Source organism: Lepisma saccharinum, chromosome 16 (assembly GCF_977018435.1).
Source record: "Lepisma saccharinum chromosome 16, izLepSacc3.1, whole genome shotgun sequence".
Taxonomy (NCBI): Eukaryota; Metazoa; Arthropoda; class Insecta; order Zygentoma; family Lepismatidae; genus Lepisma; species Lepisma saccharinum.
In genome coordinates this window covers 20,390,321-20,534,499 of record NC_139244.1, presented here as the reverse complement: position 1 = coordinate 20,534,499, position 144,179 = coordinate 20,390,321, and the positions used below count along the sequence as shown (strand labels likewise).

At 38.5% G+C, this 144,179-nt stretch overlaps 4 protein-coding genes across 5 annotated transcripts in view; 2 read left to right on the top strand and 2 right to left on the bottom strand.

The window, feature by feature from the left end:
- Positions 1 to 6,154, top strand: part of LOC146000325 (3'-5' ssDNA/RNA exonuclease TatD) — a 21,895-nt gene extending 15,741 nt beyond the window's left edge. Inside the window, exons 4-6 of the mRNA XM_083137839.1 lie at positions 297 to 480; positions 1,636 to 1,798; positions 5,171 to 6,154. Coding sequence (XP_082993965.1) covers positions 297 to 480; positions 1,636 to 1,798; positions 5,171 to 5,333 — 510 coding nt within the window. The 3' untranslated portion in view covers positions 5,334 to 6,154. The remainder of the gene's footprint in view (positions 1 to 296; positions 481 to 1,635; positions 1,799 to 5,170) is intronic.
- Positions 6,155 to 14,109: 7,955 nt separating this feature from the next.
- Positions 14,110 to 51,955, bottom strand: LOC146000324 (uncharacterized). Its single transcript, XM_083137838.1, has 2 exons — positions 51,788 to 51,955; positions 14,110 to 22,297 (listed from the first exon to the last, which is right to left on the bottom strand). The coding sequence occupies exons 1-2, from the start codon at positions 51,900 to 51,902 to the stop codon at positions 14,202 to 14,204; spliced, it is 8,211 nt and encodes a 2,736-aa protein (XP_082993964.1). The 5' UTR covers positions 51,903 to 51,955; the 3' UTR covers positions 14,110 to 14,201.
- Positions 51,956 to 56,656: 4,701 nt separating this feature from the next.
- LOC146000323 (maltase 1-like) lies at positions 56,657 to 82,332 on the bottom strand. The gene is made up of 10 exons (XM_083137837.1): positions 82,135 to 82,332; positions 79,640 to 79,819; positions 78,832 to 78,992; positions 77,744 to 77,869; positions 75,447 to 75,682; positions 72,905 to 73,103; positions 62,965 to 63,220; positions 62,158 to 62,353; positions 58,531 to 58,680; positions 56,657 to 56,845 (listed from the first exon to the last, which is right to left on the bottom strand). The coding sequence occupies exons 1-10, from the start codon at positions 82,292 to 82,294 to the stop codon at positions 56,776 to 56,778; spliced, it is 1,734 nt and encodes a 577-aa protein (XP_082993963.1). The 5' UTR covers positions 82,295 to 82,332; the 3' UTR covers positions 56,657 to 56,775.
- A 15,262-nt stretch (positions 82,333 to 97,594) lies between these two features.
- Positions 97,595 to 136,319, top strand: LOC146000322 (26S proteasome non-ATPase regulatory subunit 9). 2 transcript variants are annotated; one of them, XM_083137834.1, is made up of 5 exons: positions 97,595 to 97,943; positions 102,762 to 102,861; positions 115,108 to 115,289; positions 130,435 to 130,615; positions 135,672 to 136,319. In XM_083137834.1, the coding sequence occupies exons 1-5, from the start codon at positions 97,821 to 97,823 to the stop codon at positions 135,833 to 135,835; spliced, it is 750 nt and encodes a 249-aa protein (XP_082993960.1). In that variant the 5' UTR covers positions 97,595 to 97,820; the 3' UTR covers positions 135,836 to 136,319. The 2 variants fall into 2 exon arrangements, with proteins under 2 accessions (XP_082993960.1, XP_082993962.1); XM_083137836.1 differs by lacking the exon at positions 135,672 to 136,319 and having other exon boundaries at positions 97,606 to 97,943; positions 130,435 to 131,486.
- The last annotated feature ends 7,860 nt before the right edge of the window (positions 136,320 to 144,179 follow it).

The window sequence follows — 144,179 nt, the reverse complement described above, 5'->3', positions numbered from 1 at the left end:
GATGTGATGTTTTCAAAGTTGGGTAGTATTGTAGCAAGACTTTTTTCCACCGTGTTAATTTCATTTAAGCTGAGAAAAAAATACATCTGAGTAGTTAGGTTTTCATACATGTACATAATTAAGTTGAGTTGCTTCACAGACTTATTGTGCAAAATTGTCTTTGCGACATACATGTATTCCCACCACAAATAAACCCATGTGTTGACTCTCCGATAATTAATATTAGTAAGACAACTGCAAGAATGGTAGTATTTAACAATTTCATTGTGAATTTGAAAAAGTGTTTTCTTTTCCAGGTTCAGTTGGCTTATGAAGTTCACAAGCCATTGTTCCTCCATGAACGAGACGCCCACGAGGATCTTTTGAATATTTTGCAGAAATACAAGGACATGCTTCCAGCAGCTGTAGTGCATTGCTTCACAGGAACATCTGAGCAGGCTCAGAGGTATCTAGAAATGGGCCTGTACTTGGGATTGACAGGTTAGTCTCCTTTTGTTTCTTTGCAATTTGACAAAAATAGTCTGCTTTGAAGTTGGTAAGCAGTGTCATGTTGAAATATGACTCATGCAAAAGATTTGTAAAATGTAATGTAATATATTGGGTGGCTGCATAAGTTCGTAGCATTTTATAACATACGTTAACAGGAATACAATAATTAATGAACACAGGGGGTAAGATAAAACATTGTATTGTAGTCACAACAATACATAGTCACAACAAGACTCAGTCAGTAATGTAGTTGCCTCCATTGCCAATGACCATCTGCCAATGTTGGGGTTTAGTTCGATGCCTCGCCTGGTTGAACTGCTGTGTTTTCAGTATATGACATTAGTCCCGTACACAGCACAAATTGTTTTTGACTTGAAGAAATCAGTTAGCCAAGTTTCAAGAGCAGCTTCATTAGGAAAGACTTACTGCACTTGATCCTCAGTTAAACTCTGTTATAATTACTCAAAGAGCAGAATGTGTTGGAAATGTTCAACTTTGTCCACTTGACACTCCATCTTGTTTCGTCTCCAAAATATACGAAATGTGCTCAGAATTAAAATACACTGCATTTTCATGAACACAAAACTACAAACTAAGAATTAACAATGAAATAAACTGACAAGGAACTCTTGGCAATGCAGTGTTGCCAACCCATAACAAAATGCTACGAACTTATGCACTTATTTTATGTCACTTTTCTGCCACTTATTGTAACAATTAAGAGAGTGATGGTTAGATCATGGTAACAAGATTTAAAAGATTACCATCTAACAAGCTCTGTCAAAAAAAAAAAAAAAAAAAAAAATATGGTGGAATGAAATAGGATCTTCACCAGAATTCAAACCTGGAACCCTGGCATTGTATGCTTGTTGCTCTGCCCTGATGTTTACCAGCAAAGGTCAAAGTCTGCACATGTAAGTTCTTTGTGAGTGTCTGAACATCAATTTCATCACTCATCCTTATCTTCACGTTTAGCCAAAAGTAGCAAAAATGTGAAGTAAAATAAAAAATCAAAGCAACCAATCATTTCTCATTATCGTAATTAGCCAACAATAAACAAGAGACTTAAGTGAGAAATACCGTATTTTGTATTTATAATAAGATTATTAGTTACATTTTTTATTATTATTATTATTATCAATTTAGGTTATCTGTGTAAAGACAAGTCCGACTCTGGTGTACGGAAGTTGCTGGAAGATGGAGTCATACCTTTGGAAAAGTTGCTTGTGGAGACAGATTCGCCTTTTATGTATCCGAATACACGAGCATCAAAGTTACCTGCTCATGTGAAAGAAGCTTTAACAGAACGGTAAGTCTAAATTTTGTTTATTACTGTTTTTATTTAATTGTTTGGTAATTGGATATTGATTGGAGATCATTAGCTAGCTATAATACGCATTGCATAAAAAGTTCTAGGGTGTGGTGTTACTATGTAGCTACAATCCAGCAAAGTTTAGTTGATAGTTTTTCAATAGTTTATCACAAAAAAAATAATTTAAATACAGTAATCCGGCAGATATCAGACCAGGGGACTGCTAGATTAACGAAAACGCCAGATTAGTGGAGGTTCACTTAAAAAAACTCATTTTAATAGCAAAACCTATGTTTATTGCACAAAATATTACAAAGTATGTACATATATTAAAATGGAAATTAGTGTTGTAAAAAAATTACGAAACAAGATACATATTGCATTTTCCTGTAGTTTACATAGAAAAACATTTCATTTCTGCACTGTAGTACAGTGTTTTTGTATTATACCTTTGAGGGAACAGGTCTAAAAAAAAAAAAGTGTCAGTTTTCTTTTGTTTCTTTGCTTGAAATGACACTTTAACACTTTTTCTTGAAGTCGTTTTAACACCAAGATATCACTCACGGAGACACCATTTTCTTCTGCCCACGTAATGGACGTAGTGCAGGAATCCATGGCAGTGTTGTGAGGTATTGTTATAACAGCTGCTGCTGCTTCTTCTCCCTCATCCTCTTCTTTAGTTGTCAATTCCTCGATTATGTTTGTCATCTGTCAAAAAATGGTTGTTTTCTTCTTCCCCACCGGCAAGCCACTTGCTTACGTTGTCAGGTCCTCTGCTGTGTCCACGAGCTTTTCTGCAATTGTATGTTTTCGTTTGCTATGTAGGGACATTTTTCACTCACAGCAATACAGGTAATTAACACTTGAGACAAAAAATGGTGCACGTGGGGTTGCGTATGCAAGAATGACTTGTACAGATTGCTATACTGAGCCTAGTGTTTACCTCGTGCCAAGGTCTCTGACAACGACATGCAGTAACTTGTTTTTCCTTTCAAGCTCCCCACTCGCTCAACGCCAGACTACTGGAGGGGTCGGATTATAGAGGGGCCACTGTATATGCAATATCAAAATATCAGTGTTGCCACTTATTCCAAGCATTGGCTCAAGCAACAATCATATATACTCACACATTTCTAGGCACTTGAATATTACTTACAATATGTAGGTATTATTTTGAAAAAGGAAATTACAAACTAAAGTTGCCCCACATGCCCTCCTCGTTAGTACATGGCAAGGATAATGGGTTGTGTTTATAGAACATGTACACCTACAATCGAACTGCTTGACTAAAAGTAATTGTCAAAAAATATAACTTTGGATAATTCTGAGGATACAATTTGTTTTTCCACCTCTTCTAACTGTTCTTGATGGGAATTCCAGAATTTCATTTTAAAAAAAATATCCTGATTCATTTAAAGAAAACTGTCTACGGTCAATAGTTGTCCTACATTTTTTTTAAAAAAATATTGCTGCACATTTGAGAAACATGCTTGAAAATATTTTGTCATATGAGGCTTACATCCTGGTGGATAAAATTAAAGCAAGTAATATGTTGTTCAGCTTCTTCACAAAGTATTTGCTAATTCATAGTGGATCAGTGCAGTATCAGTAAATGTTATATAGGTGCCCGAGGAGTATCATTAAGAAATTGAGATCAGTACATTCCAGCTGCATAGTAGGAATGATACATTAATTGACACATATTAGAGAGTTATATAAGTATTTCATTTATTATATTTTTTTACTCTGTGCCTTCCCTCACTTTCATGTTTATATGAAGACTTTCCTATGACTGCATTTCAGTCCAATCATTTGTCTTTATGCCGTGTAATTACATTGGACAGAAAAGAATGTAAAAAATGTGTTACGAAAGAAAGACTTAGAAGTAAGTCCTTCTGCTTTGTTAAAAAATTTCACCCTGAAATTCAGCTAGACTAACAGATGTGGAGAAGAAGTGTGATCTCTATATCATGTTTAAGGGGACCAAGCTGAAAAACTTTAAAAAGGGGGGAAAATGTTTGGGACCATTAAGATTGAGTGCATAATGCGATAAAATGTCAAGGTTCTACTGTAGGTGAGAAATTATGATATAAAAAGTGGGAGGTACAATTTTTTTGTTTTGACTCAGCTACTTGAAAGAAGTGGTAGTGGATTCCAGTTTAGACAGAAAGATAATAGAGATCATGCAACATGGTGCTGTGGAGATTATAAAATGGTTTTATTTTGCAAATATTTCTTGAGAAATATACAAGAAAATGTAGTCCCATTTCACTTTCAGTACAACAATGCTTCATTCCATAAAGCAAAGAATGTATCTTCATGGTTTTGAGGAAATGGAGGGAGAAGAATTGAAAGGGTTGGCACAAATCACTGACCCCTAGTAAACACCTGTGGGATGTTTTAGGGCAATGGCTGAGTGCCAGACCATGGTAGGGAGTAAGATATGGAATTAATTTCTAGACCTATTCAGGCTCCATATCATATGGTGGATGATGTGAAGAGTGGAGTTCCTCTTGTGAGAGTCGACAGAAACTTTATTATTTTGGTTTTGAGAACATTAGAGAAACAGAAGTGTGTAAAGTAAAAAAACTTCATTTGTAGGATGTGAGCCCAGCAGCTTCATTAGCTGTTTTTTCGTGCTTGTCTTTTGCTGTATGATAAAAAAAAAAGAAGAAAGAAATTGCTGATATACAGACTTTCTCCAAAGGGGAGACTGTCATAGCGATAAAGGATGGATCTAGTTGTTCTAGCACAATATCAGATCCAGATAAGCACACTGCTGTGGGTGTAGTCATTAATGATCATACAGTTTAATTTTTATCGAGTCTTCCATTGACCTCCGTACTCTAGCAAAGTGCGATATCGAAATCACTTCCTAAATTTGTTAGTAGAAAAGCACTAAATTGGTGATAAAATTTCCTTTCCAAACAAAATGTATACAAACACACCAACTTACCTTTGTGCCCTAGAGGGTATTAAGCATTTGTATTATTGTTACTTAACATCGCTTTTCTGCCACTTTTGGCTAATCGCGATGTAGTGATAATTGATGAAGGGACACTCACAAAGAACACCCATTCTCATGCTGGGACTGGAATCCCGGAACTTTCGTAGCAGAATTGAGTCTTAACTTAACTCACATGGTCACTAAGCCAGCTAGAAGGAATAACTACTTGCTATTATGCAAGTGATGAATCGTTTAGCATTATGAGAAGGAATTGTTGAGCAACTGATTCGATATTGAAAGTTTAGTTTGGATTCAGCTTCCCCAGTTTAGCACCCATTTTCAGTAAAGTCCTTCCCCTTCCTTTCTACCGTGCTTCTAAAGTACTTGCACATTAAATATTGTTCTGTCCTGAATTATTGCAGATCTTTGACTTTCCTTCACCGATATTGCACGTTTCAACGCAACGAACCATGCTCGTTACCAGCAATTGTAGAAATGATCGCAGCTTTCATGAAGAAACGACCCGAAGAGGTAGCTTTGGCAACTGCCTTCAATGCTATGAAATTGTTTGGCCTTACTCAATGAGTCAGTAAGATTTGAAAAGGGTTTTATTTTTAGTTCTATTGCACACATATTGTACTCAATACTTGCCATGATTATTTGACTGATTACTTTTTTGTTGTTGTTTTGACTTGGAAAAATAATTCAGTTCCTAAAGGAATTATGTCAATAATACTCAAAACATTGCTTACAATGTTGCGTGAAACCTAAGTCTTATGATAAATTAGTAGAATAAGCCAATATTACACTTAATAGTGAGGAAGAATGTGCTTTGTTTATATTTGTATTGTGTTTCTGATTTGGTGTGATTGCGGATGTGGTACGTGTATACTTTTTTTTTCATTCGATTTATGGCAGCAGATATGAATTACTATGATTTAGTTAGTGATTTCCTTTCTGTAAGGATATTTTGACATTGTAGTCTGAAGCAATAATTTTTATGATTAATAATAAGTACTAATTGAGTAATGTTTTGACGTGTGCCTTTGTGGTATAAGAGATAGGAGTGAGAGGCCTTTGTCTACTTTGTAGGTTTCAAAAGATTCTATTTTGTACTATGAAATTGTGCCTTTAGTTACTAACAGGTTATCCCTGTTAAAAATATTGTCCAGATAATTTTGTATATAATTATTATGTATTATTGTATTGCAATTGTGAGAAAGAGAGTTGCAAGAGTCTGTATGTGCATTTGAAATTTAGATTTTTCTTGTTAGGACTTTCAGAGTTTTATATCTTCAGATGACGATTTTTTTCCCTGGGAAATAAATATATTTTTATCCCTGTTGATGTAGAGATCATTGTTGGAGTTTGGTAGTTTTTCTGTCATAAAAATTGTACACAAACATTATTTTGTTTCTTTTCCCTGTACCCTTTTTCCCAATGCATGATAAAATATTACAAAGCTGTGCATGTTGAAATTCTTAAATTCTTAAACATTACATGTGTTGTCACAGATTCGACATTAATTCACATCTTATGATGTATTTATACCGATACAGCTGTCTGAGCATGAGTTGCTCTGTGATTAGGTATGGAGAGAAAGTGAGGGTCTTGTGCATTGTGGATTGAAGAGGTAGAAGGATATGCCGCTGTTGCTTGCTAGGGCAGTGTCCATTAAAATTTAGTGCATCCCCATGATGGAATGGTTAGCACAGTGAGTTACGTTGCCAGTTGTCCTGGGTTCGAATCTCAGGTTGGGCATGGGTGTTGTTTGTAAGTGCCCCTTCATCATATCATCAAGGGGTCCCAGGTTCGATACCCAGTGGAGGCACATGGCACAGTGGTTCGGATCCCACTTTAAATGATAGGTCCAGTCCCGATTAACCTTCCTGTGCATAAAGTGAGCTTAAAACACCAACTCAAACCAAATCATATCATCACTCATCCTCATCTTTGTGATTAAGCAAACGTGGCAGAAGGGCAAAGTAAAATTAACCGAATCAAATCAAATCATTTAGAATGAGTTTTTCCTAGACTGTTCTTAAACTGCTCTTTCTTAAGCATACATAAGATGTTTTTAAGGTTTGTTCCACATATTTTTTACTAATTTAAGTTGTACAGCAATAATTTTCACCAGAGAGTTCAGAGTGTAGATCTCCCATGAGGTGCTTCTACCCTAAACAGTGGAGTCTTTTACCAGCACTACTTGACTTCCAGGGCCCACCAACCATCATGGCTGAGTGGTTAGCGCAGTTTGCTGTGACACTTGGTATCCCAGCCTTGGCATGGGTATTCTTTGTGAGTGTCCCTTCATCAATTTCATCATATCATCACTCATCCTCATCAGCATGATTAGGCAAAAGTGGTAGAAAAAAAGCAACTCTAAGTAACAAAGACCAAATCAAAACTTCCAGTGCGAATTTTTCCTGTATGGTCATCTGTACATGATAGATGACATCTGTGTATGCTGCACAGCGCCAAATTAATAGATTCGAGTGAAGGACATAATAATGTGGGTTAATATTAAGTTGCACAAGATAGAAACCAGACGATGAACAAACAACATATTTAATAGATAACTGGACTTATGTCCGGAATAGTCAAGTACATTGAATCACGCTACAGAAAGATTACACACAGAATACATCCGCTTACGGTTTATCTTCTGTTAGCCGTGAAGGCCAAGTCTTGTAGCCATACGCTTAATAGCTGGACGTATCAGTACAGATGCTTCTTCAGTAGCTGATATATCGTGTTGAAATGTCCAGAACTAAATCAGTAGGTGCAATATCATGAAATTTTCAAGGAAGCATGCTAGTTATTCAGACCTTCCATGCAGTTCAAATTAGGACATTTAGACCTTTCCTAAGATGAAGTGCATTTTAGAAGGTAGATCCTCTGGATTGAAATTATTTTGGATCAAAATTTGATTACTTTTTATAACTGAAAAGCACATTTTAAGCCTATGCTAATCTAAAATGTTTTACAGTATGTGTGTGATGTTACCTACACCTCACCACTACTTATAGTGTCCACAACTACCATAGATCACTTGTAATCAAGGGGTTCTGGGAAGATACCTAGTGGAGGTGCATAGTGGTTCAGATCCCACTTTAAACCAGAGGTCCAGCCCCTATTAGCCTGTCTGGGCATGAAGTGGACTTTAAAAAACTCTCAACTCAACAACCACCATTGACTCTCCTACACAGTCATTCTAATACTGCCAACCTAACAAATCTATGGAATTTCTGAAGGCACAACCAACCTGATAAAAGATCTGGTTACAACTGCATGCTCTTCATTCCCAATCATTACATGTAGAAACCCTTTTCCTCCGCTTCCATAGATAAAACATAAATAAATATATATACACAGGATTTCTATAAATTAGTTATACAGAAGGTTGTTCGCTTTATATCCGACCATTTTTGATGGGTACTCACCTTAAGAGATGCCGCGCTGCCACCACCGATCATGTTCTATTGGACCCCCAGCATTGTGGACTATCGCCCAGCATCCCAGTTTCCATTGCAGCAAGCTCCGGTGCAGGACAGGCATGGGAATTCTGTCCCACTCCTCCCTGCAAGCTTTCAATAGACCATCCAGGGTGCATGGGTGGCGATGTTGAAGATGTCGTTTCAACAGTCCAAATGCGCAAAAATCCATTGGACTGGCATCTGGGCTTTTCACAGGAATGTCTTCAAACGGAATGACACAAATTCCTAATTCCTAAACATAGTGATGTTCTGGCGGTATGACTCGAAGCCTTGTCCATATGGATCATCACCTGGTTCACGATCATTCCATACAATTGTGGGATGTCTCTCCGATAGATAGGTGTCAGAATGGAGTCTTGGAAGTATCTGGCATTCACCTTCACGTTTTTGTCCACCTTGCGTATCATCAACTTACCCTCATATCCGAATCCCGTCACAACCATAAAGCCACGAGGGAAACTTTCCCTGCACTGACGAACATTGCGCCCCTTGCCGTCAATGTCAAGGTATGTGATTGCCCGAATGTGACCACCAGCAGTGAGATGGACATATGATTCATCCATTGTGGCAACTTTCTTCCATTTGGAACCCGCCAGGTACTTTTCATACAGTTTCCTGCAGTTCGTCTTACGTTCGGCAATGTGACGCAGTAGAAGGTGGTGAACATGGGCCTTCTGCACACACTTCAACCTGAGGTGCTTGCGAATTGTTTTGTTCACAGTTGACGGTGCGAGGTGAAATCTGTGGGCCATATCACATTGAGTCGGGGAATTTTCTTGGCACACCAATCGACGGATCCCCCTTCGCGACTACGGGTGACACTTGCTTGCATCCCTTCTTCTGGTGGTATTCGTGGGTGAATGTTTCGCAAGGAGAGCCTGTTTTGTGTAACGGGCCACAATAGCTTTCGCAGTAGTCACCCCGAGTGTTAACCCATTCTCCCGACACTGTTTCACAATGCATACATATGAAAACTTAGCATGGAAAAGGGCCATTATGTAACCCTCCCAATACCAGTTGATTTTCGTCGCCATTTGATGACATTCACTACCAACACTCACACACCTACAAGGTCAGGCACAACACTGCTCCCGCCAGCAGACCCATAGTTCCAGCATGATACGCCAGGTGGCAGCACCGAATCGAAAATGGTCGCATATAAAGCGAACAACCTTTGTACAAAGTAACCGTTAATTGTGAAGAAAGTGTATGTGTAACAGAAATGGTTTATACATCAATGATTACAGCATATTTTCAAGTTTATTGTCACACGTTGTTAGTTTCTGATGCCGCCACTGGAGGTGTGAGCGTTTGTTTATATTGCACAAGTACAGACTTGGATTGGTCGTGGTGAACGATTCCGTGGCTACCTCGTTTGCCTGATTGGACCCATGGATTTCTCTATCTGGGGTTACATTAAAGAAAGTGTATTTGTTCCCCCCTCTTCCCAGCAACGTCGTCGAGGTGGCCACGGAATGGTTCCATCACAACCAATCCAAGTCTGTACTTGTGTAAGATAAACAAAAGCTCACGCCTCCAGTGGCAGCATCTGAAACTAACAACGTGCGACAATAAACTTGAAGATATGCTTGCTGTATTTATTAATATATAAACCATTTCTGTTACACATACACTTTCTTCACAATTAACTGTTACTTTTGTTTAACTAATTTATAAAAAACCTGTGTATATATATTATGTGACTCCTACAAAACTTAAGTAATCCAATGACATCACCATCGATAGCAAACCATGTTCTAAGTTCAGAAATATGCCAATTATTCACTGTAGTGTTGCAATCTACCCACCAGTAGATGGAAAGACATCTGGTAATGTAATGAAATGTTATGTTCTATTTGAAAATAGAGCACTAAGTTTTGTCATCCATTCAAAAGAACAAATTGGAAATGAAACAATTTATAAGAAATATGTTTTATAAAGTTCTTGAAGTAATGTTTTGTATGCCGTATTGAACATTGGTGGAGTGGAACATGATGTAATCTGATAAGTCGATCATAGTCTAATAGCCATTAGATGCCTGGGAAAGATACATGAAAATGTATAGGGAAGATCTAAATGTCCTAATTCACAACCAATCCATTTTCCAAAACTTTCTCCTGACCATGGGCTGACAAGAATTTTAGGTAGTGTGTACCAAGTGAACATCCTGTGCTAGAAACCTGCTTTCTCTGTGAGGAACATTGGTAAGTATCGCTCCACATCCTATTCTGTTGGCAGTCCTACGAAAATCTCATGTTTGATTAAAAGGTGAAGTGTCAAAATATTGGCAGATAAACAAATTTTATTTGCCTTGTTTGAAATTTGAAAATACATCTTTATTTTCAAGCATGCTACAGCATGGTAGCTGATATGAACTAGTTTTGCTTGTAGTGGAACAAGTGTATTTCCTGATAGATTAACATATGATCACGATACACATTAAAGCTTTGGTCCCACTGAGCAACAAGATGATGAAAGGCTTCCCAGAAGAAGTCCTTGCTCTGTGAACAAAACCTTCACAGTCTCAATGGCTAAAGTTTGGGATGTAGTTTGTAGGCGATTTTCTCTACAGTGGCCTGTGATTGGCCCATCTTGAACTTTGGATTTCCAATGGCTGTATTTGTTTTACTCTGGAGAACTATGTTCGCAGTGTGGCTGAGTTCAAATGTGACACATCTCTTGGTTAGGTTAGTTTTTGTAGGTGATAGCTATAATTTCTTTGGATACTTGGACAGAAGAGTAGCCAGTTATTGCCATGGATATTCTCCAGGGGAAAATAAAATCCAGTAATGATGTGTTATTATTTTACCAATTTCTGTTCAATTGGCCTGCAGTAATCCAGTCAACTGTTTAGTATGATTTTTATGTACATATACAGCATGTTCAAAAAATAACTTTAGGGTTTTAACCTTTCGGATCCCAAGCGTCTCGAACGAGATACCTAAAAGTAGCGTTCACGGTCCCAAGCATCTCGATCGAGACGCTGTGTCAAGGTCGTAGTTTTTACATTATAACTTCTATTTTTCGCTAGAATTTCGATTTTTTTTATATATTGTTCCTAACACATGTATTTAACAGAAATGTTTCTTGCACCTTTTTTTTTTCTTCATGAAAATGGAGGTGAAAAGGCGGGAAAAGGGACTTCTCTTTTGCGTCTCTTTTCAAGGCAAAATATAAATTTCAAACATTTCAACAACTTTTTAAAATAATGTTTGGGGTTTTTCTCCCTTCCACCTCCATATATATGCCAAGTTTGCGTAAATTTTGCATTTTGTGCATTTTGACATTTTTTCGGGGGGCACGGGGGGAAACGCCATTTTTTTTAAAGAAAAGTATTTTTGAGGATTTCCCCCCCTTCCCACTCCATATGTACGCCGAATGTGCATAAATTATATATCGTCTGAATCTGTGATTCATTCTGCGTACAACGGTATATCTTTCATATCTCTAGGGCATTTAGTTTCTGAGCTATAGTCGTTTCAAGGTACCGCTGCATTTTGAAGCTTGAATCAATGGCGTGCCCACCATTCCTTTTGGGGGTACAACTAAAGTTACATTGGTCATACGACAATAATGCAAATATTTTTCTCTTTCTTCCATGCCAGCGATAATTTCTATGTGCATTTTGAACTTTTCATATCCTTTTTTTCGGGGGGGGGGGCGAAACCCCATTTTTTTAAAAAAGTATTTTCAAGGGATTTTCCCCCTTTCCCCCTCCATATATACGCCTAATGTGCATAAATTATATATCGTGTGAATCTGTGATTCATTCTGCGTACAACGGTATATAGTTCATATCTCCAGGGCAAATAGTCTCTGAGCTAAAGTCATTTTAAGGTACCGCTGCAGTTTGAAGCTTGAATCAGTGGAGTGCCGACCATTCCTTTTGGGATGTACAACTCAAGTTACATTGGTCATATGATAATAATGCAAATATTTTTGTGTTCCTTACATGTCAGCGATCATTTCCATGTGCATGTCGACACTGTCATGTACTTTTTTCGGGGGGGCGGGAGGGGGGTGAAACCCCATTTTTTTTAAAAAAAAGTCTTTTCTTGGATTTCCCCCCTTTCCCCCTCCATATATACGCCGAATTTGCATAAATTTCATATAGTCTGAATCTCTGGTTCATTCCGCGTACAACGGTATATCACTCATCTCTCAAGGGCAATTAGTCTCCGATCTACACTCATTTAATTGAAACTCTGCATTTTGCTCAAAATCGGCTCGGGACCATGAGGCTTACTTGTGAAAATGGCCTTGGGACTCAAAAGGTTAAACACTAGTATCTTATTTTTGTTGCTGTATAAAATGGTGTTTTGAGCGTAATCATGAAGCCGCAACAAGGAAGTTTTACTTCACACATTGCTCACCAGATAGCAGCAGCATCACATAGCTGTACAGGAAAAGCTGTTCACAGAAGTAGTGCAACTTTGAACAGTGTACTTCCCTAAAATAAGTTACACACACGTATGATTCAGAATGTATTAAAATAACTTGCATTCAAAACCCTGGAGTTCTTTTTTGGACACCCTGTATTTTGTACATATTTTACATATATAACAAATGAAAATCACTTGTATTACACACAATAAAAATTGGCTGTAAATAGAATAGAAAACATTACATTAAAAAAAAATTGCAACAGATATAGCAAGAAACTATGAGGCTGTAATGAGCAACAGGGATGCATTCCCTTTTGTGAAGTGTCGGGAAACATGGGAAGTATTAGTGACAGACTGATAATGGCTAGCTGGACCCTTGTCGCATAGCTTTCTCAACAGCACAATCTATTAATGTGTCGCCAGCAGAAGACAAGCTACTTTAATGCCTTCTAACTATGTAAAAACTGTCTTAAGAACAGTTTTAAAATAATTGACCATATAGAGTAACAGTCCATGGATTACATATAGCAAAATGAAGAAAATTAATTCTATTGTACCATTTGCTCCAAAAGATAATCTAAAGGAAGGGGGAATCTGATCTCTGTAGCCCCACTTTGGTGCAACCTTACTTGCACAGGGATGCAAATTTTCACGCCGGCTCCCATGCCGGAGTGGTTAGCACATCGTGCTACGATGCCAGGGGTCCCGGGTTCGAATTCTGGGCTGGGCATGAATGTTTACGAGTGTCCATTCATCACTCATCCCCATCTTCGCAAATTAGGCAAAGTGGCACAAGAAGTGAAGTAAAATAAAGCAAATCAATCAATCAATTTAATATTTTCATGCTTTCTAAATTACTCATTATGCAAAATTATGCTTTTATATATACACTTCTGTTCACATAAAGTGGCACATTTTATAGAGTGAAGTATGTACTACTTTCTGTGGAGAGGAGTACAAAAGTTATTTGATTGCTTCTTGTTTTAAATTTACATGTATTGCAACATAATATGATTCTAAATTTTGTATTTAGTACTTCCTCTTTATTTCAGTGTGTTAAAAATAGCATCTTTGTAGTGTATAATATACCCTTATCCATATTGTCAGAAATGTACTTCAAAGATGTAAGTCTTGAAGCTTTCCTGGCAACAAATGATGAAAAGAGTCTCTCAAAACAACGTAATAGTATTGGCGAAAGGCTGACAAATTTCACAAACCCCAGGCTATCGACCAGTGATTTGTGGAAAGGATTTCAAACTTCCAAGAGCTAGCACCACTCTCATCTTCAGGATAAACATGTAGTGGTGACCATGCCATATAAACCGGGTTGATGGTTAGCACTGCACTTCTACCCTGAAAATGAGAGTGGTGTTAGTTCTTGAAAGCTTGGAATCCTTTCCACAACTCACCTGGTAGATAGCTCAAGAGAATCTTTTCATATTTAAAAGTTATTTTATTAAGAAAACTTACATTTCATGTTCTTAATGTTATATTCATTTTTCTAATGTGCACAAATTCATAAATCACACATTTCATTGTTTCCTACTTGTAACAACATAAATTAACCATTTTTAATGATATTCTGCTTTAGGACCCTTTAGATAATCCTGTCTTAAAGACAAAGTAGATCTCTTTTCTGGGTTAGTCTTACGCATAGTAGAACTTCTAGGTTTCATAATTGTGTTTCTATTACAACTGCCTGGTTTTTCATTACATTGTGTTTCTTTTCTTAGTTTCGGTGGTGTGGATATGCCTTTCTCTGCCAGAGTGAGTTTAAGGCTTAACTCCCCATTTCCTTTCAACTTGGCTTTGGTATTATCACCTAGAGCCACAACATCCTGCTGCCAGAATTTATCTACCTTCTTCTCTGCACCAACTTTCATTGTGGGTAGCTGTGTTGTGCTGGTTACATGTCTGTCTGTGGCAGGTGATTGCACTGGAGGAGAATCATTGACATTGGAAGTCTTTGGACAGTTCTTATCCACTGCCACTCCTAGTGTGTGTGTATCTGGAGATGTAGTTCCAGTTTTTGATACTTCTACCAGTTCCTTGTCCGTTACCTTCAGTATTGAATCCTTATTGCCAGAGTCTTCAAGCTCATAATTTGAATTTCTGAATAAAAATTCTAACTGGCTGGAATCTTTTGATGATGGCAAAGTGGTTTGTAGTATTTGCATCACCTGACTTCTTACCTTATTTTCCATGTTATTTTCATTATTTGCTACTATGTTTAATTCTCCAACAAAAACTCCTGATCCTTTGATAACATGGGACATGGAATTATCTTTGTCATCCAGTTTAATGTTCTTTTTAGAATGCAATTGGACTGATTTTGAACTTTTCTTGGAAGATTTTCTCAATGATCCGATACTGAATTCACTGTCATTAACCTCAACACTTTTCCTATTCTTTTGACAGTCTCCTGAAATGATCTCGGCATCAGACTTTTCAAGTTTTGTGTTGGTTCCGGTGCATTCATTGCAAGCTCTGCTTCTGTGTGATGTCTCCAATAATCTGTTCGCAGAAATCTTGTCACCACATATTTGACGGAACAGCATTGTTATTTCAGGTAATTTCTGTGAAACATCCAGATTATATTGTTGAAATAATTCAAAGACAAGGTTCCTCAAACAATCGCCATCAGATTCTGAATTGGAAAATTTTCCAGAATGCCTTTCCGTTTCTAGTTCATACGAGCTTAATGAAAATGGATGTACATTGCCTTCCTTGACTTTATGTAACTTTCTTACCATTTCCTCACTGTTTTCATGTGAGGAAACTGCAGTCTCATTCACAGGCTGCAACTGTTCTCTACCAGGACACATTTCTTTGTTAATGTTCCCTCCTTGTTCGAGCTGTAAGCAGCTGGTGGTTAAGTAATTTCTCTCACTTGCACTTCCAATCTTGTTCATTCCAATGTCTTGTTTTGTAATGTGCTTGATTTCTTCAAGTATTAATTGAAAAATTTCACTCGAATTAAGGTCATTCTCATCCAGAAGTTCAAAAGGTGTGGACCCTGAATTTAAGTTTTCTGGATAGTCAGAATCACAATTATACATGCACACTTCTTCAGGACTTGAAATTAATTGCACCGAACATCTTAGAAGTGTTTCACTTGACACTGGCTTATCCCACAACTTGGGTTGATTATTTTTCCTGTCATCGCTTGAATCTTGGCAAGGTTGTGCATTATGTTGAATGTGGTCGAATTTCTCTTCCACTTTTAATACCTTTTTGTTCCTTTCTTTCGTAACTGGAGAACTTGGGTTATTTTCCGTATTTTTCCTAGTGTTGATGGAAGTGTTACTGGTAGTTTCTGCAACTTTCTTCAAATCATTGTCTGCTGAGTTGAAATCTATTGATTTATTTACATAATTATGCCCTCCTTGCATCACGTTTTCCTCCAAGTTAGCCGTTTCACTTTTATCAAGCTCACTGCTATTTACTTCATTTATTTTAGAAAGTGTAATTCCTAAATTTGTGAGAGGTACATCAGTCTTAGTATTAAATATTATTTCATTCCTGTTTGCTTTTATGTTTCCTATGTTAGTATCTACCTGATTTTCTATCTCTGCCACTCTTTCTGACACACTAGAATCATTCATTAACTTTTGACCAACTTTTGGTGGAAATTTCATTTTGTCCTCCTTTACTGCAGGCTTTACCTTTATTTCATATTGAACTTTTGTTGTATCTTTAATAACACCCTTAAGAATAATAGGTTGTAAATCTTTGCAGTCTGGAAGTAATGAAGGCGAAGAATTTATTTTTCTTTTCATTTTGGGAAGCTTTGCTGATGTACGTTGTTGTTTATTATTCTTGTGTGCATCTCTGTTCTCAGTTTTCTTTGTGCCTGCATTTAGTGTCGTTTTCTCTTTGTATTTATTTGTCATACTTCCCTGCTGTCCAGAATTTGATTGTGCAATGAGCTGGTGCCTCTTGCTTGCATTTACAGCAGCAACTGGCTTGCATGATGTTGATTTCAAGTATTGAATGTTTCTTTTGGGTTTTTGTTCAGATGGCACTGGGCTTGTTGTGTTTGCAGAGTTTGACATGCGTTGGTGACACCCACTGCCAACTTTAGGAGGCCCATTCCTTGTTTCTGCTGTCTTTACTATTTCCTGTGATTTCTTATTTACAGAGCTCATAGGCACCGATTTCTGTGCTAATGGAACCTGTAGTTTATCTTCTCTTCGCTTCATTTCAACTGCTACATTGATTGTGGTGAGAGCGTTCTTTTCATTGGATTTCAACTTACTTGCCTGCCAAGCTGAACCAGCTGCACTGGCTGGTCTCTGTCTTTGCTTATTGGCATTTCGCTTAACTAAGTTGTCGATGTGTCCAGATGTGACTGGTCGCTTTGTTTGTGCCATTGTTCTTGTTACTACAGGTTTTCTTCTGTCCATACTCTTCATTGCACTGTTCGAAGCATTGAGTTTGTCTGGGATTATAAGGGAATTTTTTGCAGTGTTTTTATCTTTCTCCTTATTAGGAGGTTTCCCACCTTGCATTGATGTTTGTATCATTTCCTTGGTTTCATTCTCTCTCTCCTTGCTTTCATTGTCATCTTTGCTGATTGGCTTGCTGTGCTCATGCTGAAGTGTCTTATCACCTGTACCTTTAGTAGATCTTACCTTTGCTTCTTTCGACGTGCTCTCAGAATTTGTTGATTTCTTACCTCTTGCAATTATTGGCTTTGTTGCATTTGCTTTGGATGCAAATACGTCACGAGGTATTGTCATGTCTTTTGAAAAATGTAAAGCTTCTTTTCTCTGATTGCTGTTTTGTGTATGTGGTACTTTTCCATGCATATTTTCTGGGTTAATTAGCCCGTGCTTATTTTCTTGTTCACGTTGTGTCTCACAATCTGTTTTACTTTTGTCATGGTAGGGTGTATTTGTTATATTCTTTTCTGAGCGTAGTTTTTCGGTTTGAGCAGATGGCAAGGAGGAGTTAATGCAATCTAGTTTGCCTGTTTTTGCAGATCTATTACCTGAGGCTGTATGACACTTGCTGACTGATTTGCCCTTATTATTGTAACTACTTAATTCTGATTTACGCTCAGTTATTTCAGTAAGAATGCCTTTATTTTTTTGCTTTCTGGAATAGTGATCCTCGTTACCTTCAGCTGCTTTTAAGGCAGAAACTTTATTGACTGCAGGGCCATCATTTCCGAATTTATGGAATTTTCCCTTATCTGGCTGTACACGGTTACTAGCCATCTCTAAGCTTTCACTTAGAAGCTGAGATACCATTCCACTATCTTTGCAAATTATATCGAAGTTATCTGAGGAAATAAGTTCTTTTTTCTCAACTAAATCTGATTTTAGATCTGCAGCTTTCAGTGCTTGAAAGTCTGAAATATATTTTGCATTCGCATTGTTGTATTGGACATCTTCGCTTTTCATTGCATTGGATTTTTTCTTGTAAGATGATGCATGGTTCTCTACATTATTAAAAGATTTCTCACCTTCTTCATGCTTTTCTATTCCATTTTCATTCAATTCATCTTTTTCATTTCTAACCTGTACCTTTTGCATAGAGTTTTGCCCAACAGTTTCCGTACATCTTGAAGCAGATTTTTGCCCGGGATCACACTTTACTATCATACTACCATATTTCTCCTTTGGTGCCGTATCTTTTGGTCCTATTCTCTTTCCTATCCATTGTCTATTAACCACACTATTCTTTACATGGTCCTTGTCCTTTATTTGTTTTCCACCCCCTTTCATGCTTTCAAGACCCTTCTTTTTTGGAAGAATATATTTTATTCTACTGTCTTGTCTCTGAAAAGTTATTTTTTGCTCTGTTTCTTGGTTAATTGCTCCTATTGTTTTAACTTTTGGACAGTTTATTTGTTTACGTTGTCTCTTCCTTACTTCTTTCTTATTTTCTTTCATTATATTTTCAGTGCCCAACTTTCTATTGTTCATGCTTTCTGACCTAAGGTATTTTTCTTCCAGCTTTGCCATCAACTCTTTTACTATTTTGTTATCAGCAATATTTGTCTTCACACTTTTTTGCGATGAAACTTTTGCACACGAAATAGTGTCTAGTCTACTGCCACTGTCAATTTTTGGAACAATTTCTGGTTCTTCTTCAGCTGAAATGCATTTTAGCATTATTTCCATCTCTGGAGATATTTCTTCTTTTCCACTACTTTGATTTTCAAATTTGCTTCTTTTATCTTGAGATTGTTGTGTTTCTATCGTGCACATACTCTTTTTACATGGTGTATTTAAATCATGCCCTATTCCTTCTTTCTGTACTTTTTTGTTGTATATACTTTCAGCTTCATTCTCCTTGGTCTCTCTATGTTCATATTTCTCTGATATGATAACCTCCGTATTAATTTTTATACTTTCCTTGTTATTATTTTCCTTTAACACTTCAGCATTTAAATTTAATCTGATATTTTCGTTTCTTGACACTTCTTCCGAAATCTTTGTTTCTATGTGGGTTGGCATCAATTCTTTTGCATGTACTACTCCTCCTGGCAGAGTTAAATTTTTTCCAGTACTTTCCATGTTATTTTTAATAACTTTTGACGGCGTGTGTGCAACGTACATCAAAATTGGACTATTTACGATGTGCTGTTTTTCTGATTGGTCACATCTTTTTCTTTTGCCACTGGTTTGAGAGCACTCATCTGTAATAGAAGAAGCAGAATTTTCTACAGGTGATGGCTGTACGGTGGATATTTTCTCGTTGTGCATCAGCTCAGGTTTCTGTGGACTAGTAGATCTCTCTTGGTAATTATATACGCATCGTTTCTTTTCATTTTTGGGTTCATAATCATCATTTTTGTGATACTGACTAGCGTAATCTTCCTGTTTTTGGGCATTATATTTACAAACGCTATTATCTTTCTTGGCAGGAGACTCTTTGCTACTAGACCTCCTGTGACAACTGTGTGACGACTTTCTTTCTTGGCTCTCTCTGCTGTACATGTCTTTATTTTCAGCCTGCAGAGTTCTGAAGACATTTTTTAATGCTTTTATGAACGTGCAGCTAGGTTTGCCTCTTCTCCTTGTAAAAAACTTACTTGTTGATGGTGCAGAGCTATTCTGAATTCTCTCTCTTTTTGGGTTTACCTGGAAAGCTCTGTTTGCACTTTTGTGAGATGTTGTTTTGCGGATATGTGGCATCGAACTTCGCTGAGGTACTGCAAAGCGTGAATCTGCAAGATATTTTTTCATGATATCTTTTCTGCCTTCTACATCTCTTTGTATAAGTGCTAATATTTCAGACCTTGTAATATGCATTTGTTTCTTTTGTCGAGTTGCATCAGGGGAATTAATCAGATCAAAAATATCTAATAGTGCACACAATTTTCCATAACCATAAGGAACATTGCGAGGTGTACTTCGCAAATCTTTGTTTATTTTATCTGATTTGGAAGATGTTGTGGACTTGCTTCCATTACTAGATTTTCTGTTTCGTCTTAACAATGTAGACTTGGAACTGAGGCTCCTGTTACTATCTTGTGATGAAGTCTTGTTTTTTTGTGAATTTAATTGAGATTTTGCTTGTTTTGTTCCACATTCATTCTTATATCTAATTTGTTTATACATCTTATCCTTTTCTCTTGAAGCGTGTGGTATATTACGATTCGAACATAACGGTTTGTTTCTGGTTTGCAATCTGTTGGAGATTTTTCTGTTATCCAATGCCTTCTCGTTACTTGCTAGTAGTTCAACCAGTTTATTTTCAATGCTCACTTCTCTCTCAATACTGGGTGAATCTACTTGGTTTTGTTGAATTATGTATTCGGGCATTACTGGGCATGTTTTGAAACCTCTTTCTTTTACCACTCTTGATTCAAATTTCATCACTTTAATTTCAGGTTCTTGGATTGCAAACTTGGTTTCTGTCACTAGACTGGTTTTATTATTTTCAGAATGCTTAAGACCTCTATCTTTTGTGCTCGGTTTGATTTCCTCAGTTTGTCCTATCGAAGATAAGTTACCTTTTCTTCTGCTATTACTGTCGCCATAATTTTTAGAACTAGGGCTGAGAGATTTGGTTTGGTCATAAAATTTCTTTTCTCGTGTTAGACGTGGGGGATTTTGGGAGCTGTTTAATTCATTCTTGTTGTCACGAATTTCTGGACTCCTAACCCTTGTTTCTCCAGAATCTTCAATTTCACTCGCACCTTTCCTCAAATTTGGCATTTTCACTATTCCGTTGCTTTTCTTCAGGCCTTTGCGAATAGGTGAGCAAGAACTTCCTTCAGAGACGTGGCGAACTCTTTCCACTTTCTCAGAGCTTTGATCAACAGTAAACGAACTTTGATGTTGGGGGTCTTCTGAAATTTTCAACAGGGGATTCCCACCCTTTTGTATAACATACACTGTACATATGTGAGAGCAGTGTTTTCCACTAAGTTTAAGCAAATGGCCAGCACAAGGTGCACCATTAATCGTGGATACACAGTCCGAATTTTCAGAAACATTCTGTGTGTCAGTTTGAGTTGATACCTGCCTAGTTGCTTGTTCTGGCTTCTTGTGGTCCTCTTTTCTCTTTTCCTCCGTGCCACTGTTCTGTTTTTTACTGTTGCACACTGTGGTTTCTTTTTCATTATAAAAACTGCTACTGGCTTTGGAAGTGCAATGTTGTACAGAAATCTCAGCAAGGTGTGTATTAGTGTTTTCATGCGATGTTATACCGGAACTATGGTTTTCATTTTTGTGCTTTACCACAACAGTACTTTTGTTTCCATTCTTTGTTCTGCCTGCTTTTTTGTTTTTGACATTCGAAATAATTGAATGTTTCTTTTCTTGTTTTGATGGTAAGTATACTTTCTGTCTGTCCTCTGAGACTACTCTAGACGTAGCCGTTCCAGCTTCTATTTTACATCTCTTCATCGGCTTTTTAAGAAACGAGCCTTTGCTTTTTCCTTCTTTCTTAGTTTCAACTTTTAGGCTGCTGAAACAAGTCATACCTCCTATTGCGGTTGTATAATTCTGTTCTGTCTTATTTGTCACAATCTTTGATTCCACTTTCCTTGTTTTGCCATTTTCTTTCATGGTTGCATCTTGTGAAGAAGGTTCTTTCTCGCACTGCCTACTCTTTCTGCTACTTATCTTTCTTTCTATTATGTGACTTTTGCTTTTCAGAATACGTGACTCACTTTTGGAGATGTTAGGTTTCATCTGAGCTCTTCTTCCAACCTTGTTTCTACCCACCTTGTCGCTTCTCTTCACCAGTGTCCCCTTAACTATAGCATTCTTAGTACCATCAGTGTACACGATCTGTCCAGTTTCACCCTTGACGACAATATAGTCAATGGGTTTCATGGCAAGTCTGTTCTCCAGCTCAAGGAGGTATTTCCCAGTGATTTTCTCCAGATTGGAGCTTTGTTGTGGATCTTCATGCCCGGAGGTCACGATGGCTCCATGACTTCTAGCCCTTGGCTTGACATTAACACTACTTAGCATTCCCTTTCTTCTCACGCTAATGTCATCAGATCCTGTTCTATTTTTTATATCACTTCTTTTGCCTTGGTGTTTGGCAAACCTTGCCTTCTTGGAAGGTTTAGAAACAAAACCATCTATAAGAAAGCGTGCATCAGAGAAAAATTTGTTTGCCATTGTCTTATTCTCCCATAGTTTTACAACTGCCAGATTTGGCTCTGGTTCCTTAGACCCTTCCCTTCTAGTGTTACCTGAAAAGAAATGTAGAATTAATACTCACCCTGCACATTTGGATCACTGATTCCCAACTGCTAAATGCTACTTTTGTAAAGAAATTTAAGTCAGAGGGGGAGTTTTCTAACCTCGCATAGGCTTGGGAATACACAAAGCAGTAAGTGCAGATTAAAGAAGGTTAGATTCATAGCACCCTACCATACCAGTTACAGGTAAGAATGAATTCTTAATGTATTCTTTGTTATAAATATTTATAAACATGCCAAATTACATGTGGTTTAAAAATTTGTTTAATGTTTCAAAATTATTCACATAGACAATGTTAATATCCAGTTCAAGGTTCATTCATGTCTCTATCGTTTTTTGTACAAACGTTACGTACGTTTAAAGTCTCAATTGCATGTCTTTTCAGACGCCATGTGGAACAACAAGATTGGAGTTTTATGTTCATTCAGATCTACCTCGAAAATCGTTAGCTCATAAATAACAGTGGGATAATTGGAGAAAGATTGGTGAATCATTAACTATGTCTATCATAGTCTTAAGCTACTAATAATTCTTCTGCTTTCCATTTGAAGTGCTTGATTTGTAGAGCTCTGTTTGAAAGAATTAGGCATTAAAATTTTGACGTGCATCTGAATTCGAAACGTCGGGTCTCGATTCTGTATCGAGATCCAGGATTCGGATTCTGGAACGGGAACGTTGGCAGTTCAAATTCAGTCTACTGATGTGATGCGGATTTTGAATCCGGATTCGGATATCTCTCCATTTGGCCACTCCTATTCAGTACTTAAGTATATAATGCCTGCATCTATTGATAAAATTCTGGATCTCAATTGACCGGCCTTCATAATGCAAGAAACTTGGTGTGAATGTTTCTCCCAGTTTTTCATGTTATAAGCGATCAAAATTAGGGTTGGTTGACTTCAAACACCGTATTTCGTCCGAAGTTGAGTTGTCTACAATAAAGCGTGTGGAATTTCTTAGAAATCGAGTGTGAGCGAGTGTATCAAATCCGTAATGCCATGAACAAATATACGTTTCGCGCCCTAAAAATTTCATAACGCACACAAATAGCTAATTTCTCCCGAAGAAAACAAATATTTTAGAATATATAGTGTGTCGACGGATGTATCCTATTCTTCACTCTTAATTCTACACAGGGACGTAGCTAGGTTGATCAGTTCGGGGGGCCCAAAACTTAAGATTTTTTTTTCTATCAAACCATTAATATACCATATAGGCCCATAAGTATGTGTGTGTGTGTGTGTGTATATATATATAGATATATATATATATATATATAATGTTTTTGGAAGAGAACATTATTTTCTCCTGTAGCCCCCAAAAATTTACGGATATACACTCCCGAAATCCACGGCCATTATTCGGGATTCTAAATGCAGAATTAACTCATTAACTTAATGGCATCTAGACAGTCTTTAAAAATCCATGTATTTTCTCTTATGTTAGATTTTTGAGACACCAAGAACAATGTCATTAGTCCTTACTCCTTAGATTTGTAAATTTGCTCGAAGAAAATTGAGAAGTAGAGAAAACTCTCTTCCGTGGGTTTAGATATAAAAGGGTGCTGGTATCAGGTGTACGTACAAGTATGACAACTGTGCGAAAATGAAATGTTTGTGTAATGAGTTCCAGATAGGAATCCCATGTATATTGTTTGTACCAGAATCGAATTCTTCTGCCTTTAGTGCAAGGCGACACCCTTTCTATGGGACATGCACGAGTCTTTTGTACTGTTCTGTTCACATTGGAGAATGATGACGATATATATGAAATTTTATGCACACATCTAGTATCTTAAAAGTAATCTTCTTTGCGCGTGCAAAACCGAATATACGATGACAATAGAAACAACAAAATTCCCGCGCGCTCAATTTATTGCGCTCTAGTCTTTCAAGGTTCGATCCCTGGTAGAAACTCCAAACTTTCTGTGATGGCCTAACATCGTGAGGACAATGGACATTTCCACTTTGACATGAAAAACGTTTTAAATCCATTCATTTTACAGATAATGACACAAACATGAGATGTGCAAAATATCTCGGCGATATTTGTTTCGGTTCTCGAGAAACACGCCTTAAAACACCGCTGAAATTCACCTCCTACGTCACAGATTTGAAAACGTTCTCTCCACAGACAGGAGGTCCTCTGACGTCATCACTTAGAAATGCGTGGAGGCGGGGCTTCTGCTCGTCCCGTCAACTTAGCATAAGCCGCGGAAGCGACAGAAAATTCACTTGTTACTGTGTAAAACAAGTATCTTACAACTTCCAGTGCAAAAATCTGTGCTCCATTTCTTGGAGATGAATTATGCCCTAGCAGTATAGTAGTATTTACTATCATTCAGCCACTCGGTAGAGGGTTTTCCCATTAGGGTGACAAAGCAAACCTTGTAACAGTCAATGGCTGAACACGTGAACAGCCTTGTTCATTGCGAATACATAGGTTAGTTCTGACTGGCAAGAACTTAATGTTATAGGAATGCCTTTTCTGGAATTACAATTATTTTCGTCATAATATTTTCTTCACAAATTTTAAGATAATACTTTTAGAACACACTGGTTTACACGCCAATTTCTGCAATATAAGAGGTGATACGGTATAAAAAGGTACGGTGAGTTTTTAAATTTCCTGCAGTAAATGACAGTTTTCTTCAGCTAATATATATTGCAAATTTTTGTATTTAGCCTACTTTTACGTCGCTTTTCCGTTCACTTTGTTTAACCGCAACGATGAGAACGCATGGTTAATTTAGTATGTATCATCTCTAACATCACATTTCTTCCCACTTTTGGCTAATCGCTACAATGAAGATGAATAACTACAAGCAGTATTCGAAGTCGGAGTGCAGGAGTACACCCCTCCAACCCCCCCCCCCCAACACACACACATACTACCACCAACTGCACAATCTAAGTATCACCCAACCTGCCATGATAAGGGACGAACTTTTTCTTCTGTCCCATCTCATTTCGAAATCATCCACTTGTCCCATCTTCTTTTATGAGACGAGACGGAACATGCCTCGTCTCGTGAGCAACACTAACATTAACAATAGAAGCATCCCCCTAGCTGTCCCCAAAGTCCCGAGCAAACATCCTCCTATGTAACAATTTCCAGTTCAATGAAATGTCACTCACAAGGAAACAGTCATGCCCAGGTCGAGTCAAACCTGAAACATGCGACTTCCTCAGATAGGCATGAATTTTGTGTATAATAATTACAACGCCAGTTCATTCCTGGTAATTCTGAATCTGCAGTTTGGTTTGCATATATGAGCAGGATAAATTTCCTTCCCATCCGTATCCCATCCTATACGTCTCTAATTTAAGAGAATGAAATAAGTCCGAAGGAATTTTTCATGAACAAGCGGATAGAACAAGGAAACTGGTAATTTTAGTGAACCAAAAAAAGAGGGGGTGTCGGTCCCGTTGAATCCCCCTTAAATACGCCCATGGTTATACACATTATTTCCTTGTAATAATTATACATAAACTAAGTATAGATATGTACTGTGCAACTAATGTAATCTTCTCAGTGTATTTTCTCTTATCTGCCCAAAATATTTGATCATAATTTGCGCAACAGAAATGGAACACAAACTGAAATTGCTTTATGGAAAATAAAGTTAAATAGGCTTTATAAATAAAGTGAAGAATGTGAAAATTCCTATTTTGCACTACATAGGTTACAGTAAATATAGATAAATATAAGTTTAAAAAATATTTTTGAGTGTCTGGTCAGCAACCAATTTTATAAGCAATATTTTTCGCATGGCCTGAGAACACACACGCAGCTGAACCCTTTAATTTATCTTGCACGTGAGTAGCACGGATATTTCATAGAAGAATGATCATTACAAAGCATAGCTTTCCTTTCTCCTATCGCTCCTTCTTCCATTATTTAAATCGGTACAGATTTGTAAAACTGCTGCACGTGTTCGCTCACCGTGGGCTACCCATCCGGAACTGGACGCTCGAAGCAGACGACAAACGAGCTCTCCCTAAGGAGTGACGTAGTAACATGGCGGCGGCGTGTTTTCAGCACAACGCTAGCCTCGCAACTTTGGAAGTCTCGTTTCTGCCTTAAACTGGACGCAGAGAAACGCGAGAACTTGCAGGGATCATTTTTCCAGGGTGTAGTTTTTAAAATTGTTGTAAAAAAAAATGAGTGGAAATGTCCATTGAGAAGCTACTTGAAATCAATATGTAAGCGAAATCCACTCTGAAAACTAGATGGACTCGATGTGATGACCACGCGTCACCGAATGGAAAAACACTTCGGAGGCTTTGTCCTTCAAAATTAATTTTACTGAATAACTGTACTTTTCTTTAGAGGACCTAAACATGGCTTTTTTGTACAGTACAATGTTGTTTTCTTTCACCCTACTGTTATAGTTTTTCATTCAAAGGATTCCACTCCCGATGCATGAGCATGACGCACTACGAAACCAGAGGTCCAAGGTTCGGACCTTGGACAGGTGTGGTTGCATCATGTCTCGGATCATCATTCAGTCTCATCGTCGCATTTAACACGAGAGGTAGAAAAGCGGCGTAAAATAACGACATATAAATTATTGATTGACTTGGCTCATTTTACTTCACTTTTCTGACACTTTTTGGCTAATCGTGAAAATGAAAAAGTAGTAGTATTTATGATACTATAAACTCAATTTTAAGTGTAGAAAAGGCGAGGCTATTTGATTGAACAATCAGATTTGCTTACACTTAAAACAAAGCCAAGAGAGGCCTATACCCCAATTTTTCAGGTGTGATATGCTCTGATTTTTAAGAAATTCTGAATTTCTAGTGTAGAAAAGGCGAGGGCTCAACAGATAGATTTACCCATACTTAAAACAATGCCAAGAGGGGCCTATACCCCAATTCTTCCAGTGTGATATGCTCTTAATTTTAAGAATTTTGAATTCTAGTGTAGAAAGGGTGAAAGCCTCTCAGACAGATTTGCTTATACTTAAAATTATGCCAAGTTCCCATATGATCTTATTGCTTATAGTGTGTTTTTCTGTCAAAATCCCAGGAATTGAATTTTAGTGTAGAAATGGTGATCCCCCCCCCCCTCAGATTGATTCTGCCATGTATATTAATATAAAGCTTATAGTTACTGGGTTCTGAGGGGCCCAGTGGAGTGTGGTGCATAGCCCCATGGTTTTTATTGCCTTGCAATCAGGAGGCCTCTGGGTTTGAATCCTGATAAAATGTGAAGCCTCTCCTGATGGCAAAATGTTAATATTGTTGCTTTGTAAGCAAAAGGCTCGGGTTTGAGTCCTGATAAAATGTGAAGCCTCTCCTGATGGCAAAATGTTAATATTGTTGTCTTGTAAACAAGGGGCTTTGGGTTCGAGTCCTGATATAAGATTGAAATATATACAACTGCCCACACATAAGATATTCACTGCTAGCTGATAATACAGTTGAGGTTTGTGTGTTGTACAACAGGATAATAGAACAAATATCTTCTAGAATTGCTCCGTGACTCTCTCATTTCTTACATCATAAACATATGATTTTTCCCCTATGAGAATGACACTACATATGGTGTCTTCAGGTAATGCCTCGTGGAATTCACAGATAATTTTAATGTTTGTCCTGTCATTAACCACAACTTGTTTCCTTTTTGAAGCGTTGATGACAAACATGGGTCTCCGTGCTTTGAATTCATCTGGTGTGTAATACATGTCAGTACTGCCAGTAGTGACCCTCTTGAAAGCCGAAAAAGCTTCATATAATTTGAGGAAATCATCCTTGGACATGTCTAAATTGTAATTTTCTCTAGGAAATACCTCATTTCTGCCATTTTTAAGATATATGTTCTTGATGTTGCAGTTATCAAATTTACTTGAATTTTTTTCCTGATTGTTGTGTCTTCCAGTCTGAAACAATACCACTACAAAATCAGGCATGTCATATTGTATACTAGAGAATGAATTTGTAGCATCAAATTCATAATAAGTACCAGCGGCAGGCTTCTGTACGCATTGATATGTATAAAATTGTAGAGGAATCTGTGGATTTTTTAGGATATCAGCTTTGTATTTAAGAGCATAACTGGCCTCATATTCAACAACAGGGATTCTTAACTCCATAGTCTGAATAATGCATTTGCCTGCATCAGGTAAGGTATTAGGCAGAGCTTCCCCTGTAGGGTTTAATGTGCTGTACCTCATCAAAGCATTATTATCATTGGCAGCTCTTCTAAATGTGATTCTTAACCCGCCCTTCCACATAATTTCTTTGTAATCCGAGAAGAATCCTGGCAACAGGCGCATGGGGAACAGCACTGTGTGGTTCTTGGATAATATCTTATCACCAGCCTCAAATCCGCCTATTTTGTAGTATGATGCCTCGGTTTTGGATAATTTTAGTGTGGCCAAAGCTGTGGAGGTAATGCCGGGATAATCTACTCTGTTTATAACAACACCATGCTTTCTGATCTCAATTTCAGAGAACAGATGCGGTACAAAATTGTCTACCAATCTTATATTTGAATTTGCCGGATAATCTGTTCCATCGAGCTTTACAACATCAAATTTGATGTATAGATCTGCTCTGTGGGGGTGTATAAAGCCATCCCCTACATCAAGATCAACCTCAATCTCTGTGTTGGGTTGATTTAAATTTGCAAATGTCCTCCTGTTTGGGGGGAATGATTGTAGCTCATAACTCTCAATATTTTCCATTGTATGTATTTTTATTTAAATGTTAATCTCTATGATTGCAGTTGTTGTGGCTCCAGCAAAATCAACTAATTCTTCTTTTTCATTAGTGACCATCAATTCAATGTAATCTATTCTGTTGTGGCACACAGGAAAATATAATGTTGGGGATGGATTGTAGATGATGGGCTCCATGAATTCGGAATTAGGTTTGAATGTTGCAATGATGCCGGTTTGTTTGTGAGTGCCTATGCCATTTGATTTGGTGATCATACCCTCAGCCACATTACAGTGAATATTCAGAGTCTCTATGGCTAAGAATTTGGGTATATTCATAGCAGTGTGTTTGATGGCTGGTTCAAGTTTTGTGTTGTTCTCAAATCCCAACAGCTCTCCTATAGTACCCAGATCCACTGTTTCTGTAGCAGATACAATCTCTACTCTGTGAGTGACAGAATTTTGACTTAACACTACACCTCTGGGTAATTGAGCATTTAGAGTGGATAGATTATATTGCCCTGGAGTGATGACAATTTTTTGATCCCCTATTGCAATTGTGTTGTTGTGGTGCGTAATATTAGGGATCAAGTACATGCCGTAAAATGCTCTGAGAGCTATTGTTTTGGGATACACAATGTCATCATGTAATTTGAGTTTCAATATTGAATTTTGGCTGGTGAGATGGAATACCCCCATGATGTTTCAGATACCACAAGGCTTTTTGAAAATTTTCAATTGATGGTTTATTTATTTGAGACATATATCTAAGAACAGATAAACACAAATGTCCGCAATTAACATCTTTGAAGTTTTGAAGACGGGCATTATTGTAATAAAGATTAGCTGATTTTAGATATTTTACTAAATTTTCAGGAGGAATACCTCCAAATGAATCAAACACAAATGCCTCATCTTTTAAATATTTAAGATAACAGATCCAGTGAGTGCCCTGATTTTTGTACTTATCCAAATTAACAATGCCACACTCTTTGTTGAGTGGTTGTTCCGGTAAAGAATCAGACATGTACACACCTCTAAAATGTTTGATGCCCAGTGGCTTGATTAAAGCTTCAATATCTTGGTTTGTAAGCGGCTCTTGTTTTTTTTAAACTTACTCATGGCTCTCTTAACACCTTTGCCTTTTTTCTCCATAGCCAGGTTATGGCGCCTCTGCTCATCTAATTCTGCCCTATTTTTCTTGGCATCTATTACTGTTTTTGCTATGGCAGCTGATCCCCCAGCCAAGCTCCCCACAGCCCCGAGAGCAGCTAAGATGGCAGGGATGGTAAATATGAATCCCCCCACATGTGATTTTTTTCTTGATTGCTGTAATTTTTTTAATTGGGGGGTACTAAGCAACAATTTCATACCATGTCCCTTTGCAAGACAAGAGCTTTTTTTCTTGCGCTGCTTTTTGGTTAAAAGACTGTCAATAGTTTTAAGAGATTTGAGACCTGCATAAGGTATTTGATACATAACACCCTTGGCCTTCATTATAGGTTTATTATATACATATTCACAACCCCCACCCCAGTTTTTGTTTGGTGCTCATAGCTATGGTGGTCCCCAATGCTGATATTCTCTCACTTAAAGAAGCATCTTTGCTTACAAATCTACCAAATGCAGCCTCTTCTAATTTCTTGTCTGCAACATGTCTCTTGTCAAGATCAGAATGTGTGTTGTATGCTATGTCATGGTCTCTACAAGCAGCATCTAGGGGATTTATACCAGGGTCTCCTCTGTTTAATCTATGGTCTAATTTTGTTCCTGGACCACAATACTGATAGCCTGGAATGTGTAGTTCAAATGGCAGCTTGTTTATGATGTCATTAACCAGCCCCCGACCCTCAGAGACATTCCAAAATTTAGGTGGTAGAGTATTAATAATTTTTATGAGATATCCAATCCCCTTAGGGTCATTCACTATAAAATTAGACAATTTTGTGCTTATCATGTCCATAATTCCAACCTTTTCATTGTAAAAATTGTGGTTCCCAGCATTTTCCTCCCCAGCTATGACCAGCAACCTGTCTACAAGTTTCCTGACATCATCAACCCACACAAATTCTTTAGGCAGGGTGTTGTATTGTTTGATTCCACTACCAGTCTTGATCTGTGACCATATGGACTTGATTAAATTATTGTATTTTGCCCCACTGCTAGACTTGACTCTTTTTTGTGTGGGATCATTGTTCTGGTATAGAGCATCTGATTTTATTAATATTTCTTTGTAATGCTCATAATCTTGATCTGTATAGCTGCCAGGTCTTTTCCTAGTCATCAGTTCCCACAATCCAGGTGTTCCGGGGTACTTAACAAAAGCACCTTTTTCTCCGAGACGAGATTCTGAATAAACAATCAGATCATCTCCCATAAATGTTACTCTGAAATTGCCAATTCTATGTATGATGCTGCCATCAAGCTCTGTGTCAGCATATAAGCCAAACACTTCATCTTTGTTGTCTTTAGGTGTGGTTAAATATTTTTGAGCAAGAAGACCCAATTCAATAGGATCCTGAGTAGCTTCAATTCTTCGAGGAGCAATAGGACTAGGTGTATGAATACTGGAAAGTGGGGTGAATGGATAATCTAATATGTTCCTTGCAGCTACAGGTACAAGCTCCGTGATCAAATCTTGATTCTGCTCTGTAACAGTTTTGATATTCTTACCTAAATTATTAATAGCATCAATTACAGGCTGTTCTGTTTGCTTGTGTTTTTCATAAATTCCCCGGTTCTCTGATTTCCATCCCTTAAATCTTTTTACAAGATAATCTCTTAACTTAAGATCATCAATGACTGGTCGTTTCATGGTTATTTATATATGTTTCAACGTCTAGAAAATCGTTGATTTTATTTCTGTATTTGCCGCTATTGGGTGTTCTTGTCATATCAATAGTGACAAACCCATAACTGTCCTGGTTCCAGCACCTGCTGCAAAACTTGGAAAAATCATTGTAGCTCAAGTCCCCACCTACATATTCATCATGTATGTGTTTGAGGTTGGTATGATCTTGATGAAACACACATATAAAATTGCTGTTGTCTCGGATCAGCTGCTTCGGTATTTTAGAAAAAGTCTGTGCCAGGTAGAAGCAATCAATGTTTTTGTGTCGGCCCTGTGTAAAGAAATTTCTAACCTTGTTTTGATTATCCAGTATAATGTCATCAAACACAACAACAGAATTATCGAGACATTCGTGAAGTGGCTTAACATCTGGTTCAAAAGTAGCAATATCCAATCCATCATATAGCTTCATCAGCTGCTGATATTTTAATTGTTCCAAGCTCTTAGAGAAGACATACAAGTGCCTGTTTTTCCAGTCTAACCAGTTGGGTGCCAATTCAACCATTAGTGTAGTTTTACCACAAGCAGATGGCCCAACAATAAGACACCTAATATTTTCAGGCAGCAACTTGCCATTTCTCTTATTCTGCTGTTCAGGTTCTGGCAGCCTTTTTATAACATCCCAGGTGCTCATATTATTATTTTGTTTGCATCGATCCAGCTGTTTTCCGGATGACCTAGCCATTTGACAAATAACTTGTTGCCTTTTCTGCGGATTATTTTTTCTATGAGATATGTGTCAGGCTGTTTAGTTTTGCTGAGCTCTTGTTCATAGAACCTGCCTTTGAGAATTTCTCCTCGGTGATCCTTTATTATATATGTATTAAGGGTCCCGGGTTTAACTTGAACCACTGTAAATAATTCGGTGCTCCAGTTTCTTGTAAAGCCTCTTTTGAATAAGTGCTTATATTTGCTGATTCTTACTTGATCACCCACCCTGTATTTGGCCTTTCTTGTTGTTGGCTGGTATCTAGGATAATAAACAGTCCTGATCAATTTTTGCTCATCAGATGAAGTTACTTCAGAGGGTTTCATGTTGATTGTGGAATGGACCGAGTTGTTATATTTATGTAGAAGTTCTGGAAGAATATTAATCCATTTATAATTACCTTGGAGGGTAAATTGTTTATACATAAGATTTTTTAAGGTTCTGTTGAATCTCTCTACAATTGAGGCTTTGAGGTCACTGTAACTCGAGTAATGTTTTATTGCCTGGCTTTTAATAAATTGTTGAAACACTGAATTATAAAATTCTTTGCCATTATCTGTTTGCAAATAGCGCGGTGATCTTCCACTCTGATTGATGATTGTCCTGATAGCTTCTGTAACACATGTTCCAGTCTTGGATTTGAGTGGCACAGCCCAGGCAAATTTTGAAAATGTATCTATCACAGTGAGTAGATACTTGTAGCCCTTGTTGATTTTGTCTAAGTTTTTCAACTGTCCACTTGACAACTCAATCAAGTCGCTCTGCCATAAATCATCTATGCCCTTTGTGACTACTGGCAGTCTCTTAAAATGATGTCTGGCTTGTCTGTGTAATTCATCAACGATAATTTGTCTAGACATGGTATGAAAACAAGAATATTGCAACTATGGGGTGTTCAGCAGCTGATACTACAGGATTTTCTAAATATAATTTGTCCCCTATTTGTATTTTAAATTCCAGAGAGCCATCATCTTCAGTATAGGCTGTTTCTAATGTATTGGGGTCTGTAAAATCCTCTAATTCTACACTGGTGATTTTCACTTTGTTCTCAGCATTTGTTATTGATAAGGTAGGGTAGTGGTGTGCCTGTGGCTGATGCCAATATTTGATCTTGATTGGTCTCAATGTGCCCCCAACAAAAAACTGGTAATAAAATTGTGCAGGGGACAGCATATATATTTTGCCACCTGGTGTAAATGGAGAATCATATTCTTTGTTGGGGATGCTGTACAATTCAAGAATTACTGTATGTTTTGGATTCTCGATTATGCCTGTTATTTCTTTTTCTGCTGTGAGCAATCTGCTTGTTACAGATTCAAGGTGCTCATTGATGGTCCTAACAACATCATCATGGCCTGGCTTGATTTTTATGTCCACAATAAGTTTCTTGTATTGTTGCACAATCTCTTGAAGCTGGGTGGCAAAAACAGACAGAGCATTTGCTTGATTGGATTCCATGGTTCCTAGCTGTTGCTTGATATTAGCTACAATTTGTTGCAAATTTTCAACAACTGCCAATTTTGAATTTTGAGCAGTAAGATCATGGACCTGTCTTCTGATATCCTCAAACAGGGCATGCAGTTCATTAATATGTTGATTGGTTGGTAGAGTGGCCACTGTCTGAGTGAGATGTTTGATCTCTGTCTGGATATTCTTGATATCTTCTGATTTCAATATGCGATTCACTGCTCTCTTAATATTTTTAAGTTCCTGTGATGTGGGAAGATTTGATACTGTATTTTGCAAATATTCAAGTGCCAATTTCACATTGTTTAATTCAGATGCATCAGCCACATTTTGCATAGCATTTTGGAGCAGGGCTATATCTGCCTGAGAGGGTGTTGATTGTTGTAAAATTTCAAGCTTTGTTTGGATATCATCGATCAAGTGATGAAAATGAGATAGTTCAGATTCAGTGTTGAGGTTTTCAAGCTTTGTAATCTGTTGCTGGACACTGACAAGAGTATCTATAATCCCGGGCAGGCGAGTTTCTTGTACATTTGTCAAATCACTTTGCACTGCTGCTATTGTACCCTCAAGATGGGTTATGGTACTTTGAATTTTTCCAAAATCTTCATATGTTTCGAGTTGCAGCTTAATGTTTGCAACACTCCGAGTTATTGCATTCAAAGCATCAGAAGATGGCAAATTGTTCATAAAATTTTCAAGTGTCTCAATTTTTTCTTTAACCTCGGCTATGGCATTGTTCAAGGGGTCCAGATTAGGTATCTGGAGTGATTGAATCTGTTCCTTTAGAGTGGAAATCACTAGATCAAAATCTTCTTGTGATTTTATGCTTTTGACAATTGTTTGGAGCTGTGCCTGGACATTATTAATCTGCTCCTCCAATTGCTGTTTCAATTGCTCAGAGTTGTTAGCCTGGGTCTTAAATTTGGCTTGAAGAGCTGCTACAGCTTCTTCTAAACTTTGAAAATTATCTAATGTTGCCAGATCAGTATATTTCTGAAGCAGCACTTTGAGTTCTGAGTCAATTTTAAGAAGAGGGTCCATGCATTGTGATTGCAAATTTGTAATTTCTAATTGAAGACTGGCATTGAGTGTGGTTTGCAAAGCTTGTAAATCACTTCTTAATTTCTTGACTCTGACATCAAGCATCAGAATCTCATCACTGTGATCTTCATGTCTTGTATGGCCAAATATATCATTAGGCATTTTGTTTTAGTGGTTATTTATTATAGAGTATCTGATTCTTAATTCTATAAAAAAGGGTATAAGCTTGTCATAAGATCCAGGGACCTCAATATATAAGCAGTCACCAGCAGAAACAGTATAAACAGTGCCAGAAACCATGTTTGAGTGCTTAATTCTATAAATATTTCTCCCTACTGAAATCTTGACATCACCCTCAGGGGTTGTAATAAATTGCAATTGCCCACCTACAGGTAATTGGTAATGATTTAAATTATTGTTAAATATGTACAATGTTTTGCCTGTTTCTTCATCATTATCTGTAAGTATGCTGTTCAGATGAATAATTAACAAGCCACTCAGTTTAGACAGCATATCAGGAGAGGGTTGTGGTGTCGGCAGGTCCATAATAGCCTGTTTTTTGAACCCAAATAAGTTCATAGGCATGTTTATTTATTTCAAATCATGCTCTGTAATTGGGCATTGATTCCCATTTTTCAAATCACAATGCCCCCAAGGTAAAGTATGTATGCCACATGATAAAATGCATCTCTTATCATCATGTGGGTCCAGGGCCACTTTTCTTACAATATTTGTAGTCAGCAAGTGATTCTCACTCTGAATTCTATTTTCTGATGTTCTGATTGAATTCTGGGATTTGATGCAATTTTCATAATCTTCAAATTGGAGATCTTTTTCAACAGTCACTCTGCCAATGCCCTTGGCCTTTTTGGCAATAGCGCCACTACATGTTTCAAAACTGTACATCTTGGCACTTAACCCAGCAAATTTCACAATAACATCACCAAGTGTCTCATCTTTTAACTTGCCAGGCACCTTTTTGTTGTGGTGGTGTTGAATTCTTGTATGTTCACTGGTATCAAAGTATTGAAACAATTCAGGCTGTGACATATCTTGATAAACATCTTCTGTTTGAATATCAAGAATAAAACTATCCGTGTCCATGTACAATAATTTTACACGATCACCATAAAAAGGTTTCAGCACATCATAATACAATATTAACATATGTAATTTGGACAATTCCAATATCACAGCCCCTACATAAATAGGTTTATCAAACTTAATCTTTCTTTTCATCATGTTGAAAAGTGCCATGTACTCATCATAAATTCTTCTGTAATTGAAATTAGGCTTTGCAACCAATTTTTTGCTCCGGCTGGGGTCAGTAATTATTTTAACATCGGTATGTTTCCTGACATTTTCAATTGTTTTGCCATACACTGAATTCACCATCAATTTAAACAAGCCCTTATCAAATTGGCTCTTTGCAGATGTTCGAAGCTCCGTATTTGTATCAATGTATGGTTTCAACCATTCTGAGTGCCTGAACCTCAAAACTTTTCCAACTTTGGTCACTTGAACACCATGTTTCATCAGGAACTGGAGGTTTTTGTAATATATGACATATCCCTGTTTCGGATCCAGAGTCATCATGAGCTTCTTCTGTTTAGAGCCAGGTGAGCACTGGACCTCGGGAATTGGGGACAGATCAGAAAATTTATTGTGCGAATCATCAGGAATTGTCAGATCAACCTCTATGAATAGGCCATATTCACTGTCATCAAAGTCCTTAAGATCTTCAATATTGAAATTTTCAACCCATTCAAGCTCTGCATATGGCAGTTTTTGCATCATGGCGTGACCATAGAGGTTGTTTGCATCTACATACGTTATATAATTTGATGGCCGTGCTGGATCATAATCAGGCATATACTTGTTATTTGCTCTGGCATATCTCTGGGAACATTGCACCATCCCTCCTCTTATACATTTCTCCATAAACAGATACTTATCTTGATCGTGGATCAGATCCAATTGCATTTTAGTGTTCAAAAACGTTGCAGCCCATGCTAGGCCCGGGGCACTGTAAAAATATATTGGATCCAGTTTATAATTTTGCATGGAAGATTTTCTGAATGCTTGCAATATATCAGCTAAGAGGGTTACATCAAGTTTTAAATATGCCATGTGATAATCACCAAATGTCTTGCATTTTAAATTGTTCCACATCAACTGAGCATGGTGATAATCTTCATCAGTGATTCCAGATCCTCTGATTCTGCTGTAAAATGCTTGTTGTGGTGGCAGAGAACACTCATCAAATTTAGAAAAATCTGTAACATAGTCATATGGATATACACCCTTCCGCCTAATTAATTTCAGGTCCTGATTTGGAAACGAGGCACGTGTGATTTTCAAGTGATCATCAGGTAATTGAGTGGCCAGTGTGGCCAGGCTAGCAGATAAAAATCTGTAAGAATCAAGAAATCTTATGTGAATAGGAACACCATCAACTTTAATTATCTTGCTAATAGATATATATTTTTCATCATTTTCAGCTAAAATATTTAAATTCTGTTTGTCAAAACCCTCGTACCTGATCAGATGATGGAAATCATAATTGGATGCTCCATGGCAAAATATGGGGACAAATCTTGGTCTCTTGATCTTAATATTACAGCTATTACACAGGGCCTGTTTATATCGACCATCTGTATGAGAATGGTGTTTCACCTTGATAATTGTATCTGAAAATTCAGAATCACATACCGGGCATTTTTCTGCATTGTTGAAATCTTCAATCTGTTTCTCTGTTAAAGGCAACATAGGCTTTGATTTTAATAAGATGTTAGATGCTATGTCACGGCACTCATTTTCTATTCTATGTGCAAATATTTTGATGGCATCTGGTCCCATGTATGAGTATGGCTCACTAGCTACACCATCCTGTACAACTGTATAACAAAAGCTGGAAGGTTCATGTAACTGGTATGGTGTAGTTGAAGATTCTTCGGGATCTGGATTGCAGAATGCAAGAGGTTTGAGGTTCGATTCGAAATCACAGACAATATATGCTGGGTGTTCCAACAAGGCTTCATACTTTTTGAATTTGCAATTTTCACTTGGATTGGGCATCACCATATGAACAGGTTTATGGTTCCCACAGTATTTCAGATGCTCAATTAACTTGTTTTTGGCAATTTCTGCATTACATTCAGGAACCCCCTTCACCATTTTTTGACCATCAAATACAGTTAAACATCTTCTGCACAACTTGAATATTCCATTAGTTTTGTCTAGTTGTGTTCTCACTAAAGCTTGAAGACTGTGTATCAGAGTATAATGATATGTGCTATCTCCTTCAATTAAGAGCAGATCAATCGGAATTGCAGCTTCATCATCAAGTGTACTGATTCTGAGAGGTGCTATCGGGCAATTGCCAGTGGAACAAATAAAAACATTAATAGATAATTGTTTGCCATTGATGTGCCTGGCCTTTTTTTCAAATTTATCAATATTCTGAACTGACATTGGGTATTCTAAACCCTCCATTGCATCGTCAAAATCATGTTCATGTTGTTTGTAATAAGTTATTCTCTCAGGATTTCTTGAAACTGGATACAAAGCAGCTAAAATACACCACAGAAAACATTTCTGGTCATTATTTTTTATATTGACCACGGCTCTTTTGTTTTTGATATTGGTAGGTAATGGCACATATGTAGATCCTTGTAATGGGCTGAATTCAGAAATATGAACATATAACTTGTGTGATGAACCGCATAGGCTCCATCCGGACTCTTTTGCTGCAAATTCAGAGTGTTTGATATTCAGTTGATTTATCAAGCTGCTTATTATTGTGTCTGAATTTGCATTTGAATATACCGGTACAGTTTCTGTTATGTGGGGCTGTGTAAATTTTGTGCCATTTGGCTTCTTATATTGTACAAACAATTTGAGGGACAGCTTATAAGAGCCATTTTGTGCATTAAGAATTGCCTGCAGATTAGAATTTTTACTATTCAAAAAATTCTCAATACCACATCTTGGCTCTGATACAAACCGGTAATCCCTAAGTTGGGCATTAAAACTGCTATGTATGGGTGCATAGCATGGCTGCTTTGCAGGTGAAGCATTAACAGGTGCTTCGTGTTTTCTTTTCAGACCAGAAGTAGATGGTTGCGGGGGCAATGCTGATGACTGTACATAAGAATTACACTTATGCCATTTGTAATATGCCTTGCTTAATATTTTATGGCATCTTGGACACATTTTAGTAGCTTTTCTGCATTTCTTAGAGTCACAAATACGGCAATGCCTAGCCCAATGAGAACTAGATATATTTTTATTACACTGATTGCAATATTTTTGACTTGGCATTTTTGTTGTTGTTTATTATATACAATTTCCTGGTCCGAAAAAACAGAACTATGGACAATATGTCAAAACAATTATAACAGCAGTTAATGGCTGAGCTGGTGCTTTTGTACCCAAACAACAGCAAAACCTAGGCTCGGGTGATCCCGAAATATAAAATAATTTTGCTTTTTTATGCTGTTGTATAACACTTTTACCAGGTTTCAGATCTGGGGGCTATCAACTAGCAATAATTATTCTCAAAATCTCACATATGAAGATATTATTTTGCCACATATATTTCAATCTCATATTTTATCAGGACTCGAACCCAAAGCCCCTGATTACAATGCAACAATATTAACACTTCTCAATATGGAATATGCCCACATTTTACTGGGTTCTGAGACCCTTATACAGACAAAATTGGATTTTGAACTGCCATAATATTTTCCAAGTCTCTGCCTAGGCTCATATTATCAGAATAGAATTGCTTTCAGCATGAGGGGGGTGCAGTTCATTGCCACTGTGTGAAAATATGTATTTTTATCTCAATAATCTTTGTTACACTTTTACATGTTGCACAGAAAATGTATATCTTTATCTCAATCTTTGTTACATTTTTACATGTCACACAGAAAGATTAATGGCCCCTTCAGTGGATCGTACAGAAAAATCATTAATGCTCCCTTCTAGCGTGTAGATTTTATCTCTTGCGTGCCGGCAAGGCATGGAGGCAATTAATTATGCTTACCTGCTTTTCCCCTATTGTATTGCTGAGCCGGTGGTTATAAAACATGAGAAAATAAGAAAACTGAGAAATTCAGTTTTTATACAATATATTGTTGTAAAACACTAATTACCAGGTTTTCAGATCTGGGAGTTGTATATCAACTAGGAATAATTATTCTCAAAATCTCACGTGTGGAGATATTATTTTGCCACACATATTTCAATCTATCAGGACTCGAACCCAAAGCCCCTTGTTTACAAGACAACAATATTAACATTTTGCCATCAGGAGAGGCTTCACATTTTATCAGGACTCAAACCCGAGCCTTTTGCTTACAAAGCAACAATATTAACATTTTGCCATCAGGAGAGGCTTCACATTTTATCAGGATTCAAACCCAGAGGCCTCCTGATTGCAAGGCAATAAAAACCATGGGGCTATGCACCACACTCCACTGGGCCTCAGAACCCAGTAACTATAAGCTTTATATTAATATACATGGCAGAATCAATCTGAGGGGGGGGGGGGATCACCATTTCTACACTAAAATTCAATTCCTGGGATTTTGACAGAAAAACACACTATAAGCAATAAGATCATATGGGAACTTGGCATAATTTTAAGTATAAGCAAATCTGTCTGAGAGGCTTTCACCCTTTCTACACTAGAATTCAAAATTCTTAAAATTAAGAGCATATCACACTGGAAGAATTGGGGTATAGGCCCCTCTTGGCATTGTTTTAAGTATGGGTAAATCTATCTGTTGAGCCCTCGCCTTTTCTACACTAGAAATTCAGAATTTCTTAAAAATCAGAGCATATCACACCTGAAAAATTGGGGTATAGGCCTCTCTTGGCTTTGTTTTAAGTGTAAGCAAATCTGATTGTTCAATCAAATAGCCTCGCCTTTTCTACACTTGTAAGTGGAGCTTATAGTATCATAAATACTACTACTTGAAAATGAGTTAAGATTAACTTGATGAAAGGACCATCACAAAGAAGACACATTCTCAGGCCGGGATTCGAACACGGGACATTCTGCTTCGTAGCGTAACCTGCTAACCACTCCACCACGGAGTTGTCGGCCCAAATAGAAATGAAACTTAGAAAATGCCGTCTTAAATTTGCCGGAACCGAGTTCACCAGCAAGGGCAAAATCCCACTAGGATAGACAAATAACAGAAAATGCTTGATAAGTAATTTGGCTCTCCGTATTTCATGATATTATGTAAGTAACTATTATTCGCTATATAACTTTGGATTAATTTTATTTGTATGTCTAGTCAACCTTCCCGCCTAAGCAGCAGCCACAGCGTCTGCATTTGCGGGTGGAGGTGAGAGTTGTTAAAGATCCAGGAATTTTAAATAAATTCAATTCCCATCCAGGAGAGAAAATTAGCAAGCGTAAATGGGTTCTGGACCGTAAGGAACCTCTTCATCTGTAACATTTTAAATTCGGTCCATGATTTTTTTCCAGATGAATTTAATTTCGGTCCAGGAACCTTATTTCCTGAAGAATTTAAATACGGTCAACGAACATTTTTTCCGGATCAGTTTAAATAAGGTCAAAGTTCCGTATTGAAATGAAACAATTCGCAACTTGGTACGAATTTAAATTTTGCGAGAGAAAAGGTTCCGGTCCTATAACGGAATCCTATGGGAAAAATTAGAATGTATGCGTTCCCTAATCTTTAACAATCCCAGGGTTGTTAATGGTCCAGGTATTGTAAATAAATTTATTTCACATCCGGGAGAGAAAATCAGCAAGTGTAAATGGGTTCTAGGCCTCAATTCGGTCCAGGAACCTTTTTTCCGTATGAATTTAAATACGGTGCAGGAACCTTGTTTTGCGGCTGAATTTAAACACTGTCCAAGAACCTTTTTTTCCAGGATCAATTAAAATTCGGTGCAGGAATTTTTTCCGGTTCAATTTAAATACGATCGAGTAACCTTTTTTTAATGGATCAATACACTACTAGGACCGAATTTAAATTGTGCGAGAAGAAAGTTCCGATCCTGCAACGGAACCCAATAAAACCCATAGAAGTTATGGGCAGATGGAACTTTGACAACCTTGGTGGAGGCTAAATGAAGAAAAAATCGCAATATATGCAGAATTTTGAAAGGTATTATTTCTAGAGCATGTACGCTACTATAAAATGTTGACTACATACCTCGTTTCCTTCCTTAATTGAAATGTGACTTATTCTTCATCACATGTGAGATCAACCGCCCTGGGAGTCAAACCTGGTCTCCTGTGTGGTAGTCGGACACCAATTTAGAAGCCAATGTGTTGGACATTTGGTCGATCAGTCGATCCTACTGCAAGTTTTTCGAGAGGAAAACAAGCTGGCAGCTTCACACTCGAAATTTCACTTCGCCTACCCCCGTGGCGGAGTGGTTAGCACATCGTGCTACATGGCCGTATTTAGAGGGGGGGTTTCTAGGGTTCAAACCCCCCCCGAAACTTCTGACATGTTGGATTAATGGAAGTTCAGAAACCAAAATATGTAACAAATTTTCAATTTTTTTTCGAAGCATCACAAAAATACAAGGAGACAATGTTGAAACGATCGAGCTAGAATTTTCATACATTTGGAATTCTGAATGTTGAGTGAAACAGGATTTATTCTTAGAATCGTAGCCAACCCGCGACCCCTCCATTATCACTTCTGCTGTCATCTTTCCAGTGTTGTTCCTGCGTCACAAGGAATATAGACTGAAGATTCCCTTATGATTGTCCCAAAATTCGCTTTCCAGCTTTTAAATTTTCTGTCCGATAAAGTCGAAAATCCCCCTTGATAGGAGTTCAAACCTAGGATCTCCAGTTTCGTAGCGCTACGTTCGCGATTGAGGTTACAATCCATGCACCAGGCTAAGTTTTTAAAAATAATAACTGCTTCCACACTTTTAAAAATTCCAAAAATGTAATTTTAAAGTTAAACAACAAAACCTTTATGACTAAAATTTCCATCTAACTTTTAAAGCTTTTTCTTGAAGGTGTCTAAAGTTTAAAGACGAAGTATAATAATTGTGCATTTCAGTACACTCTGTATGAAACGTAAAAAAACAAAAAGAAACTTGTGCTGGATATTCACTCATCTGCTGGATTGAGTAAGCCCCCCTCAAGGATATAACAATAATATAATAATTATTATTATTAGTATTATTATGGAATAAAATTGTTTTATTATTATGAAATTTTAATAATTATTGTACAATTATTGTTATTATTTCTATTATTCAAATTTCTGGCGACGCCCATGGGAACAATTATGAATGAACCCCCCCCGAAAATTTTCCTGCCTACGGCCGTGTCGTGCTACGATGCCAGGTGTGCCGGGTTCGAATTCCGGACTGAGCATGGGTGTTTGTTGTGTCCATTGATCAATTTAATCATATCATCACTCATCTCCATTTTCTCAATTAGCCAAATGTGGCAGAAGAGCAAAGTAAAATGAACCAAATCGATCGAAATTTCACTCGCAATGCATGAAAATGAGATCTTAAGCACTCCGTGATCCTACCGGAATCTCACGTTTACAGAAGTTAAATATGAAACCACTTCTTGGATCAAACTGTTCTTCGAACTAGCTGACAGTTATCAATTGTCGACCAATCAACACAGTAGGGCAAAATGAAGCAGATGTTTCTTGAAAGTTACCAAGGAAGGATATAAAGTTGGTACATTACAAAGGCTTATTATGGCCTTTCCCTTCATTGCAGGTTATGAGCACAAGGGTTGAGTCTGGGAACCTGAGGGAACCGCGACATCTTTGTCATTCATCTCCCGCCAAGAAAGGGACAAACAGTAGAATTTTGTCTCTTGCAATTTGAAAAGCCTATGTCCATGCTAAACCATAAAGTAATTAACCCAGAAAGTCCTAGCTACCTGCAGTGCGTTTCGGCGCGGCCGATAACCAGAGCCAGATGAAGAGAAGATTTTGTGGGAAAGGGTGACCTGGCTTAGGCCCCCTAGGTGTGCATGAAGGGAAAGTGTGTTTTCAAAAGGTCCCCGACTTCCCAGAAAGGGACGGCCCATAAAAAATCACTGCATCTCCTACCAATGCATCCGTTTGTGTTCAACCAAAGTGTATGTCACCGTAGGATCCGAGCGCTTCGAGTGCTGTCGGTTGCGGGACTTCTTGAGTCTTTTGTCTACATGGTGCCAATCAGAGTTTCTTTCTGCCAAGGTCGTTGCACCTATGAATCTGCTCTTCAGCTTGAGTGACAAAAGACATGTTGTACGGAGGAAAGTTGCACCGGAAAAATTACGTTCTTAAATACGATGAAACCTGTAAAACATCCACAGATATTTATTCGGGGGTGGTCCCTTTGACAAAACATCAATATTCTCAAAATTCTTCGAACGGACTGTGTAAAACATTGCAATACTCCAAAAACTGAACCTGCTCTGCAACACAAGGAAAATGCCTCATTTAGCAATTGATAGACGCATGATAAGAGGAAGAAGAAGAATTTGTATTCTATAGCATGTTATTGATTGGTTGTTATAGTAACCGTGTGTAAGATGTACGTGAATGGCTTCCATGTATTAAAGTTACGTTGTTAATTTGAACCTACGTGTTTGTATGTCTTGTAAATGTATAGATAAGAATTCACACACAATAAAACAAGGCTTACATCTATGGCGCAGTCGTACAGGATGTTCTTGGTGATTCTTCGTAAGAAGAAGTATGGATGAAGACGTCACGAATAGTACGCGACGATCATCATTCCAGCATAGGTTTATGCAAGCAGAAATTGTGTCGGCTTGATCAATTTCTACGGTAAGAACCAAGATTACACGGTTTCTGTACTATTTACAATAATTGCTCAACGGTAAGGTTCAATCAATGCGATACAAATTGTGTCTACGGCGTAGATTACAATAATTGTACAAGAATAAAGTTTAAATCAGTGTGATACGGATTGTGTTTAAGATATTGTGATATTTAGTTGACCACAATTATGAATATGTTCGGTTTGAATTTATTCTCTGAGTTCCGGCCAGATTCGGAAGAAATAGAAGATTATTTAACGAGGTTCGAACAGTCTTGCTTGGCTCATGATGTTAATGAAGCCAGGAAGGTACCCATACTGATTGCAGTTATAGGGTCTGAAGCTTTCAAAGTGCTGAAGAACATCCTTGCACCTGAACCAGTCGAACGGCAAACGTATTCGATCCTCAAGGACAATCTGCTTAAACATTATGGCCAGAGAACAAACAAATATGTGGAACGTTTTAAGTTCAGGCAATGCATACAGGAAAGCGTCGAGGATGCAACACGATTTATGGTACGTGTTAAGAAACAAGGACTTAAATGTAGTTTTGGCCAGTACTTACAGGAAGCCATTGTAGAGCAAATAATTGTAGGCGTTCGGTCTGACGCCATTAGAAAGAAATTACTTTCTGAACCTACATTGACTCCAGCAAAATGTGAAGATATTGTGCTTCAAATGGAATTAATTGAACGGGAAACACAAATGTTCGCACATCGTGAAAAGGAATGTAGTTCTAATGTAGTCGCATTTGCTGGGACACAGAAATTTAAACCATGTTTCCAGTCCTCGCAAGCACACAAAAAGAACTTTGTCAATCCTCAGAATAGAAGTTATAAAAGCACGAATGAATGTGATAGATGCTCCAGAAGGCATGATCTTGGACATTGTCCAGCAAAATATTCGATATGTTCATTTTGCAAAAAGAAAGGTCATTGGCATGTAAAATGCAAGTTTAGGAAAAAGAACCATAAACTTACGAGTAAGACAATTACCTCGGATCAAACTTCTAAGTCGAATATTAAACCTTTAGACGCTATTGTTGGTGAACAAAGCATACATAATGAATTTCATGGTTTGTCTTTATTACACGTTGAAGTTAGTGATTCTCATCCGCCAAAAGATAATACTTGCACTATTTCATCAAGCACAGACAATTCACAAGTGGAAGATACTACGCTCAATCGTTCAAAAGCAAAGAGCGTTAGTTTCAAGCCAAAGACAAAAGTTGTAGATGACACTAATGTTCTTATGTCAGCGGGACCGTGCGTAGTTGATTTGTGTATTGATAAGCGAATTTTACAATGTGAAGTAGATACTGGATCTACGGTTACTCTGTTCAATAGCAAGTCTTTCAAAAAAATGTTTCCTCATCGGCGAACACAATTCACTACAATGAAGTTACGAGGTGTGAATAATAATACGTTGAAGTTGAAAGGTCAAGCTTTCATTGATTTATCATTGAATGATGTATTGTATAAATTACCGGTGATATTGTGTGAAGAAGATCTCCGTTATCCGTTGATTGGACGTTCATGGCTCGACAGTATTCATCCAGGTTGGAGGAACTTGTTAGCACAATGTAACACAATGTTCACAAATACGGGGTCCGGACGAAATTACAACGCAGATATGAATACAAAAATACCGGAAAGTGAAGGTTTGAGAGCGCAGCTGGAGAAGAAACTTGCCCAGAAAGATAAGGAATCATGGGAACGTGACCAACTGCGATATGACGGACATAAAAGACCGAAGCTCCGGAGAGACAGGGAGAGGGACATTAGTAAACAGATTGCCATTGGAATGCCAGCTAAGAGCATAGCCAGTGACGACACTCAGTTTGACCAGAAGCTGTTCAACCAATCAAAGAGGATGGCCAGTGGGTACGGAGATGGCGAAGCGTACAACGTGTATGATAAACCTTGGTGGCATGCACGAACTCTGGGCCAACATATTTACAGACCATCAAGATATCTGGACAACGCTGTGTATGGAGATGATTTGGAGAAAATAATGAAAACAAACAGTTTTGTCCCAGACAAGGAATTCAGTGGCACGTACCGTAAAGCAGCACGCAGCGGACCTGTTAAGTCTGAGAAAGATGAAGACGATCCTTTCGGTATGGACCAGTTCTTGACTATAGCTAAAAGAGCTAGCAGGAGACCTAAGGATGCAGAGGGAAGAAGGATGGTCGAACAGACTTAGGTGAGATCAGCTCTTAAAACAAAAAGAGACTCCAGGAGGAGATGATAGACGCATGATAAGAGGAAGAAGAAGAATTTGTATTCTATAGCATGTTATTGATTGGTTGTTATAGTAACCGTGTGTAAGATGTACGTGAATGGCTTCCATGTATTAAAGTTACGTTGTTAATTTGAACCTACGTGTTTGTATGTCTTGTAAATGTATAGATAAGAATTCACACACAATAAAACAAGGCTTACAGCAATCAATGTGCCTTTGTTAAGTTGATAAGTTCAGTATGGCACTACATTTTAAATAATGCAATAAAGTTTGTTAAATGACAACGACTCCTTACCACAAGAATATAATTACGGATATCCCCTATAACGGTTGGGGGTTCGACGTGCTGACCCCACGTCACCCCATTACTGGTTAAAGATCTCCACACCTCTAAAATTTTAGGTAGGATTGTGAGAGGGACTGGCAGTCGGGAGATAGACCAAGGCCCTTGCAGGGCTGTCGAACCACGGGTTATTATATATTTATACATGCTTAAATATATGTGCAACCTTACATGTCTTTCAAGTGACTTATTGCAAGGGTCTGTTATTGTACTTGACTCAACAAAATAAGCTTACTGTGTGAGGCAGATTCATACGAACCAAAAATACCCAAAACAATAACAACAATAATAATTTACTTCAAAATTACAAAAATGTATTTACTTGTTCTTGTTTAAATTTTCGATTCTTCGAAAAGTTTGTTAAGGAGTTGAGTTAAGTTGGCGTTTTTAAGTCCACTTTATGCACAGTGAGGCAAATCGGGATTGGACCTACAGTTTAAAGTAAGATCCGGACCACTGTGTACCTCCACCACCCATGTATCGAACCCGGGACCCCGCGATTACAAGGCAACTACGCTATCACTGCGCAATCGGGGAGGCATCGTTTGTAAAGGAGGATTCTCAAAATCGGTCTTCACGACATCGAGAAAAATATGCGACTCGATAAATCGTACAGTTTGTGAAGATAATTACTTTTAACACGTTGCGTGTTTTAGACTCTTTCAATAGTAGAATAGATATTTGGTGCGAATAATACCACTTACCCGGAAATTTGAGGTATCCTGCCACCATTATACTTATTTAACGTGTATTGCACTCTGATTCTGGACCAGTTGTAACTGTTTGCATATATATGGTTTACCGCTGCAAAGCGGTCCTTCTTCAATCTACTCAAGCTCAAAACATTGTTTGGACGCAACGGCAACACTCAACGCCCAACCCTGCCTGTTGTGGACCTGCGACTGCTAGGGGTGGAAAGACAGCTCCTCAAAATTTCGAGAAACAACGAAGTTCTAGGTTCCTACACTGACATCCACTATAGCTAGAACCAGGAAAGCGAGAAAGAAATGTGGTTTTGGGTTTGTGCCACTCAAATTAAGAACAGTGTTTCTAACTGAAAGAAAAAATTACTGAAAAACTATTTTGCAATATTTGTCATGAAAGTAAAATTTTCAGCAAATGTAGAACAGTTTGCCGGGGCCACGTGAACGTTTCGGGGGGCCAGTGCCCCCCCGGCCCCCCCTAACGACGTCCCTGATTCTACAAGAAGTAGAGAAGTGATATTTAGGGAAGGCGGCCCACAAGTACCTTTCAAACGAAACTACACTAAAGAGAAAGGTACAAGGAAGAAATCCTAGATATTCGAAGTATTTTGAATAAATATTTAAAACTGGATCGTTTCTCTGATACTGCGCTCTTTTATAATAAAATTGGTTTGAATTTGAATTAAAATTTTTGGGTGCGTCAACACTTGGGTATTTGCCCCCGTCACATTATGCGGGGCCCAGGCCCTTACCGTAACTAAAAGCCGAATCACACGGAAGGCGCTGAACTGGCTACCTGCCCGGATGTGATGACTGCCTGGCTGGTTGCTTGACTGGTTTGGAGGAATAGGACGTTCTACATTTTATAACAAATGTAATTCGTACTGGCTTTCCTCGACTGGATTCTGTGGAACAGCCAATCAGAGCAAAGTTTGGGCATGTGAAGATAATCTGTGAGTTTGCAAAGGGGAGTTTTTTTGTCTGTGGTTTCTGAGTGTTGGCTGTTTTTGTTAGTTTCTCGATAAAAAAAAGAGCAACGAGATAACGTGCAGTGCATTCGTGTTCAGTTCATTAATATTTAGGTATTTATGCAAAGCGATGAGATGTGTACGTGACAAATAAAATTAGCCGAAAATGAAAATCCTTATTATTACAAGTGCATTAAATTAAAGGTTTGATTTTTTAAAAGTTTGTGAATGAATCCTACGAATCTCATGTATGAATATTGAATATGCATACCCGAGTTAATTAAAGAGCTTGTTCGGTACGCATTGATTACTATATTTGTTTCGAGCCAATCTCTAGTCCATACTTTTCTTTTTTAATTAAAAAAAACAGTATCCTAATTCTCCTACAACATTCTTCAAATTGCTCGTCCATCTTTACAGTACAGATTGTCTGCTCTGCGCAATGTCTTATGGGAACAAAGGTCTATCGACAAGTACGCGGTAACAAGTACCGTGTGAGGCGAAAACTAGCAAATGGGTAGCCAGTCCAGCGCCAACTAGGGCATTCATACTTGAAATCCAGTTCCTTGTGATTCAGGCTTAAAATTACTACCTGTTTCCGGGAACTAAAATCTCCTTGTCTGCAGAGAATTATACTGACCGTAGGTCTAGACGCCAGAGCCTCGTTGGCCTGCAAGCAGGCGCGGCTCGTGCATTATTTACCCGGGGGTTCACTGAAGTGATGTGACATATATTCACTTTCCGCAAAATATACTTCCTTCGCCCAACAAAAGGATGGGGGAGGGTTTAAAAGCTTTGTCAAGAATTCTTTTTATCTGGGAGTATAAGGTTTTGTTGTAGGGGTGTGCGAATAAATTTAGGGCTGAAACTACAATAAATTGTGCCTTTATGAAAAAAGTTGAGTTTTGTTGGAATATCATGGACATCCTCAAGTAGGGGCAAGTAATATATTTTTTCCCCACGAGGAGCAAAAAACACTCCTTCAGTCTGAAGTTACTGCAACGCTTTTATAATAATTACCAAAAATTACTGTGACTGAAATTAAATTATATGCGTGTAATATATAATTTTTGGTTTACATTCAATTTCCATGGGGGGGCGGCCCCCTTTTCCCCTTCCGGACGTCCATGCTGACTAATCAGAACTGGTCCTACATTTGTTAAAGGGAAATGGCAACTAATGGCATGCGCATACTAGAAATCGAACCTGAGACCCTTTCATTTATACGCGACAGGTTTGTTCAAATTTGGGGCTGGTCGACCAGCACACGCTTTTTTTCAGTGGACAAGGAAGTTTGTTTACGTTAATTATGTGCATTTCTATCGGTCATTTCTTACCTGCGCGGACAGCAACGCCTACACTGCATCAAATGACATAACCTAGGTAAAGTCCATCCCTCGTTTCACTCGCAGCATCACTTAATACTTTCCAACAAGTATCCAAGCACTTCAAAAACTAAAAAAACTTGAGACTTTGACACCGAGCGACAGCGAGTCACGTCTTCGCGCCATTCTTTCTCTTTCGCGAACCCGAAGTGTTTCCACCTTTAAGGAAAAACCTCTGAATGCATGCACAAGGTATTTTGGTAATGTATCTCCTTTATTTTAATTCATCGCATCTAATTCCAGCTTCTATTTGTTTCCACTCATCCATCTCTGACACAATCTTGCATTTATTCCAAGAAGTTCGGTGCAAAAATGATACAAGAGAAGATTGAATATGTAATGTGTGCGCTTCTAGTTGGCCGCGGTGGCTCAGTCGGTAACGCGTCTGACTACCATGCTAAAGGTCCCGGGTTCGATCCCCGGCCGGTTCAAATCCGGGAACTTTTCTAACGATGGAAGCGGCCCCGGCGCCCACCCAGTGTCGAATAACATGGGTACCTGGGGGAAACCCTGGGGGGTAAAGGCGGTCAGGGGCGTGATGCTGATCACATCACCCCCACTCACGACCGGATCAAGAAAGTGTGGGGCGTTACCCCCACACCCCCTATACGCCTTCATGGCGTGGTGCTAAGCACAGGGGAACACTTTATCTTTACTTTAATGTGTGCGCTTCAAACTTGAACCGCACGCAGCAACACTGGAAGGGAGGAAGCAGCGAGAAAGGAGCCTTGTCCCGCGGCTTCTGCGAGAGAACGAACTGCGCATGACCGTTGGGTAGAGACATAGGTTCTGGAATCTCATCTCCCATGTATTTTGTCCTATACCCTCCTCGCGCTTCTGCTCCCGCACGAAGCTTTCACAATGGCACGAGCTGTCCTGTGGGGGTTCAACTGAGGGTCTGTATCAGGGCGACCGATTCGCGGTTTCTTCTTCTCAGCAAGAGAGTTCGCCGTGTTACGGGCACAAATACATGACTTATTGTGTAGAATTTTTAGCGAAATAATGTGAAAATTTAAAGACATTGTTCATTGTTCATTCTCGAGGTGATTATCGTATATTACTGGGGGTTCACTGATCCTGTGCGCTATAGGGCCAACCGCGCCTGCCTGCAAGAAGCAGTTACCGGGGTGTACTACGTGGAAGTAAGGTTCGCTTTTGGATGCCTTACCAGAAGGTCATCCCTTATACGCCCTATACCATATTAATGAACTTCATTTTCTGATATTTACCTTTTTCAGCACGTTAATTCACTAAGGATAATAATCAGTGACTCGTATATACTTACTGTCGTCAGTTCTTGCCATTCCTGTCAGGAGAATCCTAAGGCAGTTTATCCAATACTTGAATAGTTCCTTCAAATCTTCACACATTGATTTGTTCCTTCGATTTGCATCGGGCATTTTATAACAAATTTCGGCTCCCAATATGCACGAAAATTTTGATTCGCTCAATATTTTCGTTTCTTAATCCCACGTATTACAAGATATGTGCATTAAGGTGTAGCCACAACCGTAGGAATGCTCTGATTGGCACGTCTTCGTCAAAAAAAAAATCGATATTTCTGTCTCAAGAACACGTCACGCGATATGGTTCGTTGGGTTTTGGCGAGGCAATATTCACAAACCATACGTATATGTACACCCATAGGCGTGACGTGGCGGGGGCACTTCCCCTCCACCCCCAATTTGCAAGTTTATTAAATTTACAAGTTAGTGGCTCTTTTGTTAACTTCCTCGGACCTGAGAAGCAAACTAATTAGTAATTTTTATGATTTCGCAAATTTAACAGTTGTTTAAATCCCAAGTTACGCCAATGTGTACAGTGTACACTGTGGGCCAAAAGTCACGATCGGACACTATTTGTAGTACAAGAACGTATTATTCGTAAGGGAAGTTGACGTGAAAAGTCATAGGTTGAGAGTATGTTTATGTTTAGTATTCAACTGAAGTATCCGGTCCCCGTGGGCATGGATATTTGTGAGTGTCCATTCATCAATTTCATCATATCATCACTCATCCCCATCTTCGCAAATTAGCCAAACTGGCACAAAAAGCTAAGTAAAAAAAAGGCAAATCAACCAACCAACCAATGAACTGGAAGTACCGTGCGTTCATTTCGATCTTCAGCCGAGAGACCGGGAGAAGCGTGGCGGGCGGCGCTGGCGGAGATGCCGACATTTACGGCCTGTAATGCCCGCTTATTTTTAGGGACATATGCAGACATTTATATAAATATTGCAAAACGAGCACTACCCTGTGTTATAACCAGTGGCGGATTACCAACTAGGCCCACTAGGCACGTGCCTAGGGGCGGCAACTCTTGGGGGCGGCAAATCTTTTTTTCCAGAATATCAAGAATAATAAAAAGTGTCTTACGTACACAGTGACAATTTAGACCTATGAAACCAATGTTTCAAATCAACGGTTTGCAACACTTTCGCTTCATACGAAAGAAACCTTGATGTATCGGATTTATGTGTTATCAAGAAATGTTTCGTCTGCTCTGCCTCCTTCAGGCGCCAATCAATTTGTTTAACCCTTGCTGTGGCTTTTATCGCTTACAATGACAATGCAAGCCGCCCAGCCTGTGTTGGTTTGTTTTTGTAAATTCATACCCCTCGATCTTCCACTACGCTTTTTTTAATGGCCAGGCAGGAAAGAAGACTGATTGTTTGAAACTCTCACCTGTAACAATGCCAGTCTTAAAAAAAATAATAAACACATATACACTGCTGATAAGTGAGTGCAGCTTTCGCGTGGACAGTAGTTTGTGCCTTACTGTATTCTCTGGCTGGTGCATTCAGTTTGTTGCTAGTGCGTTTGCGATTTTTTTTATGCAGCAAGCAGCATGAAGCGAACAAAGTTAAGTGGGGCGGCTTATCGTAAACTTGCAAACGAAAAGCGTGAACGAGGAGCAACCTTACAGTGCAAATTTCGTTAGTGACGATCCTGCCGAGTGGTGTCTGAATGAGTCTACAATTGACATTCTTCTAAGACGTGGAATTAATCAGAATGCTGAAAACGATTTTTCTAAATCGCAAAGACTCATAGCAGGTAAGACAAGATTTTTAAATAATAATGTTTTTTTCGTATACTTGTAAATGGCCAGTGGAGTCTCGTGGCCTCAAATTTGGCCGGGGCTTATTTTTTAAAGATTTAAAATATAATGACAATTCACATGAATTACAAAAAACAGGTATTTTTTCTACTAGACTACAAAACTTGACTTACTTTTTTGAAAGAATTTAAAATGTAATGACAAATTACATGAATTACAAAAAAACGGGTATTTATCTTCTAAACTACAAAACTGGACTTATTTTTTTAAAGAATTTAAAATATAATGACAATTCACATGATTACAAAAGAAACAGGTATTGTTGTGAAACATACCTTTCTACGAACGTTGACTCCTGTTCTTTTGCTCAGCAAATTTTGTTATTACTTTTTCATTGAAGCCCTCTATGTTTGAAATGTATTATATCTCTATTGTAAGCAAGTGCCAAGGCATTTGGTCTGTCTTGTCCCATTGCATTTCTTAAGCAGGTTTTAATACACTTCAATGTGCTGAAACATCGTTCAGATTCAGCTTTTGCCACTGGAGTTATTAAAACTATGGTTGTCAATTTTACTGTTTTTGAAAAGGTACCCTCTAAATAATTTTAAATAAAAATGAATGCAATCTACTGATAGAGTTTATGTTTTTCAACTCTTCACTACAATAAAGGACACGAAGTTACCCCTTCTATGAAGGGATAATAAATCTGGGAAGATGCCTCTGTTTAAAGATTGTTCTCTTTCATTATGTCCTCGTAGAGCAAGTTCACGTCGACCACAGAATTTTGAGCAATCGATAATTCTATTTAATATATGCCTATTTTTCCGGACAAATTCATTGTGTCTTGTAATTGACAGCCTATGTCCTTCATCAATTTGTGTTCGAACATCAACCCTGCCAAAGTCACTCAAACATAGCGAATGAAAGCCACCAAAACACTACACGCGAGATCGAACGCGACGCAACGGAAATAGCCCCGAATCAGCACTCAAATCCATCCCCTCCTCTCTCTGCTAGCATGTGACCTTCACTGTAGCGTAGGTGGGTGTATGCCACGCCTTCATTTGCGACGTGCCCCGGAAAGCGATAATTGACATCAGTGCCGCTAGGAGCGCTGTCGTATCCATTGCAACAGACGATGAATTTACGTGGGTAAAAATCGCCTTTTAAAAGACTGTGTGATAGTTATGCGTTATGGTGATTGATAATTACGTGAATATGTCCGTTTTTCTGTAGGGGCTAAGCCCCGGAAGCCCCAATGGACGAGACACCACTGTAAATGGCGAATCAATTTTGCGGAATTATTTGGTATATTCGTGCAGCACTGGTGCCGTTTATTGTGTGCATCATGCTGGTTGTTCAAGAGCATGACAAACATCGCAACTCACGGCATTTCAGGCTGGAAAAGCATTTCAAATATTCTAGCATCACACGAAAAGTGGTGAGTGGTGAATTTAATTTCTCAATCCATTACGTAATTTTAGGTATAGCATATACAGAAAATGAATTGTTTGTTACTGATTTTTATCCTTTGTTTTTTATTTCAGTATGTTCACTAATTTTTTTATTAGCCTGTAAAAATACTGCAAATAAGTTACTACTTTTCTTTTGAGAAGGGCGCACATTAAGTCTGTGCATAGGGGCGGCGAGGAAGCTTAATCCGCCACTGGTTATAACACGCAAAAGTTCTTCTGTAATTCATCCAAGTTCTACCCTTATATACACAAATAAATACGCTTTAGAAACAATGTTAAGAGCCACAGATAATAAAACATTTTAATCATAGTTTTGACCAGTAACGTCCTGCTTAAGTTTATATCCTTGAAAAAGTTTTATGTCGATAAGGATCGTTTGGAGGTTTCGAATGTGCAACACTGTATCAAGATTACGCTGTACACGAAACCGTTAAAAGTCAATGGTGTTCGTGAGCTTCCTTGCAATCCGAAATCTCCGAGCTCGAGTGTTTTGTTCCTTCCCGACTAGATGAAGACAGAGCTGTGAATATAGTGGCGAGCAGATGTAAACAAAGAGCATGTTAATTTCGTTCTGTGCGGAAGAGTGTTATTCTTGGTTACTTGCCGTTACTTGTTTGTGTTATTGCAGTGTGTATGTGTGTTGTGTCAGTGAGATGATTGGAATGACAGCCGCAAGGTTCACGTTAGAACAAAGAATTTTTATGTATGACACTTACGTGAAAACAGACTCGTGTCGAGACGTGTGTAGGCAATTTGTACAGAAATTCCCAGGCGTTTTACCTCCACACAGAGAAACGGTTAGACATGTTGTCCTTAAATTACGAGAAACTGAATAGTTAAATTTTAAAACACCTAAGCAAAAACGACGGATTCTAACCGAAGCAAAACTCGATGAAATTGATGCAGTGTTAGAACGTTCTCCAAACAAACCTCTACGCCGTGTTTCACAGGAGATGGGCGTGTCAAAATCATCAGCACACACAGCCACTAAGCTACTAAAATTAAAACCGTACTCTTATAACACAGGTTAGTGCTCGTTTTGCAATATTTATATAAATGTCTGCATATGTCCATAAAAATAAGCGGGCATTACAGGCCCCAAATGTCGGCATCTCCGCCAGCGCCGCCCGCCACGCTTCTCCCGGTCTCTCGGCTGAAGATCGAAATGAACGCACGGTACTATTCAAAATATCAAAATTCGTTCAAAATAAATTAACAAAAAGGAAAGTAGTACGAAAACATTTTTATGAAATATCTCCCACCACATAAGATATTCAAGAAAAAAAAATACTTCCACTTTCTGGTCGTGACAAGTGCAAAAACATAATTCTCTTGCCAAGTCACCGACTTTAGGGGGACAAGGCACTTTCTCCCTCTCAAATCCTCAAGAGGATCAGATATATATTTACATATATAAAATATTGGTTATGTTTTCTTGTCCTCCCACAAAATATTTATTTGAAGTTGACGCTACTGTTCCCTGTTTTTTTTAAAAAAAAATAGTTAAAAAAAGATACTTAACATTTCCAGGATTTCCATTTAGGTGGGAGCTATTCAACATGTTGAGAATACAGACCAATTGAACAGAACAGACAGAAATGTGTTGCAGTGATACAAAAATAAACAGAAACTGTAAGCAATTTATTTTTTCGGCACAATAATAAGGCCTATATAAACTACAGTATAAATGGAAAATTGTATAATCTCAATATTCTTCATAACTTTGGAAATTATTGATTATTTAAGGACCAAAGGTTAATACGATTCCCTCCTTTGCTGCAAGAGGAACAGCGTTGGTAGCGATTCGGCTTCTGTAATTAGATACAATAAAATAAATAAGCAAAATATGAAATCACAGACACATTTCGTTAGAAGATGCGAATATTTTCATATAACAGGTGGTTATAATTAAAGTGACGGTGTTCAGAGTGGTACAGCACGGGCTGTAATGAGAGTAGCAGTCTGAAACTTCGTAGATATGCTAATGAAGCAATGCGCTCGCGAATTATGCAAAAAAAAATAGTTCCAATTCTCGCCACCAGGGTAAAAAATGGCGCTGTAAGCAGTCAAAACTTGGTATAGTTACAGGAAAAACACTATAAATCGCAGAAAACAATACTCTTTGTAATAAAATATCGCTACAATTTCACTATTCGAATTACATGAACATTACTAAAGGAAAAAGCAACAAGCGTCACCAACAACAACCAGGGAGCTCACACAATGGTTAGGCAATTTCACCGACTTTGACGTCAGAGTTATGGAAAATTCCACGTTTTGACTGCTTACAGCGCCGTTTTTTACCCTGGTGGCGAGAATTGGAACTATTTTTTTTTGGCATAATTCGCGAGCGCATTGCTTCATTAGCATATCTACGAAGTTTCAGACTGCTACTCTCATTACAGCCCGTGCTGTACCACTCTGAACACCGTCACTTTAATTATAACCACCTGGTAGTTGCAAAGATTGACATTTTCGTTATAAATTACATATAACGTACTGACCATTCATGATTGATACAGCATTATAAATGTTTAGTCTACAGGTAACCATAAAGTCGGGGAACAATTGAGGTATTGTTTTTTTTATTACAGGTGAGTTGTGGTTTGTGGGACGAACATTGTGGGTCCATTCTTCTTCGAATCAACAGGCCTTTATGCAATCTGCAGCAACCCTGAATATTTTGTGCGAGACATGGTGCTACCATTTTTACCAGAAAGGGTGCGCGACTGACCGGATGACATGTTTCCCAGATGCTGAGTTGGGAGAAATGGTCCTGTGGAATGGGCATCACGATCGCCTGACCTCAACCCCACATACCATATGGAGAATTTTGAAATCTAAGGTGTGTCCGGGATCTGGATTATCTCCGGGATAGAGTAACCATTGAAATAGCTGCTCTGGATTATTTATATTTTGAAGTAAATTCCATGAAACATACTGAAACGTTTCAGGAAGTGTGTTGAAACTGTTGGCGGACACGTGGAGCACTTTTTTGCATTAAAGAAATTTGTCTCAGTTCTTCCAATGGATTCAGACTTTATGGGCACACTGTATAGTTACTATTCAAAGCGTCAGACGAAATACATACGTATCGAAGTCTTCTTAAACTATATTGGTGCTCTTGAAAATCAACATACTGAAATTTACCTGGGCGCTTGCTTCAAAGTACCGAAGTATTGGAATTCATAATGATGACGTATTGATATGCCACAAACCAGTATTTCGGTAGAGAACACTGCAGTGTGATGATTTCATTGATATCGGTTTATTATTATAACGCCTCTTACATTTACATTATCTACTTTGTCAAAAGTTGATAACTTTTACAAATCAAAGGTTACCGTCTGTGTTCTTATCATGATGGTACACTGACATTTGACCTACATTCATTGTTCTATATCCGTAACTACAGCGTTCATAATCTTTAAGGAAATTGCAAGTAATGTAAAGGCTTTATATTGTTTGAAAATACCTTGAAGATAAATATACTTACGATATCTTGATATCCTTGGCCTTGAAACTGACACTCTGCGTGTAAACAGTGGCCTCTTCAGGCACATTTTCCAATTGGGTAAGATCTACTTCTACATCATCTTCGCCCCAGTTGACTGCTATTACATAACTTTCGGAAGTTGAAGATAACCTAGAATTGCACAACAAAATAAAGTGTAAGAAATTTACACGTAGTATTTATTAAAGCGATCGATGCTTAACGATGAGATAGAAATATCTGATATGAAACGGAGTTTTGCTACTTCGCAGAGGATTTGTCTGGTTTGGTACAATAATAGATCAAGTTGTGGCAGTGGCGGCGATTGGGTTACAAAACCGGGGGGGGGGGGGGAGGGGCAAGGTGCCAGAACTGGGCGGCAAAGACAGTATATTTGCCTTTGTAGATAAGGTTTAGCATAGTGCAGGGGCAAAAATGGCGAAAAGTGGGGGGCAACTACCCCCTCTAATCGTCGCCACTGAGTGGTGGCCATGCTTTGCTAAGTACCTTGGAACTTTAGTATAAACACTTAACAGAGTTGTTAAAATATACGAATTTGTTTTGTCCGAAAATGTCATGGTGACCTAGTGCCCGTCGTTCTCTCTGGTGGTCACGAAAATGACCACCTTCATTTTGAGACCTTTATCTCACAATTTCTGCTCGGAAATAAAATTTTGATCAGATGCAATACAGATCACTCTTCTAACTTATCTAGGAGCCATAATATTTTGAGTTCGAAATCTCTAGCAGTAAGAGTGATCAGAATCTGGGGACCACCTTTCTATACAACTCTTATATTTATTACCAAACTGTAGCCCAAGTGATATGTTAAAAATGCATGCAAGCGTTGTTCCCAGTGTTGCCACAATAGAGGGCACAATTTCCCTTTCCAAGGGGCAAAATTTCCCTTTTTGTACCAATTTTTTCCCTTCACCTAAGCAAATTATATAATAATAATAATTAGTAGTAGTAGCAGCAGCATTATTATTAGTGGTAGTGGTGGAAGCAGTAGTAGTACGTAGTTAAGTATTCCGTTGAATTCGTTATTCGTTTGAATAAAAAATATTTAAAAAAGTTTTCACATTTCTGTTTCATCACTTCCTGACCGCATGTCCCAGGTTTGAATCCTGGTCAGGAATCCATTTAATCGTTAATCCTCATCGTTACTATTTATCCAAAGATGCATAAAAGCAAGTTACAATAAACTTAAAGGAGCAGAAACAAGTAGGAATAGCAAAATAAATAACATAAAAATGTGGATATGAAATTCGAAATTAACATAAACTGTAATAATGTAGTCAAATGACCTTAAAATTTCCCTGCAATTGTGGTATTTTTAATCGAAATTCCCTTTTCCATTTTGGCTAAAATTTCGGTCCGAATTTCTCTGCAAAAGAGAAATTTCCCTTCATGTGGCAACACTGGTTGCTCCTTAATATCGAAAAGCGTAGTCTAAACAGTTTTGCAGATATTATTATACACACACACACACACACACACTTTTTTTTGTTTGTTTGCTCTTGATTTACACATTTGGAAAATGCACTAAGAGCAAAACTGTAGGTATTGGTGTGGACGGCGGGGGGTGGGGGGGGGTGAGGCTAAACCTTCAATTTTGGACTGACAGGACTAACTTGTATTTGTATTTTTGTTATTTATCGTCGCTCTTTTACGACTTTTGGCTAATCGCTGCAACTAAGCTGTAAAAAAGGCCCATTTACTCATATTCAACACGCTCAACCTCAACTGCATAAAGCAGGATCTACCATACAGAGGCACAGTGAAAGCAAGCTGTTATCAGAGTCCATTATTCTAGGAAATTAGTTACGAATTCAAAACCAGAAACTTAGATCTTTTCCTTTTTATTTTAACAGTGCAAAGTACTTTTATAGAATTGTAACAATCAAAAAGTAAATAAATTCCCTTTCTTTATATATCCATAATCACACAACTGTATGATATGCAACTGAAATTTATATTCTACAACTTAAATTGACAAGTAATTAGGGGTCAATGCGTGTATAGTGAATGCGGCCATACGACCGAGAATTCTAAGAATAGGTTCCTCAATTCCCAAAATAATATTAATTTAATTAGAAGTTAGAATAACAAAAACCTAATATAGGGTAAAGAAATGAACAAATAAACTATAGAATTTTAAAGGAACCACACTACGTAAATTCCCCATCATATCGCCACACTTACCATACACGTTTACAGTCAGAGCTACACCGCTCTTTCCCCCGTGACCGATGCCTCAAGACAAAACATGCTCGTTTCCTCCTGGCGGCTCTGAGCATAACAGCCAATCAAATCCAGGCATGACATCAGTTGCAATGTTACCAGCACATTCAATGCATTTGTGGGCAGAGGGTTATATCGCGACGATGAGGATGAGTGTTGATGTGATGAAATTGATGGACACTCACAAAGAACACACATGTCCACGCCGGAATTTCGGTGGCAAGGTCGAAAATCAACCACTTAAACGACTACCGAACATGCAATGCCACTAACTCTTATTAGCTGAATTATTGAGCTAAGGCATGGCGTTTTACATTTGAAACAAAAAATACTAAAGCTGAGGCATTGTTAAGAAGGTCATCTATCTCATTTTATCTTACTACTCCCTTTCGTTTATCTTTCGGCTTGAGAGGTAGCAACAGTTGGTCTATTTATAAGTCATTCCTACCTCTTGGCTGATCATTATTCAACTAAACGCTTGCTGGCAAGATAAAATCTTCTCTCGTTCTTTATGAGGTCGGTTTTGTGCAGTGCAGGCCCGTAGTCAGGCAGGGGCCAGGAGGGGCTGAACCCCCCGAAAGACTTACCAATAGCCTACTAAAATCAAGCAACGAAAATATTAGCATTTTTTGCATAGTCGATGGGTATTAATTTTCTCTGAACTTTTTAGAAGGCAAGGATTATATTGGGATGATGCGGCTTTGAAGATTTATGTACACTACTACTCAAAATAATATGCATAAAATATTAATCAGAAACTTACTTTTCTCCAGCTACATGTAACATCATTTTTATTATTCGATAAATATTCAATTATTCATCTATTTGACATTAATTTCATTGCCAGGGCACTTGCTTTTATGTAAATTATTCCGATCTTAACTACAGGTAAGCTACGTAATGAATATGCTCTGTTATATCTCTATTCTTATACAGTCTTTTTACCTATTCGTGTAATAATAATATAATAATAGTTTATGTATTGTATTTAGTATTAATTTGATTTAATATAAATATTTTAATTTAAACATTATTATTATAATTATTATTATTATTATTCCTGTGACACTTGGTTCAGACCCTCCCCGAAACATATTTACCTTCATTTAATACTGTTAAACTTTAGAAAAATGGACTTTGTTTACAAAGCCCCCCTGATAACCCGTGAGCCCCCCCTGGAGATCAGTTCTAGCTACGGGCCTGGTGCAGTGGCGTGCCCAAGGAGGGTTTGTCGGGGTCGTACTGGGACCAGTATTCCTAAAAAAAAAAAAAGAACATCAAAGGAAAATATGGCAAATGAGGAGCGAGTACTAAAAATAGTATGTGTAACCCCTCCCTTTCGAAAACTCTGGGCACTCCACTGGTGTTCTGTGTGTACAAGCTTACCTAGTGAATGCGAAGACACTGTTGTTCAGAACTGCAGTGTTTATCGATCCTGTTTTCGCAGCATCACTGCTTCTAGCTTGCACCAAGGCCTTGTACACTTCCAAATGGCTGGTTTCTGCGGCGTTCTGGGCCACAACATTCAGTGTGACGTAATTCTCATTCACAGGAAGCCAAGTTTCATCCGCAGTAGAGAATCCTATTGGACAAAAAAGGCAAAAAGTTAGTAATTATTGCACTTCATTACGAATCTCTTGTTAGTCCGATCAAAATGTGTAACACTTATAATTATCTAATTTATGTGTGCAGTTTATCTTTCCTTAATTATTTTATGCATATGGCACATGCATTTGGGGGGCTAACGTCTGGTTCTGGGGGCTTAGCCCCCCCTAGTCCCTACCTAACTACGCCTATGGTAACCTCCCTACTGTCGAAAATCCTGGGCACGCCACTGCCGATAAACACTTGCACTGTTTTATACAAACAATATATAGTACTGGAATCAAGTTGACTTCCATGTTCTAGAGATTTGATTATTGTTTTCCAAAAATATAAATTCAGAGCTGGAATAACTAGATGGTTATTATTGTATGTCGTTATCATAATTTCTCCCATTGCCGCGGTAAACTGAACGGTCAGAAATCAGGAGTAATGTGAATAAATAAAGAAAACAAAAACTTATTCTCTCAAGGTGTCTCGGGTGTGTGTGTGTGTGTGTGTGTGTGTGTATATATATATATGTATGTATGTGTATGTAGGAATCAAATGGTGCATAAGCGTGAAGGTCCAGTTTCAAGCACTGACACTCACCGGCATTTTTGGTGTCGTCCCACTGCATGGGAGTCCGCTCGGGGTCTCTGGAGAAGAGCTGGTACCGGTCGGGGCCTGCATTGCATCCAGAAGGGTCCACCGTCTGTTCCCAGGAGATGAACGTGTCCTCCATCCCTAACTCCTCCCCATTGTAGTTAACGGCAGTTCCGGGGAGCAGAAGCAAGACCATGTTGATTCCATCCACCAGTTCTGGGCCGAACCTGGATGCGGTTCGGTGGTTGTCGTGATTTCCAACCTGTTGAGTAGATTCAGCTTTCAAGAATAGTCATATTTGTACTGAATGTTTGTTGGCTGTCCATCCACGACTCTTTCGGGATATCCACCAAGTGAGTTATGGATAGGCTTTAGAGAAATAACGCCACCCACGTCTTCAAGGATTGAATTTCACACATTTTTCATTCAGGTCCTGACGATGAGAGTGACGTTATAGCTCTGAAGCGTACTGATATCCTGAAAGAATCTCACAATTTGTCACCAGGAAAGCTTCAAAATGTATTATACTCTACATAAATGAAAATGCATTCTCAAAAATGCGATTGGAGGCGGCAAAGTGTGCCTTCAAACTAGAGATCATGGATTCGAATCATTTAAGGTTTCTCATCAAACACACAGACTCAAATGATTGACACAGCTAAACATGTAATTTTCGTTTCTCTGAAATAACCGTCTCTGATCTTTTCAATTGATGCATTTGTAGATCAGCACAAGGAACAGCAGCTTATAAAAGTACTTTTTGATGCATTTCTGTGCACTGGCGTGTGCAGGATTTTATTTCGGGAGAGGCTGGAATTGTAAAGGTGGAAAGTGCGTAACTGCTTTATAGGTTGGCGGCATACACAATAAGATATTTCGTATATTAAAATCTTTCCACTCTCAACAATGGCAAAGAGGGTAATTTTAAACCGAATTTGCACTTATGACTCTGGTTTTTTCCTAGTTCTTCACTGCTTTTATTTGAAAATGTTGATTTTCTCAAAATTTCGGAGGGGGCTGTAGCCCCTTCAGCTCCCCCCTCTGCGTACGCCAGTGTTTCTCTGTGTATTTCAATGCACCAAAAGTACATCATTGGCAGTTTATGCACTTTAATGTGCTACTAGAGTTTGCGTTTGAGTTGGTGTTTGAAGTCCACTTTATGCACAGTAAGGCTAATCGGGACTGGATCTACAGTGCTACTGGTGTCAACACACCTGTGCCAATTGATATATTGACATATTTACAGTTTTATTTTAATTTTATCACGAAATGCGCTACTTAAAATTTGACAGAGAGGGTACGGAAGTAGGTCAACTTGAATTTGGCAGGGCTGCGGCACCCTCTGGCTCTCCCTAGGCACCGCCACTGTTTGAGCATAAAGTGTACTTAAGACTGTATATCATGGAAAGGCCTTTTCCGAATTCGCCTTCCTTTTGCCGATAGAGCGCGCACAGCGTTTACACCACCAGATGTTTTGTCCAGGCCCGCTTCTCGAGGCTCCTCAAGAACACGCCTCCTCCGGTACACGGGCAGTTAGTGATTGACAGGTCGTAAAACCCTTGTCATTTCTTTCCTCAGACATGTCCTAGGTTTTGCTGTTCGGGTCTTCACTGCCAAAAGCTGATCTTACCATTTCGTGTCAAAATTCCAGACGATAATATAGAGTCCTGCAGCAACAATATGTGGCTTGTAACATACATAATTGTGAAAGCTTCTTCTCTTCAACGAATAAGGAGTCCCAGTAGTCTATTATTGACCTCCGGGGCGAGGTAGTTAGCGCAGCGCGCTTCGACAGCAGGGGTCCCGGGTTCGAATCCCGAGTAAGACATGGATGTTTATGTTCTGAATGTGAATGTGAAGAAATGTGGAACTGAGTAAATACTGATATATGAGAAAAGCAGAGAAAATATGACATCGGACTGCCACGTAGTAAACCCAGGTTCGATTCTCAGTGTGAATGATTTCAAGCGGAAAATTTTCCAACATTGTCCTTGCATAAAACCAACACTGTGAATGTATTTGATCTATTTTTATAAAACTTTCACTGATACGCAATATATGCACTAATTTAATCAAACTTGCATATTTTAATTAATATTAGGTCTAAAGCAAAATATGGTTATTTAATACCATGTTTTCCAAAAAGATAATAATTAACAATATGGTCAACTTTTTCTATTTATATATATTTTTGTTGTTGTAACCCCAATGAAACGGTAGTATTTTCCTAAACTTGATTTCGTTTAAAAACTGCAGTCATGTTTGACTTATGATTTGCGGCATTTTTAGCCTTTGTAGACAGTTGCGGTAATTATGATAACTCATCTAGCTTGGGTAAAGAAACATTGTTTTCAGTTCATTTCAAGCTACATTGTATGTTTCGTGTATTTTTTCAACATATTGATTTTGACCAAAATTCAAAGTTTAGGACCTTTTTTTTAGGGAAGTTATGTAATATCAGAGTATTTCGACTGAATTACTGTTATAGCTCTTTGATCGTTTCTTGATTCTCTTTTTCAAAATTTTGAGCCCAGATGTCTCCGATGGGGGAGCTAAAAAAATTATATTTACAGCGTAAGGATTACTCTATGACAGGTACCTGTGAAACAAAATTTCCAGATTGATATTTCATGGATAACAAACCTACAACAGGGGAGGGATTGTTCAAAAACAGTCATTTTACATTATTATCTACAAAGAAATGTTTGCTTTTTAATAATCATGTAATTAGAATTATTGTATTTATTAATTACATCATGCGAATGGCGTAATAAGTCCGTTAGTAGTGTTACGAATTAAATTTTCCTTGTTCTTTATCTCATTAGTTATGAAGAACTTCATCCCGGCTCGACAAATGTCACAAGGTCTTTCAAACTAAAAAAAATAGACTGCTTTATGCCAAATTTAAGTCAGATTACGTGCCAGTAAGCAGTTTTTACCTGTTTAGACCACTACTTGAACTACGACATTTGTCCGAACGGGAAGTTCACCGATTCTGGCCTATGTTAACTTATTCTTTATAGAATTACAACAAAATGGGTTGCTTTGTTATTTTATTGTAATTTTGAAAAATCCAATTATGTATAAAAATATGTTTTGTTACTATAATTAGCTACTTGTATTTGAAAGATATTGGTAAAGCCACCCACCTGCATTATGCAATGTGTTTTGAAGGCATATTGGTGGGTGGGTGGTGGTGGCTCTTTACATATTCATAGTCTCGGTTATTTATAGAGGCGATGCAGATCGTCTCTATGCTCCCACGAAGTTGTATAGTAGAGTCCCTTGTACGTAGATGCACCTCATGCAGTGGGAGAGCCCACTTTCACCCTCTCCTCCGGGAATCGAACGGCAGTCAAGCTCTCCTATCGACTGTCTTTATTCTCCCAAAAATAATTTCCAAAATAAATTATGACCGATTTTAAATCAGGTGCAGCACAAACAACATTAGAGATATTGAATCGGTAGAGAAAACCCGATTTGCAGGTTGTAAACTTATATTGGCTCCCGAGCGTTCGTGTATATAAATACAACCTCCCCCCAATTTTTTATAATTCTCTAGGCATTGAATTAATAATGAAGGTTAGTGTATTGAATCTTTCACCCGAAATTCATTATAAAATTTTAAAATTAATTCTTAATGATTTATTGATTTGGTGTTTTAAGTCCACTTTATGCACAGTAAGGCTAATCGGGACTGGGCCAGGCATGGAACCCGGGAGCCCTTGATTACAAGGCGACGACGCTACCACTTCGCCATCGAGGATGCTCAGTTTTTAATGGGGATGTAATTTAAATTACTAATATTACAAAAGCCTCTCCGCTATTTATTCCATCCTGTTTAATGATTACGAAAGACTGTTGTTTCAATTTAGCATGTAGAAGGATTCGAACAGGTGTACCAGCCAGATTATATCGGCGTTATCTTCCAACGTTTCGAGCACATACATAGCAACAACATCTCATCCCTGAAGATGAGAGCAATGTATACGATGGAAGCTAAAACTGATTTGACCTCCCCTGTTCAATTGACGTCGCCAGGTAAGCTACAACTCCTATGTAGAAGGGTGGAAATGCAAACGAGTTGGATGAGATAATTGAGGAAATTAATGAATGATAGCGTAAGTCTGATGAGATGGAGGGCAAAAATGTACATATGAAGATAAAGTGCCTACTGGCAAGAGCTAAATAGAATAAGATATTAGATGGAAAATACAAAAATTGATTTAGTAATAATTAGAGGTTATTGTAAGCGTAAAAAATTGATGAATGAAAAAATATGTTTTAGGGATACTTCATATCGAAGCAACACGTGTCTCTTGGTAACTGGCTCTCAGTAATAAACGCAATCAACCATTCAGCTTGTGTTGTCTGTTGCTTGTGTGTCCCTCGGACTGAGTTCTTTTTCATACCGTGCATCGTGTCGCCCTGGCCTGTTGTTCGCGCATGCACAGTGAATATTTTGCTTTAGACGGTGTGAAATATCCGTGTCGCTTGATTGAACGCAGTTTTGTGTGACATGTTATCCTACAACTGTGTGAAACGTGACAGGAACTGTTAATTTAAAGGAATGACATTTCTCTTTGTACATTGCATGAAATGAAACTTTGTATTTTCAGAATATCTGCATGTAATATTTCAGATTCTTGAAATTACTAAAGGACAGGGGTTCGAGGCTGAGAGCTTGAGTATAAATTCCTCGTAAGTAGGGGTAGTTAAAGTGTTTGTTTAATCGGGTTGGCATGGATCTCAGGATACCAATAATATAATTTTGAGAATAGCCCGCACTGCCCTAAGTCCTTACCTTAGTGATATTAGACGAACGTTGATTGGATTGTTCTCTAGACGAACGAGTATCTTTTTATCTTCGTATATTAAAAACAACTATATTCAAGGTCTGGTGCTCAAATTTGCTGCAGATCGGAAGTATTCTTGTGGGAAATAAATATTTACAGTCTAACTCATAAACAGTGGGTGGATTTTCTTTACACCTACCATGAGATGGGTTGATGCCCCGACTACTGGAGAGGGATAGAGGAGTTTCTAGGAACGCAAACCCTTTCCGAAAATAAAATGGTCGCTACGCTGCGCCGCTGTTATTGTTGTTACTTTTATGACAGTTTTGCCATTCGCCGGCTTTACTGATCTTCAAATTTAACAAGTATTATTTATATATTTTATTCAATTTCTGTTATTTGGCGTCATTTTTTAGCCAACATCGGCTAATCGCGATGATGATGAAGGGACGCCACCAAGGTCTAGTATATTATTGTTGTTGTTGTTTCATTTACTGAGTTTTAATTGTTTCATCATTTCACAATTTGTAATATGTAAATATCAAAAACCATTGCATAAGAAGAAAGTATAAAATGTCGGTGCTTAGTAGTGCGGGGAAAGGGAGGCATCAAACCCCAATCCTGCCCAGGGACTGATCTATGGGGCTGGCGTCTTGTTTCAACTCTTAGAACCTCGGAAAACTGAATTCGCCTGAATATGTGAAATGAATGCGCACAGGTTCACAGTTGACACTTACGATTTATCTTTATGGTTGTAATTTCGATTATGATAATCTGTAAATAATGAAGTTGATAAATAACGTTCAGGTATGTTTGAAGTAGTCGAGACCGAGAGTATGAAATACTAATTTAAAAAAATGAAACCTGCAGAAATGAGGTAACGGCGAGGAAGAAGAAAGATCATCCGTGTTAGATGTAGTGAAACAGCGGTATTTGTTGGTGTTTACCATAAATGTGGAAGTACTGCGCAATTAACATAAAATGTCTTGCCCGATCATTTAGCCGTACCATAGAAGTGTACCATTAAAATTCCTTTGAATTATTATTACTTTTCAAACAATGTATCTATATTTATTTATTTATTTATTTCGTCTTCTTTTACATGGCGAAGTTAAGACTGTGAAGCCTTTTCTTCCACTTGACCATGTTTACAAAAAAAATGAATGTCAAATAATTAAAATATTGAAAAATAAAAATATATATTAAAATTACAGAGAAATAAGAAATACAAAGAAAAAATACATACAAAAATGGTAATCTAACCTATAGATACGTGCACAGACACTCACACTCACACATACAGTGCTGCAGAGGCGAAGATATAGTACAAGCAATGCAAGCACTGCTTGCATAATTCGAATATCATTTAATGTACTTAATGTTCTAACCGTATTTAGTTTCCATCGCACTCGATTTCGCAAAAAAATGCGGCCGCAAACTCCCCCAGCAGCTCTGTAGCAAGCACCAGCCTCAACGCTTGCAGCCGTTCTGCGGGAAAATAAGGCCTCCGAAGGAGTCACATGGCGAAGCGTGAAATTCTGGTGGAACCCGTCCACAAAGCTTCTACAAAAAGCTGTGCTTTCCGAGCTTGCGTGATTCCCGAAAATAGCCGAGTTCAACCGAAAGCAGAAGGATTCATCTATGGGTACGTTGCCAGCAAAAACTAGTAACGAATATTTGTCTTCATGAACACGTAAACAAGATCGCAAATATAATAATAATTGTTAGTCATAAAATAACTGAAAGAAGTTATTATCACTGTTCTAAATTCCATATATATCATATTATATTACAAATTATTTTAGATTTCGCGAAATGTAAAACGCGTAAAAAAAGTTGACATTGGGAGTTGGGGCAGTGGAATTTCTGCACCCCCGTGAAGAGTTTTCTCAGGGAGGGAGGGAAGATTGGACGGACCTTGGTCCTGCACCCTGCTTCCTGGTCGGTCCAGCTCAAATTACGCCAGAAGTGTTGACCGCTACCAGTGTTTGCAACTGCCAAATTATTTACGCAGTAATTCAAGTGAGCTCTTTCACAAATTTTACAATCAATAAATTGACTGCTTTTGAATAAAACTTGGGGTGAAAATAAAGCTATCAGAGAACTATCTACTGATATTTGTACATGGCATAGAAGTAAATCGTATACATTCTGCATATTATGAGCACAAGAATATGTTTTAATGATTGATTGATTGATTTGTTGTTTTAAGTCCACTTTATGCACAGTAAGGCTAATCGGGACTGGACCTACAGTTTAAAATGGGATCTGAAACACTTGTGCCTCCACCGGGTATCGAACCCGGAACCCCTTTATTCCAAGGCGACGACACTACCACTGCGCCATCGGGGAGGCCCGAATATGTTTTAAGTTCTATTATTATGACGCAAGTGGTGTTCTGGCCCTGGCCTGTTGTTCGCTCATGCACAGTGAATATTTTGCTTTAGACGGCATGAAATATCCGTGTCGCTTGAGGATTTCACCAATTGAACGCAGGCTTGTATGACATGTTATTCTACAGCTGTGTGAAACGTTGCTGTTGATTGGATTGTTCTCTGGAGGTATGTGTCGCTTGTCACTTCGGTCTGCAGCTACATTGAGAAACGTTGCTGTTGACTGGCTCGTTCCGAAGCGACACGGGACATTCGCATCAAGCAACAAGAGCCTATTCAGTTTAAAGGAAAACATGCACGAACAACAAACCGAGTCGACATGATACACGATATTGAGAGAAAGTCCCAATCCGAGCGACATGCGACACGAGTAGCTTCTTTCAGTCACGAACAAGCTATGAAGATGTAATTGAATTCATTGTCACTCGCCCTCTTAGGGAGAACTCACACCGAAGCGACAATCAACACATGTCGCTTGGGAACGAGCCAATCAGCAGCAACGTTTCACACCGTAGCGGCATGACAGGCAGCACATGCCTACGCTCGATTGGTGAAATTCTCAAGCGACACGTGTCGCCGGTCACTTGTCGTTCCGGTGTGTTTTCTCCCTCTATCACCATTAATGTATTCACATAATATCCAAAGTAAAATATCAATGAAACTAGAATTAAAAAATTTGCAAGATGTGGGTTCCATTATTATAACTTAACATTACATATAGTATAATTGAATGTGCAGTGAATTATTTTTAAAATTTAAATATCTACCTTCAGCATAGTTGTCTTATCTCTTTATGAAATAGATCGGTGTTCTGTAAATGTGAATGTATTGCCCAAGCGTGTTCTTTGTATAGATACAAATTGTATTTTTAAAATGCGTTGAAGTTAATGTGACTATAATTGAAATTATATTCAGAGATCGAGAAGAAAACGAGAGAGCGTTTACATAACTTGGGACAAGAACAAGATTTAGAGTTTGAAAGAGTACCCGACTGTCTCACTTCCTTTCGCTGTAATTTCTGTAGGGCCTCCCAAGGCACGTATCTAGAAATACACCGAACCAAGTGTGTCAGGAATAATAATAATATGATGTTTAAGTTAAAATTATATTATTACCACATAAATAGGTAAAAAGATCGGATAACAGCACGTATTCATTATCTAGCTTACCTGTAGTTAAGATCGGCATAATTTGCATAAAAACAAGTGCCCTGGCAAAGAAATTCATTTCAAATTGATGAAGAATTGAATATTTATTGAATAAAAGAGAATGTTAGATCCGGTTAGCGAAAAGTAAAGTTCCTGATTAATATTTTATGTATATTGTTATAAATAGTAGCGTGCAATCATACATCTCTGGTAATTGGTACTGTCCTTCTAAGCCCCCTAATTCCAATCTTTCTTCCAATAAGTTCAAAGAGTTGGCCTCCTCGATGGCGCAGTGGTATCGTCGTTGCCTTGTAATCAAGGGATCCCGGGTTGGATACCCGGTGGATGCAAGTAGTGGTTCGAATCTCACTTTAAACTGTAAGTCCAGTCACGATTAGCCTTTCTGTGCAAAAAGTGGACTTAGAAACTACAAATCAATCAATAAGTTCAAAGGAAATTATAACCATCGATTATGTAATAAATGAATGCTACACAAATATATTTTCATTATTTAATTTTTGCACTTGGAAAGTCTTTCTTGGGGAGGGGTCCGGACCCCTCCCCAAATAAGGCATTGAGTTTCCTCGATGAAATTAGTAGTAATTATCTCGACTTGTATTCAAGGGGTCTCACGTTCGATCCCCGGTAGAACTACACAGTGGTCTGGATCCCACTTTATCCTGTACCCCCAGTCCCGATTACCCTATTTAAGCATGTAATTGACTTAAAACTAACTTTAATTTTGCTATAATGTATGTAAGATTCAATTGGGATAGTCTCTGTATTAATGTATTTATCCTTTTGGAAAATAGAAATAAGACAAATGGAACACAATGAAAAAATAGCCGGGTGAAGGAAATCAACTTTGGATTTTCCGAAATGGTCGGAGCACGGTCAAAAGCCGCCCCCAAGGGAAAAGACAATACCAAGTGTAGAAGAAGAAGTAAGCGAAGCCACGCCCACTATTGTAAAACCTGGTCAGAGTCATCTATCGGCAGACGGCTGAACTTGTAGGACTTGAACATAACCCCGCCAGCCGATGGCCAGCCCCGCTATGGCTCGAATAAAGCCATTCTCAAAGGTGTTCGAAAACGCATATCAATGTTTGCAAATGGCGTATTGTCACAATGGGCCTCTCAATTTGAAAAAACAAAAAATCAGTTTACTGAGGAAGGATGGAAGAAAGCCTTGCAAGGTTTAATTTTTACAGTAACTTAGAATCGGGCTCTATACGCCGATCCAAAAAGTGCGATATTTGACAGCTAATATCTTTTAAAATATGGAAGTGATAAAAAAATTTCAATATTCACTGTTAAGATTCATCCTTTCTAATCAATTCACAACAAAGCTCATTCAAATGTCTCAAATAGTTTTCGAGTAAAAGTGTTCTGAATGAAGGTCTGTTTTTCCGCTGCCCATGATATGGCCTCTTAAAGCTAACTTTAAAAAATGTCACTGTGATTAGAACCAGCAACATCCATCAAAGGAACTGGGAAGAAGTCATGGTTAACTTTCGTAAACAAAGTACCATGACGTAAGTTCAGAAAGCAATATTACTCGTGTTCACGAGGTCTGTAAATTTCGTTAGAGTCGTCAGTATAACACTTACCACCCAGTTTGGCCATTTTCCTTCAGGCAAATTGTCCAGCCATTCGTGTACAACGCGGTTGACATCTTCAGCTGCTGATTGGTTGTTCAGTTCTTCGATCATGAGGAAGTTGAAAGGAAAGCTAGCCAATGGAACCGTATCGTTTCCATAGTAAACCATTGTGTCTTCTACAGAAGCATAGATCTCTAACATCATGACTCTGGAGATTACAAGAACGGAGTATAGTCAGTAATAAAATTCCTCAATGTTTGGAAAGTTACTTAACCAAAGAACGTAACTCAGTTACGGTGACTATTACTCATTTGAGAAAGCGTATATTCTAAGCTATCTGCGATGCCTGAAACCTAGAGAGAAACTGAAGAAAAAATCGGTGAATAAAATTATTCATTTCAATAAGATGATTTTAATTCTGGAGTTAGATACCTCATTTCGTAGATATTTACAACCTGGCCAGGCCCGTAGCCAAGATTTTATTTCGGGTGGGGTCAAAAAATTATCAGCAGAGACGTCGCCAAAAAATATTTGTAGAGGAGGGCATGCCATTGATAAACTTTGATTAGTAGAAATAATAATGACAATAATAATTAATACCACGGTTATAATAGTCATTTTGCAATTCTAACTATTATAAGTTATTAAAAATAAACAAATTTTAATCCAAATTTATTATTATTATTATTATTATTATTATTATTATTATTATTATTATTATTATTATTATTATTATATAAATTGAGGGACTTTGCTACTCGATCCACCGTATGAGTGACATTACTTTTTTTTTACATTTTGTGCAATTCGTGTATTGAAATTCAGTTATTGTATTTTGTTATTAAGTTTTGAACATTCCATTCCAACAAAAATTTAAAAGTTTATATTGTGTGACATTCTTTGGATTAAATTGTAGAATGTAAAAATATTAGCTGGTTGCTCTATTACATACAAAACATTTTTCGATCTAATGTTTAACCCTGTTAAGGAAATAAAATTAATTACCATTATGCACTATTTAAATTAGATATTTGTAGGATTTCGGGGGCCTTCAACCCCCTTAGCCCTCCCCTGACTACGTGCCTGATCCAGGCTTTCGAAATAATTGTTTTTGTATGGTTTATTGCGGGTTTGTGGGACGCTTGTGCTTACAATTAAGCAACTAATAAGGTATTTCATTACTTCATGGATTATTTTGTCATACTAAAAGATATGCAAAATTACTGAAATTATATTCTAAACAAAGTACACATAAAAATCGTGTTTAAATATTTCCATCAAAAATAGTTATTGTGCACTAGTTGCTTAACTATAGAATGAAATCATGAAGTGTAAATATTAGTCTATGTGAAACAATGTAAATTCACTTCAGCGTCAAAATTTAATGAAAAAGTAAACAAAAGAGAATTATGATAGAGAATGTTATTGGATATGATAAAAATTTGCCACTTTATTAGGTAAAATAATAGTTTGATATTGAACAGAACCAGCTTTGAATTAAATATAATGAACGTCGCACCAGTGGCCCCATCGGAAATGAAAAGATTACTTTTAATCTTCAACATGTTCTGATTGATTGATTTCACTTTTTTTCCACTTTTGACTAATTGCGAAGATTCAACATGTTCTGTTTATTGTTTTAGATAATAATGCGTAATCTGTAAATTAATTGTTATTAATTGAAATAATGTTTATATTTTGATAATATAGGACACTTGTACTACAGACTAAGGAATAAAAAGCTCTAGTTTTCTCAGATCTCTATAAAATTTTGGTTATAGGCCACACGTATGTTGTATGCCCCACACCCACCTAGTGTGTGCCTGGACTTAGCATACGCCACTGCTGATATACAGTTGAACCTGAGTTATACGTATGTCAAGGTGAAGAGCTGTTTTTATAAACTGTAAGCGTAAGTGTAACCCTACTTCAAACAATAATAATAAGAGAAAATAATTCGTATAACTGAGAATTACTTACAAATCAGATTTAGACCATGTCATATCATTATTAAAATACAAATTGTATCTATTTTGAGAGACAAGATATACGTAATACAGGTAAATTAACGAATATAAAAGTTTGATACACTATAGTTTTACAGTTGTAATACCAAATTTAAAAGAATCGTATTAGCATTTCTTTTATTAATGACTGTGCAAAGTGTGGTATAAACTATGCCTAAATCTGCAGCTATTTCAGTTTTACTAAGGATAATTTCGAAACACACATAATGGGGAACGAAGGGTGTGTGTTTGTGAGTGTAAAAAGTTTACTTTCTGGTAACTTTTCCACTTTCTGTTGTCCATCCGACCAGTAGCAACTGAGAACAGTCACTTGTGTGACATTGTTGTAGATTGGTTACGTACAAATCAACTGTATTTTATTAAAATTAATTCGTATAACACCGAATTACTTATAAATGCATTATGTACAAATAAGGTTTAATTAACACGTTTTTAAATTATGTTTTTTTGAACCCACAGTAATTTACGTATAAAACAGACTTACGTAGAAGTTACGTATAAAGCGGTCTCAACTGTATTCTTACCTTTGGAAGTCAGGCTCCTCAAACTCATCCAGAACTTCTCTGAACCTACGAATGATCCCCTGCGTTTCCGGAAGGTTGTCAGTGTAGATATGAGTGAGGTAATTGTACTCGTTGGGGAGAGCGTTAGGGTCTCCGGAAAGGGGTTCATCCCTCAGTTGTTCGTCCTCAAACATGGCGGTGATGGCGTCCACTCGGAATCCGGCCACTCCCAGGTCCAGCCAGAATCTAAGAATATTCTGGAAATGAAAAGGAAGAAGAAAGTAAAACGCAGTAAACATGGACGTTGCTTGTCCATCAAAATGACCAAAGCTACAAACTAATTAGCTCGAAAAAATGTAGCCTAGAATGCGGAAACCAAGTCATAGCTTCATGTTGTTTTTTTTTTTATAATCTACCACTTAATCCAAAGAATAATTAGTTTTATGAAGACACTCAAATGCAGAAACGTCACTAAGAATCCTCCCACCAAAAGAATTCCGCGGGAAACGTATGTTTCGAAATTATCCTTAGTAAAGTTAAGAGGCGTCTCGTGAACGCATGCGGTGCATCCTGCGCATGCGTCAATTGTGGGGAAAAGGACAGCTTGCTCTGCGACGACATTCATGAGCATTTCTACATTCTAATTTCTTCATATAGGAGAAGTATTTATTTTACACGAGAGCACTGAACTAAGCTTATATTGCATTTCTTGGATCTGAAGTGAAAGAAAGTAATAATTATTTTCCCACAATTGATGCATGCGTCACTTCAGATCCAAGAAATATAATATAAGCTTAGTTCAGCGCTCTCGTGTAAAATAAATACTTCTCCTATATGAAGAAATTAGAATGTAGAAATGCTCATGAATGTCGTCGCAGAGCAAGCTGTCCTTTTTCCCACAATTGACGCATGCGCAGCATGCACCGCATGCGTTCACGAATCACGAGACGCCTTTTAACTTTACTAAGGATAATTTCGAAACACACGTAAGGGGAACGAAGGATAATGTATGATTTTGTGTGTGTTTGGGAAATAGAAAATTTGTTTAAAGGAGGAAACTTTGCTGGAAAGACACGAATTTATTTTATGGTAAACACGTGGCGAGCATGTGAAAACATGTTCATGTAAATTTGTTCAGTATTATTCATTAAGGAAGTAAACGTAGACGGTGAGTAGTACAGTTTCTATTTCCCACATACGGTTAACATTTTTTTTTAATCACCGTGTATTAATAGAAAGCAAAAGCTAAACCTTATGCATAATAAAATCATTTAAACTATTTCGGAATTTTTAACTAGTCCGAAAATGAATTAATTTAAAACTTTATAAATTTCTGCTTACATATAAAAGTATATATTGATATATTTCATAATATACATATTTTTAAATATTTAATAATTTACTTTTATACTTAATAACATAATAAATACGTATATAATTTTTCATATGTGTATACTTGCGTATAAGATCCCCCGGCCCATTCCCAATGATTTCTCGCCCACCCTTCGCCATACACTCTGTGCACCGTATCCAGTGATGTGCCGTAGACTATAAGTTTACGTCTATATGCATTGTCTACGCGTAATCTACACGAAGATTGCATTGGCGTATAGTTTACATTGTCTACTGTAGACAAGGCAAACAATAGGGAAGAAAGAAACCCCAGACTCTTTGAAAGATAAAGTATTTTTTTCCTCAAACATGTCGATAACTTGGGCCTATAACCAACTTAAGACCATCCGACGTAATCAAAGTTATTGAATTTTCACTAACGAGGGGAAAGGGACTACCGGAAGAAAAACAAATGGCAGCCATAGTGAAAACTGGCATTATTTTTTACACTGACAAAAGCGGAGGCTAAAAATATTTGTTTTGTCTTATTACTGCATAGGAAAGTGCATGTGTCTTTAATGCAGATTTATCCACGTGTGAAATGGTGGAAATAGAAGTTAAACAAATCTTGTCATTCTACGGACATCGTATTTTTTTGGGTGCGTCGCGACAAGTTTATTTTGCACTTCAATTAATACGTAGTGAATTGGTTGAACGTAATTAAATACTTAAAACACTTAGTTGTGGATAGTGGAATAGTTCACGCTCTATATGTCCACCTGCTGATGCTGGTTGCTGCTTCTAGAACGATGCGCTTGCACGGAGAACGCCGAATGCCATGTTGTCTACATTGATTACGTAGATTACATAGTTTACAAAGTCTACATTGTCTACACGTAGAATGTAGACAATCGTTGTTTAAGCGTAGACGCACATCACTGACTGTATCCCATATCTCCACTGTTGTTTCCAGAATGTTAACTCACCAAGAATTCTTCAACGAAAGCCTCGTTCCTGTAGTTGAAGTCCGGCTGCTTGATTGCGAACTGGTGAAGATAAAACTCTCCTCTCTCTTCAACATATTCCCATGCGGATCCTTCAAAGTGACTTAACTAAAACAAAATGGAATAACGCATTTTATTTTTAAAAATAATTTTTACTTCTTTTGATACTTTTTAAGAAAACAGATGTTTCAGTCGAGTTGCTACATTCTGTGCGCTCTAAAAATATATGTAGGCTACCTGAGTTGCCAACAAAGATTGTGTAACACTCTAACTACTGTAATACAATACCCAGTGGCGGCGATTGGGTCCCAGAACAGGGGGGAGGCAGAGACAGTATGTTTCCCATTGTAGATAAGGTTTAGCATAGTGTGGGGCAAAAGTGGCGAAAATTGGGGGGGCAACTACCCTCCCTCGCCCCCCCCCCCAATCGCCGCTACTGAAAACACCTATTCAAGTATTAAAGGCCTCCGTAGTTGACGTGGTTTGACAGTAAATTGTGAAACAAGACACCAAAGATGGTGCTAAACGAAACCAAATCCACATTGAAGCCATTGACATCTAGGGACAGTGGCATTTGCCCCCTCTGTCCCACCTCGTGATAATATAGTATTTGTTCCCCTGAACGCGATACCCATCAAAAACAATGAATGGTACAATATTTAGTCATTATTATGAAATTTCTGAGATCGTAAATTACGTAACGTCTACTGATCAAAAGTTCATAAATAAGCTTTGAATTGGTAGAAAAGTTTTCGAAAAGAAAGAATATACCTTAATTGAAAAGTATTGGATAATTCGTAACAATATGCAGTTAAAATTTTCGAAAAACAATATTTTAAAATATAAAAGTAACATAAATATAAAATGCAAGAAAAGATTAACAAGTGACAAGTCACAACATGCCATGTCACCCGGATACTACTGCTAATCCAGTACCCACTAGACGAGACAAATTCAATAAATCAGACAGAAAAGAAAAGAAAAACTTTGTAAATCTATCTTTAAAGACTCATGTATTACCCATTACTTACGTGTAGCACAATTTTAATAATTTTTTGTTCTAAACTTACCCAATTATTTGGTGGTATAGGATTTCCACTGTCATCGATTCCTTTAGGGGGAGCCCAAACATAGTAATCTGTGTAAGGGTCAATCTTTTGTATGGATTTTTGGAACCACTCATGCTCGTCACTGGAGTGGTTGGGAACCAAATCCATCACCAAATTTATTCCTGCAATTAAAACATGAAGTTGTAGTGTTTTAGAATACGGTCACCTAACTATAAGTGGCTTTTTTTAATTACAGGCTATAGGGCACTCTCTACATGTATTAAAACGTATAAGATGAAAAAATCCTGGACTTGTTTCAACAGGCTTGCAACATGACACTGCCCTGCCACATACCGCTGCTGCGACTGTTCAGCTGACTTACGAATGGAAGTTATCCAACATCCTCCTTACCCTCCGGATTTAGCCCATATCGATTGACTCTTCAGGCTTCCTAAGGAGGCTCTTTTCGGTAAACATCTGCTGAAGAAGTTCAACAGGCGATACGTTCCTGACTAACACAGCAACAAAAATATTTTATTTAATTTTATGTTTTGCAAGGAGGTACTGTTGACAAATTGGCAGAAGTGCGTTAATGGACAAGGAGGCTGCATTGAAAAATAACACCTATGTTAAACTGTGAATGACGCAAAATTGTGGTTAAATATTGAACATGCCTAGTAGATTAAATTACTATCGACAAGTAATTAAAATTTATGAAAATGATATATTTTTAAAAGTAGGATACATGAAAAAAGTAGTAACAAATAAAGAGTTCCTCCAATAACTCATGTAGGATTATTTTGACTAGAGAAAAGAAATGTGAAATTACCGTTTCCTTTCAAAGCCTGCTGTAGCGTCTTGAAATCATCGAGAGTTCCAAATATAGGATCAATGTCCGTGAAGTTCTGGATGTCATAGCCAAAATCTGCCATGGGGGATGTGTATACGGGGGATAGCCATACGGTTTTCACTCCTATATTCACCAGATAGTTAATTCTGGACTGGATACCTGTAATATAAGACCGACAACGTCAGTTGATAGAAGCATTGTGCGAGAAAGGAATTCTCTCTCCCCACTATAGTCAAACATCCCTGTCAAAAAAGTAGTTTCATACTAACCAGTGAGAAATTTTGTTACGCCTCGGCATAATCGATTACTTGCACATGTAAAATGGGAGAATTAGAATATGCGTTATGACGTCAATTTTAGTATGATAAAGCAATTGAGTAATCTCAGAACGTGGTTATTGCCTAACCTGTATATTTTCAGTTTGTTTGGACGTGGATATGTCCTTCGATGCTGATCCAGTGCCGTATTATTTTAATTTAAAATATTGACAACTGTAACTGAAGAAAGCTTGTTCAGTACTACAATATTATTATTATTATAACGGAGGGTTGTTTCCGATCCCTTGCTAACAACTCCCAAATGGCAACCTCCCTTCCACGTAGTACACCCTGAACTGCGGACGACTAACGAGGCTCTGGCGACTTTATCTACAGCCAGGATAATCCCCTGTAGGATTTATGTTGTGTCGTTCATGTATGTTGGTAATTTTTTTCTTCATCACCATCGTCGCGATTAGCCAGAAGTGAAAGAAAAGCGACGTAAAACAACATCATCATTCATTGTAGCACCCTTAAGCCCCCGTGACGAGAATTGCTTTTTTGGATGAAACATGTGTCTATTAAAGTGACTTCAACAAACCCCGCGCGATTTACTTAAGTCCAAAGAGTGGAAACATTTCCGAGCATAGTACTCGGAATGAAGGAAGCTCTTTCCAAAGAAATCATGATTTTAGCTGGACTCAGCTGTACTGGGAGCATGGACGTCCGGAAGGGAGGCAAGCCCCCCCCCCCTGGAAAATGAAGGTCCACTTCACACATAATTTCATTTCAGTCACAGTAATTTATGTTTATTATTATAAGGGTGTTGAAGGATGTTCAGACCAAAGCAGTGTTTTTTGAAAGGGCAACTGTAGTGCACTATTATGGGGGAAAATATGCCTCCTTTGCCCCCCCCCCTTGGAAAAAAAATAACTTGCTTACCCCTCCCTGGAAAAAATCCTGCGGGCGTCCATGACTGGCAGGTTAAGCATTCTTCGTATTACGAGAAAGGCTAAAGTTAACTCCACATATTATCAAACTGAAGTTCTGACTCCAATTTATCGCACCGAAATAACGGTTCTGTATGGTAGAGACACGAATCAGATCTGCGTGCATCAGGATAAAGCCTCCAGTCATACCTTTCGTTCGACTCTTATATTCCTTGCGAGAATGGAACAGCAAACAGGAATGCACCTGTTGCGTCTCCCATGGATTTTTGTGCCTTTGGACTAACAAAAACGTCATTGGCAAACAGGCTTATGGAAAGCCTGTAAAGAGAAGGGGAAAGAAATGAACACGACTGTTCTTCGCAAAACACTTCTGCAATGGAAATTAAGGAACAGAGCTATAGCTATCATGAAGGGACACCAAACTGAGCATGATCGGCGTTTGATACATGGTATTTTCGAACATGAAATCCAATTGAAAGTCGTTACAAGAGATTGGAAACCACGCTTCGTATTTGCTTCGGTGTTTCTTTTAAATTGTGGCAGCAGAGTTTAGAAGGAGAGAAACTATGGTTATTAGTGTGGATACCTATTATACTGGATCATGGTTTTCCCCACACGGTCTCATAGTAGGCTCGTTAAAGAAGAGAAGGGCCATTTATATATTGACTGAAAGCCTGAAAAACGTCCACTTGTTCATGAAGCAAAGACAGTAGTTTAGTGTTTTCAAACGCCATCAGTATAATCCATAACACGTGACAAATGTGAAACTGTCAGTATGTATCCATAGTATTATCAAGAAATATCTATTGTGTTTGTTATTTCTCAAGCAAATTTTCAAACGGTTCGTCAAACTATTGTTTCATATAAAATAAGTAGTTAATACCAACGCCGTACCGAGAATGGATCGACTATTGAAGTTTATGGAAAGGAGAAGTCCTGCTCTTCTCAAAGGTTCCCCGGTTCTACGGCACCAACACATTTCAGAGCTTCGGGTCTCACTTTAAACAGTAAATCCCTTTTAACCCTTCATTTTCATTGCCTAACTTCTTCCCTTTGTAATAAAAGGGTCCTGGGTTCGATATCCAATGGAGGCACGCACTGGTTCGATCCAACGTAAAATTTTAGGCTCAGTCCTGATAGCTTATTTTGCATAAAGTGGACTTAAAAACATAGAAGCAAGACTAAAAAACATTCATAGCCTAAGTGTTACTGTTCACAGGTTTATTTAGGAAATGTATCACATCAATATACATTGAGGAACGCTTACCTTGTAAGTCTCCAGTGCCACTTCCGTCACTATCCTGGAAGGACCTTGGGTAGATTTGATAGACAACCGTTTCCTGCCACCATTTCAGAGATTCGTCCTGACAAAGACTCTCCTGGACAACTAGCGACAGCGACAATAAAATCAGTGCTCTCAGCGCCATCTTTGGGAGTTATGCGGCATGAACCTCACGGCAGGTTTTATATACATCACGTTGACCAACCTGACGTAGAACAACAGAAAAAAAAAACGAGGCGTTGTTATCTTTGTCACGGTGTGGTTCTGTGTTAGGAGTTATCATTTGAAGTCCTCAACAACCCAATTGTGACGATATGATTGCATAATCTTTGTAGGTGGTGATGCCTCCAGTGGGTTATTCAGGAAGTACTTGTGTCAAATGGAGATAGGCAACGAAACGAATGAGTAAGAATGAGTTCACTTGGTAACTACATTAAACACACACACATACATTAGAGAAGGTACCGCGGTGTTCTTGTCACTAGGGTATCTGACTACGACCATGCGGGACACCCTGGTTTGATTCCCAGGGTAGGGTAGGCGATCTCATGTTGAGAATATATCACGCATAAAGTAGGTGTTCTGGGGTTCATTCAGCCTCTAATAAATGAGTACTTGGGGACATCCTTGAAGGTTAAAAGCTGCTGGAAGAATGTGGTGCTGATTACATCATCTCTACTATGACCGAGATTAAAGGTGTGGAATTCCTTCCTCCTCCTCCGCCCTATATGTGCGTTCACAGCATGTTGCAATGTGAGTATGATACGCCTCCCTCTAACTGAGTAATATGACATTTAAAATGTTGAATTTGAAACAGAATTCTTTCCTTACTTTATGACGTCAATTATATTATGACGTAATCTTACAATTGGTTATTGACTATAAACTGTAATTTTTCCGGTTGCTGGGAAACGGGTGCTGCTTAGAAATTGAGGTCTAAAAGTGGTAAACGTTGTAAGTGCCAAAAGCGAAAGTGTTGGGAAATCGCATCGTTCCGCACATCAGTCCGTAAGAACGTGCATACTAGTGACCTCTTTACACGCCCTTTGAACTACTTAGAGGGCTACCAGCCACATTTTACGTTTACCACATTATAAAGCATGGCACATTTCACAGTTTAACGTGGAAAACGGTCTTTGAATTATTGTGGTACTTACAACGGTTACCAATTTTAGTCTTCAATTATGCTGCATGAAGACTAATCTGTATGCTTATTCACTTTTATATACTTTCGCAATACGACAGGAATTGCTTTATGTACAAGAGAAATTGAATTCAGTTCTAATTGCAACCGATTCAGCCTCTGTGCTAAATTCATTACAGTTTGCATCATGGTCGTCATACGGAATGGTATATTTTTAACATAAATAGTATTGACACTGAAATTAATTACATTGGGATATGATATCAACTTTATTTGGACACTTGGACATTCTTTTATAGAAGGGAATAATACAGCAGATACTTTGGCAAAATATGCAGCGAATCAAACAATCCAACAGCCGCTTTCCATAAAGTTTCCGTCTGTAGTTTTGGAATCACACATTAAAGAAATATTACTTACTGACTGGCAAAGGTTGTGGACAAATACTGGGACTCAATGCGGTAAGGCGTACTATTCTATACAAGAAAGAATTCCAAAGGCATGTTGGTTTAAACAGATTCAACTCTCCCAGAGTTCACTCATAACTATAATGCGCTGCAGGTTAAATCACACTATCGCCGCAGCTCACCTTTACAAGAAGAATTTAGTGACTTCACCACTTTGTTTGTGCAATGAATATACTGCAACTCTGAACCACATTATATTTCAGTGCAAACTTTATGAAACATACAGAGAACCATTTTTACAGGAATTGTACAGGAGTGGACATCAAGCGCCACTGACACTGCCTTGTTTACCTACTTCTCCTTCATCCTCGGTAATCTATATTCTTACAAAATATCTTAATAAGTGGAATATAATTCTGTAAATGTGTAATGAAATTTGGTAACCATTTATTATGAAAGGATTAATTGTATGTAAATATTATATGCATACATGTACGTATATACCAATTGATAAATTGTTAACAGGTGCATGGATTTTGTCCACAACCAATAAATATTTTATATACAATATATACACTTTTATATAATTTCTTGAGGAAAGTGAATAAGCATACAGATTACTGTGCTTGTGAAAAGAATGCACCTTTGGCTAGAAATCACTTAAAAGCGGTGTAAGCCAATAAAATAAGAAGAAGCATGAAAACTGATTCAAATATGTATACCTGCATACTTTGTGTTAGATATGGGAAAAACTGCTTAGCGGTAATCCCAAGTAAAAGTAAATAACAATAATAATAAAAGTATACTTTGTGTTTCGTGGAATTTTGACAAATGTAATTGAATGAAGGTTATTCAATATTAATATTGTTATTACTGGTTTCAGTGTTTTTCTGTGTAAGTGTAAATATATCGAACTTGGAAGTTGTGTTTAGTGTTGATTGATAGGAAATACGTATATAGGTTAGTGTTCGCCAGGGGTTCCGGATTCGAATCGCAGCCTAGGCATGGCTGTCCTTTGTGAATGTTCCTTAATCAATTTCATGAGATAGTCACTCATCATTGTCGCGATTATCGGAAAGTGGCAGAATAGCAACATGAGATAATCTAATTCAATCAATTATGTAGTGTAGATGCTCATGATATTTCATCGATTGTCCTATGTTTGCACCACGCCTGAGATTACCTCAGATTAGGCTGTTAACATCTTGTTCTTTCTCGTGAAGGGAGTGAAGGTCAGTTTTTACCGTGATGAAACCGGATAACTTACCAAGAGGAAACACACACACGCACAAGTACCCTCGGTCTCGTCTTGTCTTTGCAGATTCTGTCTCGTTTTCATTCTTTATCGCGTACTACAGATGACAAACCCATGATGTGAACATGGCTATTGCCACCTAGTGACACGCGTGTGACTCTTAGGTAATTACATAGGTTGACAGAGACCAAGCAAGAAAATTTCTGTGATTCTTACTCTTACAACATTTATCTTCCTATCAAGGTCACTAAACACTTATAACATGCTGCGATAATTTGTGATAACAGTTTGATCTGGTAACATTGCCAGCCTGTCAAAAGTTACTGCAGACTCTTTGTATGTGGTTTGTAAACATTTTATCTGCCGATAGCTCAGGAACAAGATCAGGTTGACCTTGACGTTTTAAGTGAATTCATCGGAATCGTCTTGTTACTGGAGGAGTAAACCCACTCACATTGGTACACGTCTTTGTTATCATAAGCAAATTACATTTTCCTTCGTGGCATAAATAAATGTTCCCTTACACACTGTCAGGGATACTTCACGTGAACCAACACAACACAACACCCATATCACACAGAACCCCTTTGTGACTCAGTAATGACTAATGATACATAAGTTGCTTCTACGCACAACAGGCTTCCTCATATGACGATATGACGCCACTTAATAGTGGCGGCCCATGATAAAAGTAGTTAGTGGTTCTGAAAACACTAGTAATATCAAGTATAAAGAACATGGTATCTGGCCGGGTGGGGGGGGGGGTGAGAGGCAATCCATCCTCCAGTGGCGAACACTTCCTTCGAAAGAGAGGTAGCGGGAACTACAAAACACCCATTCACCTCTTCATATACCAAGTACGTGTATGTTCTATATTATGACACTTTATCTTTTCACGCTATGCGACAAAAATATTCAATACAACTGACCACCCACCCCCTAATTAGAGGAAGCGCACGTTACCCCTAGTATATGAAGTGTCTGCCACAGCATACTACACAGAGGCGAGGCGTCCGGTTATCGGGAAATGGGCGATGACTTACCACATTAATAAAAATACTGCATTTTAAATATTTTAGAAAAGAAGTTAAAAAAAGTCCAATTATTTTTTCCTGTTTGTGCGAAAGAAGCCAAGCGACACCATGAAACAGCTATTCCTATTGAAGGCAATGGTGTTCGCTGGCCCAGGTCGTCGCAGAAAATTTTCTAATCTCTCTACCTGCTCGGAAGACACCCGACGACCGCTTGAAGGTCTGGTCATAGAAGGCCTTTTTTTTCAGCTCCCATGTTTACGGCAGGGTTTCTCTGACGTCATCAGGAATAAAATTTTCCCGAGTGCTATTTCCATCATTGTAAAGCATGCAATACAATGATCTTCATCTAATACACGTAATTAGTGATGTCGTGAGTGATTTTTTAAAAAAATAAACTGAAATATCAGACTTTCTTTCAATTGTCTTAGACAAACCATTTAATGTTAACAGTAGGTCCCAATTGCCAACTGTCTTGAGATCTGTGCATAAGGAGGAGGGTTTATTGGTTTTACTGATGTGAATGCCGATTGTATATCTGACGGGTTATTTGTTCATGTAAAAATTGTCAATAAGTAGAAACTGGAGGATAAATTTATTATTGCTCAAACGTATGAAGGGTCGACAGTTATGTCGCGGCATTTAGCGGATTTGCAAAAGAAGGTCCAGCCTAGAGGGCTGCATAGTCTGCCTTTTACCTACCCACTGCCCGCTTGCCCGCGAGGACAGGTATACCTGCTCGCCTGCCCACGGCAACGAGTCGACTTGCGTCTTTACCCGGGTTCTTGTTCTTCAAGGCGCTCTGCGCTTACAAGGTAACTGGGCGTTCAACATGACCCGGGCGCCTGCAAAACCTGCTGGAAGGAAACAGCCCTCCGGCAGCGTGTCGCTCCAGGTGTTTCATCACCACTTGGGCCGCGTCCGAATCGGCAGCAGATGTCACCTAGAGCACCGTTCCATCCGGGGACTCAGCCAAACTCCGTTGTCCGAATTCGCGACAGACGTGGAGTCGGAGGGAAGAGCAGAGAGGCGCGACAGATGCACGCTTGAACTCGCTGTGACGCTGCGCTTGGCAGCCATATTCTAATTTTCACTTTGTACAGGCAACATATACTGATTAGAGGATGTAAAACTCAGTTATACTTTAACATTTTATCAATAATACTAAATGTAGAAAAATTGTAAATGATGAAATAGCGTGTTACATTTTTAATATGAGTAGTAAATAGGTGGAAATCATTGTCATGTTTGTTTGGCGTCTGCCTTCTGCTTCCGTGCGATGCGCCTGCGCGCCAGAGCGCGGTGGGTGAAGTTCGGACTGACACCTAGCGAGAAAAGTGACAACCGTACTACAAGGGGACATGTAGATTCGGACGACTTGGACGTCACTTCGACGGCACGCGAGAGCAACGGGAAAAAACGGAAGGGAGCGCTTGCCAATCCGGACACGGCCATGGACAGCTACAGCCAGTGTTGCCTACTTACGTAGCTCCTAAATCCTACGAAGTCCTAGGAGGAGCTCTCTCCTCCAAGGAGAATTTATATACTTGGCAATTTCAGTTCAGCATAAGCAGTTTTTATCTTATTGCCAGGAAATGCACGCAGTATTACAGCTTCATTTATCTAAATGAATGATCGAGCAAACAAAAATCTCCTCACTGAAAACTAATCGTTTTTCATTGCATGGTGCCTTAACCAGGCACGCAGTGGCGCAACCAGAGGGGGCAGGGTGCATTGCTCACAACCTTGGACGGAAATTAAGTCTAGCGGAGGGGTCAGGATGGGGGTCAAACATTAAAGTACAAGTAAAAACAGGCTAGCAGAATTTAAGAGTAGCAGGGCTAAAGGGTACTCAAGATGGAATTAATTTTCATATGTTTCTTGCATTTTCATTCCAGACGGCCAACGGCACCTGCAAGGGGGGGGGGATGGAGGGGTAATTGCAACCCCTTGATTTCAAATTTTACGAAAGTAGAAATATGTTATAAAATATTATACAGTCTCATCAAGTTCAATGCCGTAGCAAAGGGGTAGCGGGAGTCGGCCCTGAGCGCCGAACGATCTAAGTGAGAAAAGTTTTAAAACAGAGAATGCTATGGCGGCCCGTGATATTATTTGCTATTAATGTTGGTTTGTTACGAGTTGGATGAATTGATTATGTAATACGTCGCTCCATGTGAAAAGAAAATATTGTAGATGGAAATTTTACATGCCATATGTATGTACATTCGGAATGCATTTATCATGCACTTTCTTTCTTTCAAAAACAGTTTGTGTGCTTGTTTTCCATTATTAGCTAATGTGAAATTGACGTGTTGAAAAAAAATATTTCTAATCCTCTGTTTCAACACAAATACGTGAGAACGGACTTCTACCCCCTCTTTGCGTGCCCTTTTTGCGTGATTTATGAGGATAATAATGCCTTTCATGCTACTTTATTACTATTATTGTGATTGTTGTTGTTGGTACGTTTATCCAAGTACTTGAAACCCCCCTCCCCAAACGAGGGTAACGGCAATGCCCCTGGCTGGCTACGGCCCTGGTGTTCGCAGTAGAACAGTGTGTTGTTCGACTCGCGACCTCGGTGTCGAACGTGACATGTTTCAGTCCTGCCCTATATCACTATATATACGTATATTGGTTGTTTACGACATATACTTATGGATCCTGTGCCACGGAAAACCTATTTCAATGTGTGTGTGGGGGGGTAGCAACATTCGTAAATCTCATTTCATTGGTGATGTGGCTTACGAAGCTTTGAGTTCCCTTTTTTAAGTAGTGAAAATCTATTGCAGTTGGCAACACCGCAGAACGGTGTGGGCGCGGTGCAGTTTCTACTCGAAGCAACTACGTCATGCAGAGGGAGGGGTCTGCAGTTGATGGAAAGAACGAACTGAGACCTACTAGGTATCGTAAGACTGCGGGTACCCGGCGGGTCTACAATGCCTGCCAGGAACGATCTGGGTAGGTGGTCAGACAAGCTGCTCAAGCGAGGGTGTTGCGCAGGTTGCATGGCATTTCAGGAGCGATGTCTCGCGAACGGGTCTGCTCCAGGTCTTGTGCAGGCCTCTGGGTCCAGGCCGGCGGAAGGGGGGGGGGGTCGAACCGTGCCACCTCCCAGAGCGGCAAAATTTAAAGAGTAGAAAAATATAAGTCTTTTGAAAACTTGAAAGTTATAATATTATATTATATAACTTGGAAGTTAATATATACCAACCCACCGTTTTGAAGGAACATATCAGTAGTCTCACTTTAAAACCACTGAGTGCCACAAGGTGGGAAAGCAGATTCTATGCCTTAACTCAGAGGTCTATGATGCGCTCCTTCGAATAAGCTGGGACAATAAAACTGTCCAAATGGTCGCACATGAAGCTCAGTGTATTGCAAACTAGTTGCATGGCTTTACATTCCTTTGCTCACTATAGCTCTTTTCAGTTCTTACGTCGTGCGTTCTAGAAGCTGGCAGGGGAAGTGGGGAGCGGGGAACATGCCGCTGACCAACCAGAGAACAGACCACCTAGCGGTGGAGCCGAGAGTTACGCAGTTGCGGGAGGAAGCTGCAGCGCTAACTTCGTTCTGCACGTTGCTGTGTTGCCAATTCACCGCGTTGCAGATGGTCTTTTGTCCCAGTGTTGATTCCTGTTTGTTATGAGCGGAATGTAGGAATAACATACGTGGGAGTAATTGTTGTCGCGTTGTGTATTGCCTAACTGAATTGTTTCTTTGATAAACGTGTATGTGACATGTGATGTGACGTTTATTTGTACTCTCGCTGGTCCATTGTGACGCGAACTGTGCAGCATATTGTGAGGGAAGGCAAAGACAGTCTTGAGGCGTCGGGTTCCGCGTCATTTGAATCACCGCGCAAACGAATCAAAAGGAACAGTATCACAAAGGCAATCGACGGTTGCGATAAAGATATAACAAGAAGAATTATCCTCGGTTATTATGTAAAGGGTGAATATCCAACACTGAACAAGTTTTCGTTGATTTGCATACACAAATAAGCTTTCAGTGGGGAGGTTCGTCGTTGTGGAGGATACTGAAGCATATGGGGTTCAAGTACAAAAAGAGCAATGACGGTAGACGATTTCTGATGGAGAGAGCCGATATAGTTACAGCCAGAGTAACGTTTTTGCGAAAAATGCATCTTCTAAAAAATAAGGAACCTTTGCCCTATATAGGTATTTCATTTAGATGAAACGTACATACATCAGAATTACGCTCCAACGAAAATCTGGCAAAATAAAGAGGGTACAGGGAGTTTAAAAGTGCCCGTGGGTAAAGGTCGGCGCATTATTGTTTGTCACGTAGGTTACAGTCACACTGGTTTTCTACAGGAATGTAAATTAGTTTTCAGTGGTTTTTGCAGTTTTTAGATACGCTTGACGAAAGGAACATCAAAGACGCAATGATTGTAATGGACAATGCTAGCTACCATTCGGTACAGTTGGAAAGAATTCCTACAACGTATACACTTGATATCATACACTTATCGGTATTCTACTGACCACAAGATGGGGATAATACGCATTCTCAGGCCATACGCGAACAATGGGATGTCTGTATTTCATGGTTCTTTCGATTTCAACTCGCCTTTCCCGCTACTCTGGCAACGCTGCAGTCTCTCTCTAACCGGCCTGTCTCGTTGCGCTGGATAGGTCGTTTCCCCGCTCTCCACTTCCCCTGCCAGCTTCTAGAGCGCACGCCGTAACAACTGAAAAGAGCTATAGTTATCTGGTATGACTTTTTACTCCACGCAATGTAATGAGCAAATGTCTTCAAAACATTAATCTACGATGTGTTAGATGCTGTTAGATGATTTCTTGCAAACATATCAGCGCTTTGAAAAACGCAGTAGTGATGAAAAATGTCAAAATTTCTTAGACGCCAATTGGCAGCCTGGCAGGGCCTCCCTCCCTCCACTCGTGGAGGCGTCGGGGGTCGGCGACCTGTGAGTCCCGTTTAATGAGAAAGAATTGGCATCGAATTTAGATATAGATGATCCAAAGATAGGTAACACTGTACAGGTCCGAAATCGAAAGAAGAAGCAGTTTCACTGTTGAAGATCCACAAAAACGGTACAAAGTTGATTTTTATTACCAGGTCCTAGACGATTATTTTAACTCGAAGAGAAAGATTTGAGCAGCTTAAACATCATAGTGAATTTTTCAATTTATGTTATGATATTAGTAAGCATAAAGACATGCCATCTGATATTTTTTTTGAAAAGTGTGGAAAACTCTCGGAATGTTAACACATGAAGGCTACTGAATTAAAAGATGAACTAAAAGTGTTTTCGGCTATAAAACAATTACACCAGAGGAGACTGATAAAGGGTCATGATTTTGCACCTAATGTGAGTGCAGAACTTCGAATTTATTAACTTTGTCGGTAACCGTACCAAGTGGCGAACAACATTTTTTTGGAAATTAAGGCCAATAAAAATACTATCTTCGGTCAATCATGTCTGAAACACGCTTGTTTCCATTTTATGCAAGATAGCATTATACGAAAAAGAATATTACATGCAAAGGTAAAGTTCATTGTACATATAGCAGCATGTCATCAAGGCACATTTAGAGCATGTGGTGGTAGGGCCACACACATTCTTGATCTCGGCCATTTCGGAGGTGATGTGATCAGCACCGCTCTCCGGCCGCCTTTACCTCGGAGAGTGCCCCCCCCCCCCAGGTACCCATTAATTTGAGTCTGTTTAAACCCCAGAGCCGCTCTTTGCGGGGACAGATCAGGAGAAAATTCAGACCTCAGATCACCAACGCGGAGATCTGGGAATACATGTAAGTATTTTAAAAATCCAATCATATATCACATACCTACAACGGTTAACATTTCTTTCCTAATACTTGTTACATTTAAGATACGTTTAAGAGAGAGAGAGAGAGAGAACTTGAGAGTTTTCATAAAATATAATAATAATATAAAATTAGTGTCACATTTTTTTAAAGTTTAACTGTGGTCGACCGAGATATCATTTTGTGCTTAATAGTATCGATTCATTGATTTAGTTTATTTTACTTCGAGTTTTGTGCCTCTTGGCTAATTTGCGAAAATGGGAATGAGGGATGAAATGATGAAATTTATGAATGGACATTTACAAACAACCAAGCCCGAGCGGGATTCGAACCCGGGACCCCTAGCGTCGCAGCGCCATGTGCTAACCACAGGGTCCGGCTTAATAGTATCGAAATGGCGTAACAAGTCTCATTATTTATTTTATATTTTGATGTTTTACTTGGGAATATATTGATTTTCAATTTCCCGTTGCTGTGTAATGACGGGGAGGGAGGAGGGGATTCGAAAGAGAGCAGCATCTGCCGCCACCGTCCAGGGCGGCAAAATAACTAGCGCCGGCCCTGGATCCAGGACGAGTACCCGAGACCATTATTAGTTACCCATTGCTCTTCCAGGGCCATGGATACAGGACGAGTACCCGAGGGCATTATTAGTTACCCATTGCTCTCCCAGGGCCCTGCATCCAGGACGAGTACCCGAGGGCATTATTAGTTACCCATTGCTCTCCCAGGGCCCTGCATCCAGGACGAGTACCCGAGGGCATTATTAGTTACCCATTGCTCTCCCAGGGCCCTGGATCCAGGACGAGTACCCGAGGGCATTCATAGTTACCCATTGCTCTCCCAGGGCCCTGGATCCAGGACGAGTACCCGAGGGCATTCATAGTTACCCATTGCTCTCCCAGGGCCCTGGATCCAGGACGAGTACCCGAGGGCATTATTAGTTACCCATTGCTCTCCCTGGGAATGATTGAAATACCATGTATTCTTATCCACTTTGCCACATAAGAACGTTTAAAGAAAGCCATCCTATCCTTTTCACAACCCAAATCACGCTTAGTTAACACAGTTCAACAGTACAGGGAGCCAATAATTGACTTTTTTTTCTAATATTTAATGACAACTGAAATGGACCGGGCAGGTGTGCACAGCGTATGGATTTGTGAATTTTTTGCAATGCTTTCAAACAATATTTTTACTGAAGACATACTCTCCTTTGATGGAAAGATTCTCTCGGGTAATCGACCAGGTGAGTTGTGGAGAAGATTCCAAGCTTTCGAGAGCTAACGTCACTCTCAACTTCAGGGTAGAAGGGAGAGGGCGTTAGCTATCGTAAGCTTGGAATATTTTTGGCGTTTACTGAGGAGAAATATGGCCCCCCCCCAACTTCCAGGTTGGAAAGATCGACCCTGACTTCTGACAAGTCTTGCGATGACTACGTAAAAATGTCTCACTTCGCCACTGACATATTCCGATGCATCGAAAGAAAGCAGTTGCTGAAAATTTTCCCTTCATCTCGTCGCCTTGTAATCTGACCATCTTGTACAACATTGACTCCTCCGTAGCCGAGCGCGTTAAGGCGTTCACTGGTCTTGAGATCGTTCGCTGCGGGACGGCGTAGGTTCGAATCCGGCTCTGGTCGGAATTTATTCGGCCTACGTATAGGGCCGGTGGCAAACCCACCATCGTGAGGGAATTGTGGAGCTTCAAATGAGTGCCGGAAACCTACTATAACGGCTGGGGATACGTCGGGCTGACCCCCCGACTATTCCAATACTGATTGCAGATCTCCACGCTTAGAAGGAAAGCGTGGTAGGGAGACCGGCAGTCGGTAGGTAAGCCAAGGCCCTTCAGGGCTGTTGCGCAAAGGATTATTATATATATACGTGTGTGTGTGTGTGTGTGTGTGTGTGAGAGAGAGAGAGTATTATAATACGTACAATGGGGTTTCTCAGCAGCACTAATTTGTCTGCTTTTGAAGTTGTTGAATGCTATACAATTAACGGGAATTCAACAATTGCATGATGTATCATCGATGGTTATCGATATATTTCGTTGGCCAGGAGAGATATGAACAATCATATCTAAAGTCCGGTATCCACTTGTTGCAAACCAGCGTTTCGTATCCCCGCTTCGTTTCAAAATGTGAATAAAGATACGCAACGGACCCGATCGCTCATTTGGCGGTTTTTCCCCGTCACATCAAAGGAAGGATACGATACGCGGTGGAGGGTCAGTGTGGACGGGCATGCACGCGTTCTGTTGCCTCGTTGTAGTGAGCTCTGTGAATGACAGTACGTCCCATTGTCAATTTATTTTCGTTATTATATTTATTATGGACTGGGATAAGGAAAATACCATTGCATGTATTGATATATATATAAGAAATATGGAATCCTGTGGGGACCATAAACATCCAGAGTACTACAACAAAATTCGTAAACAAGATGCGTGGGAGGAAGTTGGACAACAAACTCAAAGCTCGGTGGATGAGTGCAAAAAAAAATGGAACACCTGTTGGCTGCTATGTGGAGTGAAAAAATGAGGAAGTCAAAAAGCTCTGGCACTGCAACATGAAACCAACGTGGTGATTTCCTTTTTTTTCTTTTTCTATAAAACATAATTAATGAAAATATATTCGGCTGCTGCCACTTGCTACGGTGTGCTCATCGTCATTTGAGTGAACCGTATCGCACTCCCGCATCAATCATGCTACAGGGTGGATAAAGTGGACTTAAAACACCGACTCAATCAATCAATAAACGTCAAGTTTGCTTAATGTGCGCCCAATGTCCTAGTCGTTATGTTACTTTCACGAATGTTTACTTAAATCCACTCGCTCTATTGAAGAAGCAAAGGAAACTATATTTTCCACTTGAATTTATTCCAAATAAGTCTGTGTCATGTTTGTATTTGAAATAATTATTTTTCGAGCATTGTTAGTTTCGCGAAGTTGAATTTTATTTTCAATTAACTTGTCACATATAATGTAACAGTCTCACCATTATAGTAATAATATTTACTTATTTCTTGACGATAATTGGTCTCGGCCTGTTGAGCTTTATCAATAAATAAATAAAATAAAATAATGAAAGATGACACGTGTTTAAATAAACTGATTTTATTATCTACTTACTTAATTGCAATAAGAAACATAATCACTCTTCTTAAACGCTAATATTTGTAATTATTAATTTTCTAGTGTACAAATATGCCTTCGCTGATTCAAGGTTTCTGTTTCAGCAAAGGTATATTTGTGCACATAATGTTGATGTTTCGTGCAGAAAATTCGCCGGATGTAGTAGCTATCCGTTTCCATGAAAACGAGCAACAAAAACAAAATGGAGAATTGTTTCAACAATATCCATGTAAACGGGAATTATGTTAAAAATTCGAAATTGCTATTTATACTCTAATTAAAAGCAATATATTGCTGTATATGATATGTTCTCTTATATTTTATTCATTGTAAGGCAATTTATTTTGTATTTTTTTCTTATTTTACTTCGCTTTTCTGCCCCTCTGTGATAATCGTGACGACCAAGATGAATGATTAGATGAAACTGACGAAAAGTCACACAAGGGAGCACCCATGATCAGGAAGGGAATCGAACCCGGAACCTTCGTTGACGCGATCGTTAGTCTAGCATCATTATGCAAGGACCTACGACCATATATGAATATAATGCTCCAAGTCTAGAAGCTCGAGTTAACGTTGCATGATTTCCACAGAAGCCTTTCGTTTCTTAATCAGTATAAAATAAAAGATTCATGAAGAGTATGGAAAGCTTGCCAGTCAAGAAAAAATTCACTTGTGCGTGAGAGAGAAAAAATCCAAGAGTTTCCATTAATCGATTTGCCATGTCGAGCCGACATGAATGATAAGCTGCAAGTAAATATTGAGCTTAATCTATGAAACCTATGTAAAAGTACGAGCTAGTAGGGCTGAAAACATTGTCCTATTTGCTTACAATATCGTGCATTACGTACACTTTGAAAAATAAACATGCTACGCAAAATAAAATAAAAAAGGCCGTCACGTAATTCGTCTGCTAAGAGGATGTTACAAATCTTAAGAACAGATTAAGACGAGAGAAATGCAAGTTTATGATTAGTGTAAATGAATGTACAGGTAATTTAGAACCTTTTCTTTAGAAAGCATTTAGCGATATTATTTTAATGCTAACAGAACCTAACCTAACTACGAGAGCATTTAGGTTATTATTAGAAGAATGCTAAGGGACATAATCTTAAAACATTTTTGTGAAAGTAATCGCCACAACTTCATGTATGTGTTACAGACGTAATTGCATACATAGCATGATGAAATCACGATAAGGCAAAGACCGAGTCTGCTGCCATGCACATCTTTTTTGAGGTTCCAGCAGAAAAATAACGTGGCAGCAGACACTACCAATAAAAAAATAAAAACGCTGGTATTTGCAGTGGGATCCACTAGTATTGCTCGGCAAATTGTCCATGACTATTTTCATTAATTTTCCTCTTACTCCTATGTGTTTTTAAGCGATGGATTTTATGTATGCTGGTGCAGAAGTTGTCAACAGCTTGTTTTTAGTGTTCTTTTAATTCTTGAAGCTCTAATTAGGTCAAATAATATGTACGAACATGGTGATGGACAATTTGCACGCTAATACTCATGGATCCCACTGTACTTTACATTCAAAGGCCGTGTCCGGATTGGCAAGCGCTCCGTCCCGTTCCCTCCCGTTGCTCTCGCGTGCCGTCGAAGTCACGTCCAAGTCGTCCGAATCTACATGTCCCCTTGTAGTACGGTTGTCACTTTTCCCGTCAGGTGTCAGCCCGAACTTCACCACTGCGCTCTGGGGCGCAGGCGCATTGCACGGAAGCAGAAGGCAGACGCCAAACAAACATGACAATGATTTCCACCTATTTACTAATCATATTAAAAATGTAACACGCTATTTCATCGTTTACAATTTTTCTACATTCAGTATTATCGATAAAATGTTAAAGTATAACAGTTTTATATCCTGTAATCAGTAAATGTTGTCTGTACAAAGTGAAAGTTAGAATATGGCTGCCAAGCGCAGCCTCACAGCGAGTTCAAGCGTGCATCTGTCGCGCCTCTCTGCTCTTCCCTCCGACTCCACGTGTGCCGCGAATTCGGACAACGGAGGTTGGCTGAGTCCCCGGATGGAACGGTGCTCTAGGTGACATCTGCTGCCGAATCGGACGCGGCCAAAAAAAGCACTCCACTACAAATATTATTTACCATTCATATACGAAATCTAATGCATCCCTTTTTATATATGAATGGTATATATTGCGCTTTTGATTTAAAATATTATTTTTAGTGGAGTGCAAGAAACTATAGTCCTTTTTTTTTGGCAATAATTTTCCCTTTTTTTGTCCTCTTTAGAAGAAAAATTTTCCCTAGAATCCGGTCTCTACGCATTACTACAGCGCCTTGAATAACTAGGCGCTGTAGCATTACACTGCTGAAGGCACATGCGCGCTTGGGAACTTCATTTGTTACTCTGGATGACGTAATCCAGGTGAGAAGTGAACTTACTCACGATAACTGATGCAGAATTCTGGTTGACAGTGTTGCACCATGACAATTTTTAAAGTATCACCGTGGTATCACGCAACTGAACACAGCAAATTGAGTAAACTTGCTAAACTTTTTAAAATGAATTAATGTAATGAATTTTTAAGACAATTAGAAACATACGAATGAATGGTGAACATTACGCTTGTGATTCTACTCTAGTATTTCTTCACATCTTCAGTTTGCGTATGTGTTTTTAAAACATAACATATTGGAACACTGTTATTTCATCTGACTTTGCTATACTCACTCAGTTGGCTAGCATTTATGACAGACTGAATATGTAAATGAAGATATACAAATTTGCTAATTCTGCTGACTCGCGAATGATAATAGCCAGAAGTAAATATTCCTCGTTATAACGGAAAGAACAACAAATTGTAACACAAGTAGAGTATTTGGGCAGCATAGTTTGAAAGGTCGTCATGGATGATTATGGTGATAATGATGTTAATGCCAATGTAACACGTGAAACTGTTTTGAAACTGATGGAGCAAAAGGATAAGATTGAAAATGAAATTGGGCAAATGTCTAGGATTTTGGAAACTGTAAGTATCATACAGCACATTTTCAATAAAAGCAAAAGTATTTATGACATCAATACTAAATTGGTAATCTGTCATCTGGATGTTTTGTGTTGTGACATTTTACTTAATTCATTGGGTCAACCTTAACAGTATGAATGCAGTTGTTGTCATTAGACCTAAAGTTACTCAAGATGTAAAGTCACTTGAAAATGACCATACGATAATGTTACCGAAAATGATAAATGACGGATAGAATAAATGGTAACAGTATGGTATAGTGAAAACACATTTCACTCGTTTATTTCCTAATTATTTACATTTGTACTTGCCTGTTATGCATAGCGGAACATTTCTGATGGTTCCACGAACCATTCATAAATAGCCACACGAACCATTCACGGCAAGGTTAGGTTAGGTAAACATAGTTAAAATTGTCATGTTTTTGGAAAACCGGTGTAGTTGGAAACACTGACCGGGGGTTACTTATTGAGGATCATATTTTCGCAGATAGCCAACTTGCCATTTATTTATGTGTGTGTCTGCAAAGGAGAGTCTACCATCAGCCATGGGAAAATATCGTTCTTGTTATATAGCACCAAATCAAGATTAACAATGTTCTTCGTTTACAAAGTTAGGTACTCGTCTGATAAGACCCGAACACCTCTCACTCGTTTATTTCCTTAATTTTAGCATTGATACTTACATATTCTGCATTGCGGAAGATTCTTTAAGGTGAAGTTATGCTTTTTCCATAAAATAGTGTCAACTTTTCGTATTACAAGTCATTATTTGTCTTCCTTGTTATGCTTGGGTAACAAACAATATGGCCTGCAGTCGTGCTTGTGTTTTGTCAATTTGGAGTGGGTATGCAGTGTTTCAACCTTCTTAACCGAAAAATACCTACTTTCGTGTTTATTATGTCATCATAAACCATTGACGGATAGCCCCAAAAACCATTCACGATAGCCTCAAAAACCATCCACGATAGCCCCACGAACCATTGACGGATAGCCCCGAAAACCATTCACGATAGCCCCACGGACCCTTTCCGGCAAGGTTAGGTTAGGTAAGCATAGTTAAAAAAAAAAAGTAAAATAAATTCTCGTAAAAAAAAGGCACGTTTGGAAACACTGCCGAGACCGCGTGACTTTCGATGCTCCTGCCATCTGCACGTACATAATGGAAACAACGGCCTAATGTTACAGAAGATGCAAGTTCCTTACGTAAAAACTGATTATTTATTGTTCTGCAGCATTCTATGGTGAAGTTTTTAGTTTCCACGAAAGAAAATACCTCGAAGAACCTCGACAATGATACAGAAACTGATTTCAGTAAGTAGTTTCTCCTGTAAATTTGAAGAAATCCGTTCGGGCGATATCAGACAGTTACCCAAAGTTATTCCCTACTTTTGTTTTAAGTTGAGAGAGAAAACTTTTCACACAATGTGCATAACAGTCACTAGCTTTACAACCTGAAGTATATTTGTCATATGTTGGGTCGAAATTGTTCGAATAAAAGAAATGATCAACAATGTCAATGTGAAACAATGAGCCCAAAAATTTTGCATACCAAACCTAGACCGACAAAGTAGTGTTTACCATTCCTGACATTTGTAGTTTTGCACATTGTAAGTGCAAATAAACGTTCTCTGCTTTCGCAATTCTTTTCCTTCTTTGTCATTTGCTTCGAACGCCAGTGCTGTAACAGCCAATTAGTCATTGACAATCTCTTAAACATTGTAGTTAGTGCAATCGGCAGGTTCTTTATATATAAAAAAAAATCTGTGTACTCTGTCAAGAAATCAACACCAGTTTAATGATGATCAAACCTTGATCACTAATGTGGATACCCCCTGATCGTGCATGGAACGTGATTTGAGCGTAGATGTAAATCAAGCCTTACAACTTACAGCGAGACCACAGTACTTGTTTCTGACCCAGGGTGCACTCCCCCAACCCTAATAGTGGAGTCGCCTGCCGCTGCGTCACTTCGCTTCTGGCAGGGATCATCTCCTGAACTGTGAGCTGTACTTGTATTCTGCTGAAATTGATGGCCCAAGTTCCTTTTGTTTTATAGCAATTTCATCATGCAATTTCATTATGCAATTTTTACATGGTTCGATTTCGATTTACATCTGTTATCACATACTGCGTTGTTTTAGCGATTACTTACTGCATATTTCTTGACACTGGTTTTTCACTTCCCAATACATGCTTTGCTAGTTATTCCTCCACTGCTCTTATATCTGGAGCAGGAACTGCTTTTATGGCAGTGACCCTCTGTTGCCACGTTTCCCTATTAAAGAACTCTTGGTCAAACCAGTTAGGCCTAGTGCTTGGGGTAAGAAGCGACAACGTTAAAAATCCCCCTCTCCAAAGCAGCCAGTAGGGAAACAGTATTTTGTCAAAATAACCGTTCTGCACTGTGAATGAACACCGGTTGCTATGCCGGCCAGGGAATAGGTTACGCGTGCCAGGTTTAGTTCCCATATAATTTTAATAATAACCCTAAATGCTTTTGTGGTTAGGTTAGGCACATCAGGTTTAGTTCTCTTAACATTAAAATAACATCCCTAAATGCTTTCTACTACTGATCACGGCAAAAAGGTTTGTATTCTACATTCATTTCCACTGGTCTAAGATATTTTCTGTCGCTTCTATCAATGGAGAGTGCCTTGTCCATGGGGAGCACACATGCTTGTGTAAGGTAATTTTTAATTTTCTATTTCCAATATAAATAATTTTTTCGATATCCAAACAGTGCTTATTACTTTGAGGAATGTTCAAATTTTGTGTGACAATGATTGCCAAAATTCTACGATAATTAGTCTTTCTGCTAGGAGAATTTGAAAAAGTCATAAAACAATCTGAACCTTTACCAAATTGAATTCTATACATGTCTATGAGCACATATTAAATAAGTTTTCAATAACAGTTCTGCTGAATGTTTAATGATTTTTTGCAAGTTTTATGGAAGTGTTTTAGAACACTGAAATGATTGTGAAAGTAGGTTTGAAGCTGGAAAAACTAATTAGCCACATTGAAAACTTCATTAAGTATACCAGAGAAATTATGATTTAAAAAGTAGCTTACTTGAGCATAGTACCTTTTAAGGTGTGGTAATATTATAATGGGATTGAGATACGAAACTCTCGGATCCAGATCCACATCCGGAACTTTTGGATCCGGATCCGTTTGGCCATCCCTAACACATATCAACTGTGCCCAAAAAAATGATGGAAAAAAAACAACTTTCAACCAGCAATTTATAGAATTACCATTCATTCAAACTTATCCAACATTATAATTTGTCTCTCATAAGTAATGTTAAGAGTATATCCAGGCTAGTCTTGCAACTGTCTGGGATAGTTTCTCAATTCTAAAATTTACTACTTGAATAAACTCGAATAAATTCAGTATTCAGGGGAATATGTGCATAGGCCATTCAGAAAGTAAAGAATGTTTGCACATAAAGCCTCCACAGCTGTTTCCTTGCAGCCAATCAATCGTTCACTGTGTAGATAGTTGCCTGGTGCAGTTGGTGCCACCAACCTATTCATGTGGTAAGTGTAACAAGCTGTAATAATGAATATGCTGATTGCATATCCTGCCAACTGTAAAGTGCTTCGCATGATCAGTTTTTATACCTATTGACATTCATCAGAGATTTGTTGCATTGTACGGCGAAGGTGGTATGGGTGCAGCAAGTGTCAGGAAGCGGTGCATAATGTTTTCAGAATGGACAAACAGATGTTCTTGATATGGAGCAATCAGGGTGACCCTCGGTCATCACGGATGCACTAAACACTAAAACAAGAGGTAGACTGCATCTTTCAAAAACATTGATGCTTCGTGATTAGTGATGTTGCACAATGAATGTCTGTAAGTGTTGTGTACAGCTGTGTACAAAATTGTTATTAAACATCTGCAGTACTGCAAACTGTGTGCATGGTGGGTTTCATGAATGCTCACTGACAGCTATGGGATTGGTTGCTGCATTAGCGTTCTTGGAGTGTTACAAACAGGATGGCAGGACATTCATTGACCAAATTGTTACAGGCAATGAAACCTACATTTCACACAATACCCCTGGCAGGAAACAAGTCACTGGAGTAACACCATGCTCAGTCGCCATGCAAATTCAAACAAACTACATGATCCCAAAAACTGATGGCCTGTGTTTTTTGAGACCATCAAAGATCCTACTCATTGACTTCATGTTCTGCAATACAATCATCAATAGTCCATGTGCTACTCTTCGATATCTTCATCAGGCTATTCAGAACCACAGCCAAGGCATGCTCTCATGTGGAATTTTCTGATCCATGACAATGCACACCCACATACCACCAGGCAGACAGAGACCTTGCTGCATGATGAAATGCACTGGGACACATTTGATCATCCTTCCTATTTCCCAGACCTGACACCTTTGGATATGCCTTATTACAAAGGTAAAGAAGCACCTTGGTAAATGCTTGCAGACGATGAGGATCTTCAGGATGCAGTTATGGACTGGTTGAATCTCCAGCCAGCCACATTGTTCAAGGAGGTAATAGTTAAACAGGTGTTGAGGTACAACATGTGCCTCAATGACTATTATGGAAACGTAGGTGAAGGTATGTAGCGAAACATTCTTTACTTACCAAATAATCCTTCGTAGAATGTATTCAAGTAGGAAATTGTATGACATCAGTGAAAAACTATCTTTGATGGTCACAAATATGGATATGTCCTTGAGTAATATTGGTTTAGTGTTACGTGCGCTTGAGTACAGTTATGAGGATTATATATTGCACTATTGAAAATATTTACTGAAAATACTTTGCATTCTTTACAGAATGGTGTTGGAATGCATGACACACTTGTGGACGAGAATGATTTTCCAAGAACAGACATCGATATTTATCAAGTACGCCATGCAAGACATAGGATCATATGTAAGTTAATTCATAAGTTAGATCTGATAATACAGTACAGGAGAAAAATATATCTAGACCTTCAAGAAAGAATTACAAGCATAAGAAAACAGTTTTTCGATGTGACGTTTCAGGAGAACACATGCTCCCTTCATCAGACTATATCTTTAGTCAAAATATAAATAAATGTCTGATGAAGGAAGCATGTGTTCTCCTGAAATGTCACATCGAAAAAACTGTTTTCTTATGCTTGTAATAACTGTAAACTACAAGAAAATAAAGCTCAAAATGTTTACATGTACATGATGTGTTTGTATTTTGATTAGCCATTGATTTATTTCCTAGCGCCTGATTTTCAGAGCTGGTGCTGGCTGGTGATTTTTCAAGCTCTGTTTAAGACTAAAGAGGTAGCTACACTGACTATTGCTCTTAGTGCATTTTCCAATGGAATAAATAAATGGGTGGCAACCTTGAGCATGTTGCATGGATGCTGACATATGATACTGTTTTCCATTTTAATGAAACCTAAATGACCAACACGTTGCTAAGAAAAATATTCACCGTGACTTCTGCACATTAAAGTTTGTTGGTATTGCTTGCCAGTTTCTGTGGATAACTTTATATTGCCTGCTTTTATTTCCATTTGTGATGCTGGACATTATTGTGACATACCATTGAGAAGAAATAACACAGGTTCCCACACACCTGGAAAGCTCGGGGAATTTGAAAAAATTAAAATTTAAGGGAAAAATCACCTAACTGATTAATGAATCACATTGAAGTATGTCTGAAAGACTTGAATATGCTCCTGCCTGTTTATGATAATATGTTTATTGTGTATTACAGATTAATTGATATTGTGTCTGTTTGTAAACTTCTGTATGCCAAAAGTGTAAAAATATATTTGTTCTGCATACTATGGGCTTGAAATTCCATTTTATGCACTATAATACAGATTGAAAAGTGTTCAACTCCCACAAAAACTTGTAACATTAGTCCTTAATTATATGCACAGATATATTTTATTCGTGGATTAGTTTTGTTATTGTTTTCAGAAAGTGAACTGATATAAAATTTACTGGAACCAATAACCCTTATTCTACTGACACAGTATAAAAAAGTAAAGTGCTTCCCTGTGCTTTGCACCATGCCATGAAGGTGTATAGGGTGTGTTGGGTTATGGTCCCACATTTCCTTAATCACAGCCGAAGTTGGAGATGATGTGATCAGCACCACACCCCTGGCTGTCTTTACCCCCCAGAGTTTCCTCCAGTTACCCACGTTATATGACTTTGGTTGGGTGCCAGAGCCACTTGAACAGGTGGAAAATAATCCCTGTCCTCCCCTGCCCGGGGATCAAACCCGGGTCTCTCGGACCTCGACTGAGCTACCGCAGCTTCCATTGCTCATTTCACATTTACTTTACAAAACCATCGCATATGAATTATATATTTTTATTAATAAAAATAATGGCAAAATGAATGTCAAAATGCCTGTTGTGCGCAACATAATAAATAAATAAACAAAATGATACCAGAATATTGCACTAAATTAAGGCCTATTTATAAATATACTTGCTTGGTAAAATTACCAATGTGCTGATGTGGAGGAGGCCATTGTAAAATAAATCTAAAATAGTACATATACTGTCTGTTTAGAACTGGGGGGGGGGGGGGGAGAGGAAAAATTGGAATTTTAGAAACTCTGCGAAAATAAGTTTATAGTTCATGTGGGAACCCTGAATAGAAACATCAAATTTTACATTGAGACCACTATCAATTAATTGTTGTGATTGCAGTTAATCTACGTTTAGAATTTCAAATAATAAAACAAGAAAGTATAATAAACCTATAAAAAAACCTGTAACATACAACATGAAAAGAATGTGCTAGTGAAATAAAAAAACCTCAATATTAATGGAAGTGTAAAATTCAAGTTACCCCAGTACCCAGTTGTTACTCGTGCATTCCAGGTTTTTTGTTTGTATGCAAGGAAGTATAAGTTCAAGACAGACCTGTGGTACAATAGATGCTACTGGCCTACCTGCATTAACAATTTGCAAATTCTCCGGAAAAGATCACGTTCCAAATATTTTCACACAAATGCTCAATTATATCCATTGCCTTTAACTTCAGTAAACACAGCACTAGCATGAATACTAAACCACTAACACTTAAACAAGTAATACATTTTCGAATCGCCAATAGGAATACCAAGTACAACACAAAGCCACCTTCCACATGCATTCAATTTCTCGCGCCAATCTTCTGTTGTGTTCCTGCTTGACTCAGAATGAAATTCCCTATGGATGCTGAAAATTCCCCTTTCCCAGCTTTAAATTCCCTGCGATGTGAGATGTTCTCCAAGTTGGAATCATTGTGTTTGTTCTTTATATATTTTACATTCATACATCTTTCATCTTCATGATCACTATTGAATTGAATTGAATTGAATTGAATTGACTTTATTGCTGGGCGAGGTTCAGCTGTTGCTGGTCTACCACCTAACCCCAAAAAGTACAGATTAAAATTAAAATAAAATAAAATTCAAGATTACAAAGAAAATGAACAAGAAAGTACAATAAAATACAATAGGAATAAAATCATATACATTGGAACAATATTGGCAGTGAATTAGGTAATAAAGTAACTGAAGTCGACAAAGTTGATAGTAAGAACTGGCAACTCACAGTATTTATCATTATTCATAAGTTGATTTACCATGCTTCTGATCGTTGATCAGTGATTCACGGAGCATATCGCGAAAACGTCTGAAGTTTTGATTTTTGGTTAGATTTGGTAGTGCATTCCAGGCTTTGGGTGCTGCGTAGCTGAAAGAGGCCTGATAAGCTGAAGTTCTGCAACGAGGTAAGCTGAAACTGGCAGCGTTTCTGGTTGAATGCGAGTGAATTTTGCTTCTGAAGTTTAATTTCGAAAAGAGGTAGTTTGGGCTCTTGCTATTAATTATGTTGTGCAGTGTACAAAACAAGTGCAGTTTTCTCCGTCGTGCCATGGAAAGGATTCCGTGCTCATTAAGCACAGGGAGAATATGTTCACACTTTTTTGTTCTATATACATATCTAATGCATGCGTTTTGAACTTTCTGTATTTTTATTGCAAGCTTTTTTGTTATTCTTAGCCCGTAAACGACGTCACAATAGTCAAATAGGGGGAAGATAAGAGACTGCACTAGGTTTAATTTTATCTTAGGAGAGAGGAAGTCTACCAGAAGATAGAGGCTTTTTAATATCGAATACGCCTTGCCACATTGTTGTATCACCTGCTCAGACCAATCGAGCCGCTGGTTCATGATCAGTCCTAGATTTTTTACTGTTTCAGAAAATTTAATACGCTGTGTGTGAAGAATTATTTCGCATTCATTGATGTTAATATGTTTCAAGAGACTGCCTGTTCCGATAATTGTAAATATTGATTTGTTTGAATTTATTACTAACCCATTTGAAGCGCACCAATCGCTTATGTTCTTTAAATCTTGGTTTAAAAGTGTGACCGCGTCCTGCAATTTTGATATGCGTGTGGATATATACAATTGAGTGTCGTCAGCATAACAGTGAACGTTGCATATTTTCACAGACTTGACTAAATCAGCGGCCGAGAGCGTGAATAGCAGCGGACCAAGGATCGAGCCCTGAGGCACCCCAGCTCGTACCTGAAGTGGAAAAGATAGCTCCGCTGTCTTAACCCGCTGTTTTCTCCTGCTAAGATAATTTTCGAACCATTTAAGTGCAGTCGGCGAGAATTTATAATAATGAAGCTTGGCCAGAAGGAGCTTATGCGGTATAGTGTCAAAGGCCTTGCTAATGTCGAGCAACACCAGTAGCGTTACGTTAGATTGATCCATCGATTTAAAAATGTCGTCGGTTACTTTTAAGAGCGCCGTTTGTGTGCTATGGTGAGGGCGAAAACCGGATTGCTGCCGGGGAAGGATATGAAGTTTGTCAATATGCTTTCGAATTTGATCATTTGCAATTTTTTCGATGATTTTTGAAAGCACCGGCAGAATGCTGATGGGCCGCAAGTCATTCACAGAAACCGGGTTCTGTTTTTTAGGGATGGGAATTACCGTTGCCTCCTTCCAAGAATCAGGGAAACTGCCCGTGGAGAGTGAGTAGTTGATTATGTGCGTGAGCGGTGGGAGGATATGATGAAGAGAGAGCTTTAACATTTTTATTGATATGTCATCGGATCCAGATGCATTTGATTGGATTTCGTATATCGCTTTCCTGACGCGAGAACCATCCACCTCGCAGAAACTGAACGCCTCTGCACCGTGGTCGAAACTGCTGGCGTAACATTTCTCACATTGCTGCGAGACTAGCTCTTCATTAATTTCCATTTTGGACGATACGTTGACGAAATGGTTGTTCAGTGCGTTTGCGTCATTTAGTGCGGGTGGAAGGCTCTCCATTTTGTTTTTCCTGCCATATCCCAAGCTTCGCAGGTGTTGCCAAATGTGTTTCGAGTCGTTGGATGAATTAATGATGTATTCAAAATATGCCTTTTTTTCTTGTCTTACGACTGAAGTAGCGAAGTTACGCAATCTCTTATATTCATTCCAATGGGCAGGATTATTTGTTCGTTTAAATTTTAACAGCATGTTGTCGCGTAACCTCATAATTAATTTAACATTATCTGTAATCCAGGGTACTTTTCTTTTTGTTGCACGAACTGTTTTCAGAGGGGCGTGTTTACCAAACACTTTAATCAGTTTCTCCGTAAAGAAACGCACCTTGTCGTCAATGTTTTCGTAGTGCATCAGAGGATTCCAGTCGATGCTCTCTAGATCTTCCTTCAGAGCATCCTTCACTATCGCACTGTAGTCCCTGTATGTGATCGTTTTGCCCTTACTTTGTGATTTCCCGTAACGTAAAGAGAGATACGCTAAAGAGTGATCAGAATTACTGACTGGTACCGTAACACCAGAATTGATAATATCACTTACATTATTTACAAATATTGGATCAATGAGCGTTCTAGTAGCGGCGGTAATTCGCGTTGGTTCAGTTAAGATTTGAGTGAGGTTAAACTGATTAACAAGTGATTGAAGATAGGAAGTGTCGGGTTCGTTTGGTTTCAAGAAATCTACATTAAAGTCGCCTAATACCACTAGATGATGGACTTTATGGTTAATATCTGATATAATATCTTCTAGGATTGATAGCTTAGAATAGGGTATATCTCCGGGTCTGTAAATCCCACAGATCCCAACTGTTTCTTTCTTTAAACGAATTTTTACTATTATATGTTCAATATTTGTTTGTTCTTCCGAAATATATGAAATCTCTTCAGCTTGCAGTTCAGACCGTACATATAATAAAAGCCCGCCTGCATTTTTGTGTTTTCGGTCTTTTCGCAAAACTGAAAACCCAGGGATATTTATGGTTTTGTCATCAATGTGTCCTTTGAGCCACGTTTCGGTAACTAAAAGGGCGTCCACGTTCATTTCCTTTACGGTGTGACGTACTTCGTCCAGTTTGGGCATCAGGGAGCGAATGTTTACATGTGCAATAGTGAAAGAGGAGGGAGGGCGGGGGGAGGCAGCAGTGGTCGCGTTGGCCGGGGGCGATTTTCTTGGAAGAAAGCAAAGGTCTGTCCCCCCGTTTGCCACTGCAGCGGGGGTTGAGGGCGATGAAATGCACTGTTCCGTTAGAGGAGGTTCACCCAGGAGTGGCAACATTTGAAAGTTTAACATATACCCCGTGAATTCTGACGACCAGAAGCAAAATAAAATCTTTACCTGTGCACATATTTTCCACAAAATCTATAAAGTTGATTGCATTTAACAGAAAAATATCAACTGTGATATACATTTCATAAAGATTAAAAAAATAATGAAAAATAGTAGTAAAAAATAATAATATAAAATAAACTTAAAAGAAGAATGAAATTAAATATATTAAATAAAATGAGGATACTTGTGTCCCAGGTAAGTATCACATAATGCATCGCGTCCCAGTCTATGTCTGGTGCTTCATTTTAACAACACAGTGTAGTTCGGGGGAGGACAACTTATGCACTGGATTTTGAATGATCATTCCTATTCTAGAGTCCCCGGAGCTGTGCCTCTCTCGTGATATAGTTCTTCTTGCCATCCACGACGACCACAATTTTTCCATCTTGGGTGTATACATTCTTGGTATCGAACTTTTGGATGGCTTGACGTAGAAGTTGCAGTCTTGCCATGCACAGGTCCTCCCTGATTACAATGCCCGAGTTCTTCAGTTTGCTTTTCTTCCTGAAGACTGCCGACCGTGATCTGTAGCTCGTGAATTTCACGATTATGGGTCTTGTTGTTCCGGGGCGGTTTTGTCCAACACGGTGCGAGCGACAAATATCTTCCTGCTTTAATTTTTGGCCCAGCTGTTCTTCAAAAAGCGAAAGTGCAATATTGTCCGTGTTTTCATCTTTCTTCTCAGGGATCCCGAATATACGGACACTGTTACGTCTCTGGTATTGTTCTAACTCGTGAATGTTTTCGTGCAGCTCCTGTATCTCATCATCTTTGCTGCGGAGCTCCTTGCGTAGGTCTTCGAACATGTCGCTGTTGAATTTCAGCGAATTCTCAAGCCTTTCCACCACGATTTTCGTCACCGATTCAATTATCGCGTCAACAATTACTTTCGACACTTCAGGTGTTTGCACTGCCCGCTTTACCTCGTCGCATATCTGCTGCATAAGTTCACCCTTACCTGCATTGCCAGACGGTGATTTGACTGCCGTAGTGCCGCTGCTGCCTCTGCGCGATCCAGGAGCCATGGCGTTGTGGGAGTTTTCGCTTCAATAATATTCCACAAGAACCACAAAGCTGGCACTTCCTTGATATTTTTCAGTCCGAACCGCTGCACTTACACTTCACACTACTTGTAATGCACCAAATAGAACTCTATAGCTGCTACATATGATTATAAATGTATGAGTTAGCGGGACGCGATTTGAACGTGTTCTAGCGCTCGGCGGCCATGAGCAGCTAAAATTAATCTAAAGAGGGGAGAAAAGCAATGTAAATTAACTAATATATATATTTCTGATAGCTTTCCCTTTCAAATATTATTCATTTCCCTGAAAGAAGTACTCTCACTGGTTTTGAAGGTTACAAAGAGAAATTAATCATGCATTTTAAAATATAAAAATGGAAAAAAAATAAGCATATAAATAGTTTAATTACTTCATTGATTAAATTCTGCCACTTTTGGCTAGTCACGATGAGTGATATGAAATTAGGGACATTTTCAAAGAGCACCCATGCCCAGGCTGGTATTCGAACCTTGGAGTTCTGGCATCGTATAGAGTTGTGCTAACCACTCTGCCATGGAGGTCGGTGTAATTTCTTGAATATCTAGTTTAAATGTTAATTTATTTAATTACCTTGATCTTCGATATTTAAGCTGCCCAGTTTTGCAAATTCTGTTCATATAATAGATATCAGGAAGACAGAAGCAAATGTAAAATGAGAATTAACATAGAGTTGGTTCGCAAGTGTTGTTCAGATTTCTCTGTTTCTCGCACACTTCCAGATGTATTTTTCCTACTTCCCTTTTCAGTACGTAATGTGTGAACCCAGAATTCCTGTCCCTAAGAAATTTCAGTGTTGTAAACAATGCAGCTCCTATGGTACAAAGGCCATCGGGGAAGAATGGCAGAAGAGGGTGCCAGCCAAGGGAAGGGCAAAGGCTCTGGGGTGAAGAGTGCAACTGGCCACTCTCTCCAGAAGGAGGTTATCTGTCACCGTGCCTGAGAAACCGTTCCCTTTCCTCTCCCTCCCCGCCAAGGGATTTGAAGGGAGCCGGTGGAATCTCACCCTGTTGAGAAGAGTCCACCAGCTGGAGAAAGGCTCTCGGATATTCCGCGTGAAACGGTGGAAAATATTTGCACGCTGGAAGGAAAGAAATGTATGAATGAAAGGTTGGTCGGAAAGAATATTGCGAAGAAATGAAAAGCAACTTTTTTAAAAATTATAGCTGGGTCATCTCCGATTACCTAGATGACCCAGAGTATACGCCGCTGATGATGATGAGGTTTTGTTCACCCAGCAGCAGGGAGCAGCGCTCGGCAGGTAAGGGAACCCCAGCCCGGTACTTTCACTTCCTATGCATGGCTTTAATCTGTGGGGACATACAAGTGAATCCGGGACCTGTGAAAACGTTGGCAAATTTCTCTGTGTATTACCAAAATACACAGAGCATTAAGAACAAGCTTTCTGACTGTGCTGCTTTTGCGTGTGAACTAATGACATACGATTGCTTGATATTTACGGAAACGTGGTTAACTGAAAATGTTAGTGACAGTGAACTACCATTCGCAAGCCATTTTAACATATATAGAAAAGATCGCGCGACTCGCGGTGGTGGTGTAATGATATGTGTTAGCACAAAATGGCCCAGTAAAGTACGCAATGACCTAAAGCGGAACTGTGAATTACTGTGGGTTGAGGTTTCAGTATCCAATGCAAATAATCTTGTCCTTGGTTCGTACTATAGACCGAATAAAAATAATCCACTGTACCTTCTGGAAGAATGTCGTGATTCGTTGCTTGCAGCAATCGCCTTGGGGGATGTTGCACTTTTCGAAGACTTCAACCTGTCTATTGAGTGGCAAGACCCTGGTCATAGAATCGCGAAGTGTGCAAATGACCTATGGTTCATCGAAACTTTCATTTCTGGTTTAAAGCTAAGGCAGCATAATTTATTCAACACCAGGAAGGACAGTAATCTAGATTATGTTGTGTCCACATTGAACAATATAAACATTACGCCGCATAAGAACCTCCTCAGTTCTGACCACGATAGTTTCGACGTGTCCATTTCCATCCCCCCACCTTCTAAAAGATGTCATCGCCCCTCGATCCAGAAGAAGCACCACCTATGGAACCGAGCACCGTGGGAGGAGATAAGACGTACCCTCGAATGCTTCCCCTGGGGGCGTTTGGAAGATGGGACAGTCGACGACACAGGTGAGCTATTTACAGCTGCCATTCATGCAACGGTGAACGACCTTGTTCCTTCGGAAAGAATAGCATCTCGCCGATTTCCAAGTTGGTTCGACTCCGAAGTGCACGCTGTACTGGCTAACAAGAATCGAACCTGGCAAGTTTAGAAGGACTTCCCGAGTGAACACACTTACAATACTTTCGCTGTTCTTCGATGGCACTCAAAGTTCCTTCTCCGAAACAAATACAAAGAATACATAAACAGTATCAATGCAACAATCCAGGAAAATCCAAAGAACTTCTTCAGTCTAATAAACTCGAGAAGAAACAACAGCAGAATTCCTCTTGAAATTACACACAAAAGTGAAAGTGCGAAAGGTGACCGAAGGGCTGAACTCTTAAATGCTTATTTCCACGGTAACTTCTGTCCGCCTGCCCCCCTTGCAATGTTTCCAAACGTAAGATCAGTCTGTTCTTCCTCTCTAACAAAGCTTGCCACTACAACCGATGAAGTGAAAAGTCTATTGTCGTCTCTCCCAGCTCACCGTGCCCTAGCACCGGACAATATCAACACCATGTTCCTGAAGAAAACTGGGGAATCCCTTTCGTATCCCCTCTGCATTCTTCTGAATAGATGTTTCTCGGAGGGCGTCTTTCCTCACGCTTGGAAGCAAGCTAACATCACTCCCATTCACAAAAATGGCAACAAAAACCTTGCTTCTTCCTATAGGCCAATCTCGTTACTCTCTCCTCTGTCCATCATTTGTGAAAAAATCATCAAAGACAGGCTATATAAATTTGTTTCTCCGTACCTTAGCTCAAATCAACATGGTTTTCTTTCTGGTAGTTCCTGTCTTATGAACCTGTCCGTTTTTCTCTCACATGCTATGAAATGTATTTCAAACAATTCGCAACTGGACGTTATATATTTTGATCTAGCCAAAGCTTTCGATACTGTCAGTCATCGTCTTTTGATTCATAAATTATGCAATAGATTCAACATTCATGGTAACTTTCTTAACTTGCTCACAGATTACCTTTGCGACCGCCAACAACGTGTAGTCCTTCCAGGAACTCTATCTAACTTTCTTCCCGTCCTTTCTGGAGTACCACAGGGCAGTGTTCTAGGACCCCTCTTGTTCATATTATTCGTCGATGACCTTACCGACCATCTCATAGCCGCCTCTAGTAATTACCTTCTTTTCGCAGATGTCTATAAGATTTTCAGAGAAATCTCCACTTCCAATGATGCTCATCTTCTCCAGAATGACATAACGTTTTTTTCATGGTGCCTGACATGGAAACTTACTTTAAATCCTGAAAAATGTACTACTCTCACCATCTCTCTCAAAAAGAACCTGTTAAAGTCATCTTACTCCATCTCCGTCTCATAAAGACCTAGGCATTGTTTTCGACCAAAAACTCACATTTGAAGAATGTATTACAGGCACAACAAAAAAGGCTATGTGCCTCTTAGGTTTACTGTATCGTTTCACCGAAATTAGTGACATCTCAGCCCTCACCTTGTGCTTCAAATCATTCATCTCCCCAATAATAGAATACTGGTCTCCCGTCTGGTCCATGGCATGTCGCACTCAGCTCTCCAGAATCGATTCTGTTCTTAACCTTTTCCTGGCTATAGTTCGTTACAGGGTTCCATCATTACGCAACTTTCCAACACCACATCTCTTGTCCTTTCTAAACCTACAGACTCCCTATCATCGCCGTTTACTGAATGATTTTAGGTATCTTTACAAAATTGTTAATGGCAAAATCCGTTGCAACACGCTCCTCCAGGAAGTCCACTTTCGAGTGACTATGCGCTCAACACGAACACAAATCTATTTTACACAAAAAAGCCTAGACTGGAAATTCAAAAAAGATCGTTCTTCCACAGACTTCCCACTCAATATAACGGCCTCCCATCAAGTGCTGATGTATTTTCCACAGAGTAGACCTTTCGGTCAACCATCAGAACATATGTTGCTAAATAATATTTAATTGTGCTATCTTGACTTATTTATATTAATATTTTGTCTTATTTTTGTTCTTTTCATTGTTACTGATTTCAGTGTAAAATGGCTATGTGCTGTATCTGAAATTTTCTCAATAAATAAATAAAATAAATAAATAAATTAATTAATTAATCAAATAAACACCAGTGAAACAGAAAGTAAAATTCGTGTGGGTATTAATATGTCTGACAAATTTACAATTCATGATGGGTTAATTTTGCCTTAGAATATGCTGTTAGGAAGGTAAAAGAAACTAAAGAAGGACTAAAATTAAATGGTGTGACTCAGTTGTTAGCATATGCAGATGATGTAGACTTACTGGGGGATGATGTGAATACAATTAAGAATAATGCTAAAATATTTTTCAAAACTGCTAAAGAGATAGGTTTGGAAGTTAACAAGGAGAAAACTAAATATATGCTTACAGGCCAAAACCAAGTGTTAGGTAATAATCCAAATCTAATTATTGATAACAACTCGTTTGAACCAGTTTCCAAATTCAAATACTTAGGAGTAATATTAACAAATGAAAATTATATTAAAGAGGAAATAAAAAGTAGGCTTAATTCAGGAAATGCATGTTACTTAATTCTTCATAAACTTTTGTCTTCTCGTTTAATATCTAAGAAACTAAAAGTCAAATTATACAAACCAGTAATTTTGCCTGTAGTATTATATGGATGTGAAACTTGGTCCCTTACATTGAAAGAGGAACATAAATTGAGAGTATTTGAAAATAAGATCCTTAGGAAAATCGTTGGATCTAAAAGGGATGAGGAGACAGGTGAGTGGAGAAGGTTACATAATTTAGAACTACATAATTTGTATTCATGTCCAGATATTATTAGAATAATTAAATCAAGAAGACTTAGGTGGGCAGGCCATGTGGCACGAATGGGAGAGGAAAGAGGAGTTTACAGGATTGTTGTTGGGAAACCTGATGGTAAGAGACCTGTAGGAAGGCCAAGACGAAGATTGAGGGACAACGTTGAGATGGACCTAAAGGAAATCGGTAGGGATGGAAAAGAGTATATAGAACTTGCTCAAGGTAGGGAAATATGGAAGGCCTGTGTTGCTGCAGCCATGAACCTTCGGGTTTAAGAAGGCTAGAGAGTTAGTTAGTTAGTTAATTAATCAAATAAATTTTCCACGCAAAGTTATAGTTGAAAGGTGGCAGCCAGTTGTTGCAAATTTTTTAAATACGACCAGAAAGCTTCAAATGTAGAAATGTATATGTATATAGAACCATGGCCAGTTCCTTTCATTGTTGGAACAATGTGTAGGAAAGTCAATTTTTATTTTGCAGGCCTCCAAAATGACCACAAAACTATCATGAAGGAGATTGAGCAGGGCCTTCATGCACTACATGCCCAGCAGAGGGCAGGCATTGGAACATCTACAGATGTGGAGATGAGGGATGTTTCCCCTTCTCTTGAACCAATAGCGAGGGTCAACATTGTCACAGAAGGTTCACCAGCAGCTGAATCTGTAAGTTTCTTTATTTCTTATTTGTTTTTTAGAAGACGGCTGTAACATTTAGTTGTATGTGTATACAGGGTGATTCAGAGCAATGGGGACAAACTTCAGGAAGTGATTCCTGAGAGGACAGGAAACAGAAAAACCCACATGAATATATGTCTGGAAATGCATGTGTTCCAAGATAGATGGCATCACCTATCATGCCAGGAGTCCCTTGTAAGAAGTCTTAGTGCCTAACTAACTAGTGCCGGTTTCCCAGCATGATGACGAAATAAAGAGATCTGAGCCATTTCACCTGAAATCAGTCTGGAGGTGCCACTTGACCATATAAAATCATAATATGTTTTGGGAGGGACATTATATGAGATAGGGGACGGATTTTGCATTGGAGGGGGAGGATTTCTTATGCTTTCAATGGATTCATTGATTTAACTATATTGGGAATGCATATAAATGCATATTTAAGGTGAAGAGGGACAATTACGCACCAGGCATGCATTTATTCCAATATCGTCGGAATGAGCAATGCTACTAAAAAGATCTCCGCCAGAAATGAAGAGTATGAATTTCTCCCCATGTGGCAAGTGGAAGCGGTTTCCTAAGTTGATTATTAAGCCTTATACGATTTTTTAAAAATATGATGAATTAGTATTTACCGAATCCCATGTATTCCTTATGGGACATCAATTTCAACTTCAAGTTACGGCTCATCAAATGGGAGTTTCGACTTTTCCTACTACTATGACATAGTTCAACGTGTCCTTTTTCCGTCCATGTACTTTTCTATGTCATTGGATGTTTGATATTCCTGAGAGAACGAATAAAATAATGGTCCCATAAGCCTAGTGCATTTCTCCTTGCCTCCTACGGCCATCCTGGCAGTGTTACCAAACCTGATGTGCATAATAGATCTAAATTTCACCATTAATATAGCTAAACAGGACTTTCAAGGAGCTAGATTAAGGAAAGCTGCATAAAGTGCCTACTAGGGTAATTTTAGTTGTCAGAGGGGTGGGGGTGCTGCTATTACCGTTAGCTTTAAAGTGATGGCAATTTATTCTTAGTTTTCACCACCTAGATTTGGCGGCATCACCCATCTCAATAATCCAATGATGTTAATATAAAATCGAAAATAAAGGGTTCACGGATAACAAAATTGTCATCTTCATCTTAGCCACAGCGCTATATATAAAAATACATGGGGGGGAAAGAAGAGGTGGGTGACGCAGCCTATAACTATACGAATATCACGTCATGTGCAAAATGTACACTCATGGCAAAAGTTGGTATTTATGGGCCGGAGCCAGTGGTGGCATCATAGTGGGGCAGAGGGCAGGTGCCACAGTTCACAGTCAAACGAGTGCACGAAAGAGCCAGATCTGGCTCCAAAAGAGCGATGTTGGCAACAGTGATCAGCAGCTGCCCCAGCGAGAAAGACCTAGGGGAAATTGTCCCTCTTCGCCTTAAGCTTAATGTGCATCTTATTTGCATATATTGGAAGCAGTGTGGTATTTAAGAAATTTTCAGTGGGGGGAAATTCTACTGACTGTCTAGGGACAGCATGAGATAATGACTTTATGCCATATAACATTTCCCCCATGGATAAAATTTATCAAGCAGAGGGGGGAACTCCCCCCATCCCCCTACAAATACCACCCTGATTGGAAGTAATTTAATGCAGTCGTTTATATCAAGTATGCCTCTTCCATTTTATTGTCCTTTGTGTCAAGAATAAACTATATCACCCTAGCTGGGTTAAGGGCATCCAATAACTAGAAACTATACAGGGTGGGGCAAAAAAATGTTACCACCGAAAGGGAAACACACATTTAATATACCCCTTCAACCTGTGAACCAGAAATGTGAATACATTTGAGCATTCTGTCAACCATTGAGTCTATGACCCTTGAAAACGTGTCTTGCAGTATAGAGCGTATCACTGTCGGAATTCTTTGTTTAAGGTCTTGTATGTTCCACGGTTTTGTTGTGTAAACAAGCTCCTTTACCATCCCCCATAACCAGAAATCGCACGGTCTGAGGTCTGGTGATCTTGCCGGCCATGTTAGTGGACCACGCCGACCAATCCATCGTTGACCAAATGTCCTGTCGAGGTAACCACGAACATCTGCATGGCTAATGGAAGGTTGTTTACCATGTAATGAGTTAACATAGCCAAATCGTAGGCGCGAGTGACCTTTGCAGTGTTAAAAAAATAGGGCCCACTATTCCCAACTTTGAAACACCACACCAACGTTTATGTTCGGGGAGTCCCGTATGTGTTCCCTCACTACATGTGGATGTTCAGTAGCCCAAATCACACAGTTGTGTTTGTTAACGTGACCACTCACATGAAATGTTGCCTCGTCGGAGAAGAAAAACAGCACAGATGGATCGATTCTTTTCATTTCCACTAACAGTTCTGCCATTTTTACACGAGCAATTTTATCGGTGTCAGTAAGTGCTTGCACAATTTGGATGTGATATGGTTTTAATCCAAAATCATGGTGCATGATTCGTCGAAGAGATCATTGAGAAATTCCTGTTTCACATTTTAACCGAGAAAGTGACTTTTTCGGGATATTCAACATGGCTTCTTGCACCTTTACGATGTTGTGCTCACTTCTCACACTTCTGGGTCGTCCACTGTTCCCTTTGTAATTATTTGCCACCGAACCAGTTTGTTCTGATTTTTCATACACTCGCTGAATAGTTAATCTACTTGGGGGAAGGGGGGTCTTTGTTATACCACATTCTAAACTTGTTTCTCACTACTGTGGGTGATTGATACACTTCCATCCATGCTGCGATCTTCCTTTGTTCCTCGATACCTAATCGTGTGGCCATATTTTATCTGATACGAAACAGGGGTAACACCATATGAGTGGAAACAAGAAACACCATATAAGTGGTAACATTATTTTGCCCCACCGAAACACCATATAAGTGGTAACATTATTTTGCCCCACCCTGTAGTTATACCAAAGATCAAGAAAACTAGTCACAGATATCAAAAAGAATGAGTCACAGTTCCAGGCGCCAGTGACAGCTGCAGGGTGACTTTATTTGTTGGTTAACTTTTGATACATTATCTTCATAAATCTGTATTGAGTGGTACTAGTTTGGAGGGGAGGGATAAAGGGGACATTTCCCCTTCTGGTTGCATCTGTTTATCCTTTGGGGGATGCTTGGTACATACGAGGTCCGTTAGAAAAGTAATGAGACTGATTTTCTGTAAACGATGAATTTTATTCTTTTTACAAATCAAGGTTATCCCCTTCAAAATAGTTCCCTTGGGCAGATACACAGCGATGGAGGCGTTGTTTCCATTGTTTGTAGCAGTGCTGGAAGGCTTCTGCTGGAATACTATTCAAATCGTTGATTACGCTCTTCTGGATATTATCCAAAGTATCAAAATGGCGCCCTTTCAAGTGGTTTTTGAGCAAGGTAAATGAAAATAAGTCACAGGAACTGAGATCCGGTGAATAGGGGGGCTGAGGAAACACAGGAATGCTCATTTTTTTGCCAAAAATTCATTGATGGAGACTGCCGTGTGGCATGGTGCATTGGAACAATCTTGGCGCACACTTTTCTCATGTCTAAATCTTGTTAAAATTTGATGGACCGTAAACACATTCAAATTTAACTCACTACTGATCATTCTCACCGTCAATCAAAGATCTGACGGCACAAGAGACCTCTCTTTCCACATTGTCATCCATTTTTGAGGTTGAAGGTCTTCCCGCACGAGGTTCGTCTTCCACTTGTTCTCGGCCTTCTAAAGAGGAGTTGTGCCCTGGATAGTGCATGTTCTCCATAAACCCTTTGTAACTTTTCATAAGTCACAGTAGTGGATTCGCCAAGCTTTACACAAAATTTGATGGCACAACGTTGGTCAAACTTTTGCCAGTCAGTTTTCATAATGCACCTCACAAATACAACTTCAGACGCTCTCAAGAATCATGTAGCAACTATAGCAAGTTGAAACTTGTACTGAGTCAATGGCAAGCGTTCACCTAACTGCCATGTGAAGGTGGAGGCAGCAGCATTGCCGGTTTGTGCACAGTGCTGCCAGTCTCATTACTTTTCATACAGACTCGTATATATTCTTATGCTTCCAAAGAATTTACTGGAACCTTCTCTTAAATACTACACTGGTGTGGGCTAATCTCCATCCACTGTAAGAGCTAAGTAAATGTAAACAAAAGTGTGTGATGTGTGAAGTTCTCTGATTCCATAATTCTGATGCTGGCTCATTCTTAAATAGATTATTCCCCCCTGCCCCTGCTTCAGTATATAAACTCATGTAAATGACATTTCTTTATCAAGCGCTCTATATTATCATGCTTTGAAACTGCTGCATTTGTGATAATAATCAATATAATTAATCTTAGGCTATGTGCATCCACTCCATTCTTGCTGTCGGTAGTTAGAAATTTGTTGCACCAATGGATTGAAGAGAAAATTGCTTCAACAGTGAATAGAGGCAAAGATGTGGTTACCACTAATGACACAGTTATTTAATGTCAAGTCTACTTTCAGCATTTAAATATTACATTTAATGTTTTAGGTATCCAGAATAATTTCTTGTGGTTCACATGGAAATTTACATACACTATTATTGTCAACTTCTCTCAGAGTGTCATGGCCACAATTGCACCCTAAACAACATGTCCTTCTTTCCATGCCCTAAGGACTAAGCATGGCATTTTCAAAGTTCAGAGTCCTTTTCTGTCACAGGGATATACTAGTTCATTCTTTGAATTTCTGGCAATTTTTTTTTAATCTGAACACAACCATTTATACATAAGGAACTAAAAAAAAAAGAATAAGGCTTTCTTTTTTATTTGAATTATTTTATAATTATCACGTTTTGTTCATGTGTTCCCTACATATAAGAATATTACAGCAGGAAATTGTTCCTTTGGTCTTGGGTTTGGCCAGAATTTCAGGGCTTTGTAAACCATGTGCAACAGCGTAGTTCAACCATAATTTTTGTCTGCGCAAGACTGTTTTTTATTTAAAGTACTATTTCAGGTACTCACGTTTTCCGCGAAGTAAGTAATTTTCTATTAATTTCAGTAGCCACTGCCACCATCCTCATTGGAATTCGTTGTGTCATTACTTTCCAACAAGGATGCTGTCTGTGGCTACCGAAATTAATAGAAAATTACTTAAAATACGAGGGACGTTCTGAAAGTAAGTTTTGTCATTTCTTTTCACAGGGAAGCTTTATTACAAACGGAAGAATACAATGTCATAACAAAATACAATCTTTTGCTATTTTTCCACATGTAGTCACCACCGACATTGATACATTTGTTGTACCGTGAAATCAATTTCAAGAAACCCTCCTGGTAAAAATCGGTGCCCAGTGATTTAAGGAAGTTCTTCACAGCCTGTTGCTTTCGAAGTGACGTCCCGATAGTGTTGACTTCACTTCAACGCAGGAAAAAGGTGGAAGTCTGATGGGGCAAGGTTGGTGATGTAGGCCGGGTGATTCAATCTCTCCCATCCCAGACGACTAATGTTTTCTGCAGTGACGCTTGCTGTGTGGGGTCTTGCATTGTCATCCAAGAACAAAACCCCTCGGACTCAAGAGCCCTGGTCTCTTGCATCGAATGGTGGACTTCAGTTTGCTTAGTGTGTGGCAATAGCATGCCGCATTGACGGTCCCTGTGGTGAGGTAATCAAACAAAATGACACCGTTCGTCCGTACCGCATCAAGTATTTGTGCCACATTGGTTTGCACTCGAATGAGCTCGGGCATGTCGGTCTGCTGCTTATCTCTAATCTTCGACACTCTGCTCTCGCTCCTCCCGTCGTGAATTCAGGAAGATTGTCTTTTGTTATGGCAATTTGTTTTCTCACTTTGTAATCAGCTTTCCTGTGAAAAAAAATGACGAAACTTACTTTCGGAATGTCCCTCGTAGCTTCGCGGAAAACGTGAGTACCTGAATTATCTATTACCGCGTTCCTCATTCCCATAGTATGAATAGAAAACTATTTGTTGTGGGTGCCTGTGCAACTTCATTAATTTCTTTGAAAAATTTTGCATGTAATGGAGGGTGCTATAGTGTTGTTTAGCTGTTAATAATTAAAGTATTGTTTAGTTCTTAGGGACCAAGTCACCCATGGAGCTACTGCTAGTGTGCAGGGCAGTAAGAGCGCATCTGCCGGCAAACTGGATGCAATATCAGTGTTAACTGGAACCGCTAGCTATCTAATGAAATAAGCTCCTACAATTACATTGACAGTTACAATTAAAATGAGCACGTACCTTGTTACAAGAGTTGTTGGGAATGTTGTCCTCCTGCATCCACACATTTACAGCATTTTTTAAGGAAATTTTCACCGAGTTACTTCTGTTTCTCCCTTGATATTTTCTTTCAATTGTTTTAATGTATAGCTTTAGGTTTAAAAGCTTAGTAGCTCGCCACGCAGACGTGACGGAAATGTCTGTTTCTTGTGCAAAGTGCCACAGGGATTTTTTGAGGAGTATGTTCAATCATGCTCCAACGTCGTCTAGCTTCTCCTCAGTAAACATACACCGTTTCATCCTTCGCTTCATATCAAGAACAGACCCAAGTTTTCAAATACTGTCTCTGTGTGGAACAGGAACATCTGCTACAAAATGCCTTCTAACTTCCCTACAAGAATTCATAATGACGTAAGAAACGTACATAAAAATATTGTTTTAAATTGTACATATACCGTGGCATTATTAGACTGCAGAAAAGTACCAGTAATACGTAAAGTAAAACAATACAATCTAAAACACTTCTTTACAACTTAACACTTCACAAACACATGCAAGTTGGACACCAGCTATCTGGATACTGAAGCATCCAGTGCCAAGATCAGAGTAAAGCTGTGGGTCTAAATGCCGGCAGATGCATTCTCACTGCCCGGCATGTTATCTGCCGCTCCTCGGGTAATTTTACTGTGAAATGCAATGCAGTATCCTGTTCTTTGGGACAAACCTAAAATAAGCCTCGGCAACTAGTTTTCTGTTTTGTAAACAGTCTTTATTTGTAAAAATACAATGACAGAATACAATATTTTTTCACTATCCATGTTGAGCAATTATATTACCCAACTATGCAGGAAATATGGGTTTATAGGTAGAAATTGCTTCAAATCTTGGAATTATGTTTGCAGTGGCATGCCCCTTGGGATGTAAGTTGTAAAGCACATATAGATTGTAATACACAAGTTCAGCACACTTTAAAATTTATAGTGCATATATTGACCTTTTTCAGTGCATATAAATCTGCCGTAAAGACCACACAAAGTCTGAAATTTGTCATACAGTTTGTAATAATGAAGTTTCAGGCCTACAACGACATGAAATAATGTGCATTTTGGAATGCCATGAAAGGATTAAAACCAATGGAGATTTCTTGTCTCTTTTATTTGCAAAAGCTTTAATTCTCTTTATATTGTTGACAAGAAATAAATTTTTGGAATAATGTGTGAAACAGAAATAGTTTTGTGAAAAAGGTGCATTTAAATTTTTTTTCCTGAAATAACAAAAGCATTAGTAATCTTGAATATATTCCCAGATTGGACTATGGAGTAGTGTCTTTCCAACAAAAATGCAATAACTGTTTCTAACAGTTAACTTGCAGGAAATAGTATTCCATTACTGTCTGTAAGAACTGTGGATTTGGAGTGGGCAATTTTGTTATTTGTTTATTACATTTTTTTAATATATAATTTGGTTCATTAGTGTGGGTAATTCCAAGAACTCAATAGATTTGTTGACTTCGTGTTTTAAGTTCACTGTATGCACAGTAAGGCTAATCGGGACTGGACCTACAGTTTAAAGTGGGATCTGAATACTCCTTGCTTAGGACAGACATGCTTAAATCCCGTAGCGTCAGTAACATTGCCTCCACCGGATATCGAACCCGGGACTCCTTGATTACAAGGCAACGACACTACCACTGCGCCATCGGGGAGGCCAAAAGAACTCTAATGTCCCATATAAATTTAAATTGATTTATACAATTTTAATATGTGATAGGGTGATTCAAAAGTGTCTAACCACCCATATATTTCTATGTATATTACTGCACATGAATTGAAACATGTACAATATCTAGGAGACCAACTACTGCATCTTTGATGCATGTTACACAACCTCTCCGCCATCTTGAATTCAACTAAATTTTTCAAATGGGGTTAGGGGCATGTGACATATCAGAATTCTGTGAAATTTTCTCCCAAATCGAATGATGAAATCCATTTTAAGATATATTGAATCGTTTTCAAGTTATTGCATGTGATATGTTACAGTAGGTATGAACTGCGCCTGACAGAACGTGCTTAATGTGTGTCCTTTTTCAGCTATATGCACCTGCTAATGCCATTCTCAGTACATATGAACCCAGTTGAGCATGTCAGGTCGCATGGTGTCGCACACGAGAATAATGTGTTCCTGCAACTGTCACACATATCTTACCAGAGTTGAATAAAATTGACATTTTACATAATTCCAAAAGAGAAGTTTAAAGGATTTAAATCCTGTGAGCAGGGTGGACACCCAACTAGCCCCCACCACTGAATCCAATGATCAGGGAATTGCTGACTCAGATGCGCATGAACATGTGCAGCTTAATGAGGGGCGTACCATAATGCTGGAAGAAGTGTGGGAAACAACCAGCTTCCTTGAAGGTGCATGTGAGGGTTGACTTGCAGCATGAGGAGATAACTTGCACCAGCAAAGCACCATGGACAAACACTTGGGCCGAATTTCTGTGTATGTCTTATTCCATATTACACCATGAGTTTTGGTGCACCACTTTCCATCTCATCCGATATAATCCAATGTTGATTGTTGTAGATCCAGGCCCGTAGCTAGAATTGATCTCTAGGGGGGCTCACGGTTTATCAGGTGACTTTTTAAAAAAACGTTTCACATTAAATAAAGGTAAGCTATTTTGTGTGTGTTAAGGGGGTCATTAAAGAAATAGAAATATAATACAAATAATACCCTCTTTTTCAATATCTTCTAAAACACGGTCATCTCTCGAAGTGTTAATTGAATGCTACTGACCTCATTCCTTACTAAACACTTCATACACTTTTGATTACACAAATATTTGTATCCCATATGAAAAATGCATGTTACTTCTCTCTTCATAAACTTTTGTCTTCTCGTTTAATATCTAAGAAACTAAAAGTTAAAATATACAAAACAGTAATTTTGCCTGTAGTATTATATGGATGTGAAACTTGGTCCCTTACATTGAAAGAGGAACATAAATTGAGAGTATTTGAAAATAAGATCCTTAGGAAAATCTTTGGGCCTAAAAGGGACGAAGAGACAGGTGAGTGGAGAAGGAGTAGAACTACTACTACTACTAAAAAAAAAAAAAAAAAAAAAAAAAAAAGGTAAAGTGCTCCCCTGTGCATAGCACCACGCCATGAAGGCGTATAGGGGGTGTGGGGGTAACGCCCCACACTTTCTTGATCCGGTCGTGAGTGGGGGTGATGTGATCAGCATCACGCCCCTGACCGCCTTTACCCCCCAGGGTTTCCCCCAGGTACCCATGTTATTCGACGCTGGGTGGGCGCCGGGGCCGCTTCCATCGTTAGAAAAGTTCCCGGATTTGAACCGGCCGGGGATCGAACCCGGGACCTTTAGCATGGTAGTCAGACGCGTTACCGACTGAGCCACCGCGGCCAATAGAACTACATAATTTGTATTCATGTCCAGATATTATTAGAATAATTAAATCAAGAAGACTTAGGTGGGCAGGCCATGTGGCACGAATGGGAGAGGAAAGAGGAGTTTGCAGGATTCTTGTTGGGAAACCTGATGGTAAGAGACCTGTAGGAAGGCCAAGACGAGGATGGAGGGACAACGTTGAGATGGACCTAAGGGAAATCAGTAGGGATGGAAAAGAGTATATAGATCTTGCTCAAGATAGGGAATGATGGAAGGCCTGTGTTGCTGCAGTCATGAACCTTCGGGTTTAAGAAGGCTAGAGAGTTAGTTAGTTAGCATATAAAAAATGCACAATATTCAATAATAGTGACTACAGTACATACCTCTGCCTTAAAAAAGTTGAAGTCGGCGATTCTTCATGTTGTTGAACCTGTGAAGCAGTCTCGACATATCTATGTTCGATGCTCGTTTCTTCTCAAATGCCAGAAAAACAAGATTTGCCAGGCGCTTGCTGCACATTGACAGTTTCTGAGGGCTATTGATGCGGGTTAACACAGAGAAAGTGGATTCACACAACGCTGTACTGCATGCAAAAGTTCTTATGCCAGCAAGTAGAGCATAAGTGTCTTCGTAGGCCATTCTAGTTTTGTACAGTTCTTTAAAAGTATCAGGGGAATCCAGTTTCTTGAGATATGCATTGGCAACAGTTAGTTCCTCTTTTGATGGAATGGTGATTCCAAAGGCTGATAAATATTCAATGTTGCTAAATTGAAGGGACTCAGCCGATGATATAGCCTCCAATAAGTCGTCTTTATTGGTAAAACGTCTATTTATTTCTGTTAGCACAAGATCTAAATATTCGTAGAAAATTTGTGTGAGAGATGTGAGCTTTTCCTCTCCTTGGACGTCAGTGATAACGAAGTCTTGTAACCGTGTATTTCGTTTTCTCTTTCTTGTGGGGTGCTCAACAATCTCGTCATGAATTCCATCCTCTTCTAGCAGTACATTACTTTCTTGCAGAATGCCTTCGTACACATCTTCCTGACGCATGCTCCTTAATGTTTCTGTGGCAGCTTCAATCATCTTTCTACCAGCATCCAAATGAACATTACGTGCTTGAAGCATTTTATCAACTGGGCTTAATATTTCAAGGATCTTTTTCATGAACACTAAGCAAAACTGAAACTGAGGTTTGCTAATGACTACAAGCAAACCAACACTTGCTGCTACGTCATCCCCGTTAAAATTTCCATTTTTCACCAACTGCAAAACATGAATTATATCTCTCTAGTTTTCAAATATTGTTCTCGTCATTTTTAAATGTCATGACCAACATTGTTCTAAAAGTCGCGAAAGACTTCTCCCCTCGTATAAAATGGCAACTTTTCCCTTTTTTAGGAAATTGTGCAACATGGAACTCTGTTCGAAAAAGTGTTTAATTGGAGAAATTTCATCCACACATTTAACAATTACCAGATGTAACCGATGGTTAAAGCAATGAACGTAAGGAATTAGACGCCCAAGCCGTTGCTGGATTAAAGCTTGCACACCCCCTTTCTTCCCACTCATAACTGAAGCCCCGTCAAAACACTGGCTGAGCAATTTCGCACTATCCAAACCATATTTCTGAAAAATATTTAGTGTTAGATCTGCAAAAGACTCTGCATCAAAAGCTGACAGTGTTTCTATGCACAGAATTGATTCCATGACTGTCCCATTCTTTACATAGCGGATTCCTATATGGCTACGTTTTCTCTGTTGTTTTTATCTCGTGTACCATCTTCAAGCAAAGTATACAAAGGAACATCTGCACTGTTAATGTCACTAACAATGTTTTCACGTACGATGTCAGCCATTATTTCAATAATGTCGTTTTGAATTTCAGGGGACAAGTAAGATGCATTTTTAGGCACCTGCTTAAAACAGTCTGCCAGTTTCTCATCTTTTCGAAGCGTGAACTCGAAAAGATTTCGAAACAGGCTTTGTTCCTCATGTTCTTCTAAGTGGTACGTTCGCCTAAGAGGCAATTCGTTTATTGCAAGGAACTGAATAATTTCAGCAATGCTCTTGATATAATATTGATTCTTTTCAAGAACATTCTGATTGACTAGTGTAGAAATAGATTTTCCCACCAACGAACGGTTTTGCTTTTCTGCCCACCTTGACATTGCTTCTATGTGTGTAAGTGTCGCATCATGTTTCACTAGCCCTGCTTTGGTTTTATCGAGAGCTGCCTTCCAGTTCTTAAAACCTTTAGATGTAAAGGCCACTTCTTTGCATCCGAAAGGCCGATATTGTCTACAAGCATAGCAGAATGCTGCATCTAAAAATTGTGAATACTCTAACCATTTGAACCTTTTAAACCAGTCACTTTGAAAACACCGTCCATCAGCATTTCGGGGATAATGTTTGAGTTTTAGCTGTTTAATTTCCTCACCTGGTTTGGAAATGTCCTTTACTTCTGTAGGCAAGAAATCCTCTTCTTGATTGGAGGCAGCCGTAGATGGGGAAAGAGTAGATACGGTGGTCGCCGTGGTCAAAGATTCAGATGTTTTTTTACGAATTATAAATTTATCCATGGTGCTGGGGAATCGTTAAAATATCACAATACTACACACCAAGGACGAAACATGGTTATATTATTCGTCACTAAAACCACTCACTATCACACGAATCAGTTTTACGAAGATACGAAACACAATAACACCCGCACAAACGCGAAACCTTCTTTACACGAATGAAGAACTCAACAAAGTGTCTTTGTCAATGTTTTCCCCCAACAGGGCATGGGCAAGCCCTTATATTCCACCCCCGACCGGGCAATAAAACTTCCCTTTGCAAAACTTGGGAGCCGATGACTTTTGATGCAGATAGAAAGGACCTGCTACAAGGGAAAGCCGAAAGAGGGGGAGCGAAGGTGCATAGATCCCCTGTGGAAGAAATTTGGAGAACCTTCTAAATACTTCCCGTTACTTAAACTTCGGTTTATAAACAAGAAGAACAAATGTGATAGCTGCTCTTCATGTACTGTGAATTTATCCTTCTATCAAGTTATGAGCAAATAATATCCACACTCTACATTTTCACTTGTCACGGCAAACAAATTATGCAATAGTTTTACCTAATACCAGGGGGCTGTCGACAATGCCAGGGGGGGCTGATGACAATGCCAGGGGGGGCTCAGCCCCCCCCCCCTGGCCCCTGCCTAGCTACGGGCCTGTGTAGATCTACCACAATGTAAGCTAGTACTATTGTGCTCTTCTTTGATCAATGGCATTTCATTTCACTGCACCACAAGGAACAAACATTGATGAATTAACATCAGCATTTTTTGTCTTTAACATAGAATAACTGAAAATGATTCAAGATATGTTAAAATGGATTTCACCATTCGATTTAGCAGACATTTTCACACGACTTTGTTACACCATATGCACTTATTTCCATTTGTAAAAATCATGTTGAATACAAGATGGTGGATGGGATGTATAACATGCATCAAAGATGCATTAGTTGGTCTCCTAGATATTGTATATGGTTCCATTCATGTACAGTGATATCTGTAGAAATTATATAGGTACTTCGTCACTTTTGAATATAAAGATATATATTAGGGGTGGGATGATGTGAAATTTTGGTTGATACCGATAAATGATTGTCCACTTTATTCACAGTAAGGCTAATCTGGACTGGACCTACAGTTTAAAGTGGGATCCAAACCACTATGTGCCTCCACCGTGTATCAAACCCGGGACCCCTTGATTACAAGGTGACGACGCTACCACTGTGCAATCAGGGAGGCCCCGATACCAATAAAGTACCGATATAAAATTTACCGATACTGATAACCGATATATTCTCCCGATCCGATATAAAATTTCCAAATGGTCCTTGAAGAATCTAAATGGGTCAGTAACCTCCTTAATATATGTGTGTTAACACCATAGGCATGCACAAGGGGGCAAATGACCTCCCCCTAATCATGGATGTCCGCAGATTTTTTCCACGGTGGGACAAGTAAGGTATTTTTCCAAGGGGCATATTACCCCGATAATAGTGTTATCCCCTCAAAAAACACCTCTTGAATTTGAAATTATCGCATTCCTGCATCCCCATTATAATAATTAATGTAAATTACTGTGACTGAAATCAAGTTATACGTGTAAAAATGTACTTTTAGGTTGACATTAGTTTTCTAAGGGGGAGATGTAGCCACCCTTGCCCCCTTTTCATGCCCTTATATTATTATATTTTCACCAAAAAATTTAGGATAGAGGAATCTTATTGTCGTTATTAAACAATATTATACTCTTAAAGAAAATAAAGTATTTTCAAGCCGATGAAAGTTCAAAGCAACTACGGGGGAAGAGGTGCAGTGGTGGAACCACAGGGGGGCAGAGGGAATTGTCCCCAAAACCTTGGACGGAAATCAATTTTAGGGGGGCAAACATGGGAGTAAAGAAAAGCAAGACTAGTAGAATCTAAGAGTAGCAGGACAAAAGGATACTCAATATGGAATTAGTTTTCATGTCTTTCGTGCATTATTTCTTCCAGACGTCCAAGAGCACCTGCAAGGGGGGGGCACAATTGCCCTTTCGATTTAAAATTTTATACAAATAAAAATACATTTCATAAAATTTATCTTGTTTGCTTCGCTCACAATGTCTCCTTTTGTTGCATCTTGTCAATCACAGAGCTGTACCTAGGCGTCGGCAAACGGTCTAAATGAAGAAAATTTTAAAAGAGAATGCCTTCCATGAAATTTTTGCTCCATATTAAATCAATATGGTTTCCATTTTGCAAAAATTTGGATCGGGAAATTTTCTTGCTTGTTTCGCTCGCAGTTTTTTTTCTGTAATGGATTGTAAATTACCAGGGAGAGAAGTAAGATGAACTAAGTAGGGATGCTAAACAGTTTTGTCTTAAATGCATGAAAAATTGTTTGAAGGAAATGGAGCGTGCACATTTGAGAGACAATTTATATAATTTTTGCTGTTGGTTTGTTATGGGGCGTATGAATTGATTATGCAATAAAACTAAAACAGTGAGATAAAAATAGGTTTCTTTTTCCCAAGTGAACTTTTATCAAGGCTTTTGCCCCCTCCCCCTAATCAGATGGTCTGCGGACACTTATGGTTAACACATGCATGAAATGTAAATGACGGCATATTTAGATTACTTTTTTAAAAAAGTAGATTGTATGTTTATATGCATAAAAGTTATAACAAGATGGCAGAATATTGCACTATATTATAAGATATTTATAGATATATATTGGATTGGTAAAATTCGATTAATCTGTCCCATCCCTAATAATTACGTACAAATGACAGTCCCACGGATAATGAAGCAGGATCACATATTTTCTAGCCTTTTAAAAGTTGGAATTTTGACTTCAAAAATCAAAAGTAAAGCTGAATAAGTGCCAAGAAACGCTCAATATGCATCAGCAGAACTAAGTCCTTCATTGTGTTTTTGCAGGGTTTGCAGTTGGAAGACCTGATCATTGAATTTGGATCGGTGAACGCAGGAAATTTCTCATCTCTCAATGATATTGCCAAAGTAGTTCAGCATTCGGTTGGCCAGCCGATTGTCGTTAAAGTGAAAAGGAAGGATGCAGTGCAGAGGCTTACCGTTACACCACGAACATGGAGTGGAAGAGGTTTGTTGGGGTGTAACATTGTGCCATTGGAATCTGTGGAAAGATAAGTAACAATTTGCACAAAATGGGAATGTTTCTGTTTTGTAGATTCTTTCTCATCATCTGATATTAGATGTAATTAACAACATCGAAACAAAAACCTATTGTAAATTGATTTTCCCTTATGATAACTTTCAATACAGTTAATAAGTGTTTCTACTTTTCAGCTGTAAGTATGAAGTAGTTACAGTTAAAAGCGAAAAAGAAGGCAGTTAATTGTAGTAAGTTTTTGAAAGTTATAAAATTTCAGGTCAAAGTGGTTTTTACTGGTTTTTTTGCACTCCTCTACCCATTGAAATAATGGAGTAGTTTTGGAATTGTACAAGTATGTTTGTAAATAGAAATTAATTATTGAACTATGTCAATAAATATTCTTATTTATCAATATTCTTGGGGAAGTTTCAACTTAGATTTTCCACGAATTGAAAATTCCAGTGCTGTTGTCTGAACTGGTAATTCAGATCCTTGAATGTTGAAATCTGTGTAGCTGGGGTAAAAAAAGGGACTCGAAAACCAGGATAGCAAAGAGTTTTCTCATTAAGATGCAAGAGTGCTATAAATTTGACGTTTCTGTTAAAAATTAGTTTGTTTGTGTTTATTGTTGTTGTTTAAGTCTACTTTATGCAAGACTTATTGAGACTGGTCAGTTTAAAGTGAGATCTGAACCACAATGTGCCTCCACCAAGTATTAAACAGGGGACTCTGGCAATCCATCGGGAGGCCCTTATGAAAAACAAGTGAACATGTAATTTTTTTAACATTACAATTAATGTACTAAGTTTCTTTCCAAATGTAAATAATGTTATGCCTTAAGTTACCAATGTGTGCATTTTTGGCTGTTTTTACCTAAGTGTATTTTCCAAGTTGTTAGTTGATAGTTTTTCATATTTGTATTTTTGTTATTTTACTTGCTATTGTGACACTTTTGGTGACATCTTTGTTATAATGTCGCCATATATGATGGTTGGTGGCAGTGCAGACAGAGAAATACAGGGTGTCCCTAAAGTCCTATTACCATTACAATCAAATATATTCTGAAACCACATGACATAGATCAGGGCGATTTTTAGCAAAATGTTCTACAGCTCCATTTTTTTTTTTATTTTTTTTTTTAATGTCAACATGTGCCGCTCTGGTTGCCCTCGGGATGTCAAGGCCATATTCCACTTCTACCCATACATTCTGCAGCATATCAACATCAACTGTTTGCACAGCTGCAATGTTCCTTCTTTGAAGTGTAACAATATCTACAACAGGGGTTTGGTATGGACAATCCTTGACGTACCCAAAAGGAAAAAAATCCAAGGAGGTGATATTAGGAGAGTTGAGTGCCAGGCGATTGGTCCGTCACGGCCTATTTATCTCCCAGGGAAATGTCTATATCCAGAATTCCCGAACATCATGAGACCAGTGTGGTGACGGCGAAAGTGTCTTTGCTCAATAACCAGTGACTTGCACTCAGCATATCACAGCACACATTGGGCCTTTTCCTGGGGTGTAGTCGTTTTCCAATATGCAGAAGAAAAATGAACACCAAGGAACTAATGGCAACAAATGACAACAACAATAACACAAAAAAAGAACATTTTGAGCTGTAGAACATTTTGCAAAAAAAAACACCCTGCTCTGTGTCATGTGGTTTCAGAGTTATGTTTGATTGTGATGGTAACGGGACTTTAGGAACACCCTGTACTGCAGGAGAGAAACTAGTGAAGTTGACAGGATTCCTGGTGGCCATGTCTTGGATAGAAGCAGCTTCAATGCCAGCGTTGTAGATTGCTGTTGCAGTCGCATTACTATCTTACCATCTACTGTCCATCAGCTGTCATATGTGACAAACTGTATGTGTCAGGTAAAATCAAGTAGTTACAAAGTGGCTTTTAAATTTACATATATTTATGCTGACCATAAATGGATTTGGAATTTAATCCAAAAGCTACTTGGTAACTACTTGATACTACCCAACATATACAGCTTGCCACATATGACAGCTAATGGACAGTAATGTGGCCATCAGGAATCCTGTCAACATCACTAGTGTCTCTCTCGCAGTATTTCCCTTTGCACTGCTACAAGGGTCACTATTTATATTTTGAGCCTAACAATGAAAAAACAGGAATTTGGCATTGAAAACTGCTTTATTGTTTTTCGAAGTATTCTCCTTTATGGTCAATACACTTTTGCATTCGTTCGAACCATTTGTCAAAGCAGTTTTTCCAATCTTCTTGAGACACCTCCATAATATGGTTTTTGAACGCATCAACGGCGTCTTCCGCCGATGAAAATCGTTGTCCACGCAATTTATTCTTGACATTCGGGAACAAGAAGTCATTGGGTGCCAAATCAGGACTGTGCGGTGGATGACCCATCAGTTCGATTTTTTGACTATTCATAAAGTCGGTTGTTAGACGAGATGTGCGACAGCTGGCATTGTCTTGATGAAGAATGATCCGACGGCATTTGTTTGTTTTCCGTATTTGACTGAAGATCTCTGGCAAACAAATTGTTGTGTACCATTCAGAGTTGACCGTTCTACGTTCCTCTAAAGGCACAGTTGCCACATGACCAGTTTTCCCGAAAAAAACAGGCGACCATTTGTTTCGATGTGCTTCGAGCGCGAACAACTTTTGTTGGATTGGGTTCATCTTGAAACACCCATACAGCCGATTGCTGTTTACGTTCCGGCTCATATGCATATATCCATGATTCGTCACCTCTTACAATCTTATATACGTCTTTTGAAGCACCACGATTGTATTTATTGAGCATTTGTTTGCACCAATTGACGCGAGCATCTTTTTGAGTTTTTGTCAAATTGTGTGGGATCCAACGAGAACATACCTTTCTCACAGCTAAATGATCATGTAATATTTTATAAATGCTGGTGGAACTAATGCCTATGGTTGCCTCAATCTTACAGTATGTCACATGACGATCTTGCAGTATTAGGTTTTGCACAGCATCAATGTTTTCTTGAACAACAACTGATTTTGGACGACCTTCGCGAATCTTGTCGGTGAGCGAATGGCGGCCACGATTAAATTCGTTATACCAGCGTTTCACAGTGGCAAAGGATGGGGCTTCATCGCCAAATGTGGAAGTAAGTTGATCGATGCACTCTTGTCTTGATAATCCACGTCGAAAATCGTAAAAAATCATCGCACGAAAATGTTCACGAGTTAATTCCATTTTATTGTTGTCGCGCAATCTCCAAGGCAACATAAACAACACAAATCAAGCTATTGACAAAACATTTGAAGTACGTTATGGTCAATAATGCTAGACGATTCCGTGCAAATGTCAAATCGCGCCTAACTTCAATCAGTGTTGCCAAGGCTCAAAATATAAATAGTGACCCTCGTACCAACTGTCACATGTGGTGACATTTATAACAAAGATGACTACTCAGGGTGTCTATAAGTCTAGAAAACCTGGAATTCCTGGAAAAGTAGGGGAATTTACTTTTTTCTGGAAAAAATCAACATTTTTGTAGCAGTTCACTAAAAGCAGGTTTTTGAGCAAAGAAAAAAGAACCAACAAGATTTTTTTTTGTAATTAAATCTATTGTGAACAAACTATACTTCAGTTAAGTACATTGAGTATTTCTGATATTACAGTAGAAATTTCATATTTTAAACAATTTTCAAGTTAGTTGACTATTGGCATTTACCACTTCCTCGTTGCAATTTTTGGATTGTTTTTGGTTGAGATTATGAGTAAAACATATGCTACTAAATTCTACTCTAATTATCAGGTGCAGGACTCTCCTCAATGGCACAGTGGTAGCGTTGTCACCTTGTAATCAAGGGGTTCTGGGTTTAATATCCAGTGGAGGCACATAGTGGTTTGGATCCCACTTTAAACTGTAGGTCCAATCCCGATTAGCCTTACTGTGCATAAAGTGGTCTTGAAACACCAACTCAATCAATCAATTATCAGGTGTGTATGTTCCAGGCTATCTCTGAAGCTGAAACAAATATACAGGAAATAATTGACTTGCAAATGCGATTAATGTGCTAGTGAATGGTCATCCAGACTTCTTCCTGAAAATTCTTACCCAACCAGTGCCTGCTCAGCGAGCTACCTACCCATGACATATTTATGGTTGTTTCTAGTCCAAGCGCTGGACAGAGAAGTCTTTAGTTCATCCCGGACATCCCCTCAGTGTTGCCAACAATTGGAATGCAAAATCGTTAAAACTCGAGCTCCACTAAATGAAATGTGTATAAAAATGTATACATGCTTAATTGATGACAGGGTGTATTTTTTCATGTTGACAAGACATTCATGTAAAAGTTTGTGTAAGAAAACAGTACACAAACTTTAACTAAATGATGTAGACGACAGCACTTGCTGTACCAGATTTAGCGATAGTAATGATGAAATTGGCAAATTGTTCCCGCCGCCTCTTGCAATTCTGCTTTTGTTGCCAGACAAATAAAAAAGCAGACTTGGGGGTCCTTGGGGGACCATTCGCTCTGTGGCTTTGAGCCTGTCCACAGCCAGGAAAACGTCAACATCCTTGCATGATAAGAGAAGTTGAAGTGTCATCTCGAGTACTACAAAACTGGACAAGGAGGAATTCTTAAAATGTTTGCCATGACGAAGTTTTGTAATCTACTTAGAAGTTATGCAAAATTCAAAGTTTTCACTAATATTGTATGGATTTTCTGATTAAACGACAGGAATTTTGAAACAAAACTCTTGTAAAATGATTTACATATTGCAGTAATATTAATATTTTGAACAACTTTGAATTCTTACAAGTTTCTAGCACTGGTAGCTGAGAATCAGGAAGGGTATTGGCATTAATTCAAGGTGGTATTGCTCAGCACAAAAATTACCAAAGATCATCTGAATGACTTTAATAAATAAAGTAATTTAAAGCATTCTCTTCATTCTTTACACAACTACCATTAAGAGAAACAATTAAAAATTACATTATATTTCCACTTAAATGTCCGTACTTAAATAATAATATTGTTTGATTTCTAATTGTACACTGCGTTGTTTTCAGGCCAACTTCTTTTGCACAAGATCACACCGGGATGTATGAAGGACAGTTCATTTCAGGACCAAATTCTGGAATCAGTTTCTTGCACTCCCAAGCAAGCAACAAGCCTGTGCAGTTCATCAAGGTTGATTGTTATGAAGAATCGATTTTCATCTAATAGCCCGTAACTGCATCATTGATACAATATAATGTATAATGCTACAGAAAAGTAATTTGTAACAGACTCTTTGAAGTGAAACTTCCTTCATCATTGTGTGGATGTTACCAAATGTTCCTCACAATTAATCACTTTCCTTATTATCCCGAGTAAACTCTGGCAGGTGCTAGGTGCACTTTTTATATTATCCCAAGTATAATCGGGCCAGACTACTTTTTCTTGTTCAATTTTGTTTATCCTGTACAAATTCGTGAGAGGCTCCCAGCCGCAAAGTACAGTGAATGTCCACTTGGAAGCAGCATCTTACTCAGCTTGATGCTTGGAATGTGCAGCAGAGTGAGAGATGCCAAAGGCAAGAAGATTGGCAGTGAATCATGTTACTACTGCCCAGATTGCAATGTCTCCATGCTTATGAGTTCACCACACTGCCTACATCTAATAATTTCAGAATCAGAACTGCAATTTGTAAGATTTTAAAAACATATGTACAACATTTAAAGGCCAGATATTATGTTTGTTTATTATGATGTCAAAAATTATATCCTTCATTAGCCCGAGTACACTTGGGATGATAACATTTGTTCATTATGTATACATATAGTATAATGGTTATAAGTGAATGAACTGAATCATTTAAACTTTCATTTCATATATACAATATTTAGAGGCAGTATATTATAAACTTTTATAAAAATAGTTTTCTTACATTATGTTCATGGAAAATGAACATTTTTAATGCATGTGTGTGTAGCCAGAGTTAACTCGGGATAATAAAACACAACTTTTATACATGTAGATATTCTATATTTTTAGCTATATTTCAGGCAAATTTTAAAAATTCCAAAATTTGGGACCAAATTTGGAAAATTGATTTGTAAGGCAACCGGTTAATGTGCTATTTTCTCAGTAATGGCTAACCATTTACATGTCACCATGTAGTAGAATAAAACTCATAGCTGCAAGAATATTTTCCCATTTACAGTTGTCCAATGGAAAGATGATTTAGTGGTTGTTATGCGGGAATGCTACTTAAAAAATGTTTGTAGAATATGACAATGAATGTTAGTAAAATGGCCATTTAATGTTGTTGAATTTCTTGAATCAAATGTCTTCCTTTCCTTATTCTTGTTGTCTTCTTGTGGAGACACAGTATGTTTTGTTAGCTGGCATAGTAGAAAATCTGTTTAAAAAATCACGCACATATAAAAATATGTTATAAGAGGCTAATTTAAGTCAATAAGAAACTAATACCAATGCTATTCAGTTTTGTCGTTTTAAACTTCAATTTGCATTCCATAGAATTGGAGTTTCAAAATTTAAAATGGCCCTGTTGAATATGTATTTGCAATGTTGCCTATTCAATTTTCCAAATTGTCAGTTCTAAAATGTGTAGAAGATCTGTTAATTTTCGAGTAAAACTTTTCTCTGTGTGATTAATATCCCTATTTTATATCTCAGAATGACAATTTTGTGTTATTACTTACCTACAATTCTGAAACATGTATGTCATTGAATTATGTGCTGTTTATGGGAAAAAGATAAATTGAAAATTTTAGGGTGTTAATCTTGATTATATCCAGAACAATAAAAAGTTCCTAAAAGCAGTTACATTGCTGCTTTCGAATTACATGTATTAACAAAAAAGGTGATTGCCTGAGGTGGATAGTAAATACCTAGTCTGGCCCTAAATACTGTTACACACTATTTTGTGAAGAAATTGAATATGGTTTCAGATCTTTAAATGTTCTTTTAGTATGTTACACTTACATATATTACATGCAAATAGCACCAATTAGTTTTCAAAATGTCCACTTTTCGCCCTCACCCAGGCTTGAAGTCTCCCTGGCCAGGCATCTATTCCAGCACGGATGGTCTTGATGGGAAAGTCCGCCCCTGCTGCTATCAATGAGTGCTTTTAACTTTCAATTATAGGGTGCCTCTTCTTGCAGACAGTCCCCTCTAGCTCTGGGCACAGTTTGTAGTCCAAGGTACTGAGATCATGGATAACAGATGGCCAATGAAAAGTGGAGATGAAATCTAGTACACTGGTCTCCAGTCACCATCACATCATCCTTGCCTTATGAGCTGGGGCAGAATATTTATTGAACATCCTGGATTTATTGTGAAACATTGTTTGGTTCAACAGTGTCACGAGAGGGTTCAGGACATTTTCCAGACACTTTCACACTGCTTTTTAAACCCTTTTCTCAAAAATGAGGCCTAGTGGAACTCTCTTAACTCACCCCCCACCAAACCATGACTGAGGAGGGCTGGTGGCATCTCTGATTTTTGGGAACTCTCTCACAAACGTCTTGAGAGTTTGAAGCATACACCCTTCATTCAGTGGTGAACAATTTCTTATAGTGAAGAGAATCCTGCAATGCCCATTGGCAACGTACTGCTGCAGAAGCCATCTTGATTTCAGTTCCCTCTGCTTCTTCACTTGTGTCTTCAGGAAATTTCCAGCACTCCACCGGTAAGCTCCAATTCCAAGGTCTTCATTAAGTCCCCTGAACCTTTTCTGTAATTTTTTTCATGTTTAGATCAATACGATAAAACTAAGGGAACATTGATTGTTGTGAAATGTTCAGCTCCTGTGCCATTATCACTAGCTTCCAGATGGGATGGGATGCGAGCCAGCACTGCTTTAACACCCGTAGCTGTTTTTATTACTGTGTGAAGGCGACCAACTCTTGGGCGATCTTTCATGCGACCAGTATCAGTGAATCTCTGGATTGTCTTATACACAAACCTTTTGCTGATCTTCGGGATTTTTAGGGGCTGGAAAATCTCGGTGAGTGACTTCCCAACCATATCCAGAGCAATTACGGCTACTCTGTTTTCATATTTGCCCCACTCCATGCTAAGCACAAGAAGATACGTGCTTGCTCTTTCACAGCTGAACACGCAATTGTCAGGAGTGAACTTCAGCACAAGCATGGTTTTGAGCCTGACTACCGGATGCACAGTCCAAACCGAAAGTTTGTAACAGTATTTATGGCCAGACTAGGTATATTTGCTTACAATGGAGATAGGGGGAAAAATACTTGCAAAATAAAAATGTTATGTTCCAGTGTGTTGGTGCATTTTCAGTTATTGCCATAGATTCCATCATATTGGAAAATGAAATGCGGTGGTCTTCAGCTGGTGGCTGTATTGCTTTTAGTGGGAGTTAGGGATTTTTTTTTCTCAGGAGAAGGCATGTGTCGAGAAAGCAGTGTTAGAGGAGTGCTCTTGAGATTAGGGGGTAAATTTGCCAGTACGGAGTTTTAAAAATAAAAATAGTAGAAATATTGATGGAATGTAGTGTAATATGTATTCATCTTAATTTACATGCTTCGATATGTAAGTTCAAACCCTTTCTCTACAGTGCTCATTCTTCAGGCACAAGGAATACTGAAACAGGTTAAAAACTTGAGAAAGTCCAAAGGGGCCGTTATTGTAAAGTGGGTGTTTGCTACAGCTTTGTGGTAAGTGGTATTCCTGCAAATTGATTGTCGTGTTATTCTCCTGAAATATCCTTTTCCTTCTTCATGGATCTTTCCGAGGTTTAATTAATTTGCAACATTAGAAAGCTCGCCTGTATGATATTGTCATGTATTTATGAATAAAGATTTCTTTACATTGTTCACTATTATTTTCCACCGCATTTCTCAGGTTTCACATAAACACCACAAATGAAACCTGTAATCTGCCACCAGTAGTAAAAAGTTGCACCATCAGAAGATAGGTAACAATGATTGCCTTTATGCAAGTTCAAAATTTTCTGTGAGATTTGTTCTGTGGTCTGTGGACCTCTGGCATCGTAGCACGGTGTGCTAACCACTCTGCCACAGAGGCTGGCAGATTCGATTACATTTTTTCCTTGCTTAACTACTACAAAGAAGAAATTTTATATCTTCGTTATTGTCACTTTTTCCTCACCTCTAACAAATCATAAGGACAAATAAAATAAAATTGATGATGGTGCACAAAGAAAACCTCCAAACCAGGGCTCATGCCTAAAAACTCAGTGGCAGCACCAAGGTAAAATCAACAAGTAGTAGTTTAAAATTCAGAATGACACTTGCGAAATTACCACAGAAAATTTTGAACTACTTCTGATGGTGGAACTTTTTACTACTGGTGGCAGATTACAGGTTTCATTTGTGGTGTTCATATGAAACCTGAGAAATGTGGTGGAAAAAAATAGTGAACAATGTAAAGAAATCTTTATTCATAAATACATGACAATATCATACAGGCGAGCTTTCTAATGTTGCAAATTAACTAAACTTCGGAAACATCCATGAAGAAGGAAAAGGATATTTCAGGAGAATAATGCGACAATCAATTTGCAGGAATACCGCTAACCACAAAGCTGTAGCAAACACCCACTTTACAATAACAGCCATGCTAGAGGACATTAGCCCCCTTGGACTTTCTCATGTTTTTAACCTGTTTCAGTATTCCTTGTGCCTGAAGAATGAACACTGTAGAGAAAGGCTGAACTTACATATCGAAGCATGTAAATTAAGATGAATACATATTACACTACATTCCATCAATATTTCTACTATTTTCTTTTAAAAACTCCGTACTGGTAAATCTACCCCCTAATCTCAAGAGCACTCCTCTAACACTGCTTTCTCAACACATGCCTTCTCCTGAGGAAAAAATCCCTAACAACACCCACTAAAAGCAATACAGCCACCAGCTGAAGAAGACAACCGCATTTCATTTTCCACTATGATGGAATCTATGGCAATAACTGAAAATGCACCAACACCCTGGAACATAACATTTTCATTTTGCAAGTATTTTTTCCCTATATCCATTGTAAGCAAATATATTTACTATCCACCTCAGGCAATCACCTTTTTTGTTAATATATGTAATTTGAAAGCAGCAATGTAACTGCTTTTAGGAACTTTTTATAGATTTTATTGTTCTGGATATAATCAAGATTAACACACTAAAATTTTCAATTTATCTTTTTCCCATAAACAGCACATAATACAGTGACATACAGGTTTCAGAATTGTAGGTTAAGTAATAACACAAAATTATAATTCTGAGATATAAAATAGGGATATTAATCACACAGAGAAAAGTTTTACTTGAAAATTAACAGATGTAGAACTGACAATTTGGAAAACAGCTTCACTAAGTTATTTGTTATATATGCACACAAACAGTTATGCAACCACATTAAATGGCCATTTTATCATCATTCATTATCATATTCTGCAAATTTTAAGTAGCATTCCTGCATAACAATCACAAAAACATTAAATGGTACACTATAAATGAGAAAATGGCACATTAATTGTAAGGAATATTTTGCAATGCCCACACAATGAGAAGGAAGCTTCACTTGAAAGAGTGTTACAAATTAATTCTCGGTAGCATTATACATGCAATGAGTCAGTTAAGAAGAGCCTTGGATAAGATGAAAACTGTGCGTTCCTAAAAAACATAGATGAACCTGACTTGCTTGTTGCTTGCATGGAGTACAAGAAACTGATTGTAGAATTTCAAATATTGAAATGAACTGTCCTTCATATAACCTGGTGAGATCTTGTGCAACATAAGTTTGCCGAAGACAACAGAGTGAACAATGTTATTTTTAAAGCATGGAAACTTAAGTAATTTTTCTGTAATTTTCTTAAAAATAGTTGTGTAAATGATGAAAAGAATATATTAGTCGTTTAGAGGATCATTGGAAATTTTTTGAGGCTGATCTGATACCCCCTTGATCTAATGCTCCCACATCTCAAAATTTTCACTGGCACCCTACTTGAAAATGTAACAATCAGGTTTTCAAAATATTGGTTTAGGGTGTCTACCAGTCTGAAAAAGTCCGGGAATTTTACTGTCTGGAAAAAGTCAACATTTTTGTAGCAGTGCACTAAAAGTCGGTTCTTGAACATAGAAAGGAAGAAGAAGCAAAAAATGTAAAACTTGTTGACAAACTATACTTCAGTTTAATATCCTTACCATTACCAGTTCTTACAGTAAAATTTGAACAATTTTCATGTAGAAATTTACTACAATAGGTGGCTATGGGAATTTACCATTTCTTGTTGCTTTTTTAGTGTACATTTGATGGTTATTTGGAACAATATGTGTGTTATTAAATTATAATAATTTAGGATTATTTTTTAAATATTAGTCAATGATCAAGTTAAGTATCACATAAAAACTCACCCCTGATACTTGCTTCCCTCCCCATATCTGTCAGTTATTGTTGAGTTTCCCTTCTCATTATTACCTCTACACATGAAGTAGATATTCTAGTACAGTAAACCCTCGTTAACACAAACTCTCTTAAGACGAACACTCGGTTAACATGAACAAAATGTTTGTCCCGGCAGGGATGTATTATCTTATAGAAAGGTTTATCGGTTACCACGAATTACGAACTGTTTTTTAGTCCGTTGCATCATTAGATCTCATTTAACACGAACTTTCAAAGTTTTTCGTAATTTTTTTCTGTTGTTCCTCTGCTAGGTATGTAAGAAATCACTCAACAATCTCTATCATCTTGTCAACAATCAACTTATACAGTATTGTAACCAACAGATTCAGATCAACAATGCGTTTTTCTAGTCTGTTAAACATAGCACAAAGTAGGTGTCTAAACTGAGGTATGGAGGAGGGGCAAGAACAGTTTAATTTCTACATACTGCAATCAGAATCGCATTTAAAAATAAAATTCGGGCAAGTGATTTTGGGTCAAATCCACAGGTAGACAAGGCAAGACCATAGTGCGGGGGTTAAAAAAGTGTGTGTGGGAGGGGAGGGAGAACTGCTCCTGATGTCCTCCACTCCCTAATTGCCACCACTGTCAATATATTGAGCTAATATGATACAGTAAAATACAGTTCTGAACTGGTCACCTTGCCTAACTTAGAGTCCATTGCAGAATTTTTCATAGTTACCTAGTGATAACATGTCCAATTTCATCATTTCCTGTACATACAGACGTGCCCTTGTAGCACAGGTGTTGCCCCTGATGCAGCAAAAGGAGAACATATAACTGATTGAAGATGTAAACTCCACTTCCCAATACGCTCAACTTTTATGAAATTCCGAAGAACAGAACTGAACTGAGCTGAACTTAGCGTTTGTTTCTGAATTCAGAAGGCAAACGATTATTGAATGAATGTATCTCAGAAATATGTTCATTTGCAATATGCACTTTGCTTCAAGTAGCGTGAAGAGTGCTGCATAAACTATGAAATGACACTTACTAGCTTGGCTATGTGATTAGGGGTTGGGGACATCAGGAGCAGTTCTACCCCCCTCCCACACACACTTTTTATCTCCGCACTACGGTCTCTTAATGCTAAGCCTAGTCTACCAGTGGATTTGACCCAAAATCATCTGCCCAAATTCCATTTTCCATGCGATTCTGATTGCAGTAAGTAGAAAGTAAACTGTCCTCCATCCCTCAGTTTAGACCGACACCTAATCGCTGCTACTGTGTGCACACATTTTTAAACACACACAAAAAATAAAATAAAATTTAAAAAAAAAAACATTGTGCAAACATAAGTGAACAAAACTGCAGAAAAAAATATAATACGTTCTCAGTTATACCATAAGAAATGGAACACTTAAAATATAGGGAAACACGTGACTGCATTAAACTAAATATCTCCTCAACCCCTGACACTAAAGGTACAAAACAAAATCAGTTACTTTTGGACGTAAATTACATAGTTTCTTACATATGTGCTGTTATTTGTGTCTGAAACCAACTTTTACGCTAATATTAAAAATCAGATTTTTTTTTTTTAAGCTTTGTAATTCAATTAAGATTTATGGTAGCTCTATCAAACAAAAACCATGATTTAGCCAATTTTCTACTCTTTCATTTAGGTTATCTTCAATTTTTGTTACAATGCACCGTTTTAGATACAGTATGTAACATTCTTATTCGTACACCCGGATTTTCAAAGAAAATGCTTTAATATCTGAAAGTAAATACACTCTATCAAAATTGTTTCTTTACAAATCAATAACTAATATCATTAGGAACATAAAATCTTACCCACATTCTGTATAACCAATGACAATAATAAATTAAATGAAACTGAAAGAGAAACATGCCATTTTTTGTACAACTTTTCTATTTGTACACTTAATAATATAAAAGAAAAAAATATATTCAGAGCAAATTGACTGACAGTTCTAATACTTTGATGCGTATCCTTTGGCTTTAATTACTGCTTCACACCTGTTCTTCATAGAATTAACCAGTTTCCGACATGTTTCAGAGCTTATTATATTCCACTCGGCTTTCCCAACAGTTTTCAACTCTTGTTTGGACTTGGTGCCTGCTTTATGGACTCGCCTTTTCAAAATAG

Excerpts from the sequence above, each read along its gene's own strand:
- LOC146000324 (XM_083137838.1), bottom strand. The coding sequence starts at position 51,902 with ATGCCCGATGCAAATCGAAGGAACAAATCAATGTGTGAAGATTTGAAG. Across the intron at positions 22,298-51,787 it reads AATGGCAAGAACTGACGACA|GTAACACTAGAAGGGAAGGG; the intron begins GTAAGTATATAC and ends ATTTCTTTTCAG.
- LOC146000323 (XM_083137837.1), bottom strand. The coding sequence starts at position 82,294 with ATGGCGCTGAGAGCACTGATTTTATTGTCGCTGTCGCTAGTTGTCCAG. Across the intron at positions 77,870-78,831 it reads CTATACCACCAAATAATTGG|TTAAGTCACTTTGAAGGATC; the intron begins GTAAGTTTAGAA and ends ATTTTGTTTTAG. Across the intron at positions 75,683-77,743 it reads CTTTCGTTGAAGAATTCTTG|AATATTCTTAGATTCTGGCT; the intron begins GTGAGTTAACAT and ends TTTCATTTCCAG.
- LOC146000322 (XM_083137834.1), top strand. The coding sequence starts at position 97,821 with ATGGATGATTATGGTGATAATGATGTTAATGCCAATGTAACACGTGAA. Across the intron at positions 115,290-130,434 it reads GTTCACCAGCAGCTGAATCT|GGTTTGCAGTTGGAAGACCT; the intron begins GTAAGTTTCTTT and ends GTGTTTTTGCAG. Across the intron at positions 130,616-135,671 it reads ACGAACATGGAGTGGAAGAG|GCCAACTTCTTTTGCACAAG; the intron begins GTTTGTTGGGGT and ends CGTTGTTTTCAG.